This window comes from Dermacentor variabilis, chromosome 8 (assembly GCF_050947875.1).
Source record: "Dermacentor variabilis isolate Ectoservices chromosome 8, ASM5094787v1, whole genome shotgun sequence".
Classification (NCBI taxonomy): Eukaryota; Metazoa; Arthropoda; class Arachnida; order Ixodida; family Ixodidae; genus Dermacentor; species Dermacentor variabilis.
The window spans coordinates 88,532,894-88,677,072 of NC_134575.1; the positions used below are offsets into that span (position 1 = coordinate 88,532,894).

The 144,179-nt window shown below is 47.0% G+C and overlaps 1 long non-coding RNA gene across 1 annotated transcript; it reads left to right on the plus strand.

Annotated features, from left to right (window-relative positions):
- The first annotated feature begins 16,542 nt into the window (after nt 1–16,542).
- Nucleotides 16,543–105,689, plus strand: LOC142591166 (uncharacterized). Its single transcript, XR_012830371.1, has 4 exons — nt 16,543–16,765; nt 86,701–86,900; nt 91,717–91,822; nt 105,607–105,689. It is a non-coding gene; the product is annotated as an uncharacterized LOC142591166 (long non-coding RNA).
- The last annotated feature ends 38,490 nt before the right edge of the window (nt 105,690–144,179 follow it).

Genomic DNA, 144,179 nt, shown 5'->3' on the forward strand with positions numbered 1-144,179 from the left:
GGGCACGAAATGGTCCGCGACCTTACCGAGGCGTGACATCCGAGTGACCGTACTGAGATTTGCAAGCACAAGAGGTTCGCCCGGCGTGAGAATGACTACCCTACGTGCGTTTTTCCATTCTTTCGGAACGAGGCCCTCAATCCAGATTCTATTGATTTACCTGTTTAGGTAACTGACAGAATTATCTTCGAGGTTGCGCAGACCTCTGTTGGAGATCCCATCTGGGCCAGCGGCAGATCTACCATTAAGTTCCTGAATCGCAACGCGAATTTCTCCTTTCGAGAAATCTTTAGCAGGGGTGTGATTGGGACACCCTGAGTACCCAACTGAAATGGGTTTGAACGATTGCGCCCTCTTGAGCGAGAACTGGCTAGCTAGGTCATCCAACAGCTTGTCATCCGCCAATTATTTTTTCGCCTTGTGGATAATTTTGCATAGTAATGACCTTTAGGCAGGTTTGGACTTCGAATAAACAAAGAGATATTTCAGAAGACCCAACCCGCCGCTTTTGCGCAATCTGCCATCCAGGGAGAGACATACCTTGTCCTACTGCTGCCAGGATACAGCTATACTGTGTTCCTCGATTTGCTTATTCAATATTGCTAGTCTCTTCCTAATTCTCCCGTTCATTCGTGGATCTTTTCACCGTGCTAATATAGATTGCTTGGGCTCGAGGAGGCGAGCTAGCCTTGAGTCCATCTTATCCGTTTGGACGTCCGTGACAATAACCCTCTCCGACGCCCTCATTTCAGATCCGAGTTCCTCTACGCAGCTTTCGAGCAGCCGATCTGCCGTAGCTCGGGGTGCGCTTTGGGGAGTTCTCAATTTATGGAATCAACCAGCTTCTATTCCCTTCGCTTTATAGCAACGATCTAGAGTTTGATTGCTAATATGTAACGATCACTGCCCAGATAAAGTTTGGTATAGTCTGAAAGGGACTCCGATGTCCCCCTGACGGAAATTAAGTCTGGAGCAGAGTCCCTGCACGAGGAGGTACCGCATCTAGTTGGTTGTTCGGGGTGTGTAATAAGAGTTAGACTAAAGTCCGAAGTGTGCGTCCACAACCTCTCCCCCTTGCCAGTAGAGAAAGGGTGTCTCCACGCTTTATGAGGTGCGTTGAAGTCTCCCCGCCTCCCCCCCCCCGAAAAGAAAGCAGAGGAGCCTCCCTAGTTAATTTAGAGACCTTGGTTAAGATGGATTTGAAGCACTGTCTGAAATATTTAGGACAACTGTGCAAATTAAGGAGAAATATGCTGCTGCTATTGCCTGCGTAATTGTTGGGAGCAATCTCAACCACAATAAATACAACAGTGCTTTGGAGCGTACATAACGACTCTTCCTGTTTATCACAATGGCGAAACCCCTGCCTCTATCTGCTCGAAAATACTCCACCTCGAAGCCCGCGAAGATCGATCGTCAGTGTTTCTTAGAGTATAATTGCGTGTGGTTTCGCACCTTGCGATTTACTTAATGCAGGAGGGCAGCTTTTTCTGTACTGATTCCCCTGCACTTCTATTGCCCAAATCTGAAATTCCTATTAGCCGGTGCTATCCTGATTATATTGAGATACCTTATCAGATTGAGAGTTACTGAGAGACCTGCCCAACTTTGGTAGCGTTCTGTGACAGCGCTTCTCCATGACGTGAACTACCGCCTCATTTAGATACGTCTGCATCTTCTGCAGCCTGATTCCCGATTGCTCTTTGCTACGCCCAATAAGAGTAAATTTGTCGTTGATTTGTCCGATGCTGTACTTAATGGCAGAGAGAGCCTCCAGAATCTCAGACTTCGCCTTGGTTTGCGACTGGTTCGACTGTTCAAGGGCCCTGTTTTCTGAGAGCCGGACACCCGTGGGCCCCAGCTTCTCGCGTCACCGCTTCCATAGACTTCAGAACGTCATGAACCGATGGACGCTCAGACAAAGCGGACTTGTTACGAGTGATTTCTCTGCGGAACTAAACTAGTTCTAGTGTAAGCCTATCGACCACCACCCTGAGGCATCTAATTTCTTTTTCTGACGATACAGTTCTATCTCGCTCAGGACTGCGAATCTCACTTTCCGACAGCTGGGCCGCGCCCTTCTCATTGCCTTTGACCTTGTCAGCCCAGGAGTCAGTGCCTCCACGAGACAAGAAGCACATCTGCAGCCCCCTGGAGAGGGAGCGACTCCTGCTTCTGCTCAATCCTGGTTGTCTTCATGACGCACTTTGCCGGAGGCGGGAGCGGCTGCGCGAGTGAGCGAGCGAGAGTGCATGCGAGAGCACTCCCTTGAAGTGAGGCGACTGCTCGCCACCTGCGGTTCCTTTTCTCGCACCTATGTCTTCGCGCGCTCTTCTATCGCACGCTCGCGACGTCTCATACGTACCACGTATTGAATTAGGTACCGCTTTTTTCACTTTGTCAGCCGTTTTACGCAAGCCACCGCTAAACTTGCATTTCGGCTTACGCAGGGCGATTCACTTGGGTTACGCCAACGGCAGCCCCTACAATCCGTAGTTACATGCGCCAGGCAGACGTCTGCTCGATGACCATTCCTGCCACCAAGTGTAGATACATCAACTTCTTTCTGTGCGGTATAGAAAACAGTGCATCATGATTGGCCCGTATCTCACAAAGTTCGGCACTCGAAATTTGTCGAACACAATAAAACTGATCCAGAATCTTTGAATCCTTGTTGCCTAGAGCTAGCGGCTTGGCGTCGTTCAAACGGTTTCTTTCAAGGGCTGCCGACCCATCGGCAATATCCACATTTCTAATAAACCCCTTGCACGTATCGCTAGGAGCAGTTTCATAGCCGTCGACCTCATAGGCTTTACCAGCCACGGTAATAGATTTGACCCGCGCACATTTTTCTGCGTTTTCGTTCAGGGAGGAACTGGCCTAAAAATTGTTTTAATAACGTTTGGATAAATTTCATCTTCCATCGTTCGCTCTAAACATCTCAGGTAGCACAAGAGACACGTAGCGTTTTCGTAGCGTTTATCCAAGACGATGAAAACGGGTTAAAGAAGACATGAATGAGAGAACTTCGTTTTGGAAACGTCGTATACGTCTGCTAATGTCCGGCTTAATTACTTTCTTGAGACGATCGAGAACAGTTTTACAAGACGTATTCGAAAAACTGGTCTAGACATGGGATTGGGAAAGACACAAATAATCCCTTTGCCAAAACTATTCGTAACCAATTTCTAAACGTTTTTAGGACGTTATCAAAAAGCTGCTCTAGAAGTGGTCTTGAAATGTTTGCGATTATCTGAATTGAATTTTCGCGGGTGCCAGGTGCGCGATCCGACATCGTTGTTCAAAGCGTGCGTTCAGTTTCGCCTCACGCGACTGGCCTATGCCGCGCCGACGTCGTCAGCCGCACCCATCGGCAGGGCCTAGGCCAATCGCGTGAGGTAAAACTGAGCGGGCGTTTCCACCAACGATGTCCGAGCGCGCCCAGAAGAGTAGAAGCGTCGGTGTAGACTATGAGAGCCATGGCGCAGTGCCAAGCTCTGTTGACCGCATGGCCGGCGCATCCTCTACCAAGTCACATGAAAATGAGCCTGTTAGAAATAATGAATCCATAATACCGCCTTCAGTATGCTACGATTCTTACAAACAAAATAGGAATGACATCCTGCAAAGAACAAATGGTCACGTCTTTGCAGGCGGCCCGACCGTGGTCTTCATGCAAAGAGTGCATGAAATGAGAATATTGTGACCAGGCAAAAACACTTTATTAAAATGTAATGCTTATGCAAGGTTCGAGCAAAATGTGTGATAAATGCATATAGAAGTAAAAGTACATCAACAATAACAAAAGTCGCAAGAAGGATTCGTAATGAACTCGAAAGTGCACGTTCGCTAGTGCATAAGCAAAATTCCAAGTACACATACAAAAATGAACAGGAAAACATGGAGCGTACTAATGTTTCTCATTTTTCATAGTAAATAGCACGTGCTTTTAGATGGACTGCAGTTATCTAGAAGTGACATCGCAACGAATGGAAGAAATAGACTGAAAAATGCAAGAGTTTGAACCGGGTGTAACTGCCTCCACGCAATGTTACCAATCAGCTAAAAGCTTGAAAAGAGCCCAGAAAGAAATTTCCCCGCATACCACCATGAAAGAATCCTGGGGCAGAAATCAAACAATAGGAACAATGGAAAATTGGAAATATTGCCTTTAGGAGATATTAAAGAATGTAATGGTGAGAAAAATAACCATACTACATAAAGCAATAAAGTGAAATTAGTATAGAATACTTAGACGGGGGAGTCATTGTAGCAAGTGAGCACTACTGTAGTACAGTGAACGATGAGACTGCGTAATGCTGCATCTTGCTACTCCATAACATGAGAAATAAACTTGCAAGCCTCATATTAGAAACTTACACAAACATGGAAATAAACTCGAATGCGCTGCAAGCTGCACTGCAAAAACGCTGTAAATTGCCAGCAGCAAAGTATCCAAAAGTCAGTCCTTGAGAAATAAGAAAAACCATAGTGCGAAGAAAACACAACACCTCACTTTGGAATTCGCATGTGATACCAGCATAAAATTTTCTTTCGCTATTGGCTATATCTACAGCTCGCGCCATAGCAATAATGAATTATTCATGTATACAAGAAAAATCCTGTGAGAACCAATCCAACCTTGAAATCATTGTAAACGACCACTTGGACTTCATGACTAGAGCCACCGTGCTGACTTCTGTAACAAAATTGTCTCTCAGTCATGAGGTTGATTCCTGCAGAGCGAGTGAAAGTTTTAATGATAACTTCAGCGACTCGAATCACAAGACACGACGTGGTGACCTAATGCAAACGCTCCATTGCGCCGCAGTACTATGAGCAACGTACAGCAAAATTGGACGGCAAACTCCTGCTTCAACTTCGCGCGCCATCGTCAATCAGAAGCGGCCCGCCCTCACTTTCAAGATCTTCTTTGCGGCTTTCGGGGTTCGTATGCTGTTGATACCTGACCACCACTGTCTGACTGCTTTAAACAAAGTAGGGCCATTCCTAGCAATTTATTACACGTCAGGTAGCATCAAATGCGCCAAAATGAAGCTTGGTAAAGAAAGGACGCACCAAGACACCCTCAAATATTGTACAATAAATAATACTGTGTAATTAGTGATAAATTAAGAAATGAAACGTCATATACGTTTGCTCAAACTATGGGCTTTTGTCCCACAAAAGAATTTGGGCTCATCCTGGAGATAGTACACTGTGAAAATATGGGCTAAAGTGGTGTAGTCTGAACAACATACAACATGCTACGGCAATGCTAACCAGAAGCCTTTGCCTTTCTACGATATCAACAGCTGTTGACTCGCCTTTTCCAGCTCAATTCCTAATCGCCCGCTGCTGCGGCGAGCATAGGGGTTGTCCCTCGGCGTGAGCCAGCGAACCAGCAAAGCGAAGAATGGTAGAGCGAATGGGCAGCACCGCAGGCGGTGAAAGACTTCCGCGATTCAGCGGTGCAAAAAAAGAACAAAGCTCGCCTTCTTCCTCGGCGGTGGCTCCTCTGACCGAGCAGGGCTAAGGCAAAATGTGGCCAATCCAAAGAGGTATAGAACTGCGCGCGAATTTCGCATTCTGGAGTGCCGCAGTCGTCGGCGAATTTCTTTCATGCTCGTTCATTTCCATGTATTTATAATTTCCTTATTTCAGTGAAGAACTGCAGATTTATCGCATGCTGTACTTGCTGCGATTGTTTGTTTATGGATGTCTTCTGACGTGACCACATACGTGTAGATATATATATATATATATATATATATATATATATATATATATATATATATATATATATATATATATATATATATATATATATATATATATATATATATATATATATACACATACAGATGTGGTCATGTCAGAAGAAATCCATAAACAAACAATCGCAGCAAATACAGCATACGAAAAATGTGCAGTTCTATATATATATATGTGTGTGTGTGTGTGTGTGTGTGTGTGTGTGTGTGTGTGTGTGTGTGTGTGTGTGTGTGTGTGTGTGTGTGTGTGTTGCCTTTCGTTTTTCATACACAACTATCACAGCTACGCCTGTGCTTCGTTATAAATGGCACAGTATACTTTTTAATGAACAACAATTATTATCGTTTTAGTTATGCCGAAACATTCATTGCCTGTTCTCCTGACTTTGTATGCGCTGGATACTGCTGTCTGGCATAGTATACAGCTCGAGTCACCCGGTATGTACAACTGAACGCGTGGCTCTGGGTATGTGAACATTCTTGGTGAATTGCCCAAATATGCATGTCGTACTCGTTAGGAGCCAAATATACAGCAGATCAAGATCCAAGAATTTAGTTATCGGTGACAGAATATTGAAGCACTCGGTTACAGAGTAGTGCAGTAGTTAAAGATATAAATGCGCGACTTGGGAGCGAAAAGTCGTGGAAAAGAAAATGCTGCACCCTTCGACTAAATTTCACAAGTCAAATTTCCAGCAAAACCAATCTCACTGTAACGTCGGACTGATTCGAAAAATCCGTCCTACGCACACAGAAAGGAGGTGCAATTTTACATTTCTACGAAATGATCTGACTTGGCACGTGTACTAACGAGACCTCTTAAAGGTTTCTCACGAAAGCATGGGCGTAGAAGGTACGGATACAGTGTGAACGACAAGGGCAGCACAAATGTCACCAACTAAAAGGTTGCACGGCGGCGGAAAAAAGGGAACACAGAAAAGCTATCGGCGCGCATTCTTCAGAAGGCAACGCCAACCTACCGCTACAAATGCGTATAAAGGCTCCATTTCATTCGTATATTCATATATATTCATATATTTATTCATTCATTCATATATTCATATATATATATATATATATATATATATATATATATATATATATATATATATATATATATATATATATATATATATATATATTCACGATATATCCTTGGTAGAGATATGAGAGACTAACCGCGCCACATCTTGTGCTTGTCGTCTTTTCCCTTCAAAATTTTTGAGATTGGTGTAGTGCCTGCTCGAATTTGCAGCGACATTAAGAGAAAGTGGTTAAATGATCATACAATTTATTGAGCAAGGAGGTCGTTTTGTTCAGTTCACTGTGAAATGCAGGTAGCAGCACACATCATACTGAGATGTGCGATAAAAACATGAAAAAAAGGCTGACCATATAAAAGTACCAACTACACAGCGAACTAACCAACTAAGCGAACTACACACCGACATGACTGCAGCTACGTCGAGCGTACTCGCGAACATAACATTTAGTCGCCTTATATGCACACCGAAAAAATGTTTACACACATAATGGTGTTTTCTTTTCGCACTGGCAGTACCGATACCGTTAGGGCCTGAAATAATTGTAGAAGCCGACAAAATTGCCTTAATTAGACCTATAATTACAAAGGACAAAGGTAAAAACTATGTAATCATTCTGACAGCCTTGGGCACACAGAAATATCCGGCAAAATTGTTTCATAGAAAGAGATATGTGACGATCCGTGTAGCGCGTTGTGCCCAGAAACTGCTACAATATTGGGGGTGCGGATGCAATGGAATTATACAAGGTACCGGAAGGGCATGCACAACAGATAGAATGAACGATGACATTTCGCGTAACTTATAAATCATGCAGGCGCCTCTTGCGCTGAACGATAAACTTAAGTTGGTAACGGGTGAAATGAAGTCTACGAGAAAAGAATACATACGCACACGTGTCCATACTGCCTATGTAACGCGTACGTATATTATGTTTTGTTATATACACATTCAACCTGGCGTTCCATGTAATTTGGACAAAGATTTAAACAGAATCCTAGAGCTCTAGACAAATCGTACCGACTGCGTAGTAGCGGCAGCAGTATGTACTTACAGTGAATACTTTTTTCATGACGGAGTAAATAATAATTAACTTTAAGTAGTGAACATTTAATTATTGTTTGAATCGCCAACGTGTAAGTTGCAAAGTTGTAAGGCACCATAACAACATCCGAATCATGCATCTATTTCGTTCTGAAGTGTGCCTGGTGGTTTTTCCAAGAAAAAACAAAAGCCCGTAATTATATGCGAAGAATGAAATATATGATAAGATATATAGCTGCATTCGTTTATCGCCGCATCGCACAAGCCTTCGTTATGGAAGATGTCTCGAGAAGTTTCGCGAGGTAATTAGAGTGGTGCGCTAAGCGACAGCATCTGCGAAAGCAAGAATGCTGTGCTCGATCATGAGGCACTCCGCATAGCTTTAACATTTACGTATGATGAAAGGAAGCTACGAAAGAAATTCAACCAGCGTTAAGAAAACAGAGTGCAAAAGGGCACCAAGAAAGCAAAAAAGGCAACACTCGGAGGAACAGAAAAGAGCTACTCAGTAGTTTATTTCAATAAAAAATAAACCAAAAGCACGAAAGGCGCCTCAGCCGCGTCCAAAGCAACATCCAAATGTACGAGGGATTTAGCCATTTATCCTTTCTGTATCTTCAACTCCGCAAAAGAGGGAAAGCAAAGCTTTCTTTTACCTATTCCTATTTTTGTCGCAAGCTTTCTTTATGTTAGCTTAAGGTGACATTATTAAGGTGCGTTACATAGTCACGACGTTTTACAAAAGTTTTGAACGGTAATTTTCTACTGACACTTATAGAACTTGCTCAAAGAGGTCACCCTCTGAAGCAATACAATACTTCCTTCTTTCGAACGCGAACATTCACTACTTGTGCTCTTGCAGCTTTGACCAAGGACGTTCGAATATCGTGGCAAAGTCTGCTTATTCTTGCATTTTGGGCGTCCGGTTCGGGAATTTCACTGTTGTACGGGCGATTTTTCGCGTAACATCACAATATGAAGTCCAGCGTTGTCAAATCCGGCGACCTTGCAGGCCTGGCTACCAGCCCATGCTGGCGAATGCACTGTCTAGGAAAAAGCTTGTTGAGCCCTACTCGAGGCTGACTACCACTATGCGCAGGAGCACCATCGTGTTGAAACCAGGTATTCGGAAGGTGCGCAAGAGACACATTTGATGAGCCGCCGTTCACGGGGCTCTCGAAGTTGTCGTTGACAAAGCGTTGCGTCGTTAGTGCGTTGTAGAAAAACGTGCTTGCGTTGATGTTTCCATAAAAATACCGCGCCACACAATAAAAGACCACTGGAATTGGTGGCATGTTTGTGCCAGGCTGTGGGGATTTATGTCACTCCAGTAGTTGGCGTTCTCAAGATTACTTTGTGCGTTTGTGGATAAATTAGCATCATCCGCCCAAAGCACGCGAGTGACGAAGTCCGATTGTACTTCACAGTTCGTGAGAATTTATTTGGCAATGTCGCCTGTTTTTAAAATCTCGGTCTTCAAATCTTTGATGGAGGTTTACATTTTGCGGGTGAATACGACGTTTCTTTTTTTTTAATTGTCCACGCTTTTGACCTTGAGTTTGGGGCCTTCGCACTGACGTCGCGCACACTACAGGGAGGATTAGCGGCAAGCAATGCCAAAACATTCGTTTGCGCTTCTTGAACTACCGTCCCAGTCCCGTGTCACTTTATTCTGAAGCTACCCGTCTCCCAAAGGTCTTCGTACCTTCTTGGTATTGTTAACGGACTAGTGCGTCCTCCCCAATGGCACATCCACAATAGCTGGGCTTCCTTCCTCTTGTCGCTGTGCGTCACCCCCAAAGCCAGGATCAGTTTAGGTTTCTTATCATTCGGGAAGGGCATGACTCTGTTCATAGAGGGAAGTTCACTGGTGTGGTACCGGTGAGATCTCCCGTTAATAGAGAGCTTTAGAATCGCGTGAGTCGTCTTACGTATACGGTAAATGTAAGCAACGTTGTTGGACGTTCCGGTGAGTGTCCTTTCAGGTTTTTTAGCTTACCTTACGGAAACATAGCGGCAAAGAAAACGTTATAAAACAGGACGCCATATGGTGCCTCGTGCTAAATGTATCCAAGCCAAGCCGCTCTATTAGTAGCCATCCTGCTGCTGCTACTTGGACGCACCTCGTTAGGCGTACGGGTGCTAGAAACGCCGAACGATATGAGAACATGCACGCGCTATGCCCTCATAACGAACATTTCAGGTGAGTTTAGAGAAAACGAAAGCTCGCAACAATAGCTACAGGCGATCAACGCGAGTGAGAGCGTAGCCACCACGAAAATTCGCGCTGAAGCGAGAGCCATGGTTGCAGCCATGTTCGACAACGTCATTTCTTAGCGTCCTTGAAAATTACGGACAATAAACTCGCCAAATAATGTGCGGTGTCATAGCGCACGTAAATCGCAGAAAATCACTAACGTTCCGAGCATGCGCAGTGAGGACGACACTATTTCTTTATGTACGTAATGCTTTTACTTTAGGTTCCAATTGCTAAACTAATACTGTCTTTTTTCTACGCACTGACACGCAAGAAAAATGGTTTACGTAATCGACAACAGCCCAAACACCCCAAAACACTTGAGATGGAAATATCCTGCGGAAGGCTTGTTCCTACTGCGAAAGTGAAAAAAGGCGCATACGTTCCGAGCGCGCCTATCTACAGAACAAGATGAGCGCACAAAGTTACAGTCCGAAGCGCACCATCACGGTTTCCCGGCTTCGAAACCCGCCTCTCCCCGCTTCGGCTCCGCTACGCTTATTAATGCGTCCCGGCATGTTCTCATGATGCCGCGACCATCACATAGCGTGAATCCCTGTATCGAACTGCAGCCGCTAGTAAAGCCGTCCATCCATAGCTATTCGCTTGGGAGCGCTTGTGTAGCGGCATGCGATAGCGTATCTATATTGTATTTTGGACGTTTCCCGCACTTTTCTTTGCTGAGCACGAAAGCTGAGCACGAAACGAATGCTTCATTCGGAAGTTATTTCAAGTGCCCGGCTATCTTGTACTTGATATGTTTGCGATTGCAGGAATAATTGAAAGTTGACTAAAAAACTAAATAATTATTACTTCGTGATGAAAAGAATACTGTCTGTAAGTACACACGGCTACGGCTGCGACGCAGTCGGTACGGTTTCCGTAGAGCTTGCTTTATCAGTTCTAAAGATGCAATATTATTTTAGGATGCGCTATAAAGGATTCCTAAGAAACGCTTCATTTTGCATCAACATACCATCGATACTTGATTGCACGTCACGGAAAAGACGTGTCATTTAATATGTTTTTCCAAATAGGACTACATAGCTTATGTAGTCCTACATATTAGTCACATAGATAAATATAAGTTAGCCTATAAATGTAGTCATACAATTATTTTCTAGGTTGGAGAATATAGTTGTACCCCAAACAAGTTGGCAGTAGTCAACATGTGACTACATGAGAACTATAAATCAGTGTTTCATGCTTTCAAGAGGGAGTGTACCTGAGACGGACCTATTATTCCAGTTATTCACGCTAGATTTGACACTAGCAAGTTCACATCAGTTTCCAAGGACATGTGCGTAGTTACCGTCACATCAAGGCACTTGAAATGGTCAATAATATCAGGACGACAGTTGCAAAAATATCAGCGTGTGCAGGCGCTGGCTTATTTTTAAACGAAAGATAACTCCTTTTAATTATTTTCGCTAATCTTCATATAGTAAAATGAGAACCACTGTCGCAGCTGATCTCTAGGGACATTACAATCAGAGTTGAGCTTATCGAGGTTCCTACAAGAAAAAGATATCCTCGTGACATCTGCGTATACAATAAATTTGGCGTTCTGATCATTACAATCAGTGTGATATACACAAAGCTTAAGAAGCAATCATTGCACCAACCATGCAACATTGCATCATTGGTCTATTTGGGAGAAGCGTGCGTTGTCAGAGCAACTATTCCAGGGCTACGGAATGCATGCGCTTATCTTGCTGTGAAACTGCCAGCCAACGCTAAGGAAGCACACGCGAAAATTATCACAGCAGTGGTCGTCGTGGTGAAACTTTATCTCCGAAAAGGGTCCTCAAGGAAACGTGACTGTTGGTCAAAGTGTCAAAGCGTTCGTCAAGACGAGGAGCCCTAGGTTTTCCCCCGCTTCGCGGGCCTTCTGGACAACCAAGAGCAGGTCTTGTAGCTCGCTGCTCCTAAAAGCGTCATCCCACTTCTTCTTGTCCTCATGATACGAGGCCTGAGTCGCGCGTCCCTACAACATGTGTCCCAAGTTCACATGTCCACAACATTGGCACGCTTCAATGATGCGTGCTCGTCTGCGTAGACTCGACTCATGCGCCAACGATTGGAGTACGAGTTCGTCTGCAGAAAGCTGAAAGTTACTGACTACGCCCTATTAGGTCCCTTGTTTCGAAGAGAGAATTATCTGCGTCCTAAATAGAAGTGCTTGGTGAGCTCCCTATAAGTCTGAAGTTGATCTTTAAAGGCCTTACGAAGAGACGCGGAGGTCTGCAAGGGAGTGCCGCTGGCCAGTCCTCGCGCGGCCCTATTAGCGGATTCGTTCAGTCCCGCAGTCCTCCCACGAAATCAACCATATGGCCCGGGGACGAAACTATGGAGTGGATGCTAATGGATAGAGGCTAATGGATTCGAGTAACTTTTTAACATTCGCATCTACCACTCGCCTAGTAAACGCGCGACTAGGTGCAGTAGAACCACAATAGATAACAGAGTGCTGTGGATCTAGCAGAGCGAGTGCAATGGCTACTTGTTCGGTCACCACCACGGCCCTCTCTGCAACCCGCAGAGACTGCGCTAAACGCTCGTTCGTGGGCGCCTATTAGGGCAACCGGAAAACCTGCGTGACTGACCACCTGGGTGGTGCCTACGAAGACAGCATTCGTTGCAGTATTCTCCTTTGGTTAAAGACAGGGGGACGTTCCTTGGAAAGGGACGAACCACATTCACGTCCCTGAATTCTTTACTGAGATGTCTGACTTTATCTCTTTCGCGTTAAGTTAAAATTTACAGTGTGATCAGATGTCCCTGGGAGCTTTGGTGCCAGACAACTGCAGGACATTCACTTTGCGCTCACCTTCAGCGATTTCAGCAGTATTTTGCACTCCTAGTTTCGAACAGCCCTCGGTGGATGCGTTGAATGGTAGCCGCAGAGCTACCTTAAGACACGACGAATGGTGCTATGGAGGCGTTTCTCTTCTGTTTTCTTCCAATCGAGCATAGCCGCAGCATATGCAATATGAGAAAGGACGAATGCCCGAACGAGCCTAATGGCACATTCCTCGCTTATGCCGTTTTTCAAATGACAATGCGTCAATAAATTCTTAGGCCATTCTACAGTTTGCCAGTTATCTATTGAATCATCAAGCCATTAGATCCATTATCTTGAATAATTAGTCCTAGGATTCTGGCCGATCTGACTTTAGATGTGGTTACCATTCATGTCAAAGAGCGCAATATGACGCCTGCTATCTTGCTCCCAAGCCTTGTGTTTTCGTCCTGGCCAGAAAGGATGCTAAAAGAGCAAATCCAATTTCCTCTACAAGCACTTGAGGCCCGATGGAGAGATGCATAGTTCCGTGACCCTAATAGTCTCCTGCATTCAAGCCTCCAACTCCCTCTCGCTGCACCCAGCGCTCCATAGAATAATGTCATCGGCATAAACGGTGTGTTCAACCCCCTCAATGTCCCACAATATTTTGGCCAGCTTGGCCATGATGACCATATTAAACATGAATGGAGACAATACCGAGCCCTATGGAATGCCCCTGTCACCTAGCTCATAATGTTCCGATTTTAAGTCGCCAATTTGCAAGGAAGCCGTTCTGCTTCTCAGAAAAGATTGGATATTGCGGAAAAATCATTTACCAAGATTAAGGTCCTAAATGGCCTGATGAACTGCCGCGCAGCATATGTGCTGAAAGCCTTCTGTACATCAAGACCGACTATGGCCCTTGTAACGCGAGTGACCCTTTCTATGACCCTCTACTTAATTCTAAGCATACCATCCTGAGTAGAAAGTGCTGGCCTGCATCCGATCATGGTGTACGGGAAAAAATGTTCGCTCGCAACCCGCCGTGCTTTCTCAGTGGCTGTGTTGTTGGGCTGCTGAGCACGAGGTCGTGGGATGGAATCCCGGCCACGGCGGCCGCATTTCGATGGGGTCGAAATGCGAAACGACCGGTGTGCTCCATGCGGTCGAAACCCCAGGTGGTCGAAATTTCCGGAGTCCCCCACTACGGTGTGTCTCATAATCAGAAAGCTGTCTTGGCACGTAAAGCCCCATTTTTTAATTTTTAAACAGTTCGTTATCCTCCCCATGGTTCGCGAGCCTGTTATGCACGAAATGGTCCGCGACCTTACCCAGGCATGACATCCGAGTGACCGTACTGAGATTTGCAAGCTCAAGAGGTTCGCCCGGCGTGAGAATGACTACCCTACGTGCGTTTTTCCATTCTTTCGGAACGAGGCCCTCAATCCAGATTCTATTGATTTACCTGTTTAGGTAACTGACAGAATTATCTTCGAGGTTGCGCAGACCTCTGTGGGAGATCCCATCTGGGCCAGCGGCAGATCTACCATTAATTTCCTGAATGTCAACGCGAATTTCTCCTTACGAGAAATCTTTAGCAGGGGCGTGATTGGGACACGCTGAGTACCCAACTGAAATGGGTTTGAACGATTGCGCCCTCTTGAGCGAGAAGTACTGGCTAGCTAGGTCATCCAACGGCTTGTCATCCGCCATTTATTTTTTCGCCTTGTGGATAATTTTGCATTCGAAGTCCAAACCTTTAAGCAGGTTTGGACTTCGAATCAACAAAGAGATATTTCAGAAGACCCAACCCACCACCTTTGCGCAATCTGCCATCCAGGGAGAGACATACCTTGTCCTACTGCTGCCAGGATACAGCTATTCTGTGTTCCTCGATTTGCTTATTGAATATTGCTAGTCTCTTCCTGATTCTCCCGTTCGTTCGTGGATCTTTTCACCGTGCTAATATAGATTGCTTGGGCTCGAGGAGGCGAGCTAGCCTTGAGTCCATCTTATCCGTTTGGACGTCCGTGACAATAACCCTCTCCGACGCCCTCATTTCAGATCAGAGTTCCTCTACGCAGCTTTCGAGCAGCCGATCTGCCGTAGCTCGGGGTGCGCTTTGGGGAGTTCTCAATTTACGGAATCAAACAGCTTCTATTCCCTTCGTTTTATAGCAACTATCTAGAGTTTGATTACAAATATGTAACGATCACTGCCCAGATAAAGTTTGGTATAGTCTGAAAGGGACTCCGATGTCCCCCTGACGAAAATTAAGTCTGGAGCAGAGTCCCTGCACGAGGAGGTACCGCATCTAGTTGGTTCTTCCGGGTGTGTAATAAGAGTTAGACTAAAGTCCGAAGTGTGCGTCCACAGCCTCTCCCCCTTGCCAGTAGAGAAAGGGTGTCTCCACGCTTTATGAGGTGCGTTGAAGTCTCCCCGCCCCCTCCCCCCCCCCCCCGAAAGAAAGCAGAGGAGCCTCCCTAGTTAATTTAGAGACCTTGGTTAGGATGGATTTGAAGCACTGTCTGAAATATTTAGGACAACTGTGCAAATTAAGGAGAAATATGCTGCTGCTATTGCCTGCGTAATTGTTGGGAGCAATCTCAACCACAATAAATACAACACTGCTTTGGAGCGTACGTAACGAATCTTCCTGTTTATCACAATGGCGAAACCCCTGCCTCTATCTGCTCGAAAATACTCCACCTCGTAGCCCACGAAGATCGATCGTCAGTGTTTCTTAGAGTATAATTGCGTGTGGTTTCGCACCTTCCGATTTAGTTAATGCAGGAGGGCAGCTTTTTCTGTACTGATTCCCCTGCACTTCTATTGCCCAAATCTGATATTCCTATTAGCCGGTGCCATCCTGATTATATTGAGATACCTTATCAGATTGAGAGTTACTGAGAGACCTGCCCAACTTTGGTAGCGTTCTGTGACAGCGCTTCTCCATGACGTGAACTACCGCCTCATTTAGATACGTCTGCATCTTCTGCAGCCTGATTCCCGATTGCTCTGTGCTACGCCCAATAAGAGTAACTTTGTCGTTGATTTGTCCGATGCTGTACTTAATAGCAGAGAGAGCCTCCTGAATCTCAGACTTCGCCTTGGTTTGCGACTGGTTCGACTTTTCAAGGGCCCTCTTTTCTGAGAGCCGGACACCCGTGGGCCCCAGCTTCTCGCGTCACCGCATCCATAGACTTCAGAACGTCATTAACCGATGGACACTCAGACAAAGCGGACTTGTTACGAGTGATTTCTCTGCGGAACTAAACTAGCTCTAGTGTAAGCCTATCGACCACCACCCTGAAGCATCTAATTTCTTTTTCTGACGATACAATTCTATCTCTCTCAGGACTGCGATCCTCACTTTCCGACAGCTGGGCCGCGCCCTTCTCATTGCCTTTGACCTTATCAGCCCAGGAGTCAGTGCCTCCACGAGACGAGAAGCACAAATGCCGCCCCGTGGAGAGGGAGCGACTCCTGCTTCTGCTCAATCCTGGTTGTCTTCAAGACGCACGTTGCCGGAGGCGGGAGCGGCTGCGCGAGTGAGCGAGCGAGAGTGCATGCGAGAGCGCTCCCTTGAAGTGAGGCGACTGCTCGCCACCTGCGGTTCCTTTTCACACACCTATGTCTGCGTGCGCTCTTCTCTCGCACGCTCGCGACGTGTCATACGTACCACGTATTGAATTAGGTACCGCTTTTTCCACTTTGTCAGCCGTTTTACGCAAGCCACCGCTAAACCTGCATTTCGGCTTACACAGAGGCGATTCACTTGGGTTACGCCAACGGCAGCCCCTACAATCCGTAGTTACATGCGCCAGGCAGACGTCTGCTCGATGACCATTCCTGCCACCAAGTGTAGATACATCAACTTCTTTCTGTGCGGTATAGAAAACAGTGCATCATGATTGGCCCGTATCTCACAAAGTTCGGCACTCGAAGTTTGTCGAACACGATAAAACTGATCCAGAATCTTTGAATCCTTGATGCCTAGAGCTAGCGGCTTGGCGTCGTTCAAACGGTTTCTTTCAAGGGCTGCCGACCCATCGGCAATATCCACATTTCTAATAAACCCCTTGCACGTATCGCTAGGAGCAGTTTCATAGCCGTCGACCTCATAGGCTTTACCAGCCACGGTAATAGATTTGATCCGCGCACATTTTTCTGCGTTTTCGTTCAGGGAGGAGCTGGCCAAAAAAATTGTTTTTAATAACGTTTGGATAAATTTCATCATCCATCGTTCGCTCTAAACATCCCAGGTAGCACAAGAGACACGTAGCGTTTTCGTAGCGTTTAACCAAGACGATAAAAACGGGTTAAAGAAGACATGAATGAGAGAACTTCGTTTTGAAAACGTCGTATACGTCTGCTAATGTTCGGCTTCATTACTTTCTTGAGATGATCGAGAACAGTTTTACAAGACATTCGAAAAACTGCTCTAGACATGGGATTGGGAAAGACACAAATAATCCCTTTGCCAAAACTATTCGTAACCAATTTCTAAACGTTTTTAGGACGTTATCAAAAAGCTGCTCTAGAAGTGGTCTTGAAAGGTTTGCGATTATCTGAATTGAATTTTCGCGGGTGCCAGGTGCGCGATCCGACATCGTTGTTCAAAGCGCGCGTTCAGTTTCGCCTCACGCGACTGGCCTATGCCGCGCCGACGTCGTCAGCCGCACCCATCGGCAGGGCCTAGGCCAATCGCGTGAGGTAAAACTGAACGGGCGTTTCCACCAACGATGTCCGAGCGCGCCCAGAAGAGTGGAAGCGTCGGTGTAGACTATGAGAGCCATGGCGCAGTGCCAAGCTCTGTTGCCCGCATGGCCGGCGCATCCTCTACCAAGTCACATGAAAATGAGCCTGTTAGAAATAATGAATCCATAATACCGCCTTCAGTATGCTACGATTCTTACAAACAAAGTAGGAATGACATCCTGCAAAGAACAAATGGTCACGTCTGTGCAGGCGGCCCGACCGTGGTCTTCATGCAAAGAGTGCATGAAATGAGAATATTGTGACCAGGCAAAAACACTTTATTAAAATGTAATGCTTATGCAAGGTTCGAGCAAAACGTCTGATAAATGCATATAGAAGTAAAAGTACATCAACAATAACAAAAGTCGCAAGAAGGATTCGTAATGAACTCGAAAGTGCACGTTCGCCAGCGCATAAGCAAAATTCCAAGTACACATACAAAAATGAACAGGAAAACATGAAGCGTACTAAAGTTTCTCATTTTTCATAGCAAAGAGCACGTGCTTTTAGATGGACTGCAGTTATCCAGAAGTGACATCGCAACGAATGGAAGAAATAGACTGAAAAATGCAAGAGTTTGAACCGGATGTAACTGCCTCCAAGCAATGTTACCAATCAGCTAAAAGCTTGAAAAGAGCCCAGAAAGAAATATCCCCGCATACCACCATGAAAGAATCCTGTGGCAGAAATCAAACAATAGGAACAATTGAAAATTGGAAATATTGCCTTTAGGAGATATTAAAAAATGTAATGGTGAGAAAAATAACCATACTACATAAAGCAATAAAGTGAAATTAGTATAGAATACTCAGACGGGGGAGTCATTGTAGCAAGTGAGCACTACTGTAGTACAGTGAACGATGAGACTGCGTAATGCTGCATCTTGCTACTCCATAACATGAGAAATAAACTTGCAAGCCTCATATTAGAAACTTACACTAACATGGAAATAAAGTCGAATGCACTGGAAGCTGCATGTGTGTAACAGAACAAGCAGTGGTCATAATAAATAGTAATTTGTTGATCTAAAAATCCCTGTACAAGAGGCCAATATGTACCATTCTGGCAAAAACAAAGTTGCAACGAATAGTTTGCAAACCAGCAAATACATTAGTGCAAGGACATGTCACACTTTGCGCACAGCTCCAGTCTCCTGAAGTAAAGAAAGCACTCTCAATGACAAAAGGGTTTAACTCCTCACCACCAGAAAGAATTGCCCACAAACCACCGCTTGCTTATATATGCACTTGCGCTTCACTAAGTAGCACTGAACTAGAAGTGTTCCCTATGTGGAAGCCATACGTAATACCGATGTCACACGACCGCTCTTGATCGCGATCAAGCCCAATCCGAATCGAAATTCTCGATGCGATTGCCTCACTCGCGCAGCTTGCGCAAAGAAGCCAATCACGACCGAGAAATTCGATTTGTAACGGACTGGATCGCGATCAAATAGGCCCTGTGTGAAACCGGCATCAAATTATGCACAGACGTAAGCTAGCAAAATGTGTTGCACAAGGACGAAGAACTATGGCGTGCCCTGATGTACGAAGCGCGCGAACAGAACATAAATCGAAAAAACCGCATGAGCGCTTCGCAAACTCCATGCGCACACATGGCACTAGCACGAAGTCGGCAGCCGGCCGACTAAGTACAGCCCCAAGGGCGCACAGCGTACAGTCCGACACATGTCCCAAACTGCAAACAACCGTAGTACCTGGAGCATACAAGTTAGATTATACCAAGGGCATACCCGATTCATGTACGCACTATCCACAGGAGTCATGCAGCGCACAGGCTGTATCAATTCGACAAGTACAACAATTGATAACAAGCACAAAGCTACAAGGGGCTCAAAATATTGCTACCATTTGAGGCCTCGAAGATTTCGGATATTTAGGATATTACGGATATTTCGTAGTTGTTCAGTCATCGGTGGTCCGTCGTCGGACTGTTGATCTGTAAGGAAAACGCTCGCGCGATCGTTCGTTCGCTTCACGCTAACTATATTTCGCTCTCTCTCGGGCTCGCTTTCTCTTGCGTTCTTTTGTTCGCTCCCTCGTTCGAACTCTTCCCTTGCATTAACAATCATCGACGATGGTTTCTGCGAATTGCTTTGTGCACTTAAAACATTTTGTGCGCAAAGAAACAGGGAGGAAGAATAAGGGCAACACAAGGCGCTCGTCCTTGTGTTGCCCCTATTCTTCGTCCCTGTTTGTTTGCGCACAGAAAGTTTTCAGATGAATCTGTTACAACTAGGCCGACTCGCAGTAATGCTTTATGTGCATTGTGCTCAGAGTATAGATTTCGTTGCCACACTTCCTACGAGCACCTCCGGTGGTACCAAAAGTGATGTTCTCTTATTAACTCGATTATTATTTTATGCTGCATGTGACTTGCAGGATTTAGCGCTCTAGAGCCAAGTTGCAAGTTGTTCATGTGTGTCAGGGGGAAGAGCGTTTCCCGATGATTAGTGTACGCTTATTGTACTGCATATGCATAAGGTATCACCTAGAATTTCATATGGAGTTAAGCTTGTGCACACGCACCCATACTCACAATATATATATATATATATATATATATATATATATATATATATATATATATATATATATATATATTAAGGCATAACTTCATAGGTAATTATGCAAAGCATTGTGAACTTGTACATGCTAGAACAGTGATAACGTATACTACGTTCTCTTCTTTATATTACACAAGCAGGACAGAAAATGAACCTACTCTTTATAATAAAACTGCAGTTTTCATTATTCAGGCGATTGGACACAATATGTTAGCTTTGTACGCACGAAAACTGTACTGCACTCGTGCCGCACCAGCAAAATAATAATTGAGTCGTTCAACGGTGAGGTGTCCACATCACTTACACTGCGAATAAGAGGAAACACGGCAAAGCTGCCTTGTCCAGTGGGGCATTTGCATGCGACGCTGCTCATTTTCCAGGAGCTCGTTGTGACATTTAGTGATGACACCTTTGATATGCCAAGCACGCTAGAGGGAACAGGGCAGTCATACAGATCTTTCTTTCTGCTGAAGCCTCGGCCGATTACCATTGGCGTACGGGCATGCAAACCAAAAACAAAACTATCGGCTATTATGACCGCTCCATCCAAAAGAACACAATTGTCAGCTTCACTTGTCTTCAAAACACCGCTTTGAATGTGTGCTACCGATTACTGCGGACCAGCACAGTCCTGCGGCAGCCACACGCATTCGTGCGACTGTTTCAACTGCATTTCTGGCGTGACATAGGATAGAAGTGCAGCGCAGTTGGCATGATGCTTCTCGTGCACGCGCTTGTAGAGCTGCTGCAGCTGATGTTTCCCAGGTCGAATGAGTCGTCTTATTTGACTCATGTAGTTTTCTGCCATAATTGCGCTGAAACCGTCCAGCGTGTCAAACTGCCGTGCATCCTGAGTGAGGTGCCCGAGGCCACGGACATTGTACGTTACATGTTGCTGGCCGTACAGTCCGCTAAACGTACGAACAAAGAATACTAGCAGCTTGTGGGCCTACTGGTTCATGCTGTGGCACCACTACTGGCGAGCCGGAATTGTAATGGCAGTATGCAGCACCAAGAAGTTCTCATATCTTTGTACATCTAAGTAGATTTGCATTAATATCGGACCTGTGTACAAAAGGGATTGCCGGTACTCGGCAGCTTCCACACACTGAGGTTATGTAGAGGTAGCGGTTTGCGGGCGAATTCTTGGCAGACGTAGATGATGTCAACATTTACCAACTTTCTTGACAAACTGGAAATTTCTTCGGGCCGTAGTTTGAAAGAGGGCCTGCTTTCTCCTTTCCACAAGCGTAATAGTTTTTTTCTACACTCCCAAGCACACCATATGCATGTACTCTTATGCGACCTGGCTTTCTAACCCTTTCAGAAGTTTCCAGAGTGGCATGTGGCTCACGTGATACTGAGGGCAAGCTGTTGTCTCAAAGTCCTCATCTGTCCGCTGTCGTGCTTCGGTATCAGGGAACACCCCTTTGCCCATGCAATACAGCCCCTTCTGCTGGCACTTGCTCCAGCCAGGGTGTCCGCCATGATATTTATTACCAAGCACAACTGCTCTTGCTGGTGCGTCGCAAATAAATGCTTTCACGTGCACATCAAACTGATGCCCGTTTGATGTGACGCCAATGTTAATGACTCTGGCCAGGTCCAGCAGAAACTCCTAAAGGAAGGCTTGTAAAGAATGAGGTTTTTCCCTTTCCTTGGTAGCAGCCAATCATAAACAAAGAACGTGGGTCCAGCTGATCACAGCTTCCAAGGAGGGGCCAAAATTGTTCAGTGGTGCTTTTCCCAACACGCATGCCGTCGATATAAAAAGGCAGCTCAAGCCTTGTCCCACCAGTAATGTTCTTTTGCAGCTGTCAAGCATTGAAGTGTTCTTGCAAGGGAAAAGTGAGTATATATGCCAGGCGGCACGCTACGTGTCGGAGTGCGCCTCGGCGTACTGAGCAGTGTTCTTGCGTCTGACGGAACATCCCCGTTGTAGACAATCCGCAACTGCACAAGAAGTTCTGTTACCGCACTGATGGGGATGGCATGCGGAGTAGTCCAAGATGTTAACCACGCTTGGAACTCTATAGGCGGCCTTGAAAACGTGCAGCCAACCTCGATGCCGGCTTCTAGATGGGACCCTGGACAGCCGTCATCGTCGCTTGCTCCTGGCAGTCCAAGATTGTTTCCGTCACTCCTGCACATTGACAGCTTCCCGGTTACTGATGTAACGGATGAGCTGTCAGAATCAGCGTTAACACGAGCAAAATGTGCTGATTTGCAGCGCTCCTCCAAGGTCGATGCGGAGCCGTTTTCTGTGTACAAAGAGCGGCTTCGACGCTTCTCTACTCGCGCTCCTATTCCTCCTGGTGCAAAACGCTTCCCGTTGGGAGGCCAACTTCATTTGCAATCCTTCGTCTCTTCTGACGTGATGTTAACATCCTAAAACGCTTTCTTTTTCTTGCCGCACTCATGCTGATGTAGGTATAATAGAGGAGCAATTGATACGACGAGTGCTGCTTGACAAGCGAGGAATTCTTCCACCAAAAACCGTCCTGTCAAAAACGTACCCGGTACGCTAGATAACTAAACAAATAGAACAAGTCATGTTAAGTCGTTTTCAAAACGTATTCACCTGTCGTTTTTAAGCTATCTACTTTAGAACATCTTTGAAGCGTCAATTTTGATCAAAAATCTGTTTCAGACGTTAAATCCTCTAATACGAAGTTTTCAAGACTTTGCGTGCTACCTGAGGCGTTGCACCCAGAAGACGGGAGAGAGCTTGAAAACGGGCGAGCGAAATCGTCTTCCTCTGTCTGTCGTTATGGTATGTGGTACGCCGTAATTCGATATCCAGGTATTTAAGATGGCCTGAGCGCCAAACTCTGCAGTAATGTGAGAGAGTCGCATTGCTTCAGGCCAGCATGAGAAGCCGTCGATACAAGTTAGTATGTATCGTTGGTTCGAGGATGGTGGTAGCGGACCAACGATATTGATGTGAACATGGCCGAAACGGATGGCTGGTGGTGAAAAATGACAAGGCGCGCTCATAGTGTGTCGACTGACTTTGGCACGCTGGCACTTTATGCATGCCCAAGCCCAGCTGCATCTCTCAGCGTTCATAGGCGGCCACAAATAGCGGGAAGTTTCGAGACGTGTGTCGCGTACTCCAGGGTGCGATAAGGAGTGTAGTGCGTCAAAAACTTGTTACCTAAATTGTTGTTGAGCGCGCGGTCGAGGACGACCCACAGATATGTCTCATATCACTGTGACGTTGCAGCCAGCCAGTAAGATATCTTCGAAGCGCATGCAATCGTTGGCACTCCGAAGTGTTTGAAGTTCATGGTCTCTGCATTGAGCGGTAGTGAGGCGGACGAAGTGAATGCCGGAACAATTTACTTGGTTTGCATTTATGTGGATCCGTGAAAGCGTCAGCAACGTGATGATCAGTACCTCGGATATGTCGAATAGCAGCAGTGAATTCGGAGATCTGTGCAAGCTAGCGAATTCCGCGGGGGGTGTGTGAGGAACTCTGGGAGGTAATACCAAAAATGAGTGGTTTGTGGTCAGTGAGAAAAAGAACTGATGCCCTTCGAGGTTATGAACGAAGTGGTGCACTGCGAGGTAGAGTCCTAGCCATTGGCGACCGAAAGTGCTGCAACGGGTTTCTTGCGGCGTCAGTTTCCTTGAAAGGAAATATATAGGCTGCCATATCTTGCCAAGCAGCTGTTGAAACACGGCGCCAACTGCAATGTCAGAAGTGTCTATCATAAAGAACATTGGAGCGTCTGGTTGCGGGTGTGCCAGTAGTGTAGTGGTAGCAAGGGCGTTCTCGGCAGAGATAAAAGCAGATTCAGCAGCACCAGTCCATGATATAGGCGTGCTAGCTCGTGTTGTGCCACAGAGTAGAATGAAACGAGCACAACGAGGAATGAAACAGCGAACGCAAGTTAGGAGGACTAGAAATGCCCGTAATTGTTTGATGGAAGACGGACGTCCAAAATCTTAAATGGCTTGGACACGGGATGGGACGGGTTGGGACGGGTTGGGACGAAAGGGACGGCTCGTCTATTCGATCGCCCAGGAATTCGAGAGGAGCAACGCCAAGCTCACTCTTAGAGATGTTTACAACCAGACCATGTTGACGGAGGCATTTGAAATGCCTTACGTAGGTCAGATTCGTGTTCCACTGCAGAGCGACTGAATGAAAGAATGTCGTCTAAATAGACCAATCAACAAGGATGGCCACGGAGTACTTGACCGATGAACCGCTGAAATGTTTGAGTGGCATTACTGAGGCTAAATGTCATACGCACGTTTTCAAACATGCAAAAGAAGTATTGATTGAGGTTCTAGGAATGTCCTAAGGCTCGACAGGAATCTGGTGGTAGGCTTTTACTAGATCCACCTTTATGAATATGCAGCCATCTTGAAACGATGCGATGAAATCGTGGATGTGAGGTATAGGGTACCTATCTGGAATCGTCACTTTGTATGACGCCCAGTAATCGCCACACGGCCGCCAGTCACCCTTATTCTTGGGCAGCATGTGTAACGCAGATGACCAAGGGCTAGTGAAAGGACAAACGAAGCCCAAATCTAGCATGCGTTCCAATCCTTGCTTCGCAATTTTCAGAGGGCCTGGTGCGAAGCGACAATGTCCAGCGTATACTGGTAGTCCTTTAGTAACAACGTGGTGCGTGATGTTGCCCACTATTGGACGATCTGGCGACGGTGGTTCGAACAGCTCTGGAAATCCCAGCAGGAAGGTGAGCCACGGTGCCGATTTCTTGGCGTGTGCTTGTAAGAGACGCAAAGATGGTGCAGACGTGGTGATATTTTGTACGGACAGGTTTGTTCAGCAGTCAAGAAGGCGGCACAGAAACTTCTACACAAAGTCAGTGCCGATGATCGGCCCACGGACATCGGCGATGGTGAGTGGCCATAGAAAACGGCATCGCAGACCAAGGTCAAGAGTGAGATTTCTGGGCACACGTTTTAACGTTGGGAACGCTGACGGCACTGAGAAAAACGTGTCATTGCGATGCCTTCTGCGGTCTTGAAAAGTAGGGGGAATGACACAAATTTCCGCACCAGTGTCTACAAGATAGCGAATTTTCGCGACACGGTTGGTGACGTAGAAGAGAGGGCCTGATGTAGGGCTAGGTGCACTAGCCGTCATTAGTGAGTGGTCCAACCGTTTCCCAGAAATTCGCTACGCAGACGGCACTGATGCGTGCGAGTGTCATATCTGGCATGATACCAACAAATAAAGGGAGACGGAGGGCGTGACACGTTTTGGTCATTCGAGCGATGTCGCTTATGATAGTTACTCGCATGAAAGCGTAAGGCAGCGAATTGGTTCGCCAGTTCCTCTACTTGCGCAGCAACGTGCATGCTTGGACTGTCGGGTGCGTCAAAGTGCTGCCGTAACTGGGGTCGTGTCGCCACGGGTGCATTACAACGATCAACAGCGGATATCACACGATGGAATTAATCCATAATCAGACGTGCCATCGTCGCTGAAGCCTTGACAGATGTTGTAGTAAGTGAGGCAAATAAATGCATGCGTACTTGATTCATTTGACGCTGCCGGAAGACGTGTGCCCGAAGGATTTTCGAGTCTGCTCATGATGGATTGGTTCCCAGGAATCGTCATCCGGCGAAGCAGCTCAGTTTGTTTTCGGTCACCAAGTTCCTTCGATGAGAGGATCCGTTGAATTCCTCGCAAGTAAGAGTCAGTGGCGCGCCATAGTAACTGTCGCTTCAGGGTGTCGTACTGATCATCGGGCGGAGGACCCAGCAAAATCTCGCGGACCACAGCTGCAATGGTCGAGATACGCACACTCACGACGTTGTGGCACTTGGCCACCTGAGATAAGACACGGTGACGGCGAAACTTCGTCTCGATGTGGACGAACCAGAGTTCACAGTATGAGAGCCAGAAACAGGGAAGTTTGAGTGTGGTGACGGAAGACGTTCCGCTTTCTTCGAGACGTCGTTGTTCGGTGGCCAGTTGTATGGCGTCGAGAAGAAATTTGGTAGGCGTATGTAGTTGTGATGCGGAATCGCGTCCGGGTCGCGAACTCGTAGGAACAAAAGCCCACAAAAATGTTATTTATTTATCAGGTGACTGCGTTGATGGCCCAGCTATCATCGTCTAGGTTATATGCCTGATGGCACTAGCCTGGTCTTTTGTTCAGGAGATCTGTCAGTACTGTCCACTACACTACCAACAACCACAGAAGCACGAGAAGACTACTCCTGTTCTCCACCCTAGTCTAGTTCCCCACCTCGGGGCTATTCTCCTTTCCCACTTACTACACCTGTGGGAGACCAAACAGCGCCTCACCGGACGCTGGAAAAACAGAAGTGCAACAGGAAACTGAAGACGCGCATAGCGCAAATAACAGCCGAAGCAGAAGAATATGCCATTCAAGTCGCCTCCGCCAACGGGCACAGATTCTGCGACTCCTTCGGTGGCACCCTGGATACGCCCAAGACGTGGCACATCCTCAAAGCCATCCTGGACCCCACCAAAACCAAAAGAGAAGGACACAGGGCTTTGGAGCGGTTACTACACACCTACCCAGGTAGCCAACAAGACGTCATCCATGCCGTCAAGACCAAGTGCTTTGGAGATCCCACTCCCACACAACCATGTAGAACACCCTACACTGGCCAACCCAACCCAATAATAGATGAACCAATCACAGAAAACGAAATGAGAGCGGTTATCGCAGCTACCACTCGTAACACAGCGTCGGGCACGGACCAGATCACGAAGTCCATGGTCAGAAACCTGAGCGACCAGTCTGTGTCCGCGTTCACGGCCTTTCTCAACTAACACGGGGAACAAGGTACGGTGCCGGCGATGCGGAAACACGCACGAATGATCATGATCCCCAAACCGGGCAAGAAACTGGCAATTGAAAACCTCAGACCCATCTCGCTCACGTCCTGCCTCGGCAAGGTGTACGAGAAAATTATAAACACGAGACTACAGAGACACCTAGAAGATAACAAGCCCCTGCCGGACACCACGTTTGGTTTCCGCGCAGGCCTGTCCACACACGTTGAGCTACTCCAAGTCAAGGCAGAAGTCCTCAGCAACGTTTCCCGCAGCGGCGAACACATCCTCTTAACAATCGACATCTAAGAGGCTTTCGACAATGTCAGCCACCAAGGAATCCTAGAAGGGCTGGCCAACACCAACTTCGACGAGCGAACGAACAAGTATGTTGAGAGCTTCCTGAGCCACCGCACGGCGGAGCTGAAGATAGGAGAAATCCAGGCTCCAGTGTACCACCCTCCCAACAAAGGCCCGCCACAAGGTGTTGTCATCTCACCCACGCTGTTCAACGTCACCATGATCGGCCTCGCAAGCAAACTGCAGGACGTAGCCGGTCTTCGGCACGCAATCTATGCAGACGATATACCACTCTGGACTTCAGCAGGATCCCTTGTTGAAAAAGAACGGCTGCAAACTGCAGAAAATCTCATCCAAGAATACGTCAGCCAACGTAGGTTGATGTGCAGGTGCACATCAACCTGCACACCTGCACGTCAAGCAACGTAGTCTATTGTCTAGAATGTGCCACTTGTAGCAAGCAATACATAGGTGAGACAGGACAAAAAATTCATACAAGACTCAACGGTCACCGCGCGGACACAAAACACAATATACCTAAAGCAGTAGCCAGCCACATAAATGAACACAGTCATATATTTGAGAAAGCAAGGCTCCATATACTACAAACAAATTCCCGTTCACCTTGCGAAAGGAAATATACGGAATCATACCTCATACACAATTTTAACTGCCAACACCCGACGGGAATTAATTCGGCACGTGGCAACTTAAAATCTTTAAAAGCGGTAACTTAAATCTGAAATTCTCATATCATCAGCCAAGACACAAAACACATTATGCCACCAGTTAACCTTAATTCTTAACCTTACCTATTCCTCCATTTCGAAAATTGTTTCCTACCTACTACTCAATTTAATATAATCTTTCATGTTTTTGCATTTATGTGAACTGTACGACCGCCTTTTCCCATTTACACCAGCCCCCGACCGCTTCTGCGCACGTTATCGTCCTATTTGTTATTCCGGTTTCGATTCCCCACTCCTATTTTTTGTCTGTTTTCTATTATATGTTTTCTGAAACACCCTCACCAACACATTCAGAAGTCCCAGACGTCATTATACCTTTTTCCGCGCCTGAGCCACACAGGGTATCGCCATTTCTGTACACTGCCGTAACGACACCTACGTTGAGCTACTGGGGCTAAAGGCCCTTGAAAGACCATGCCGCTGCCTTCCAGATACGCCATACATTGCATTCCAGACTCCTTGTCGCCATCTTAACTACTTCAATATTACTCGACGCATTGCTGCTATGCTACTGAAGTCACGGTTTCAACTCAGTTTTCTTTTTTTTTTGCCTCTTGTTTTACTCGCGCACTGACCGCCTAACCGGCTCTTCTAATGCCACAGAAACATGCCGCCCAACGACACCTCTGGATGCTCCCTAACCTCTCGCTTCCCCAACGCCCTCCCGTGCCCCCTTCTTTTTTTGTTCTTTCTCCCCCCCCTTTTCCCTCTTGGGAAAAGGGGGGGTCCCCCCACTCCTTTTTTCTCCTTTCCTTTCTTTTCTTCTCTCCCCGCATTCTCACTCCCCCGCTCTTGTCCCCTCGTCTTGGGAACGGCACTCACAGATGTCGGACGACAGCGCTAATTACCTCTGAAGTCTCTTCCTTTATAACCAGCCGACACCGACGAAGAATGCGCGTGACGTCACTGCACTGACCCTTCAAAACTTGCATGCCGAGGGTGACGAGGCCGCCTTTAACGAAGATGGGTCCTCCTATCGAAACGTTGGCCAGCCTATTTGAGGCACCTTATCCCTGTTTACAAACTTTATACCATTGTTGTCAATAAGCGACTTTCTCGTTAAAGTTAATTACCAGTAGGGCGCAGCCTCCTGGTATACATTTAGAGAAGAGCGCTTCTGTAGTTCATCAAAGCGAACTTCTACAATCTGTTTGAGCATTCGGTGCTTAGATAAACAGCACAAAAGTATACATGTCAATGCCCCACTGGTATTGTAAACAGCCTTTTCGATTTACTTTCGGAATGAAAAACAGCACAGCCACCAAAAATGTATCATCCACTCTCTATTTGAGTGTTTTAAAAATAAGAGCAAAATATGCAATTTACCCATACGTAAACGCGCAGCTCAACGCGTTTGAAGATTTCATGAAATAGAGTTGCACTTAATGTCAAAGAACAATTGTTATTGTTTCTGCTTCTTTTCTTTTTCAATTTCAAACCACGTGCTATAAAGAAGCAATTCTTATTGGCCGGGATGAGCAAATGTTTTTGTATATATAAAGAGATGTTTCAATATGTAGCCGAACGCTAACCGGAAAAGGTATCTCCATTTTGAGCTAAGGTACGTACAACTTTATTTATTATTAAAAAGAAATTCGCATATTTCTGGATATTTCCTGATATAACTTGGCTATGAAGCGTGTTTCCAGGATAACCTTTTCTTTAATCATATCCATTGTTGGGGGGGGGGGGGGTCGTTAACCAGACATCCAAGTTGGTAATTTTCGAAGTAAATTTTGTTGAATAGTATATTAAGCGCTGCGTTCGATAAGTAATGACTGGTTATTTGACAAAAATTCGGGTCGGCTGTATCAGGAACGCAGCTGCGCATGTGAATGGTCATGTGCTTGCTGCAGAGGGTGTATAGGCACTAGGATACGAAAATCATACAAGCAAACACACACGTTAAATTTATTCACGCACAAGACAGCTTACATACCTAAGTTACAGCTGAGGGACGGGGAAGAGCGTCTGTGGCATAATTTTGCCTTCGTGCTCGCTCCCAATTCATGGTTGGCCCGCTTCTTTCACAGAGGGTCATTAGGCACTAGGATAAAGAAATGACCACGCGTGTTGGCGGCACCTGTGACTGCCACTGTACTATACAATGAAATATTTTCGCACTGCCACAAAACTATCATTAGTACGCATTTGCTAGGATTGAAATTCAGGAGCCATTCTTTGCACCTTGGGTCTCATAGCACCCCAAGCACAGAAGATTCTCTCAGGCACTCCTCCCTCAGGGCAACACCGCGTGCAGATCATCTGGGCCCCTGGTCACTCGGGTCTGGCTGGAAACGAAACCGCCAACGATGCCGCCCGAGCTCTCGCACACCGGGCGCATCATCCTTCTCCTGCGTCTTCCGGTCCCGACCAGCCATCTGTTCTGCATCGCGGTCACGCCCGGGACCGAATGGTCACGTTGAGAGAAATTCTCCTGCACTACCGCAGGGAGCGGTTACGCTACCCCCCAGCACACAAACCACTGAATAAGTCTCAATCTACCACTTGGTTCAGACACGAACCTTTCCCAACCCCGTGCTTTACAACCGCATGTACCCCGATGCATACTCTCCACTCTGCAAAGCGTGCGAGGCCCGCGCTGACCTCGATCATATTATCTGGCAATGCCCCAAAGCCTCACCCACCAACACCTCCCACACTCACACACGCATAACTACGGCCGAGCAGTGGGAGACATTGCTGCTCAGCTTGGACCCAGAGGAGCAGCTCTGGGCCGTCCGGATGGCCGAAGACGCCGCCAGAAAGCAAGGACTGGCCGCCGTCTGAGGAAGGGGGGATTTGGGGTTAGTCTCCCGACCCCTGCCACCCCTGAACCCCATCAAGGACATAACAAAGTTTTATCTCTCTCTCTCCAGTCAGTCTGCAACGTAGGTTTGTAAGAAAACTTTGAGTAGAGATGGTTAGAGAAGAAGAGACATAATATTTACTATGCTCGGCGCATTTAAAGATTGCATTATCAGAGAACTTATTTACAGAGAAAAAGTGGTCATGTTTTTTTTTTCAATGTCAAAGCGCGTGCTGTTTAGCAATTTTCATTGGCCGGTGGGAGCACAACTTTTTAGAAATATAGTAATATGCAGACGCAGTTATTCGCATTTCAAGGAAAGGTACATACAACTTTGATTTTCGTAAAAATATATACCCATATTTCTGGGTATTTCGTGATATAAGTGGTCTCATCTACGTATCTGATGTGAAGCAATTTGTTGAAATCTACCCGGCTCATGTATCGTTGTTTACCAACTGTTCTCTAAAAGCTTCAATCCCGTGGCCTAAACGAGAAGAAAGGGTGTTAACCGAAGGGCCCGATTTTTATTAGTCATATCATAAGAAGCCAACAAACACTGACACCAAGGACAACATAGGGGAAATTACTTGTGCTTAATAAATGAAATAAAGCAACGATAAAATAATGAAAATTAAAGTGGATGAGAAAACAACTTGCCGCAGGCGGGAACCAAACCCACAACCTTCGTATTTCGCATCCACTTTAATTGCCATTAATTTATCGTTTCTTTGTTTCATTTATTAGGCACACATAATTTACCCTCTGTTGCCCTTGGTGTCAGTGTTTGTTGGCTTCTTATAATCCCGTGGTCTGGTATTTAGATACTTCGTTATTTTCATGTGTAGCATGTGATACTCGTTCTCATTAAGTGTGTTTCTTGCTGCATTGAATTATCAGCAGGAAATAATCTTCTGTCGTACATTTAGAGAAGAGCGCTTCTGTAGTTCATCAAAGGTGAACATATGAATCTTTCTGAGCATTCAGTGCTTACATAAACAGTTCAACGTCGTATATACCTATGCATAACTGGCATTATGAATGCCCTTTCGAATTTATTCATGCAGAGAAAAGCAGCACTGACCCCATACAGTCAATCACCACACTGGTTTTAGATGGTTTAGGTATAGGAGCAAAATAAACAATTTCCACCATAGACAACATTCAGACATATTTTTCCGCTCAGCTCGGCGCGCTTAAAGATCGCTACAAATAGAGCACTTCTTGGCAAAGATCTAGTGGTGCTTTTTTTTTAATGTCAAAGTGCGTGTAAATGAGCAATGGTCATTGGCTGGAATGAGCAGACGATTTTTTATAAATAAAGTTTTTTGTAGATATATGCGGCAAACGCGAACGACACGAACAGTTATCGGCATTTAAAGGAAATGTAGGTACAACTTTAGTTATCATAAGAAGATACGCGCGTATTCCAGAATATTTGGTGATATAATTGAGCTTTGAAGCATGTTCATGGAATAACATTTTTTTAAATTTATATCCATTGTTGCGGTATCCAGATGTCAAAGTTTGTAATTTTCGGTGCGAACTTTGTTGAATAGGACACTCAGCGCTACGTTCGCCAAGTAATGACCTGTTTTTTTATTTTTGGACAAAATTCGGGTCGGCTGTATAAGGGAAGAAGACGCACTATGGTACGTGAAATGTCATGTGCTTGCTGCAGAGGGTGTACAGGCGCTAGGGTACGGAAGTCATGCAAGCAAATGCACACGTTAAGTTGCGGCATGCTCGCTGTAGCGAGCATGCCGATCAGTGTATGTCATGGCGACCCCAACGCCATTGTGACCGTGGTTACTACGTGACAAAAAGGGATGCAATAAAGCATTTACTGCAAGTTTTCCTATCCTGATGTTGACAGCTCAGCTGGTCATGCACCTTAGTTTTTTTTTAAGGACACGCTGCGCCAGCTATTCACGCCGCCTGGCAGTTCGCGTCTGGGCTCCCAGACCAGGTGCGTGGCGAGCTGGTGCATGCGAATGCTGAGAGCTGTTCCCTCTCTCATCGCACACCCAGTGGCACATGCTCCGTTACTCAAGTGGGCGAGTGGTTCATTGAAGAGCACCATATACCCCGTACACTGATGGCGCAGCTCACTAAAGTGGACGCGTGAAAGACGCTTCATGAAAAGTGACACAAACCCAGCGTATTCGTGACGAAGTCTGCAGATGCGCCGGATCACTGACCGATGAGGAACTCTCAGGACGTCAGTTCAATTTCCGTCACCATCGGAGAAATCTAAACGGTATGTTCGTGAATGTGCAATGGCACACTCCGTAGCACATACCCAGTTACCGAAGTTGGCATTAAAGGCGAAGGCACCCGGAGCTCAGAGCCACGACGCGAAGCTGGGATTCATTAATTTGTGGACGAAGGAAAACCAGACAGACGCTAGTGCGTGCTGTCCACAAATTATATTTTTAGCTGAGCCCGCTCCATTAGGTGTAAACCTGATTACGCCGATTTCACTGCTGGCGTACCGTCACCGTGCTGGTCGAGTGCTCCTCATGTTTGCTGACTGGACCGCTGTGGCACGTAGTAGTGCACTGCAAGCATTTCCGTTTTGTCTCTTGAAAGCTCTACCTTCATTTATTATGACCGTCCTCAAGCTGTTAACCTTCCTTTCCAAAAACAAAAGTTCCTTGTACTCTCAACACGGGAGTTTCGCCAACTTTGTATCTTCGCAATATGCATCAGTTACGTCGGGAGTTCCCTAAAGCTTAGTCTTGCGGTCACTATTGTTTTTGCTGTATATTAATGATATTTCAGCTGGTATACGGTCTTCATTCAGGATGTTTGCCGATGATTGTGTTGTTTATAGAGTCATAGATGCCATTTCCGATTCACAAATCCTGCAACTTGACCTAAACACTATAGCAGACTGGTGTTTGCGTTGGGATAGTTCATTAATTATAAGAAAAGACTGTTCACGTCACCTTCACGAGAAAATGAGCTAATCATCCGTATAGGTATAGAATTAATGATTCAACTCTAAAAATAAGCAAGGGATTTAAATATCTAGGTGTGTTTTTACTTCTGGTTTACGATGAAACAAGCATGTTAACTATATTGGAAATAAGGCAGCATCAGTTTTGGGATTCTTGGGGCGCAATTTTAGTCATTTCCCGAGCAACCTAAAGACGTAGTTGTATTTCAATCATGTACGCCCAATACTTGAATATGGATGTGTTTGTTGGGACCCACACACATCTGGGCGTATAAATAAATTAGAAAAAACCCAGAATAAGGCAGTTAGATTTGTTCTTGGTAACTATAGCCGGCAGCTTAGCATGACTGAAAGCAAACTTAAACTTAAATGGCAAGAGCTGAAGGATCGTAGAAGGCATATCAGATTAAACTTCTTCCCCGATATTTATTATTCTAAAACAGGTATAAACCGCGAACAATATATCCAGGCACCACACTACATATCTAAGCGACTTGACCACTGTTTGAAGGCCAGGGAATTTTCTTGTAGGGGTGACGTCTTGCGTTATTCCTTTTTTGTTAGAACTGTTCGAGAGTGGAACAGCTTGCCATCGAGCATTGTATACATCACAGAAAATGATGTTTTTTTTTCCACGCGTTGAAATAATTCATTCATATATTCATTCAAGTTTGTAACCTCCCTGCTGTAATGCCCTACGGGGCGATGCAGGTAACCAATAAATAAATTTATTTCGAATTTTCTACGGACATCCGCCATACTTTTGGTACCAAAAATCAGGCAACTGACGCACTGTCGTTCATCGGTGGTGTGCCTGCCGGTCCAGTGGATTTGCAAGCTCTAGCCTCCGCCCAGCAAAACCACCCCGAGCTGCGCCAATTGAGGGAAAAAGGCTCGTCGCTCCAGCGTGTGGAAGTGCCGCTTCCCTACACAAGATTGGTCACGTGCGACAAATCCGAGGCAGCTCCCCGTCCCCTCGTTCCCCCCCCCCCTCATCAGTTGCGGCGTCCAATATTCGACCTACTGCACGGGATCAGTCATCCCGGCATCAGAGCGACACAGAGGCTTATCACACACCGCGTCATCTGGCCAGGGATCAACAAAGACGTTCGAAACTGGGCAAGATGTTGCCACGCCTGTCAACCCACGAAAGTGACCCGGCACACACGTTCAGCGGTGCAACCGTTTCGACCACCAGAGAGCCGTTTCGATTACGGGCATTTAGACTCGATACGGCCTCTTCCACCCTCCCAAGGTTTCAGGTGCCTCCTCACGCGTGTCGACCGGTACTCGAGGCTGCCTGAGACGACGGCTCTGCAAGACATCAAGGCCGAAACAGTGGCGGAAGCATTGGTTGCTACGGGGGTGTCGCGGTACGGTTGCCTTTGGCGCATAACTACTGACCGAAGCCTACAATCCCAAAGCTCCCTTCTTTCTGCCTTGTGGAGACTGTTGGGCACGCGCCTTCATAATACCACGGCTTACCACCCACAGAGCAACGGCATGGCCGAGCGTCTCCACCGTCAACTAAAGGCGTCATTGACCGCCTCGCTCGACAGACAGCACTAGTTGGAAAGGCTACCCCTAGTACTGCTGGGGCTCCGAATAGCGATCAAGGATGACCTCGGAGTCAGGGCAGCCGAGATGCTCTATGGGTCAGCACTCCGAGATCCAGGCCAGTTTTTTGGCACCTAGCAAGGCACTCTGCCAGTGACCGCGCAGCAGTTAGGCTACATTCCTGGCTCGACCAGCTTCGACCTACACGCCCACGTATCGCCCGCAGGCAGCCTGTGTTTAGTTTCACGACAATGGACACAACCACGCACGTCTTTCTGCGGGGCCACTCGATCATACCCGCTATAACTCCTTACTATAAAGGCCCCTTTCGAGTAGTTTCACATTCAGAGAAAATCTCGAAGATTGAGTTTCGCGGGAAAAATTCACAGTGTGGTGCGGCCGCGTTAACCCAGCCTATTTTGAACATTAACTCTTCATTCCTTCCGCCATTCACACCTAAGCCTCGGGAATTGTAGGGGGGGGGGGAGCTCTTGTCGCGACCGTCTGTCGCTTCGTTGTCACCGCCATAAGGGTCATTGCCCTTTGTTCTTTCTTAGAACCGAAGAACTGCTGCCTGACTGGGGCACCGCCACTGCCACTCGGCAAACCTGCTTTTACTTTTGAATAAAGCCAGTCGACTCTCCGTTTCCAAGCTGTAAAAATGTGTATTCCTTGGATCCGCCACAACGACCTCTCAGCCAGTGCTCACAAGTTTATACGAACGATAAAACTACTATGATAATTTATTTTAGCTCTCTACTAATTTGCTATCACAATCTAAGCTTACCTTTCGGGCGAAACAGCGACTTTCTTCTACTGCTTTCAACAAAGCTACCTTACTTATTGGTCCTAGTTCATCAGTGAATACTCATGGGAACCGCATTTAACCGCGCGGCTGTGTGCTTAGTCATTTTTTCTTCGGATTTCTTCGAGTTGAAATTTCTTAGGACCACTCCTTTTCCATCTCATTGTCGTTCATGATGAAGCTTTTTTTGTAGAAATCACCTCCTTATTGCCTTGAAATGATTCAGTCGTTATTTTTCGGGTGTTATTTTTCTTTCCGGTTTCCTTCCGTCTGCGTCTAGCATATGTTTTTGTATTCCAGACTTCCTGCCTCATAACATAATGCCCTTGCAAAATATTCTAGGTTCAACCTTCTTTTTGTATTCCTGGAAACCAACGTTCACTTTCACTATTCGTCTTTGGTTCACCTATTACTAGAACCCAATCTTTTTCTCGGGTAGTTTTCCCATTTTCTGCCTATTTCATCCTACTGGGACGGCGCTATATTACCGGTCTATGCTCTCGCATGTCTTCTGTCGTTCATCGATCTCTTTGTGCCACCTGTTCTTCGCTTCCTTTTTCCTTTCCAATGAAACGTATTCTTCTCCCTCCTCATTCGTCTCCTTATTGCCCTTTGGTGATAATCATATTCTCACCCTTTTCTTGGCTATTTGCCAAATTCTTGACTGATCTGACTATATTTGTTATTTGCTGTTCATTGCAATTTGGACAGGCTATTCTTCCCCCTTTGCTCTCTTTCCCAATTACACATCCCATTTTCAAAATGATGCGTTTATAGTCACTTCCCATGCCGCTTTACCCTTCCTCGTCAATGACTGTTTCTCTCAACTTATCATAAATTCCTTCCATCATCAGGGTTATCAATGGTCGATTGCCTATTTCCCACATCCGTGCTATCTGGCCACCAAATTTAGGCCCCGCATTCAGTATAACGAGGTCACGTTGCTCAGAGATATCTAGCATTAACTTCCCGTTGTTGTCGGTATAACCGTCCAGATCCTGTATGTGGGTATTCATGTCGCTTAACAGGATAATATTGGCATCATTCCCGAAATCCGTAATATCAGTACTTAAGCATTCCACTAGGTCTTGATTGTATTTCTTTGCAATATTCCCTCTGCACAAATACGTTACACCCAGCGAAGTTTTGTGGGACGCTGAAGCCAGCGCCATCTTCCAAACTCCGTGCAATGTGGCATAAACACAACTTCTTTTATTCCTCCAATCGACTGCATGCGCTTACACGTAATTCTCCAGGTCACACTAATACGAGGCCAAGTACTACCCCCCCCTGCCTTCCTCACTGGGCCTACTAGGCAAGACAGCGACAAAAATTACTAATACGGGCGGTAGGAGTCTCTCAGCTCATCATTACCCCCGCCTTTGATTGCACAGTCTCCGCGATTGGGCGCCGTTACAAACCGCAAAAAAATACTTTGCAAGGGCCGATGTCGCGCCCTGGTCAGCCCCACCCCCCTCCATCACGAGTCATCACCTTCGATGACATCGTCCCGTTCATAGTTGCACAGAGCTTTTGTAAGCGGCAAGAAGACAAAAATGGAAAATGGAAGTGGCACCACCTATCGTGTATTATGTTACTTCTCCTGAGACATCAGAACTGTCTGAATCACTGATATCATCAAACAGAAAGGTCACGTTGAAATTACGTCAACAGGTTCGCTTGGCGTGGCCCGTTAAAATTCAGAAACACCAGCTGCCCCTCCAGCGGCAATTTTCAACGCTATAAAATGTCATACTGGCACACACTGGAACAATGATTGACCTCGAGACGAATAATCTTTCCATATAACAGGAGATATTTTCTTCTAGTGTTCCTTTAGGAGCTCTGTGAGGTATCGCTTCACTCTGGACGTTCTAAGTTTTCGCTACTACTTAGTTATGCTTGCTTGAAATCTTGCTTTGTGCAAAAGAACAGAAATAAATAAATGAATTCGTGCTTATTCAGAAAACAACAATTACTAGGTGAACCCGCTCATTATTTTTGTGTCTCGCGCGTCATAAATAAAGCACGAGAGTCACAGACTGACCCACAGCGACATTCTTCATTACAGTTTTTCTCAAGTAAGCAGAACAGAGCCATGAAATTATTCTTTGGAACCATCATTGTCGCGACATATATCAGCATGCATTGGTGTGCTTCAAATGAGAAATCTCTCAAGATAAAAGATGGCAAGTATGCTAAGTCTCGCCTATAAGACTGATTTCTAAATATTGATCCTTCTATAGCATCCTGGATACGCAGCTGTGTAATATTAACGTATGATATTGAAAACTGCGCGTTTGTTCAATCAATTACTCCCGTTTACGGTACAAATAGTAAAAAATTTCTAAACATAAACAAAAAGGTAATAGAAACAAAATACCTAAGCACGAGAAGCGTACCACTTTCTTGAGAAAACATTTACTTATCACATAAAAATTAGAATGGCTGTAGAACTACGATAGCTGCTGTGGTAGTTTAGTGGCTATCGCTAAGCTGCAGCATATCTTGAGCTCCGGGTCTACGAGTCGTTCCCGGCAGCCGTGGCCGAATTTCGACGGGTGTGAAAGACAAATGTGTTCGTGTACTTAGATTTTTGTACAATTGAAGTGGACGCGTTAAATTACACGTGCTTTTAAGAATCATTACCGAATCGTCCACAATGACGCGTCTCATAATCAGATTCTGGTGGCATGGCTTGAAAAAATTCGTATTTAAATTATTTGCTCACCTGATTCAACAAACAAACCGGCAGGATTGATATTTTTAAGTGATATAACGTACAATAACAGCTACTGTTTGTAGCCATTCTATTTTCTTCTCGTGTTGAAAAGCTTGACAAAAAAGTGCACGTAAACATATTAGGTGAAGCATGACGAGTATATCCTTAGAGTTGCATGTTGAAAGTTGAATTTATTGGAAGATAAAGTCATATAGGGCGTTTTTATAGGGCACAGTATATTTAACATTTTGTTGCAGATGGCAGAATTTGATCTTTGAGCTGGATCATTCGAATAGGTGGACTTTACGTGATCGAATAATCAGCAAAATTTTACCACATCAGTTCTCACCTAATTACTTTACGACACATACTGACGTATACATATTACAGCCAGTTTGTTTCCATAGCCTCTGCACTTGGCATAAATTTTGAAGATGGAACCAGTTTCAATAGGGTTGTTTTTATGGGGAGGTTTGCAGTGAATTCAACTTAATGGCACTCGCAGTCTTCGGTTGCTGTTGTATGCTCCCAAATAAGTACAAAACATCAACACGTTTGGTTAGGTACAAAAAAGCGTATTCTAATAAACCATGTCAATAACGTCGTTGCGCAAAGGATCTCGCATTAAATTCAAATTTTATACAGATATGCTGGAAGGTAAGCAAGGATGGCCATCGCACTTGGATAATTACTGCAGGATAGCATACATGCGAGAGGAACTAGTCGAAAATGGCATTGTGACTTCTCCGACTGCGTCAGTTTTCTTTCAATTGAGTCGCAGCATAGCAAAGGGCCGACATACGTTCTCAATGAAGCTTCAAAATGCACTGTTACATATATTTTTCTTAATCGCCAGGTATTGTATTGAGTAGCAGAGTGTAATTCCTCGAAACCTCGAATAACCTCGAACAATAACCTTCACCTCGAATAACCACTAATTCTAAATACGAATATTTTTGTGATACTTTAGGAACATATCAGATTGCCATCTGTGCACCATAAGACGTGAAATTGTAGGAAATATGTAACCGGTCGAATCCGAGCGGCCACCGTAGCCATAAAACGCGATAAGTTACGCAGAAGACAACGCTACATCACTCATGAAGTCAAACTTTTCCAGATAGACCGCCGTCATGCGCACTCAACACTGAGTGCAGAGTAAGCGAACCAACTACTTAATTGCTCCGGATGTTCCACTTTCGCTTTTATTCGACAACTAATAACGTCTAATGTAATTTCAGAATCTTTCTAACATTGTGAGCACGGCGCAGGATGAGAAAATCGCCTTACACATTGGTGACAACGACGGCTATCGAAAAGTGTTCGATAGATCATCAAATTCGCTTATGGCACGGTTTGAATCCTATGCCGTTCGGTCCCGAAAATTACTATTCGCGCACCTCTGGTATTCAGGCCGAAAAATATTGTAGCATCAATGTATTTTGTGCGACATTTCGCAAATAAATATATTGAAAGGGGTCTCATCGGTACAACTTCTCACAAGTATGTACGCCTAGCAACTTCATCATGTACAATTGCTGATTGTAATGTCTGCAGCAAGGCAATCAGTTAAAAACATTAATAATTAGTGTTTCGCTTACTATTATTTAACGTTTCTTTATTTCTCCTTTCAGTAATGTCCACATTCGCGAATACTCGAGTCTAAGGACTTGAATTGTGCTAAGTGCCAACGCCCGTTTTAAAGCATATCACAAGGCTGCCGTTGTTTACTGCATGACCAGTGTCTCTTATTACACTTAATAACTAACTTTACACCAATATTAGAGGATATATGTTGACTCTGTGGTATCAGTAATCGTAATAGCCCACCATCACAGAATGGCTGGATGTGTTTTACCTATACCAATATGTTGATTAGTGTTTGTTAGTTGCAAGTATACCAATTAGGCATGCGACATTTTATGGATGTCGTTACGCTGCACAATGAAGCCCGAAGGGGAGGTGACCTATACTTTGGCTACAACGCTAAAGTCATATGCATATAAAACGGGACGAAGAAGCCACCAATTTGCATGGGGTTTTTCCATTGCTTCGAAGAAATTACACCGAAAAGTAAAACGAAGACGGGACAAGAGCTACACTAGATATTGCTGATAGCTTGTCCTTGTCCCGCGTGAACAGCGCGAACAACGAGATGAATAGAACATGATTAGAACGTTGCTAGCCGTACATAAATGTGAAGAGTTGAGAGGGATATTCGAGCACTCCACATAAGTACACATGTCTGAAGTGCTGTTTTGTAGCAACACTTCAGTTATTGCCAATGAGTAAAATTCGATATAAGAAGTCCACACAACTCATCTTTTTCTTTCCGCCGAAGGTCAGTGCCATTATCAAGGGCAAGTTCTTCAGAACGGTCAACAACATGAAAATCAATGCCCATGTGAGAAATGGACATGTAACGCACATAAATCTACAGTAGAAGTCACTGGGTAAGGCAAACATATCATGTACAGACATTGCTCTTATATTTGATGTGGATAAAATGAAAATTAGGGCACGAGCAAATACGAAAACTATTACGATAAGCTAATGCGCAGCTACATAAATGTTTCTTTAAATATGTAGGAACATTGCATGCACAGCAAACACTGGTGCGGACAGTACTGCTGAGCGTAGCATCTGTGATAAAGTAACTGCAAACTTCTACAAACAGAACTGAATGTTTGTAGATATTGTTGGTAAATGTAAGTATTTTATTCGTTTGAATAACAGTGTATTTTCCGTTCGGCGTTACTAATATACGCCAGAAGAAAGGCTGCGAGTTGCTCAAGATAAAGTGTTGCAACTATTAGTGCCAGCGTTTGTGCAGAAATCGTGCGTTTGTGCGTTTGTGCGGATGGATTATACGAGAAAATCTGAGGTTGGACTTGCGGGCTGTGTGCATATCTTCAAGTCTGCCATGTCCACGTAATATAGGCGTTGCTGCAGGACGCTGGGATCTCGTTCGCATGGTTTCAGCCCTTTCAACAATACAGTTCCCACCAAATTTCAGTGCTCAAAGGTGAAAAACGTAATGATTACGCGTAATTCTTAACTGTAGAAATATTTAGATTACAGTGTGTGTTAACCAGTAAGCAACGTAATCGTTAAATAAGAATATTAGCAAAACTGTAAGTGATCATAACGATGCAATCACAAAATTAATCACGTGCAAGTCTGGTCTGAACGCTACCCTTTTCATCTCATACGGACTACAATCCCATGTTCCAGTTTTTAACGGGGCCCTGCACTGGTCAATGAGAAAAGTCAATGTCTACTATGGAAGACTGTGTCCTGCGCCAGCTCACCATGTTCTTGTGATTTCAGTGAAACTGACATGGGAGGGGAGGGGGCGATTGCGCGAAACAAGTTAGCACACCTGAAGCAATGATTAGTCGGTACACTGTCGGGCTGAACTTCAAATCTTTATACCCACATTTTTTATTGTGCTCAACTTATTCTTTATGTCAGCCTTTATACACTTCCGCATAAGATGGTTCTGAAAAAAAACCGGTATGTTTGCCAAACCCATAATTTCCGCCTCATTTCCGCCCCCGAAATAGTAGAAACATTTTGAAACCCTGCTGTGAGCTATGACGTACGTTCCCTTGACCATTCCCTGGATATACAAAGCCCCTTTGAAAAGCGCTTACCCGCAGCCTATCTTAGTCATATACACACTTGGAGAGCAAGAACATTGTCCTAAGATACATAACTTGCCAATTTTGCAAACATTGCAATCAAAAATCATAGTTGAGCTACACAAAATGCTACATTTGTCAATGTGTACTCGTTAACAGTTTATTTATTGGGCATTCTCAGGGGCTATTGCTGCGGTCAGAAACGGCACACCAAAATCAAGCGATAGGTTCAGTGTGTTGGCTTGCGCTCGTGAAGCTCTTTTGCAAGCACTTGTTGTCATTACTGAAAATATTGTCGGTGCAAAGAGATACGTTCTAGTGACCCTAGAAACTTGCAACGACGATGGACTCATAGTAGGTTATGAGTGGTTGCACATGAACAATGTCTCGACCCCTACGGCGTAGATATGAAATCTTCGCAATGGGCTCGATGGCGTAGCTCCCCAGAGACGTGTGCTGGACGTCTGTAAGGGCCTTTATACTCGGCAAATGCTCTTCAAGAGAAGCGACGTGCGTTCTACAGGACCGACAGCGACACAAGAGTGCCAGGAAGGAATAAGGACACTCAGGCCACTTAAGCATGGATGCGTTTCTGGTACTTTTGGGGCATTGAAGTGAAAACGTATGTTAGCTGGCGGCGCGCCTTTGCATTCCTCACAGAGGCACAGAGATGCACAAGGCGCATACTGAAAACCATCCGTACAGTAAAGAATGAAGGTGTCGGTGGTGTATCATGAGTGGCTGCCGTACCACAGAATACCGGGCGACAAACCAACGGTGGTCTGTGTAGCAGCGTTATGTACCCAGGTGAGAGAAGCGTGGAAAGAGATGCCAATCTTTAAGATCAAAAGCCACATACATTGTAAGCACGTCACTAACAGTACTGTTCAAACGTACGTTTCGTAAGTCACTTTGAGGCATGTACGTAGTGGTTCGGCGACGAAAAATGTGGTGCTCCTCAACTATGGGTTCAATGACTTCAAACAAAGATGAGCCCCTGATTGCTGCGCAATTCTTGAGGAGGACCGTAGCGCATAATAATGCTGAAAGGGGGAAAGAGGCAGGATAGTTCCCTAGAGCTATTAGAAGTGCGGTTGTTTCAGCGTATTGCAAGAGGTGGTCTACTGCTACGTTGACCCCGTGGTCGCCGGTAGACGTCAACGCAAGGGGCCCTTAAAGATCCAGTCAAGCACGCTCAAATGGTCGAGCAAGGCAAGGCACAGGCTACAAACCACCCGGCGATTATTGTGACGATATCTGGCTTTAGTAATTGGTACAGTGCTGCACAAACTTGTAAATATCGGTTTAGGCTGGCTGGTAGCACATCGAATACGCTGCCAGGCCATCGGTATCAGAATGCTAACATCACTGCGATAACTCACACGGGTGTCATTCTGAATGCCAGGAGGAGGAGAAGGAAATAAAGAGAGAAGGCGACGTGTCCATTGGACAATGCGGCCTCGGGGATTTGCAACCGTATTTGCACACCCCTCGCTAGAAGGATCGCTCTCTATGGCGTTGGTAGGTTTCGGAGACGCCAGGTTGTGCGCGCTAATGTTCAAAGTAAAGGACTCGCAGATTTCGGAAAGCAAAGTGACAGATATTACAAATAACTAGTGGTTGTGCGGTAAAGAATAATTGCACTGCTGCACAAGCTTACGACTAATAGCGAAGTTAGACATTGGGCAACGTCTTACGCAAGTAGTCGGCTGTGTCCACGAATCATACAAACAGTATCGCATAGGGCGATTCAGCGGCCGTTGCGCGGCGATTCAGCGGCCGTTGCCGAAATGATGGTGTTGATGGAAGCAATAGTAGACTGAGAAATGGAGGAGCTGTCACTGTCTCCCGATAGTTGAGAGGGCGAGAGGACATCGGCATCCGTATACTAGTATCCGCTGCGATAATTCAAGTCGATATCATAACCCTGAAGGCGATGTGCTTCTGGACAAAGTAGCCTAGGGAATTTTTCCAATATTCGAGCGAACAATGTGAGTAGTCGCGTGTCACGACATCAGCAAGACGGCCGTACGCACGAAATTTAACTAGGGCCCAACCGATGGCCAGGACATCCTTTTACCGGTAAAGTGTGATTGGTCATGGCCTTCTTAAATGTGCGACTTGCATATATAATGACATATCCAGCAAATCAGGACTTCCGTTGTGCAAGTACAGCAGTGAGGCCGACACCGCTCACATTAGTGCGCAATATTGTTAGGGTGAATTTGGACAGTACAGTGCACGCAAGACAGAGGCGAAATGGAAGTGGTACACTGTCTACTGGAGCTGTGGCCTTTGTTTTGTTCCAGCCTGAGTGTTTGCCACGAACTTTTCCCCAAGTAAACAGTTGTATATGCATTTGTGCGTCCGGCTTCTGCTTCGTAATATTTGGTGGATATGCTGGGTAACGACTCAGAACGCAGCTTCGCAGTGGCAGCCGCTAAGGTTCTTCTCCGTTGTCGGAGGAGACAATACCTGGTTCGCCAACGCCCTTGTCGACACCGTCGCCTCTCATACTCACGCATTGGCGTGGCCCGGGAGCCTCCTGTGGCGCCGATTGCGCCGTCGTCGACGACTGGCTGGAGACGTATTAACGGGTCAGCAGTCACAAAAAATGGTCACAGTGATGCAGGCGAACACAAGCTTTTACTTGGCGGGAAAAGTGCGATTGTGGTTTCAGAATCCCGAAACAGAACTCCGCTGGAATGCCCGAGTGTGGAATGTTCGGGCATGCTTTAAAAGGCATCGCCGATGACGCCTTCAATCTACTTATTTGTAAAAACTATACTTCAATTATTAAAGCTATCATGGACTGGAAACGTTTCGAGCAGGTGAAAAGCTGTTGTATTTACCAGTCATTTGCACGACTTCCCAATACGGCTGCAATATCGTTTTGTGAAGGCCGACACGACTCTCATTGCGCGGCAGCAGCAGCAGCCTTCAGAGCAGCTGACGAAGGTTGCACACCGTGGGCTGGAAGCCATGTGCCCTGCGGCTCTGTACCCACCTGTCAACGATGCATACCCTCCTATGGTCGCCCTTGTTCAGGCTATTGTGCGCCAAAAACTCGGCAATGTCGACTTACAATCAGTTTCCACCGTGGCCAGTTCCCGGCCAACCGAGCGTCCTTCGCTCGTGCATACCCGAAATCAGTGGATTCCTCGAGGTTCTCTAGACATGGCAGAGTGGCGAACATCGGATGACCGATCTATTTGTTTCAGTTGTCACCACGTTGGCCATGTCGCCCGATACTGTCGCAACCGTTAGTCCTCGATGCCGTTTTCGAACAGCCCCCGCCCAGAGGGAAGTCCTCCCCCTTTCTAGCCGCAAGCCTAGCCGAACCTGCATGACATGGACGGTACGACCATATGGCACCATCGTTCACCGTCGCCGAGCCTTTCACCAGTCCTGTTCGCCACAAAGCCATCGCCCATCTTCCCAGTCCCGTCGCCTGTCGCCTTCCATCCGTGAAGGCAGTCGACGCTTTCGACTGCCTTCACCGATAAAATTACTTCTCTTCAATCGACCTCCGATCCGGTTATCGGCAGATTGCGGTTGATGACCTCGACCGTGAGAAGGCCGATTCCGCTTAAGTGGACGGCCCTTACCATTTTAAAGTTAGGCTTTTCGAACTTCGAAATACCCAAGCAACTTTCGAAAGAATGATGGACTCCGTCCTTTGAGGCTATAAGTGGTCCACCTGCTCATGTTACCTATACAATGTCATCGTATCTTTCCCTACGTTTGTCAGCCATCTCAGTCGCTTGGCCGCTATTTTTGAAAACTTTAGGGAGGCTGGCCTTCAACTTAACTCTTCTAAGGGCCATTTTGGGCACCACGAAGTAAAAATTCTTCGTCACTCTGTCAGTGCTACCGTTATACACCCTGAGCCTAATAAAATTGACACAGCAAACAACTTTCCTTTACCCTGCTCAGCAATAGATGTCCGCAGCTTCGTGGGCTCCTATTTTCGTCGCTTTGTCAAAAATTTTGCGGATATGGTCTGGCCACTGACTAAGCTTCTCAAGAAGGACACGGCGTTCTTTTAGGTCTGTGGACAAGCCGACACCTTCGACACCCTGACCTGCTTGTTACCAACGCCTCCGATACTACGCCTCTTTGATCCATCTGCACCAACTCAAGTTTCCATAGACGCCAGTGACCATGAAATAAGTGCTGTCCTCGCCCAAGAGCAATACACAGTCGAGCGCGTCATTAGACAGTTTTAGTATAGCGTACGCTAAAAAATAGCGGGTCGTCCTTGCGCATGCGCTAAACGCTAAGCGAAATAGCCGGTATAGCGGGCGTACGCAACGCAAAGGAGTTAGCGTTAGCGTTTTTGCGTGGTTTGCGGAGTTCGCGCGAAACATGGCGGCGGTCCCAGCTGCCCACTTCGCATTGAATTTGGTGTTGCTTTTGTAAAATCGACTTCGTTCGTAGCTAGTGATTGTGTAAACGGCTTTCGCTTAGTCTCAGGCCGCTTCGACAACAGAATATTATGGATAACTTTGTGGTGTTTTTGAGATCACTTCTCATTTCGATCGAGTCAAAGGCTAATAAAAGAACAATTAAAATGGCAGCGCCAGCTATCGCTACAGTCGGGAAATAGCCGCAACGATGGAATATGGCCTCTGAGATCAGAAAATTGCGCCGGCCAACTAAAAGTGTAAAAAACGTGCGCTGCTTAGCGTACGCTACACTACAGCGTATAGTGTAAGCTAAACTAAAGCTGTCTATTGCCTACACCAGTCGCCTATTGTCCCCTTCACAGCGCAATTTTTCAACGATCAAGCGCAAGTGCCTCACTTAGGTGTAGGCAGTGGCTAAATATCGCCCTTACTTATTTGGCCCCCCATTTTATGTCATCATGGAACGCCATGCCCTGTGCTGGCTATTGTCACTGAAAAAGCTGAATGGCGGACTTGGTCCCTGGGCACTCAGACTTCAGGAGTATTGTTTCGTTGTGATGTGCAAGTCCGGCCGCTTTCATCTGAACGCCGAATGTTTATCTCGTCATCCCGTCGATCACCCTGACAACGACGAACAGGATGCCGACACTTGCCTTCTGGCCATTTCTGACTTTCGCGACATGAGCAATTTCATTTTAATGAGCAATGTTAATCAGCAATGTTAATCAGCAGCGAATGGACGACTCCCTCCGGTCGATCATTGAGCGCTTTACTTCAGGACAATCACATCGCTCGACCAGACTGTTTGTGTTCCATGATGAAATTCCTTGTTGATGCAACATCAGCTCTGATGCACCAGATTTACTGCTAGTTGTTCCTAGGAACTAGGAATTGGCAAGAATCAGATGTATGCGCTAAGAGACAAAGCCGGCAATATCATTACTAATATGGATGAGATAGTTCAAGTGGCTGAGGAGTTCTATAGAGATTTATACAGTACCAGTGGTACCCACAACGATAATGGAAGAGAAAATAGTCTAGAGGAATTCGAAATCCCACAGGTAACGCCGGAAGAAGTAAAGAAAGCTTTGGGCGATATGCAAAGGGGGAAGGCAGCTGGGGAGGATCAGGTAACAGCAGATTTGCTGAAGGATGGTGGGCAGATTGTTCTAGAGAAACTGGCCACCCTGTATACGCAATGCCTCATGACGTCGAGCGTACCGGAATCTTGGAAAAACGCTAACATAATCCTAATCCATAAGAAAGGGGATGCCAAAGACTTGAAAAATTATAGACCGATCAGCTTACTGTCCGTTGCCTACAAACTATTTACTAAGGTAATCGCAAATAGAATCAGGAACACCTTAGACTTCTGCCAAGCAAAGGACCAGGCAGGATTCCGTAAAGGCTACTCAACAATAGATCATATTCACACTATCAATCAGGTGATAGAGAAATGTGCGGAATATAACCAACCCTTATATATAGCTTTCATTGATTACGAGAAAGCATTTGATTCTGTCGAAACCTCAGCAGTCATGGAGGCATTACGGAATCAGGGTGTAGACGAGCCCTATGTAAAAATACTGAAAGATATCTATAGCGGCTCCACAGCCACCATAGTCCTCCATAAAGAAAGCAACAAAATCCCAATAAAGAAAGGCGTCAGGCAGGGAGATACGATCTCTCCAATGCTATTCACAGCGTGTTTACAGGAGGTATTCAGAGACCTGGATTGGGAAGAAATGGGGATAAAAGTTAATGGAGAATACCTTAGTAACTTGCGATTCGCTGATGATATTGCCTTGCTTAGTAACTCAGGGGACCAACTGTAATGCATGCTCACTGACCTGGAGAGGCAAAGCAGAAGAGTGGGTCTAAAAATTAATCTGCAGAAAACTAAAGTAATGTTTAACAGTCTCGGAAGAGAACAGCAATTTACAATAGGCAGTGAGGCACTGGAAGTCGTAAGGAAATACATCTACTTAGGGCAGGTAGTGACTGCGGATCCGGATCATGAGACGGAAATAATCAGAAGAATAAGAATGGGCTGGGCTGCGTTTGGCAAGCATTCTCAGATCATGAACAGCAGGTTGCCATTATCCCTCAAGAGAAAAGTATATAACAGCTGTGTCTTACCGGTACTCACCTACGGGGCAGAAACCTGGAGGCTTACGAAAAGGGTTCTACTCAAATTGAGGACGACGCAACGAGCTATGGAAAGAAGAATGATCGGTGTAACGTTAAGGGATAAGAAAAGAGCAGATTGGGTGAGGGAACAAACGCGAGTTAATGACATCTTAGTTGAAATCAAGAAAAAGAAATGGGCATGGGCAGGACATGTAATGAGGAGGGAAGATAACCGTTGGTCATTAAGGGTTACGGACTGGATTCCAAGGGAAGGGAAGCGTAGCAGGGGGCGGCAGAAAGTTAGGTGGGCGGATGAGATTAAGAAGTTTGCAGGGACGGCATGGCCACAATTAGTACATGACCGGGGCTGTTGGAGAAGTATGGGAGAGGCCTTTGCCCTGCAGTGGGCGTAACCAGGCTGATGATGATGATGATGTTCCTCGTCATCTCCATTGTACTGTTCTTGCTGAGCTGCACGACGCACCCACTGCCGTACACCTTGGCACCTCCAGCACTTACGACAGAGTTCGACGTCGCTTCTTCTGGTCAGGCCTTCACCGCTCTGTGCGACGTTACGTTGCCGCTTGGGACCCCTGCCAACTTCGAAAGAGGCCATATGCGCAACCTGTTGGCTACCTTTATTCAATCAATTTTTCAACAGAGCCTTTCTTCCGTGTCGGCATGGACCTTCTTGACCCCTTCCCCAAATCTAATAAATGGAACAAATGTATAGCCATTGTAACAGACTGTGCGACCCGCCATATGCTATTACACGTGCCCTGTACACCAGCTGTTGCTACAAATGTAGCAGACTTTTCCCTTCAGGGTGTAATTCTTCACCATGCACCAGTTCCTGACAGATCATGGCCGCTACTTCCTCTCCCAAGTTGTCGGAGACATGCTTCATTCCTCCTCCACCAAAAAGAAGCCCACAGCCGCATATCACCCACAAATGAACGGACTGACTGAACGACCAAATCGCACCCTTACAAAGATGTCTATGTACGTTTCAGCAGACCATCGTGATTGGGACATCACTTTGCCCTACGCGACATTTGCATACGATTCATTATGTCAGAATACCACTGGTGTCTCGCCTTTCTACCTTTTGTTTGGTCGCCATCCGACTCTACCTTTTGACACTCTGCTACCTTTGGTGTCGCGACACACCACGGAATACGCTCATGACGCAGTTGGTCGCACTCGCATGGCTCACCAGATTGCCAATGATCGACTTACAGCGGCTCAGGCGTCGCAAAAGACTCGCTACGACAGTCGCCACCGGATTCTTGGCTTGTCTCCCGGAAATCTCGTTCCTCTGTAGACTCCAATTTGCCACGCCGGCCTGTCCAAAAATTGCTGTCACGTTATACCGGGTTGTATCGGGTGTTAAGACGAATAAGTGACAAACTACGAAATCGGCCGTCTTGAAGACACGCCATCCTCACCTCAGCTACGAACTTACGTCGTCCACGTGTCCCGCTTAAAGCCACACTGTTCATCTAGCCCGCTATCATTATAGCAAGCACCGGCAGTTAGGTTACAGTGCATTTAGACAGGACCGTGCCCGCAAGAGGGAGTTCAAGAGGAAATGGCAGAATCTACTGGAGGTGTGACCTCTCTACCAGCGCGCGCGTTTACCACTAACTTCTTCCTGTGTAAATGATTATACATACCTTTGTGCTTCGGGCTTCCCCTTCGTAACAATATTTAAGAGTTGGTGAGCTCATATGCCACAGAACTGCAGAAGTCATAAGAAGGCAGTGGAGAGAGAGAGAAAGTAAAATATCTTTATTATTAATATTTGAAGGGAGACAGCAGTGTGGGAGGAACCCTAAGTCTTGGGTCCCTAAGATGATTCCGGCAATGTTTCGAGCCCATTGTATCACAGCTCAGAGGTCTGTCACGGAGGGCAGCGTCCCACAGCTCTTTGCTGCGTAGGGGGTAAAGGAGGCTTGGCAAGGGAGGAAAGAGGTTCGCAGTGCACTCAATCGTGACGTGGAAATTGTGGGCGAGCTGCCACAGCCAGGGCAACGATCTGCAAAACAGCGTACGTAGAATTCATTGAGAGAGACAAGATTCGGAAAAATTGTGGTTTGTAATTGGCGTAATGCCACAGCTTCCTCTCGCGAGAAGGACGGCGGTGGTGCGGCCTGGGTGCGACGAATGCGTGTATAATGACGGAGAATCCCGCAGTCTTCATCGCGTTGTAATGGTTGCGAGAAGAGAGTTACGTTGCTTCCGAGGAACATTGTCAAGTGTCTTATTATGGCGGCGAAACTCCAAATGAAGTGTCTGAAGTTTGAGCACTTGCCAACTAAAATGTGGAATTCTCTGATTGATGTTGATTTAGAAAATTCAGCGATGCCCCAAAATTTGCAAAGGTCGCAAGCGTACCATTCCAGAACATGATGAGGCCGAGTACAGGAAGATACCGTGTTGTGAAGCGCTACTTGTTTCGGTTCAGTTGTAGCAAGAGTTTCCCAAACATGTCGAAACAGGCTTGAGGCGTTGACGTGCATGGTGAAATTTGAACCGAAGGCGACAACGTCGTCAACACAGCCGTGGTACGTGCGCCTCTTGGAGACGCTTAGCACTGTGTGCGGCAGGTGTTCAAAGGTAGCTAAATTATGTGTGTTGTTTTATACCGCAAGGGCCAGATATGTCAAAAGAGTGGCATGCAAGTGGTGATTGCTTTTGAATGAATGGCTTATGAAATCTACAAATTAATGGCGAATGGTGGACTTGGTATAGCTGTAAGACGGCCTAAAATCAGTTGCTGTAACTTGCGTAAAATAAATCACTAATAAATTAGGTCAATTCCTAGAGATATGCGCTATAATCATATATCTTTTGTTATGAAGGCATGATGTAGCGGAAGGTGCATGTGAAAGTTGCACTTGTGCCAGTGGCTCATGAATGCAAGGGCTGGGTGCTCTGCAAGAATGCTATCACGGCAGTAGCCTCTAGAGAGGGATAGAATGCGCTACGAATATAGGCGCCTAATAACTGGCAATGTACTAATACCTTCAGGAAACCCTTACACTAACTTGTGCGGAAAAAACTGTTCTTTGCCAAGAAATACTGCCGGCTGCAGGAGAACGTGTTGTAAATATGCTAAAGAAACCCTTTTTTTGGGGTGGGGGTCTAATTCCTGGCACTCTATTAATACATGACGTACAGTGAGATTCTCGCTATATTTGCTTCAGACAGAATATTCATTACCAGTTAACAGGTCAGAGTGTTTGGCATATGTGGCCAATTCTAAGAACGGAGAAAGCGACCTGAGTTCTTTGTATTTTCGTAACGGGTCATCAATTCCCCAACTCTGACCTAATAACGTGGAGTTTAATCAATGTTTCATTGTGCCATAAGTGCAGGCACTAAGTCCTAAGGCTTTTCACTACGAAAGGCTTAGAACACAGCAAAATTATTCCTGGAACAGCGTGTGGGCGTTTCGCAACAGGCAACATGCCTTCGTCTGCTCCCTTCCAACGTGGTCGCTTTGATGGTCTTGCACAGGTCGAGAATGTCTTTAATGCAGCTCCTTAGCTGTCATTACAGTTGCTAGGTCCGTTCGCCCAGATACTACTAATAGCGCAGCATGCGCATAGCAAGGCGACCAAACACGTCGAGAAAAAAAGTCCTAAACGTTGACCGGGGTCGCACAATTCGGCTCGAGATTCTTACAGCAGAAGTCGGTCGCACCCGCAAGATTGAAAATCACGTTGTTCACCTGGGCAGCACCTGTAGTGCCGGCTTGCGTCTCGCACGATGAGAGCCAATCCTCGCAAGGATTTTCATTTGCACAAGTGAACACACCAATTTCCCATACAGGAAGCACACTGGAGCAGATGACTGATGGCGAAGAAGACGCATGCTTGAATGCGTCGTTCAGCATGCTTTACGGAGACGCATTGAAATTTTATGGTGGATACCTTGAAAATACCTTGCACATGCGTCGAGCCTTAAATCGCGTTTTTTTTTGGCCCTTCGCAGCGGTGAGCAGCCAGAAACACAGCAGTTCGCAGTCAGGCGCACAATAACAAGGGCCAGCTCGAGCGGTACGTAATACCGTAGCTAGCGTTGGCCACAGCCTACGGTTAGCGCTCGTCGCCGTCCCTACAATAGTTTGTAGCATGAAATTCGCGAAACTGAGACGCCTTAGGGTCAATCTATTTCAAACTCTTTCCACTCCATTTCCTTCACTGGCTCCCTGCGATCGGGGAAGGGTTGTTTGGAAGCACGCCCACTTCTCCCGTCTGTCACGAGATGTCATGAAAACCGCGAGAACTCCCCATCCCAAGAGGACGTCTACACACCAATTGTGCATGATTACGGCGGACAAGCAAACAACAGTTCTTTTTATTCGTTTCTACGCCTTTGTGACAATTAGCCTTCCGCAGTTGGTGAAAACGGCTTCGGCAGTGCCTAGTTTGCGTGTTTGTCGCACGACATCACAAAACAGGGGAGTCTCGCCAAGTGCAGTAAACACGTGCGCACTTAGATGTATATTGTTAGGTCGAGAAAAACTGAACCTTTCTTTGCCATAGCGGGAAGTTGCCCCATACTGAAGGAATTGATGGCTCTCCCCTGATCATTCCGGCGCTCTTTACTCAGAGACGCTGGTGAGAGCTGATTTCGGTGCATATAACAATCTTGCATGGCAGCACAAAGTCTCTGAGGCCTTTTGTCACCTGTAGGAGATCGCTCTGGCAAATCTTTTGTTTTTTTTTTACGAAAGAACCATTCTGGCGGCATTTTTAACATCCCTTTGCATGCCGTTGCAATCGTCGACAGCCCACCGTAAGGTAAGCAAGGAGAAGCGGACCAATAGGAGACGCCGGTACGACTGTTCCGGACCCAATTATGTAATTTCTGTGCACTGGTCCAACCTCAGCAAAATGTTCTCCTCTTCTGCGCCCTCCGTCCTCCTGTCAGACATTTCCGCGGAAAGCCTGTCGCACTAGGCAATGACCCTTGCTGTCAAGGCAAACAAAAGTCACCTCCTATGAATAAGGAGAACGTTTGAAGCACTGTTGAAACAATGTGGGTCACTGCTTGTCCTTTTGCTGGCGGTTACGCAAATTTGTGGTCGGGAGATTGGAAAAATATCTTCATTGAATTGCTTTACGCTATATCGTCCAGGTTTCGCTCTCATATATACTCCACTTACAATACAAAAAATATAGTAGCGTAAGAAGGAATGAAACGCATTTAATAAAGCACACATAATCAGTGGCAGTGTAAACATGTTATGGGGCACCAAAAATTCATGAAACCTGGCAAGCAATTCTTTTAGGGCGATGTGTGTTTAGAAAACTTTAGACCTTCATATGCTCATTTTGATGTACGGATAGTAAACAAACCTTTCTTTCTTGCACCAGATGTACACCATACGACGCCACCTTCCCCGGTTACGATTTGCCCTATCCAAACTGCTGCGGAAAAGTTTACCGTTAAAATCGTTTGACGAGCAATCATTGCTGGGAAGTTTATAATTAAATAAAGAGCTCCTACACTTGACAGATTTCGACTTGAATGTTTTCATTCAATGTAATATCTGTTTCAGCTATTGACGATTAATCAATAATCATTGATGGTCGCAGTAGAGATGATGTCGCAGCAAGCATTTCCACGTGATGAAACTGTAGTGATCCAGTAACTGCTCGAGGACACAAAATCTAAGAAGTGTTCTTTTTTAAAACGTGAGAATCAGAGCGGAAATCTGCAGCATCCAGTAAAGTATATTTTCATGTACAAGGTAACCTGCCCGATCTTTCTGAGAGCAGCACTACACTATCCGGACCAGAATACACCAAACACACGTAAGCAATAGCATGCTGTACTCTATTTCATGTACGCTTTGTTACACTTTGTTGCGTCGCACTTTCATCGAATTACAAGTCTTCTTGCGTTATAGTTTTCCCTCTAGACTGAATATAAATACCAAGATCTTGCGAGTATTCCCTCGTTGTCGTTAGTAAAATCATATTAACCTGCCCCACGACTTTATCGGTAGAGTAAGAAAATAATGTAATAAATCCAAAAATTTATGAGCCTAACACCCGCTTCTGCTGAACATGCGACATCGTTTCTACACATTCCGGTCGCCCCACATATAACAAACCAGGTTCTAAAATAGGAGCAATGTCTTCAGCGTGCGTAAAAGGAAACACAGCTTCTTGCATCAAACTCCGAAATTGTATTTTTATGGGCCACCCTGATCAGTGAGGATAGATAATAAAAACTTATTTCAAATATCATAAATATTGGAATTATGTAAACATCATACTATACAACATGTTCAAAGACTACATTATTTAATATTTTTACAATGCCGTTTCCCATGTGGGTATATTACCGCCGTTAAGATGGAGCATCACAATCACCACTAATCTGTGTCTTGTGCGCGCGTAAGACCTTCGCTGCCTGTGTATTTCCTACCGCGACATTTTGGCTTCGACGAACGGCGCATCGGTCAGACCTCCGCTTTGAAGCATACCGCCTAAAAATTGACGCTACACGTCCCCTTCATTGCAGTCTTTACTGTGTCTCGGCTGTTCAACAGCTCACCTTGCAACAAAAAAGTCGACAAAATTCTGGCGAAAGACATTACTGAGCCCTCTTCGAGACTGTGAGCATCGCCACTTACATGACTGCCAAAAAAGAAAGCACGGCTCATGGCGCTTTCTTATGGACTACCAAGACCTGGACTGCGTAATAAATAGTACATATTTGCCTTTCCGCGCATGGACGACGTATTCAACTGCTTTAGATTGTCACGTATTTTTCGTCTGTTAACCTACACCCAGGGTGCTGGCAGGGAGCTGTTGACGACACTCACTACAATAAAGCCACATTTGAGACGACAGATGGTCTACCTTACTTTAAAACCCCTGCAACATTTGTGCGCATTATGGACTTGGTCGGAGCTCGGTTTGGCGGATGCGAGGAATACGTTTTGACAGCTTGAGAACTGAGAGTCGACTGGCTTTATTCAAAAGTAAATGCAGGTTTGCCGAATGGTTGTGGTACCGCCCCAGTCAGGCAGCCAGTCAGGCAAGAAAGAGTAGGGGCAATGACCCCCACGGCAAGGCTAGATGAGGCAAACTGGAGTTCCGCGAAGGGGGGAAAACGTAGTGATGGATGGTCGCTACACTTTGGGGAGTCATTTTCAGCACCTGCCAGTAAATCTAGCTATTTTCCCAAAGCTTGCCTTCAGCTTCATTGAAAAAAATTCCGTGTGACACGCCTCGAAATCACAGTGCTTCACCACCCTGTGATTGTTTAGAATATTCAAGCTCATTCAACTAAACATTTTGCCCTGTACAGGTTTCTTGCCATGCTCAGCCAATGACGCCTCATGTTTTGTTGGACTAAGATAATATGCTACATGCTTCGTCTGCAGCTTTGCAGAGATCGGTCATCCCTTCACCGAATCTCTCAAGGATGCTCCCTTTTTTCGAAAGCTCGTGGAAGCTTTTCGAAAAAAGGAGCATCCTTCTTGAGAGATTCGGTGAAGGGATGACCGATCTCTGCAATGTTGCGGACGAAGCGTGTAGGTTGTGATCTTAGTCTCATGAAAGGTGGCTCGGGAAGACAAAGTGATTCTCGTAGAAGCACTGTACCTTCGCGCTACAGTATTTTCACTTTTTTCCCGTGTTTTACGGGGAGACGCCACTCCCATTGCCAAGGCAATGGAAGTGGAGTCGGCAGAATGCGAACGCGACGTGACTGCTTCGGCAGGAACCGGCCCGAGGAAGAGAAATTGCCCTCCTAATCAAGCTGACAGCGAGGACACTGTGGTGTACTCCTGCTCAAGAGACGACGCCTCAGATGAAGAAGGCTTCGAAAGAGTGCTACACCGGAAGGCCAAGAGAAGGAATATCAGCGGACGGTCTTCATCAAGTAAGTCTACAGTCGTGCCACAGCGACGGCCATCAGCGCACACAATTTTTTTCGTGCCGTACACACCTGCCGACAACCACAACCGCCTTAATCGACAAGCGATTTCCGTTTCTCTAGGGGCTCTTGTCCTAGGAGAAATCAGATATCAGAATTAATACTCGAAAGAACGTCCTGGCTATTGATGTCCACAACCGAAGCGCAATCAATGCTTTGATGGAAGTAAAGCTCCTGGGCAACATCAATGTCCACTACCTCACTCCGCAGGACAACGAAACCACGACTGGTGTTGTGTATGATATTGACACATCGATTAGCGACAGCGTTTGTAGTTGCCTTGCTACAAACTCGGCGCCTTGGCAAGTCGACCTGTCTAAGGCTCGTATTTAAATGTGACTGCCTACCATCACATGTAGAGGTCGGCCACTTTCGGCATGTGGTACGACCTTTCACACCCAAACCACTTCAATGTAGAAGGTGTCAAAGAATTGGACATGTGAGTGCTGTCTGCCCAAAATACAACCATATGCCCACGATGTTGCCAACAAGACGACACTGACACTTGCCGTGCAACAGAGCTCAAGTGCCCAAATTGTCAGGGCTCACACGCTACATCCTCAAAAGACTGTCCACGCCTAACGAAAGACCAGAAAATTTTCAGAAAAATGGCGAGAGACGAATCGTCACACAGAGATGCTTCTGAAGCGATAAAGCGGTATCGCTCCCGGAGACGAAAGTCTACGAAATCCTCTTCCCGTTCAAAGGAAGTGTCTCATCCGGCAACGCCGCTTCCAGTTCCATCTGTCTCCACGAAGAGCACGAATTTTAACGAAAGAAGAGGCCATGCTGTTCATGCTTCATCACGTGAGGTGCGGCCAGCACTGCCGAAGACTTGCCACGCGCCAGAGCCACAGCAAATGACTCGCCACATAAATTCAGTTGTCCCTACAGTTGACCAAATGGGGGACAAGGACTCACAAGTGATTGCTATGCTCAAATCGCTCACGAATGTGATGCTTCTACTACTGACAAATATGGACACTCCGGCTGCTCGTAGCGCACTGCAAGTATTGGACGCGCAGACTCCAGTACTTGAAAGCATCGCATAGCACCGTGGCCCTCCCCTTGCTGCCCTTCCACAAGGAAGTCAAGAAAGCATCTCTACTACAGTGGAATGCCCGTGGTTTCAAATCGAGAATTCCAGATTTTAGACGTTTTGGCTCCGAAAACCGCTTTCCCATCCTCGTAATTTGCGTACCGAACGTGCAGAATGTTATACGCATTTCTGGCTATGAGGCATTCATGTTCTCTACCTGTGGTGATGTGAGCGAGGTACTTGTGTATATTAGATATGCTCTGACTTACGTGTTGCACCCAGTCCCGCCTCACGACGACAACCAGTACGTTTGCTTAATTGTGAAAACGAATAAGCTTACGTTCATATTCGTCGTTGTTTACATTGCTCCTTCAAGTAGCTTCGACTCTAAACGATTACACGACGTGCTGTCAGCGACACCCAGCCCTACAATTCTCACAGGAGAATTTAATGCACACCACCCACTTTAGGGGAGTTTAAAGATGGACTCCAGGGGAAGGAGACTAGCATCCTTTGCCTCACAGCACGACCTTTACTGCCTCAACGCATACGCATACATATACACATACAGCAGCTGCCTAGACTTGACCTTAGTTTCTCGGCGTCTCGATAGAAACATGCAATGGTTTCCAGACATCGAATCACATGGAAGCGACCATATTCCCACGTACCTGAAGATCAAGGGACTATCTAAATACTCCTCCATGACCCTCCGGCGAATTGCCTGGTCGGCGTTTTGGTCGCAGACGGAGGGAGTATGCCAGCAAGGGAACCATTCAAATCTGGAACATGAAATTCAAGAAGCCAGTTTTCAGTTTTAAGCGTTTCCCGAAATATGAAGAATTTGAAGTAGAACTGTAGCGACTACGAGCAATTCGCCGGCGGGCTGAAAGAAGATACAGGAGAACTAAATCCATCTATGATCTCCGGGACGCAAGGCGAATGCAAAAGAAGATTCAACGTCGCATTGATGCACCACAATCTCAAAGATGGAAACGTTTCTGTGAGTCGTTGGATCTACGTCAGCAATTATCTCAGATATGGAGAACTGTGCGTGGACTTCGCGTATCACCGCAACAGCGTGTTCCTTTCAAATCCCTCGCTTTGCACCAAGGTCGCAGCGAAATTGACATTGCTGAAGAATTTTGCTCAGGACATGCCAGCTTCCAGCTCCAACGCGCACTTCCACCATGTGCCACTCCTGTGCCACGTGATTCCCGCATGGATGTAACGTTTTCGGTGGAGGAGCTTGAAGCGGCACTGGCGACTTGCGGGCGCTCTTCGTCAACTGGGCCGGATGGCGTTACCTATGCAGCGCTCGCCAATCTTGGGCAGAAAGCACGACTCATGCTCCTAAACCATTACAACTAATCTTTGCGCAATGTTTTGGTTCCACGTGAATGGAAATGGAGCCGCTAGGTTCCACTTCTCAAACCTGCTAAATCACCGTTAAACTTATCGTACCGCCCCATTGCTCTGGCAAGTTGCATAGGGAAAATAATGGGAAGAATGATTTTGACGCGCCTGGAATGGTACCTGAAAAATTACGACGTGTACCCAGATGCTATGGCTGGCTTCCGGCGTGGGCGCTCATCCATAGATAATGTTATCGATTTGGTTACGTTTGTTCAGCACCAAAAGCGTCTGAAACGACTCACTGCGGCATTATTCCTAGACATAAAAGGCGCCTATGATAATATAGCACATTTTGCCATTGAAGATGCTCTGATTGAAGCCGGAATCGGTGGTCGCACTTTTCAGTGGCTGTGCAGTTATTTGACCGACAGGCATTTCTTCGTGATGACCGAGGATGGCGCCACGATTCAACACCAAACTTTCCGTGGAGTACCGCAAGGCGCAGTGTTGGAGCCCGGCGCTATTCAGCCTCGTGCTCAATGGCCTAGCCAGATGCTTGCCCAACACAGTTCAAGTATCACTATATGCCGACGACATCTGCATTTGGGCGTCTGCTGTATAAGACTGCAGGTACGAGCACGGCTACAAAAGGCAGCTACGTTGACATCACTGTACTTGCGAGAACATAACTAAGAGCTGTCTTGAGAGAAATGCTGCCTTGTGACATTCGCTCGGAAGGCAATGAAGCGTTACACTGTAACTGTCAATGGGCAGGCAGTTGCAAAAGCAGGGAAACACCGCTTTTTAGGGGTAATTATTGACCGCGACCTATCATGGAGCCCGCATGTTTCATACCTAAAGAAGAGGTTAATTACAAGAATACATCTCAAATTTCTCGGCGGAAAGTCATGGGGCACATCGGTGCGCTCAGTGCTGCAGCTTTATAACGCCTTGTTCCTAGGTTACGCAAGATACAGCCTTCCTGTGCTTGGTAACACCTGCAAAACAAACCTGCGTGTACTCCAGGGAATACAAGCTAAAGCCCTAAGGACGTGTCTCGGTCTTCCAAGGTGCGCGTCTACAGCGGCAACCATTGTGATAGCTCTAGGTCACCCAATATCAACGTACTTGGCAACCGACGCTCTCAGGGCTCATATTCGGCTCATTGCCCCACTACCTTCCCACCGTCTTGCCACTCTACCCGCAGAAAGGCCGCACACAACTTTCAGTCTTATAATTGATACCAATCGTACCTCGTTGCCATCGAACTACATGCCTGCAGCAAAACGATCCTCACCTTTATGGTGCCTGCACATACCTGAAATACGCCTCACCATCCCAGAAATCATGAAGAAAGCCAACTTGCCGTTGTTTGCTCTTAAGCAGGCCACATTAGAACTTCTACATGAGGTGGACAGTGGCCGCGTACACGTGTACATGGATGGCTCAGTCACATCAGTAAGTGCAGGTGCCGCTGTGGTGATACCAAGACGATCCGTCAAAACACAGCTAAAAACGACACATTCATCATCAACGACAGCTGCTGAACGGCTAGCCCTGCGTGCGGCTCTTCATTTCATTCAGCAGGAACCACCCCACGCATGGTCAGTCTTCTGTGATTCCAAGGCATACCTAGAGAGTGTACTCTCAGCAGTGCGCCATGGATCACATGCGCGGCTCGTTGCAGAAATCAGAGAATTCCACCATCGACTAGTTGATGAAGGACGCGATATAATATATTAGTGGTTGCCGAGTCACTGTGGCACACATGGCAATAATCGAGCAGACGCTGCTGCCCGATCTGCTCATGACGGCGTCAACTGCGTTGCGACTCCTCTTTCCAGAGCCGATGCAGCGAAAAAACTATCCGCACTTGCGCCTGACCTGACATTAGCCCAATGGAATTCATCCGATTTCACAAGTGCACGCCTCCATACCCTGGACCCTAATTTACAGCTCCGTATTCCGCCCGAGCTTCCATGACGTGACTGCACTCTTGTAGTGCGTCTATGGCTTGCAGTAGCATTTTCAAATGCCTACTCTTTCCTTATCGGAATGGCCAAGAGCCCACTTTGTGACTTCTGCGGGTGCAATGAAACAATGGAGCATCTTCTTTGTCAGTGCTCTCGATATAACCCACAAAGAACGGTCCTCTCAGCCACCCTAGACAAACTGGACAAGCGCCCAATGTCAGAAAACAAGATCCATGAAAACTGGCGTACGCGAACACCAGCGCGATCTGCTATGAAGGCGCTGCTGCGATACTTGAAAGACACGAGACTTTCTGACAAATTGTGACTGTACACAGTGTGACGTAGGACTGTACGGTGACAGTGCGTAAGACTAGGAACGCCTTTGCGGACTGCGTGACAGTGCCCACAGAAACAGTTCGTGTGTACGTGCGTGTGTGTGTTTAGCTTTTTCTTTTTTTATCCTTCTCTCTCTCACATATTGCATCCCCTTGCCCCTCCCCCAGTACAGGGTAGCCAACCGGCGATAATCGCAGGTTAACCTCCCTGTCTTTCCTTTGCTCCTCTCTCTCTCTCTCTCGCTCTCTCTTATGGAAGGTGGACACATTTTCACACCGTTGAAGCTACTGACGTCGTCACTAATATAGGGCCCTTTAGATTTATTGGTTCCCAGCAAAGCCAGAATTAACGCAAGTGGCAACGCAAATGGCTCTTTTCTTGCGCAGTGTCAGCACGGCCTAGACTGCGTGACAGCCTGGTTTGGGGAAAGATACATGGTAATTGTATCATGATAACATACAAGATACTAGGGCAACAATTATTCGAGATACAGATACAAGATACCATCGCAATTACTTTATACGATACGATACTTTCCATTTGTATCTGAAGACACTTCGGTACATTCCCAAATTTTTTATTATAGATCTGTATAATGTAGCAGCAAAAGCGCATGCACAACAATGCTTGCCTGGAATTTTCTTAACTCCGACCAACCTTGTTTCCCTATACTGAAATGTCTGTTACCATCTCAAAACTTTTGTTTTTCGAGCTCAGAAAAGCCGCCTTATGCACATGTGTCCCGGAAAAAGTGACAACCACGCCTTGGTTCACAATGATGAAACTTACATCCTCGAGATCCCTCAAATCCCTGATGCGTCAAAGTCACTTGTCATTCACTTGTCAGTCACTTGTCAGTCACTTGTCAAGTCATTCTTCAGACTTCGCAACAAAACACCTAGCAAGAGAAACATCGACAACGACACAATAGTGCCATCAGAATTTTCGCGAAAAACTCCGCATGCATTGGCGTACGCAGCACAGCACTGTGGCTACGAGCAAGTGTCAAGGCACCCACGCAGCTAAAAACAAAAAGAAAACAAGAAGACAGATGTTTGGCTTCACGCACACGTTCGCGCGCGTGTTATTGTCGAGACGCCGCGAGCGCCATTCCTTGGCTTTGCTCTACTAATAGGTACGTGCAGACTTCATCGCCTCCCTTCGCTGTAGGGCTCTGGTGGATAGATAACGGAATGTCGGTGCCTTTAGTTTTATTCATAGTGACACGTGTACTTATCTTTATCGGGCGACCACGTTTCGCCGCCTAACAAATGTCATCGCACACCGCGGGACACGCCTGCATGTATCCGAAGCTTCTGGAAAGTTATCGATGATTCTATCCGCTGTCTGTTGTCGCCGAACCTTGTGTTATCTGATTTCATCGCCTGACGCGAATGGTGTAGAACTTTGTGGAAGGCACGCGGGTCCCAACGATTAGTCAGGAACATTCGACGACTGCTGTATAAAAGCCGACGCGCTTGACCCGATGATGAGATTTTCGACGATCGCCGACCATGTTCGCCGCTATCGTGGCGCTATGAGTGTAGCCTGTTTTTGTGGGCACAGGTTCGCCCAATAAAAGTTAGTTTTGTCTTTCACAGTATTGCAACTGTGTTATTCAACGTCACCACCGCGTGACATCTGATGGAGGTGCTTGTGCGTTCATGTACCGAACGCCCTGCAAAGCCGCGATCCAAGCCCGAAGCCCGAGCACAAAACCAACATTGCCCAAGACCAGCGTGCTAGCCGCCGACTGCAAGGACTGCCCCCAGAGCACGGACTTCTACATGAGACGAGCAGGAAGATTGCCACCAAGTCCACCCCAATGGCAGCCCCAGCGTCCCCAGTCATGCTGCAGCAGCCCAGGGAGCCCCCGACATTCCGCGGTTCAACATTCGAGGACCCGGAAACCTGGCTCGAGACGTATGAGAGGGTCGCTGCATTTAACAGCTGGAACAGCGACGACAAACTGCGACATGTCTTCTTCGCATTGGAAGACGCTGCCAGGACGTGGTTCGAGAACAGAGAAGCCACCTCAATGACCTCGGACCTTTTCCGAAGCGGCTTCCTGCAGACATTCACAAGCGTCGTACGCCGAGAACGAGCCCAACGCTACTAGACACCCGAGTGCAGCTGCCTAATGAGACCACCGCGATTTTTACAGAATGAGCCGCCTATTCCGCCACGCCGACCCGGAAATGTCCGAGGAAAAGAAAGTCCGGCTACTGATGCGTGGTGTAAAGGAAGAACTTTTCGCCGGTATGGTACGAAGCCCACCGAAGGCTGTCGACGAGTTTCTTCGCGAGTCCACTAGCATCGAGAAGACACTGGAAATGTGGAACCGGCAATTCAACCACCGCACGAATTCGACAAGCTACGCCGGAGTTCAGTTACTGGCCACCGACGACCTGCGCGAGACTATCCGAGCGGTCGTGCGGCAGGAGCTACAGAAGCTGTTCCCGTCATCACAGCCTCAAGTGGCTTTTATTGCCGACGTCGTACGTGAAGAGCTCCTACAACAACTCGGAGTAGCCCCTGAATCGCCACAGCCTCAGCCGCAAGCGATGACATACGCCGCTGTAGCCCGCTGTCACGTTCCCCCTTCGCGCCCACGGCTGGGCCCAGTGATGACACAGTTCCGTCGTCCACCACCACCACCCCCGCCGCCAGCATGCCAACCCGTCACCCCGCGCGGCATTCCAAGAAAGACCGACGTTTGGCGCGCCCCCGACCACCGTCCGCTTTGCTATCACGGCGGAGAATAATAATAATAATATTATTTGGGGTTTTACGTGCCAAAACCACTTTCTGATTATGAGGCACGCCGAAGTGGAGGACTCCGGAAATTTCGACCACCGGGGGTTCTTTAACGTGCACCTAAATCTAAGCACACGGGTGTTTTCGCATTTCGCCCCCATCGAAATGAGGCCGCCGTGGCCGGGATTCGATCCCGTGACCTCATGCTCAGCAGCCCAACACCGTAGCCACTGAATGGCGGAGAAGCCGGGCACATCTACCGCCGATGCCCATACAGGGAGATGGGGCTCCGAGGGTTCGCCGTTAAGGCGCCGCAACCACAGACTGGCGAACGACCTCGCGATATCGCCGACTACCTCGCCGCCACTAAGTGAAGCCCTCGACGACCGTCTCGTTCGCCGTCACCCGGGCGCTACTTGTCGCCGCAGCGCCGTCCATACACTGGCCCAGCACGGGGCCGCTCTGCGAGCCCATATCCGGAAAACTAAAAGCAGCAACCGATGGAGGTGCGGTTGCTGTTCGTCGAACTGACGAAGATCCTCCGCCGCCGACGAAGACACCGAAGAAACTATATCGACGACACAACGACACGCCACGGTCCCGACGAAGTCTGGAAGCAAAGAATACGACGATGAAAGACGACCTGACGACGTCAGATACCAGCCACAGGTCAACGCGACGCAGCCGTGATCCCACGCCAAGACCGAACTGTAATGCAAGACAAAGAACTACCGACGTCGACGTGCTTCTCTACGGCCACGCAGTCACCGCGTTAGTCGACACTGGGGCTGATTACTCCGTAATGAGTAGACACATCGCCGCCCAGTTGAAGAAAGTTAAGACCGCATGAAAAGGCCTTCAAATTCGGGCCAATGGAGGACACCTCATCACGCCGACTGGAATCTGCGCGGCAAGAATAACCATTCATGACCGGACTTACCCTGCCACATTCGTCACCCTCCAACAGTGTTCACGAGACGTCGTTCTCGGTATGGACTTCCTGGACCAACAAGGCGCAATCACCGACCTGAAGTCGAAGTCAATCATGCTGTGGGAAGATGAAGCGATGCCGCCGGAGAGCCCTCGTAGTCACCACGCCTTGAGTGTGCTCGAACATCAAGTGAGCATCCCGCCTCGCTCCAGCATTGTTATTTCGGTCGGCACCGAAACACTCGCTGACGTAGAAGGCGTCATCGAAGGCAACCGACGTCTACTGCTAGACCGTGAAATTTGCGTCGCAAGAGGGATCGCTCGACTGCATGGAGGGAAAACTGAAGTGTTGCTGACAAACTTCAGCAAGGAGCACATCAACAAGGGCACGACGATTGCGTACATCGAGGAAATTCTGGAAAACAGTAATGTGTTTGTCCTCTCGGATTCTACCGCATCTAGCCCGACGACCATGTTTCCCGAACCAGACTACGACATTAATCCAAGTCTCCTCGTAATTAAGCAACAGCAGCTCAGAAATCTGCTCCGACGATACAAATGCTGCTTTTCGACGTCATCGAGGATTCGACAAACACCAATCGCCAAGGATCGCATAATCACCGAGGAGTGCGCTCGACCACTCCGCCAGAGCCCTTATCGAGTTGCGCCGCGAGAACGTGACGCTATAAGAGAACAAGTCGACAAAATGCTGCGCGACGACATCATCTAGCCGTCGAAAAGCCCGTGGGCATCCCCTGTTGCCCTGGTGAAGAAAAAGGACGGAACCGTACGTTTCTGCGCCGATTATCGTCGTCTGAACAAGATCACGAAGAAGGACGTATACCCCCTCCCACGGATAGACGACGCATTGGATCGGCTCTGCAACGCTAAATACTTCTCGTCGATGGACCTCAAGTCTGGCTATTGGCAAAACGAAGTCGAGGAAAGAGATCGCGAAGAGACCGCCTTCATCACCCCAGACGGCCTATACAAGTTCAAGGTTATGCCATTTGGACTGTGCTCGGCGCCTGCAACGTTCCAACGCGTGATGGACACGGTGTTAGGATTGAAGTGGCAAACCTGTCTCGTTTACTTGGATGACGTTGTTGTCTTCGCCGGAAATTTCGACGATCACCTTAGGCGGCTTGCAACAGTACTAGAGGCCATCAAGTCATCAGGGCTCCCTCTGAAGCCAGAAAGTGCCGCTTCGCTTACGATGAACTTCTGTTCCTAGGCCACGTCATCAGCAAGTCTGGAGTTCGCCCCGACCCGCAGCAGACAGCTGCCATCGCAAAGTTCCCGCAGCCGATCGACAAGAAGGCAGTGCGTAGATTTCTTGGCATGTGTGCCTACTATAGGCGATTTGTCAAGGACTTTTCACGCATCGCTGAGGCGCTGACACAGCTAACTAAATGTGACGTCGAGTTCAAGTGGGAAACGCCGCAGGCCGACGCATTTCAAGAACTGAAACGACGCATGCAGTCGCCGCCCGTATTTGCGCACTTCGACGAGCACGCCGATACCGAAATACACAATGACGCCAGTAGCCTAGGCCTCGGTGCCGTCCTAGTCCAGAGAAAAGATGGACATGAACACGTGATAGCTTACGCTAGCCGGTCGTCATCAAAAGCGGAAGGCAATTATTCTACAACCGAAAAGGAATGCCTCGCCATCGTTTGGGCTACAGAGAAATTTCGCCCTTACAGGCCATTCAAAGTGGTCAGCGACCATCACGCGTTGTGTTGGCTAGCTAACTTAAAGGACCCTTCAGGACGGCTGGCACGGTGGAGCCTCAGGCTACAAGAATACGACATCACTGTAACATACAAGTCCGTACGAAAACACTCATATGCCGATTGCCTATCACGCGCCCCCATTGACCCGCCGCCGCAAGATGACGAGGATGACGACGCCTTCCTTGGAATAATTAGCGCGGAAGACTTCACTAAACAGCAACGAGCAGACCCGGAGCTAAAAGTCCTCGTCGACTATTTGGAAGGGAACACAGACGTTGTCCCTAGGGTGTTTAAGCGCGGGCTGTCTTCGTTCACGCTACAAAACAACCTGCTCGTGAAGAACTTCTCACCAGTCCGCGCCAGCTACCTTCTTGTGTACCGTCAGCGCTGCGTCCAGAAATACTGCACGCCCTACATGGAGATCCGACCACTGGGCGCCTCGGATTCTCCCGGACAGGAAAGGTATTACTGGCCCCACCTAACCGCCGATGTCGCCCGTTACGTCAAGACATGCCGAGACTGTCAGCGACGCAAGACACCACCGACAAGGCCAGCGGGATTACTACAGTCGATCAAGCCTCCCTATCGACCTTTTCAGCAGATCGGGATGGACTTGTTGGGACCGTTTCCGACATCAACTTCCGGAAGTAAGTGGATCGTCGTGGTGACGGACTATCTCACCCGCTTCGCTGAAACTAAAGCTCTACCAAAAGGCAGCGCAGCCGAAGTGGCGAAATTTTTCGTGGAGAACATCCTGCTGCGACATGGTGCCCCAGAAGTCCTCATCACCGACAGAGGAACGGCTTTTACAGCAGAGCTCACCCAAGCCATTCTGCAGTACAGCCAGACAAGTCACAGGAGGACAACTGCCTACCGTCCGCAGACGAATGGTCTCACGGAGCACCTGAACAAGACCCTCGCCGACATGATAGCAATGCACGTCGACGTACAGCACAAGACGTGCGATCCGGTCCTGCCGTACGTAACATTCGCTTACAACACGGCGCTGCAAGAAACAACACAGATCACGCCATTTAAGCTGGTTTACGGCAGGAACCCGACGACGACGCTCGACGCCATGCTGCCGCACGTCACTGACGAGGAAAATATTGACGTCGCTACCTATCTCCTGCACACCAAAGAAGCCCGACAGCTCGCCCGCCTGCGGATCAAGAACCAGCAGAGGACCGACAGCCGACACTACAACCTCCGACGACGCTTCGTCGAGTTCCAGCCCGGCGACCGTCTTTGGGTATGGACTCCGATACGCCGACGAGGACTCATTGAGAAACTACTGCGGTGCTATTTCGGACCCCATAAGGTCATCCGACGTATTGGTGCACTGAACTATGAGGTCGTGCCAGACGGCATTTCGCATTCACAGCGGCGGCGCGCACGATCTGAAGGGGTCCACGTGGTGCGCCTTAAACCCTTTTACGGACGCTGACGAACTTCCTTATTTTGTTGTTTTCTTTGCTACGAGTGCTTTTCTTTATTACTTTCGTTTGTTTGCAACTTCGGGTCGATGCTGTTTAAGAGGGGGTATTGACACGTGTACTTATCTTTATCGGGCGACCACGTTTCGCCGCCTAACAAATATTATCGCACACCGCGGGACGCGCCTGCATGTATCCGAAGCTTCTGGAAAGTTATCGATGCTTCTATCCGCTGTCTGTTGTCGCCGAACCTTGTGTTATCTGATTTCATCGCCTGACGCAAATGGTGTAGAATTTTATGGAAGGCACGCGGGTCCGAACGATTAGTCTGGAACACTCGACGACTGCTGTATAAAAGCCGACGCGCTTGACCCGCTGATGAGATTTTCGACGATCGCCGACCGTGTTCGCCGCTATCGTTGCGCTATAAATGTAGCCTGTTTTTGTGGGCACAAGTTCGTCCAATAAAAGTTAGCTTTGTCTTTCACAGTATTGCAAATGTGTTGTTCAACGTCACCACCACGTGACAATAGTTTAGTACAAAAATTTATTGACTTTGCCAAATTCGACAATTGAGTTGGCCCGCTTTCAATATCCACTTTCCCCACTCCCAAAATTGACTTGGCCCACTCGCAAAATTGACTTGGCCCACCACCAAAATTGACTTGGCCCACGACCAAAATCTAGGTGACCCACACGCCAAATCTTTGCCAAATTCTTAACTTGAGTTCACCCACGTTAAAAACCTACCTGGTCCATTGCCAGAATCAGAATCAGTTTTATTCATGACAAAAACGGGGATAATTACATGATAAGATATACAAAAATTGACTATGCCCACCCCTAAAATTTGAATGGTCCACCCTCAAAATTGACTTTGCCCAATTCAAGCTCATGACCAAGTGAAAAGTATGGCGTTTAAGAGTCCTACTGTTTTCGCATTCAGTGCACGCAGGCGACTTAAGTGCCTTGTAGCTTTTCTTTTTCGGCGAAGGCGAGAACTCAGCACGGTTTGTTTCATTGCACTAGAAATGTAGGTCAGCGTGCTGCCGCCCAGCCAGGCTAACACCTGATGCACTCGGTCTAGGCACTTCGGCGTGAGATAGGACATAACCTATTTCGGAGCCGAACATTGCCGGTTCACGATTTCACGAGTTCACGGTTTCACCATTTCACGAGTTCACGGTTCAGCGTCACTGCGCCAGGCGCTAGTCTGGATGAGCGTACGCTTTTTGCCGACGTAGCGGAACTAAGACGTGCTTAGTACGCGTCTGCGCTACGCTAGAATATAACTTGCCCATCACACTCACTGAGCTAGGGCTTCGTCAGGGCGTCAGGGCCTTGCTAAGGCTTCGTCAAAGGTGACCACTGCATTGCGATCAGTGAGGCCAGCACACTCATTGCGCTTCCCCGCCTGCTAAAATATGCCAGAGCGCATGTGCACTGAAACGCGCTTCTCTGAGTCCTCGGAAGTATTCTGTAGGAGTCCACTTGGTGGACTGTCGAATTCGGCCACTGCTAATTGGCTGGGGCCGCTCGCAGCCTCCTCTTTCGTACAGCTGCATTCAATCGGCAGCGGTCGAAATTGACAGCCCACTAGGTGAAGTTTTACAGAATACTCCCCCCCCCCCCTTGAAGTATTGGGTGCCTCCCACTGGGCGCGGTGGCACGCGGGCCGCGGATCACCTTATGGAAGATGATGATATTTATTGTCATCCCGTTTGAAATTGGGGCGGGGACAAATAGTCACATAACCTGCTTGCTTTGTTCAAGATTTACTTGATCTGTCGCTATGAAGCCTTTTGCCTATCTCATCTCGTCCTTAACTTTCGTATTTAAAATCTCTAGCACTATGCTGTACCATTTCATACCCTTGCAAGATTCCGATTCAATCAATCTCTTCCCTGTTTTCTTTTTTTCTGTCAATACTATAATTGTCTCTTACTTATCACGACTGCTGAAGCAAACTCGGACACTTTCACACCATCCGATGGAGGTCGCGTCCGTTAAGGTGGTTATTGACGGCGGCACTGTGCAAGACGACAGAGACACAGACTGACATCCCACCCACTTTACAGCTACTTATACTCGTTTTATTTTATTATATGCTTAGTTGCTAACCATTGCTACACATTTTGGGCATGACGAGGTATCATTTTATATTATTTTCATTATTAAAGGAAAATCAGATATCCACTCGTTCGTAGCAATTGCTACAAAGGAAACCCATACGGGCTCCTCGAAAGAAAAGCTTCGCAATCGAATAAAAATTCGTCCTGCTCCGGGACTCCAACCCGGAAACACCGCCTTTCTGGGGCAGCCCCTCCATCGTCTGAGCTAACCAGGCGGCTAGCAGACGGCAGGGCGAAGTCGACTTTGTCAACAAATCCAAGCAAAGGCAAGACCTAGACGGAGTAGTTCTGCGGAAACCCGCAAGGTGGAGAGATGTAATTAAAACAGGGAAAATCAGATATACTTTGCTTTCGTACGATAATCGATGTGATCATGCGAATATATATATATATATATATGCGTGTGTGTGTGTGTGTGTGTGTGTGTGTGTGTGTGTGTGTGTGTGTGTGTGAGCGAGAGAGAGAGAGAAAGAGTACGGGCTTGGCAAACAAATCTTTGCCGTTTACGGCTTCCTCTGCGCTTTGCAGTCTCTTGTTGTCGCGCGTTGGCACGGTTCGAATGTTACATACGACTGCATCAGAATAGACGACTATGAGGTAGTGCCTTCCTATTAGTCTCCTTTCTTTTAAGTGGTTTCTCTTTCTCTAAGTTTCGTGCTAAAAGAAATTAGATCTTACAATGTTCAGCTTATTACAGAGAGCGAGAGAGAGAAACAACTTTATTTTCCACTGCAAAGTTGGAAGTTAGGGCACGTAGGCCTAGTGCAGCTCTCAGGTGGGGGCGACGGCTTGGGCCCACGAGACGAGTGCCAGTCGTGTTTTCTTGTCTGCTCTTGTAAGCAGCTCGTTCCAACCCTACTCGAAGGGAGCTGGTAGCAATGATTGCGGGGGAGGCTTCTTCGAATCACTACAATCAATTAGTGAATCATCATTGTTTCCCCTTTTTACGTGTCATAAGAAGTTCGTAGTTGGCTTATTTGGTGCCTTCAGTAATTTTTACGACAAACATTCTTTGTATTTGGTGAAAATAACTTGCTTGTCGTCGGTAATGTCGAAGCAAAGTACACACGTTGAATTAACATGCGCAAGATAGCCTTGGTGGGACACATGACACAGCTATGAGGAGTTCTATCTTAAAGCATCAGCACTTTAGGGTACCTCACGCACTTTCCAGGGGCTAACAATCTATGAGTCAATGTATGTACGTTGAACTAACCGGTTTCTCTTCTACCTGGGCCACTGTGTAGTCTATAGTTGAATGGGAAGTGCACTGGACTGCTGAGTTCGAAACCAGCTGTCGGCCGACTTGGGTCACTGTGTACGTTGAAATGTGCAGAAACACGTGCTACTCATCAACGAATCTCTTTCACGGCGGCATGGGCCCCTCCGTTCATCAAGCTTTTTGACTCAGAATTGGAGCCCTCGCTATGGGCCACTCAATCTGTGCTGGTTTTCCATAAATCTCTTTAATGCCAGCTTGTGTCACTGGCTGTGCGCCAGTAGGTGTTGCCGCTCTTCAGTGAACATCTTTGGCGTCAGCTCTGGTGACCTAAGTATGTGCCAGTCGAAACGTGTTGCTCTACATTGAAATAAAACATAAATTTCTCGAACGTTTGGTTGAACGAACCCACGTCACAACGGTTTCTCGGCGACAGGAATCCGGTGCTCGGCAGGCTGCACCACAAAAGCACTGTGCATATGCGGCGTTTCAATGAACGTATTTCAGGTGAACGCTTAAGCGAGATGCGCCACAAGAGGGAGAGAGAGAGAGAAGGGAAAAAGAAAAGGCAGGAAGATTAACCAGACAGAGTCTAGTTTGCTACCCTACACGCGGAGAGGGGAATGGGGACTGAAAGAGAGAGAAAACATGACTATATACCACACTTTCACGTGCACTAAATTAGGTGTAGGATGTCTATAGTCGGGCACTCAAGTCTGTTTCCTTCCGGTAGTGAAGAAGAGCTCGAACTGCGTTCTGGCCTAATGAACTGTGGGGCCAGGTTCTCAAGACCTTTGCTTCTATAAATGGCCTGTCATCGAGTCTATTCAAGGCGTACAAGCGAGAACAGTGGCACAGAAGATGACCGATGCTTTCTTCCCACTTTCACTTAGCGCACATTGGTGAGTCCGCCATTTCGATATGATAGCTGTAGGAGTTGATGAGTGCTACTCCTACCCACAGCCGATACAGCAGTGTTGCTTCACGTTGTGAAAGGTTCGCTGGTAATTTAAGTTTCAGTGATGGGTCGAGGCTGTATGAACGAGACTTGGAGTTCTGTGGTGTATGCCAGTAACCTAATGCGATGGTACGAGCGAGGTCGCGAAGCTCTCTTGCAGCGTCTGCTCTCGATAAAGGTATAAGGAGTGTCGGTGCTCCATCCTGGGCACGTCAGGCGGCGTCATCGGCGGGGTGCTTACCAACGATGCCACAATGTCCCGGCAGCCACTGAAAGACGATATTATGTCCTCGTTCCGAAGCGCAATGGCAAGTTTTGTTGATTTTGGGCACCAGCTGTTCATATTTGCCGCGTCGTAAACCGCGCAAACTCTTGAGGGCTGCTTTGGAAACGCAAAATATTCCTCATTTGTAAGGCCGGTATTTTTCAATATATTGTACAGCAGCGCGAAGAGCGGCAAGTTCGTAACCTGTAAATGTCGTTACGTGTGAAGTCTTAAATTTGATAACGACCGATTGAGACGGTATAACAATGGCGCCCGTGAATTTTCCTAACATGGTCCGAACATGGTGAACATGGTTTCGGTTAGCGTATGAACAATGCAAAAGTTCCAGTGTGATCTGCTTGAGAGCCGCGGTAGTCAGGGTAGCTTTCTTCACTATCCCTAGAACAGCAAGGTAGACAGGAGGCTTTTTCAAGCACCACAGAGAGGATGGCGTTCTTGTGGCGGGTGAGTGCCCCAATGACAAAGAGTGCCGGTTAGTCGCAACTGATCTGGAGAACGCTGCCTTGGGTCTTTTCTTAGACAAGCGAGCGAGATGGTGGTCAGGGACTATGGATATATGGCGATTCGCCTGGAGTGCGTCGATAGCTATATAGATCATTATTGTGTGGGTCTCACGGTGGCCGCAAATGCACTGGGCAAGTGCCGAAGTTCAATGAATCTTTCGCTAGCTTGGGTTGCTGTGTATGTTACATTGGATGTGCGGCAAGCCAGAGAACAATTCTCCACGTTCGCACGCACTGGCCCGGCACGCTTATCGTCTAGGAGGTGACGCGCGAACTTCTTAGCAGCGCCACTAGATGGTGCAGGGGTGTCCAGAAAGAAGCCCAGATAGGAGCCCGGCTGCCGCATGACGCGTTTCTGAGCGTTTGCACGAACTGGCACGCCATACATTTCAATGGCCGCGCGTAGTCTTGACGAGGGCGCCACTAGATAGCACTGAATGTTTTTAAGCAAGCACGAAAGAGAAGTCCCACTCCTGTACACGCTTCGTACATAACTATTCGATAGTGGCTGTACGCGGTGCCGTTATATTCCTTCACTTCTATACACATGACCGTCGACTTTCATCCTGAGAAGGGTTCCGCCAATTTCTTGCTACACAGTTCCGCCACTTATCGCCGCAGCATAAGGCCATACACAGTTACCTTCTGCAGTGCCGTGGTTTAGTGAGACCACTTGACAGCTTTGGTACCAGGGTGTGTGTCACAGTGTATGTTCAGGTTCTTCAGTGAGCCTCTTCTGTGCCTACTGGGCTAGCTGAGTATGTTAGCTCTTCAATCAACCCCTTTCACGCCAAGCTGGTTTACAAAGTATGTGCCGCTTGTCAATCAGCCACTTTGATGCCCAGTTGGATCACTGGCTATGTGACACCGGGTATGTGCTGCTCTTGGATGAGCTTCTTTGACCCCATATGGTTTATTGGGTGTGTGCCACTCTTCACTGAACCTCTTTCATGCCAACTTGGCTTACTGTGCATGTGCCGCTTTACAATCAAGTTCTTTGACGCCAACTTGGCATCCTCTATGTGTGCCACTCTTTATTGAGCCTCCTTCACGCCTACTTGGGTAAACGAGTGTGAGCCACTGTATATGTACCGGTATTCATCAAATCGTTTTCTAACTTGCCCCATTGTGTGTATGCCGTCTTTAAGTGAACCCTTTTACACCAACTAAGGTTATTATGTGTACCACTGAGTATGTGACATTCTTTACCAACACAAAATAGTTTCAATTTTCTAAATTGGTCGGGAGAGTCGAAACCGCCACACAAGAATTGTGGCGGCGCTTAGAGATAGCGCTAGGCTTCTATGAAGAAGTGTGGGATAACTGCCGGGCTGCAGCGCACACCTCATACATGAGAAATGCTGGCAATAGCAAGTAGGTGTCTCGCTGCATTCCGTCAGTGCTCTTCGTATTAAGAACGACAGTCATCAAGGGAATGTTATGTTGGCATTGGGTTTTTTTTCCATGCAAATGCATTTGTGAAGGAGCAAGACAAAATTTGTTGACGGTCATGTTGAAAATTTATCTGTGCTTTAAAATAAAACATTTTCAAAGCAAGTTTCCCAATACTTGAAGCACCGTCACTAGTTCTTTGGCAGCCTCTTAAAAACACCTTAGCTATATGGTTGTTCACTAACTCAAGATCAGTGCTAAAGTTCTGCAACAAAATTGATGAGTGCATCCTTATTTATTGGCCCTCAACTGTTCTTTATATAAATGGAGAAAATTATTTGAACTTAGAATAGGCTAGTTTGCCAGAAAAGATACTTCAATGTGTTCAGCAGAAGCGGAGTTATTGGCAATCAAACACGCCTTTCGAGGTGCTTCCCCCCTTCCTCAGTTCCTTACACTGCGAAGGCTACGGCGAAGTGAGGCGTGCCCAGGATACTGCGCCTACTCAATGTAACCATGGCACACAGTCCAAATTTTGTTTTGGTTGTTAACGTAGACGCCATTACTTCCGAATTTTGACGCCTACCACGCGAAAAACTTAAGCCCAGCGCGGTTGTTCTAAGCGAGCCGTAGTGCGCTTAGCCAGTCGACTCAGCGCGGCGCACCACAGCAGCCACGGTATCTAGGCTACGTAGCAGACCGCAGCTACATGCTGCTGCGGGGCATATGCGCAGCGTTTGCCATGTGCACGACAGGGTTGGGGTGCGCACTCGCACTCATCTCGCCGTGCTACGTCAGCTATACATGCTGCGGACGAGCTTTGTCCTGCGCCAGCCCGACCACCAGCTAGTATTTTTAAACGCTATCAACGACTCGACAAGGCTTCTAACCAGAAGCGGCCAGGAGTCAGCAGGCTCTGGCAAGCGTGCGTGTGGTCTGACCTTCCGTTTCACGCAGTTCGAGTCTAGTTGAGTGTTCAAAACTAGTCGAAATTAGGGAGACCCTACGGCTACGACACCGATAAGGAAGTTGGCCAACGTTTTCTGCCTAGCTTTCTTTCGTTCCTTGGTTCATTCTTTCTCTTTCTGTGTTTTTCCATTATTTATGTCTTACGAACTATGCTTTTTCAGTACTGAAGGGTAAAATTTTGGGGAAAAAATTCAAAATAAGTTCTACGCGAGTGGCCACGGCCCAGCGTGAGCAGACGATAGTCGGCTTCTTCTGGAAGTACCTAATTATTATGGAAATTCGAAAGCAGATTTTTTCTCACTTAAGCCTGTTTATTAAAAAGCGCCAATCAATATATTCAGTAATATCAGGCCGAAGCGCACTGACTCAAGCACCCTTCTGGACTGACGTCAGCTTTTGCCCAATAGCATCGGCATGTGGGAACCAGGTTAAACACGAAATGGAGCGTCCCGAAAATTGTGAGAAACAGGCTTCTGTTGAAAAGACAGCGCTTGAGAGAAGGGCAACTTCGTGCTCGGCTTGCGAGCTCCACGCGCCGCGCACGGCTGCAAAACTTCTCTCAGATGTTCGCAGCTGCGCATGCCGTCCGCGGACTTTTTTTCCACCGAGCCCGATGGATGGTTCATGACCCCACAAAGGTATTGTTTAACCTATAGCAAAAGCAGCGGAATGATTCTGTGCGGACCTGTACAGTGGACAGAGGAGCCACGATATCTCCATTCGAAGCAGTAATGAGAAGCTTGCAAAGACTGCTATAACTAGTGATGAGATCAGAAGGACCTTGCAAGACATGAAGCGGGGAAAAGCGGCAGGAGAAGATGAAATAACGGTCGATTTATTCAAAGATGGAGCAACCATAATAATTTAATCACGGGTGGCTCTCAACGAAGTGTCTATTATTGAGTTCGAGGGTCCCAGAAAACTGGAAGTATGCAACCGTTATACTAATCCACAAAAAGGGAGATGTTAAAGAATTGAAAAATTATATGCCCATTACCTTGCTTCCAGTGTAATTCAAGATATTCACCAAGAAAGTCATCAATAAAATAAGGATAACAATAGACTTTAGTCAACCAAGGGAACAAGCAAATTCAAGGAAGGAATACTCTACGACGAACCACATCCATGTCATCAATTAAGTAATCGAGATATCCGCAGAGTACAATCAGCCACTCTATATGGCTTTCATAGATTACGAAAAGGCACTTGATTCGGTAAAGATACCTACAGTCATAGAAGCATCAAGTAATCAAGGAGTACAGGCCGCTTAAGTAATTACCTTGAAAAATATCTACAGGGGTTCCACAGCTACCTTTATTCTACACAAGAAAAGTAGGAAGATACCTATAAAGAAAGGGGTCATTACAGGAGACGCAATCTCGCCAATGCGTTTCAATGCGTGCTTGGAAGTATTCAAGCTATTAAACTGGGAAGGCTTAGGAGTAAGGATCGACGGCGAATACATCAGCAACCTTCGGTGTACAGATGACAGCGTTCTGTTCAGCAACACTGGAGACGAGTTACAACAAATGATTGAGGACCTTAACAGAGAGAGTCTAAAAGTAGGGTTGAATATTAATAATCAGAAGACAAAGGTAGTTATGAATATTCGGGCAAGCAAACAAGAGTTCAGAATCGCCGGTGAGCCTCTAGGGTCTGTGAAGGAGTACGTTTACCTCGGTCAATTTTTCACAGGGAACTCTGATCATGAGAGGAAAATTAACAGAAGAGTAAAAGTGTGTTAGAGCGCATACGGCCGACATTGGTCCGCTCCTGACTGGAAGCATACCGTTATTATTGAAAAGGAAGGTGTACAATCAGCCCATTTTACCGGAACTAACCTATGGGGCCGAAACTTGTAGACTGACAAAGAAGCTTGAGAACTCGTTAAGGACGGCGCAAAGAGCGATGGAACGAAGAATGCTAGGAATGACGTTAAGAGACAAAAAGATAGCAGTTTGGATCATACAGCAAAGGGGTATAGCCAATATTCTAAATGACACCACGGGAAAGCAAATCGAGCTGAGCAGGTCATGTAATGCACAGGTTAGATAACTGGTGGACCATTAGGGTCACAGAATGGGTACCAAAAGAAGGGGAGCGCAATCAGGGACGGTAGAAGAATAGGGGAGGCGATGAAATTAGAAATTTGTGGGCGCTAGTTGGAACCGGTTTGCGCAGGACAGGGGTAATTGGAGATCACGGGGTTGCCTTCGTCCTGCAGTGTACGTAAAATATTGTGCACATAAGACAGCAGCAGTGTACAGATGCAATAAGGTACAATCTCCACCATCGACAAGTTACCTATGAGCCTGGTGACCAAGTTTGGGTTTGGCCCCTCATTAGACGGCGAGGCCTCAGCGAGAAACTCCTGAGCAAGCACTTCGGACCATACACAGTACTAAGGCGTCTAAGTGACGTGAACTATGAAATGATTCCAGACGGAGACCTGCCATCGCACAAGCGCCGATTACCATGCGCAGAGATTGTACATGCCATCCGCCTCAAGCCGTATTTTACAATATCATGATGACGATGATGATGATGATGAAGGAAGAAAGCTTACAAGTTTTGTCGCGAGTCAGAAAAGTAGGTGTGCATTCAGAAGTAGTACAATTGTTCTCTTTATAAAAAATACAGCCTCTATGAAAACACCCTGATTTTATAAAAAAAAGTTCTTGTATCTGAAACACTACCTAATTCCCATATCACTGAATATTAGCTATTACTTGCCTGCTTTTTATACATATGTGTGCCTTTGCGAATTCTTGAACGCACAATTACGACTTCTTGAACGTACAAAAGGTTAGCCGGATTCTCTTTAAATAAATGTTTGCGTGCGCAAATTTTGATAAAAATTCACAGTTTGTGATAGCAAGGACACTCTTGTATTAGGAATTCAAAGAGTACAAAACGTAAGGAAAAATTGAAAGGTGCAATACGAAGCTAACTTTCTTAGCTTTTACTATAAACCTCGTTGTTCGTCTTCATTCTTCTGGTGCACGCGTCAAATATGACATCCGCGACAGAAAAAGAAATGTAACTACTAATCTCTTTCATTATAAGTGTCTCGCCCTAACAAAATTTCTGTTGTACAAAGGCATTGTACAAAAGTGCCACAAAGGAGGGGAGGAGAAAAAGCATTTAACAAAAAAAAATTTTTTTGGACGATGATGATTCTCAGCGGTAACGTGTTAACATTGAATCAATATACCGACACAACGTGTTGCGACAGCTTAAACAAATCCTGTATGAGGCATGTATGGCAGCAGGATTCCTCTTTCGCGCACATTTAAGGACACTCGGCCCCATCTAGTGCCGCCGCCGCCAAGACTGCGCGTGACTGTCGAAATTCATGGCTCGCCGGTGCGGCCGAACGCTGAGAAACGCGTCATGCGCTAACCGCACTCTTCCCTCACGCTTCTTTCTGGACATGCTGCGCCATCTAGTGGCACTATCGAGAAGCTCACGCGTGCCCTTCGAGACCGAGAAGCGTGGCGCCGGTTTCTGCGAATGCCGAGAATCGTTCCCTCGCTTCCGCACTCTCAGTGGCACATACTCAGTGTCCCACGTTAACGAGAGCCTCATTGAAAAGCGACAGATACCCAGTACATTTGTGGCGCAGCCTATTAACGCGTCGGGTCGCTTTCCTTGAGGAACCGCTTTCATATGGGTTTGGTTCCGCTCAGCATCAGAGAAATTCAAGGGATATTTTTCGTCATCGTAAAACCGTAAATTTCTAATTGCACACACGTAGTGAGGAGGGCGCTGCGGTCGCCGAGGTGAGCGGCGCGTTCACATGGGCTCTGTCTTCTACAACTGATTTCGCAGCGATTTCAACGGTATTTCACCGCCAATCTTTCACCAACGGATCCGTGAAGTCGAGAGGCATCGACGGATACCCAATTTTGAGGTGTGATACAATTCTTCGCAAAGACATTGAACTTTGTGTGCTCCGACCACGCCGTAGCCTCACTAGGTCTAGGCGTGTACGCCAGACGCTAGGCGTAGCCGGCGCTACAGCTGCTCGCCGCCGACGGATGCGGTGCCACGTATACGGACTCTTTCCAACGAAGCCGCACAAGCTAACGAACGTGACTAAAGAATGTACGTGCACGTGATCGCGGAAGACATTTCCACCGGTGAAATTACAGAAGAAGCCGGAGGGAAGACCGCTGGAGCGTGGCGTTCGAGACCCCGAGACCGCGGTGCGAACTCGACGCACGCCATTGATGCAAGAACAAACGCGCCCTGCAACGGCCAGCAAGGTACGAAACCCAAGCATTTCAAAGGAAAGGTTATCAAAGCGGGACGCATGCCCAGACTTCCGAAGGAGGAAATCAAAATCGTGGTTCGACCACAAGGCGGCCTCGGCATCATTAAAGTCGGCGCTCCGACGGTCACCGCCGCAATCTTCGCGGCCGCCGGCATAACGGGAGACGAAAGTGCGGAAGACACGGCTTGTCCGAGCTCACACCAGAACATCATCGTCGTCAGCACTCCGAAACGAACGGACGCGGACCGGTATGCCTAAATGCGGCAAATTCACAACCAACACTCTTAAAACGGTTGCACCCTTTGGTGTGTATATTTGTCCCACAACAATAATCGTCATCTGCCTTGCTTGCGTTTCCTTTCTTGAAAACTCGGCGCTCGCTACTTTCCTGTCGAGAATGCTGCGTCACACTGATAACGCGCGTGCCGTTCGTGACTGGGAAGTACCGGGCTCGCAGCGTTAAAGAAAGGAAACGCGGGCATGACAGATGACGATTATTTTTGAGGGACAAGATAAGCCCCAAAGGGTGTAAATGTTTCTAAGAGTGAAGGGAAACCGCATGAAGTCAACGCGCATGAAACGGCACCTGATAATACAACCAAGGGAGTGATTCGTGGCATCCCCATTGAGGACGAACCCCGAGCACTGGACGAGAACATCGTAAACCCGAGAAAACCACTGGCACTGGTGGCCAAACGCATAGCCACTACGACCACGGTTATCATTGCCTTCGACGGAATCAAAGTGCCCAACCTCGTCAGGTACGAGAAAATCACTGGCACTGGTGGCCAAACGCATAGGCACTACGACCACGGTTATCATTGCCTTCGACGGACTCAAAGTGCCCAACCTCGTCAGGTACGGCGCAACACTAGTCCCTTGTACGTTGTATCGCAAGAAAATTGACATCTGTTACCAGTGCCGACGCATCGGCCACCGCATGGACGTTTGCCCAAATCTCGCCAACCGCATTTGTAGGGGCTGCGGAGGCCGCAACCCCGACCAGGGACACCAATGCTCGCCCAAGTATAACCTGTGCGGCGGCACTCACATGACGGCCGACAAGGCCTGCAAAGCAAGGTGCAAGACTCCGTACGAGATTCACAGACGACGATGGGCGCGCCAAAGCGCACACGACCAACTGACACAGCAAGACTTCCCGCCCATCCAGCCATCCAGACCCAGATCCATGTAGCGCGATCGCGTGGCCGGTCTCAGTCCCGCAGCCGGCAAAGGCACAGCCGCGCTCCGACAAGATCGAGATCCAGCACCCCAACTCCCGGAGACCACGTGAGCTGGGCGGACACTGTCCGGGGCATCGCGCGGGAGGGTGTCGTAAAAGCACCTGCAGTCCCACAGCAAAATCAAAAGGCCGATAATGGCATTTTGGAGGCGCTAAGAAAAGAGAACGCTATAATGCGCGAACTAGTCCAAAGGCTAATGTAAGAGATGCAGGAACTCAGACGCGAACGCGCCGTGGCGGAACAAAACAAACAGAACGCACAACAGTCGGTGCCGGCGAGCGTTCAAGACGCGGACGCGCCCGCCCCGAACAAACGGGCGATACAACAACAACAGCACGAGGGCAATTTGGAGAGCCAGGTGGTAGCGGAAGTTACACACATCAAGAAAATGCTATGCACCATGCAAAGTACCATTGAGACTCTACACGCAACAGCCCTCGGGCTCGCAAACAGGACCGATAACTTCGAAGAAAACATGCAGATAATAATGAATCACTCCGTATTCACGCAACACGGACACGTACCGGCGAGCAGTGATGCGGCACCGAGCTACCATCAAGGGCAGCCGGGTAACTCGCATCCGCATCAACATGACCAACGATAATCTAGGGATAGTAATATGGCAGTGGAACTGGCGCGGCTTCGCCGGCAAAAAGGCGGTTCTGCAGCAACACGTCAGGCACGCAACACGTAAACCGGACGTAATATTACTCTAAGAAACACTCACCAACGCGGCTATCTTAACAGGCTACAAAATACACGGCAGCAAAATCGAGGGGAGGGGTGTATGCACGCTCGTTAGGAAGCGTCTCACATTCGTTGTCCACGAACTAAGCGGCGTCCAGATGGAACTCGCTCTCATGGAACTGACACCCACCAAGCAGAGGAAACAAAGCATATTCATACTGAACGTATACAGCAGTCCGTCGAAACACCGCCAACGCTTCCGGGCGCTGTTTCAGAACACACTTAAGATTTCCGGGTCTCGGACGCTGATTGCAGGGGGCGATTTCAACGCGACAGATACGGCATGGGGCTACGGATACAGCACGACCAAGGGAAGACTACTCGGGCAAGATGCACAGGAACTCGACTTCACGCTACTTACAGATCCGGCGCACCCGACGAGAATCGGCAACTCCACTACCACGGACATGACCACGGACCTGACGTTCGTCCGAAATGCCGGGAGACGGCCACCACGTGGAAAACCACATCGACCGAACTGGGAAGCGACCACATAATCGTCGAAATACACGTCCAGACACCGGACAAGGCGCAGGGCAGTAAGCGAAAATTTAAATGGACCGATTGGGAAGATTTCGGAAACAAATGAGACCGACAACAGTCTTCAGGAGATACGATCACGTACATCGAAGCCTGGACCCGCTCGCTGGTCGCAGACGCCAAAGCATCAACCAAAGCCGTCGAAACGGAGGTCGAAACTGACAAGATGGACAGCTGCCTGGCGCATCTCATCGAGGCGAAGAGCTCAGTCCTGGCCAGGTGGAAGGGACAGAGACTCAATCTGAGACTCTGAAAAAAAAATAGCAGAGATCAACCGCAACATCGAGCAGCACTGCCGAACGCTCAACCGCCAGCAATGGGACGAATGAGGCAATGCAGTCGACGGGCCAACTACACAACGGGAAATCGTGGAAACTGCTCAGGTATCTGTTGGATGAAACGAAGACCAAGTCCCACCAGAGGAACTGCCTCGCCCGTCTGTTACACAGGGAGGTCGAGAAGCACGGCGAAAATGCAGTGTCCCTCCGGTTACGAGCAAAGTGCTTGCCGCACACTTCGACCGCACAACACGGCCCATATGAGGGGGATCCGAATGCAGGATTGGATAAGGACTTAGCGCAGAAGAGATCAGGACGGCGCTGCACAAGCTCCACAGCAGATCGGCTCCGGGTCCCGGCGAGGGGTCGAATCGTGCCCTGAAGAATCTCCACGACCGATCCGTAGAACCGTTAACGGCATTCATCAACGACTGCTGGCAGCGCGGCAGCCTCCCTCAACAGTGGAAAACTACGAGAATGATACTAATCCCTAAACCCGGAAAAGCGCCGAGCCTCGACAACCTTCGCCCCATATCGCTAACGTCGTCCGTCGGCAAAGCCATGGAGCACGCACTGCCTAACCGCAGGCAAGCCCACTTAGAGCAGAAAGGGGCGTACCCACCATCCATCATAGGATTCCACCCACACTTGTCCACGCAAGACGCAATGATACAACTGAAACACCAGGTGCTCGATGGCAAGACGAGAGGCACCAGAGCGATTCTCGGCCTCGACCTCGAAAGCGCGTTCAATAGAATCGCGCACTCGGCGATCTTACACCAGATATTGTGGAAAAACCTATGTGTACGCACGTGCAACTACGCAAAAGATTTCCTGACAGGCAGGTGAGCTGTTTTAATGGCAGGGGACCTCCAGCTGGAAGAGCGAACGCTGGGAAGCACCGGCACCCCACAGGACTCCGTCATTTCACCCATGCTCTTCAACATTGGTCATGATCAGGCTAGCAGAAAAGCTACAAGAACTCAAAGACGTCCGGCACACCTCATACGCCGAAGACGTAACCCTCTAGGTGCACGAAAGAAGTGACGGTCACATCGTAACGGCACTGCAGTTAGCAATCGAGACAATAGAGGAGTACCTTGTGGGTACGGGGTTACGATGTTCGCCGAAAAAGTCCGAACTCCTACTCTACCGCCCCACGCAGAGGGGCAGACAACCCGGGTGTGGTTGGAATGCGGTGACGACCATGCGAGAATGTGAAGAGGTCAGACTACGCACGAGAAACGGAGCAACCATCCCGATAGTGCAGAGAATTAGGGTCCCTGGCATGATAATCGAGGCCAACGGCGTCAACGGCGAAACGATAGCTAAATTAAAACACAAGACGGCTAACGCCATGAGAATCCTCAAAAGGGCCACTAGCAGAAGAAATGGAATGCGGGAGGCGAGTCGCACACGACTCATACACTCTTTCGTCATGTGCCATATTGCGTACGTCGCGGCATTCGACAACTGGTACAAGGGAGAAAAAGCCAAGAATAGCGTCCTCATCCGCAGGGTGTACAAGATAGCACTGGGTCTACCGAGTCCACCAGCACGCACCACTTGCTCCAGCTCGGGCTTCACAACAAGCTTAGCGAAATCACCGAGGCGCAGCGCACTTCACAACTAGAAAGATTACCGGGCACGAGAGCAGGACGCCGGATCATGGGAAGTCTCGGCATCCGCTACCACGTACAACAAGGCCAGAAAGTCGCCGTTCCCGACGTGATCAAACGCTAAGAGTCGACCCGATTCCACGGAACGACCACCCAGAACACAACCGGGGAAGAAGAATGGCCAGGGCCAGAGTCCTCCTACACATCCAAGGAGACGAAACGGGGACACGGTTCGTTGACGCCGCGGAACACGCAGAATGCTCGCGATTCGCGGTTGCGGTCGTCGATTCAAGTGACAAAACGCTTATAACGGCTAGTGTAGCGTGCGAGCGCGCAGAAGCGGAGGAAGCGGCGGTGGCACTCGCCCTCACGGATCCGACGTGCACCACGGTTCTCTGCGACTCGCGACAAGCGGTCAGAAACTTCGCCAGAGGATGGATCTCACGGAGAGCGGCCTGAGTCCTGAGCAATCGACAAGTCCACGGGAGGTAAATTTTCAAACCAGAATCTAGTGTTTCCCGGCGCACATGGGAGAAGTGCCGAAGACATATCGCAACCGAAACGAGACGGCACACGCCAAAGCGCGCGAGCTCATGAACCGCGCTGGCGACTGTCGTCCGTGGAACAGCACCAAAGACTGCTTGACCAGCTACAACGAAATTACCAAGGCCATCTGCCTGGCTCGCCGAACCTTCCCTCCGCCCAGCGACAAGCTGGACATGGCACAGGTGATGGCCCTCAAACAACTGCAGACACTCACGTATCCTAACCTGGCACAATACCACAGGCCATAGAGTTTCTCACTACATTACCTAGAGGGAAATCTGGCGCTGCTGCGCTGTGGTATGCATGGGAATGCCGTTATATTGTGGATTCGGATTGGCATCGTTCTCGTAGAGACAGGACACCTTGAAGACGCGCTTGGCAAGTACCGTTCCGTCTGTCACAATGATTCATTTTCTACTAGAACAGCACGTGAAAAGCTGTTTTAGCTTTATTATTACGTGAAAACATGTTTTGTTTAACTATGAGAACTTATTATTGTGTGTACGACTACATGTTACGTAAAAAGTATCAGCGGGCCGCTAAAGTTGGAGGACAGACGACAAGGTTCGCGCTTGCTTTGAAACAGTTGGTCGTCTGTTCTTGATTTTCTTCGCTTGGTCATGTATCGTGGGTGAGTAAAGAAGTAATATGCGGGAATGGAAACGTGTTATGAAGATTTTACTTTAAGGACGCGTTATTTGCCTAGCCATATCCACGTTTTAGACGAAGCCTCTTACAACACCAGCCAACGCAAGCCTCGCAGACACACATACCGTCATTCCCATGACGGCACGGTGCCCCCTTAAGAAACTCCCATAGACGGTGGCGCCAGATTACCCTCTAGGTGTTATAGTGAGAAACTCTATGCCACACGCTGTACCCCGGCACATACCCAACAAATATATGCAAGGTCTGCCACACTGATATAGCCACTTTAACTTACATGCTCTGGGACTGTAACAAAAACCCGCACCGTGCAAGCTCCGGAACCCTTCCGCCGCGGTGGGCAGCTGCCTTGCGCAGCCCCAGCCTCGGTGACCAACTCTGGGCCGTCCAGCAGGCCCGCGAGGTGGCGACGAGGCAACACCTCGCCGTCCCCACGTGGGAGACCTAAGGCCCCGTCGGCGTAAGCTCTGCAGGACTCTCAATAAAGTTGTTACCAACCAAACACACCTAGTTACTCAAGTTAGCATCAGAGAAGTTCGTTGGAGAGTGGCACACATCTACTTGCACATACAGCAGTGAAACAGACAGCCACTTCCAAAGCAACATATATTCGTGATATCACCAAGCGCAAATTGCGGTAGTATTTTTCCTTCTTTGTTTCAGGGTTGGATGAAACGGTAATTTCTGTTTCGTTGTCGTCTCTACAAGTGAAATTGCGAACCAGTTTTATAGAAGTCTACAAGCAGACACAGGAATGATGAAGATACTGTTGCTAGTCGTGCTTCCATTGTCTACTTCCATTTTGCATCTTGCTTCGGCCATGGACTGCAACTACCATACCAGCTTACACGCCTTTTGGAACGGTGAGTTCACTTATTCTGACCTATCCACAAGACCAAATCAAACCCTCTACTGTGAAGAAAAGAGCGAGGAAAAGAGCGTTGAATAAAAGAAAAGCGAAAAGGCTTAATGCGAGAGCGCCTGTCTGGCCTGCTAAAAAATTTGCATAGAAAATTGGCATAAATAAAATAGAGTGAACAGTGATGATAGGAATGTTACCATGACAAATCACCTGCTTCTCGAGCCGACATGATTAGCGTCCCTTATTACTGTAAATCAAGATACAGACCTTATATACATGCAGGTTTTATATAATCAGCACGCGATATTCAGACAGAAAATTCATGAATACTTGTGTGCTGGAGATATTTTACATACATCACAGTGCTCAGCAAGTAATGGCAGTCATCACGACTTTTAATTCGCTGTCGCATGTCCGGACAGGCTTCCCTTAAAAAATTTAACACAGCTCAGTTTAACAGAAAGCTAAAGTCAGTTCTTGCAGCTCGTCGACCATTGCGTGCAGCTGCGAAGGCTCCCCAAAGATTTTACAGCGAAGCTGTTTTAGCTCTGCCTCTCAATAGGTATTTCCGGTAAGTAGGCAAGGACTCAGCCAATCAGCAGGAGGCGCGGATTGCGTGCTCCGCTGCGGCCCTTGCCGCACCACCAGATGGCACCCGCCTCCGCTCTTGGATTTAAAGTAGCCGTAATTATCAACCGATCAGCAGTGGGTATAAGCAAGAGACATTTATAGTATGGGTGCCGGGAAAGCAGGGAGGAGACTAATGCGACCGAATACACTGCAGGCATAGGCAGCGGTACAAGATAGATAGAGAAAATAAGTATATGCAAAAATGCTAGAATAAAAGTATTGATGGGATACCTGAGTAAATCAAGGAGGCTAGGTGTCGAATCGTCCCTGCCCCGTTTCAAAGGAGAGGCTAATAAGTAATGATCATCATCGTCATCACCGAGTTCGGTGCATAGAGATTTCAATAGTTCAGAATAGGCCTTCATGAATAGTATATCTAGATATTAAAGGAGCCGACGACAGCGTAGAATGGGAGTTGTTATGGGATATTCCCAAGCACGAAGCACATATGACGATTTCGTTGAGCTGCCGAAGGAGCTATATAGAGACAACGGAGTGAACATTGTACGGGAAGGTCGAAATCTTAATGAAATGATGGAAATTCACCAAACACTGAAGCAACGACGCCCTCTGTCACAATTCCTGTTCAGGCCTTATGTTAAGCGCATAGCACGACAGCTGCACAGCAGTCAATTAAGATTTGATTTATCATAAGCGTGTTACGGACAAATGGGGCAACAGAAGATCCCCGCGGTGAAGTATGCGGGCGACACAGCGCTACTAGCAAACAATGCAAGTGATTTACAGACACTGGCAATATGTGTGGCAACGCATCTACATACGTAGACCTTAAATTTAGCATAGAGAAATCGGGAATAATGGTCTTTAATGAAGAGACGAACTACGTGATGTCGATTCAACAGCGTCATACCCATAGTAAAAAAATACAAATACATCGGCGTACGACAAAGGAAAGGCTTACTTAAGCACTGACCCAGATAATCACAAGTTAAATGGGAAGGGGAATGCAGGAATAATGAAACATTGGGCATTTTGATGCCACAATAAATATGCGGGGGCAAATGGAATCTCGAAAACACTGATGGAGCCAACGCTGACGGCAGAGAAGCGCAGAGCAAAATTAGTTTTGTGAAACGACTCAGGGACACGGATCAGAATAGATGGATGGCTAAAGTGCACAAGTACCTCTGCCTGAAAAGAATATATACAGGATGCAGTGAGAGGTCAACAAAGTTCCCAATCAAGTATAGGGTAATTGAAAGTGTAAATAGACAACCAACAGGAATCAGAAAGAAATTGAGAGAAACCGAGAAGGCGAATTTGCATACAAATAAGTGAAACAAAAAAGACGATGAAGATTTCCAAGAACAACAAGAAATTCGAAGGGAAAACCTGCATGATAACACAACGGGTATTGTCTTGTTATTTGAGGCTCGAGCTGGCTGCCTAAGGACAAAGACATACTGCAGCACGTATTCGCTATTAGATGAGGAATGCGTATGCTGCAGCAAAAATTCGGAGACCATTCAGCACATCCTACAGGGCCGGATTAAGAAAAATGGGGGCCCTGGGCTAATGTGCATGCAGGCCCCCTTTCTTATACTGACCCCTCACCCCTGTCGCCTGCTACGCTACTGAAGATATGCCATGTTTCATTTTAATTCCACCAAATTAAAGAAGAACCAAGTGCCATCAACAGGATTATTATTATTGTTATCATTATAAGGAAAACAACAAAACTTGATTGAAACGCGCGCTGTTGTGAACATCAACACATATGTTCACTTTGTGATTAATCTGCATTCTGTTTCCAGAAAAAACTAGGCTTTAAGGAAGATTTAGTGCACTCAAGACGAACAAGAACGTGGAAAGGACAACACAGCTCAGATGTCGATCCTTCGGAAGCTAGGCTTTGTTTGCATAACTAAGTTTATTCCCGTTAGGAGACGCATGAGTGTATCCAAAACATTCTTTATTAAAATTCAGGCATCAAAATGCAGTAATCGTTATACACGTTACTCTATAATTATGCAATAGATATTACAATACATAACGCAATACAAACAACATAGAAATGCACTAGAATACAGATGAAATTATCAACTGTAATTCCAAAACATTATTTGAAAATATTTTCGTTAAAGGTAAGAAAATCAAGGACGACATCAAATAAACGTGGCACTATCAAAAACAGCAGAAATACAGTTCTTTATAAGCATGCTAAATATCACAAGAAGAACAAACAAGAGACGAACAACGAAGATTTGCATATCTTGAATTACACTGCTCAGCGTTTCATTGGCAACGTGGAGGCTGGGAGGCGACGCAACGAACTTATTGGAACTATTCATGTATAGCGCAAACAGTCCTCCTTTAAAATTGCATCTTTCTCGCCTTCGCTTTGGCGAAATCCGATATAGTCTGTTCGAAGGATAGATCGCGGAGGAGATCACTTTCAATGGACATAATAGCAAGCGAGGCCACCTTGTCGTCAAGGAGGCTCGAACGAAGGCAATTTTTTATCAGCTACAACTTGGAAAACGATCTTTCGGTCTCACAGTTTGCCACGGGTATGCTTAAGTACATTCGCAACGCAATAGAAAGATTCGGTAATACATGTAGGCAGCTTTGCTTCATGCAGCAACTTCATTATTCCCAGGGGACTCGTGTCCTGTCACACAGAGTTGTGCACAAAGTTCGCAAACTGAACGATTTCAGCGGAAAATGCTGGTTCCAAATCATTTCCGTGGGTTTTCACCAACTTCTCAGCCTGCTGTGCCAGAGAGGCCTCACTCGCAACTTCTGTCAGCACTTTTAAGAATCCGACCCTTTCGCAGAGTTCAGTGTAGGCAGCCTTTCGCACTCTCAAAGCAGAGCCTAGACTGTTAAATACAACATTGTAGGTCTCTACAATAAACTTTTTTCTACCTTGTAGCGCACTATCGCTTCTTCCGTCCGGGTGCTTACTCAAAACGATGCGTTTGCCCTCATCCTGATAACATTGATCGGTACTTAGCGTGCGTGCTCTCTGTTCGAAGGTATCAGAGAGAGGTAAGAAATAATTAACAAAGCCTTCTACAGCAGTTGAAATGTCTAGGCCTGGTTTCTTAAGTGCTACGCTCGTTTAGTCAAAGCGCTCCAAGATTTCACTCCAGAGAATCACCATGAATGCAGTCTCTAGTCTTTTTTTTTATTTTCTTGAAGAGAGAGTGCACTTCGTTCCTAGTGTCACTGTTTTCTTCCTCGTTCTTCGATATAGCTCCCAGGCAACACAAGACTGCATTGAAATTTTTCAGAATGGCCTTACATGATTCAGCGCGTCTTGACCACCTGGTCTCAGAGAGACTTTTCAAAACAAGAAAACAAGCTGCTGGCGAGTTCCGCCCATGCTGTCCAAAAGATACCTCCATCGCTTAGGTGGGGCAGCAAAGAACACATACAGTCTCCGAATTACAGTCAAAAATTTGACTGCCTCAAGGCAACTGTCAGTGCTACACCTGCCAACTGTGCCATTGCGAACTAGTTGATGCAACGCCGGACGGACCCTCGGCGGAGTGAATCAGGTGTTGAGCACTCCCCATACGGTCGTCAATCCCCAAGATAGTGCAATGCCGGGCCAACCCGTGGCTGAGGTGCAGTTCGCCATTAAGGAGCCCACATGCGCAGCTTCGCTGGTCATCCTTCTTCACAAAGTGGAAGGGCACTGAGTTTTCTGTGTCTTTTCCGCTTGCCTCCCCTTCGCCGTTGACGCTCGCTCAGCCATGTCTTCAATGGGGTTGCAGAAAATATTATCGACTGTGTTGATTCTCTTTTTCGGTCACTCAGTCGATCAATTCATTTCTCGCACTAGAGCACACGCTGTCCCGTCAAGCCCAATTTTTTATTTGTTACACTAATAATCTTACTGAATTATGTAACGTGTTTGGTTCGTGCAATCAAAATCGAGTGCACCGAATGAAAAGGTACCTAATAAGAAATAGGAATTGTTATTCTGAATTATGTGACAAACTAAAACATTTTTTTAGCATTTCTCGCATTTTCTTGTGTAAGAATATCAGCGAACTTCTTTTGAAATGGACGCACCATCAGTTTTATACTACGCCTTTCGAAGACAGTGGTAAGTCTTTAAAACGTTCTGATCAGACACAACTAATCTGTAAGTTTTACATAAGACGACAAATCAAATACTGAGACCAATATCAATTTTCCTATTTTTTCGACTCTAGGTTCCTGCTTGTTCAAGGGCGTTCACTTACTGGATGGACAAAACTATTTCCCAACTAGCTTTTGTGAAAGGTGGTCATGCGACGACAGACGTGTATTCGTAACAGGGTAAGGAATTACATTAAAAGTATTCAGGTGTTTTTAGTACGTAAACCATTACTTCAGTGCAGCGAATCGGTTATTATATTTCAACTGCTGGACGTTGTCCGCTTTCTTGAGTATTTCTGCTTAATTCTCTCTAACTCAGCCCCTATAGTTTTTACCTAGCACCACTACTGCAAAAGCATTGACACGCCATGGTGGCTTAGTGACTTTCGCGTTGCAGTGCTCAGTTCTCAGGCGTGGGATTGAAACCCAGCTTCGGCGGCCGCATTTCTACGGCGGGAGAGATGCAAGGACGCCCGTGTACCGTGCATTGGGGGCGCGTTAAGGAACCCCAGGTGGTGGAAATTATTCCTTAGTGTCCTAACACGGCGTGCCTCCTAATGATATCGTGGTTTTTGTTCGCAAAACTCCAGAATTTATTTAATTATCCAGTGCGAATCATCCAATAAGCAGCGTCTGTTAGACAGTACGCGATGTCGTGAGCCGGCAACTTGCGTACCACAAGGTTCTCGTATAGTTAATTTTCGCGTTGTAGTTACCTAGGAGAATTGCCGAAACCAACTGACTCGCTTATGCGGTACCAATATCATATTACCAACAAGGGCTTAGTTCTAGTTGAACTCTTACAGAACTAATTCACCTTGGATGTATATTTTACATACACGTTACATTTTAACTAGACAAGCCAAAAACCGCTCACAAAGTGTAATGACATGCTGGCGCAAGTGAAAAAAATTATTTGACAGCAATAGAACGGAGGCTACCGATTGCAATTTTATAATAAATTATAATTTTAAATTTATACAGGTAGTCGCGAAACACGATATGTCCCGCGTACTTGCCGCGAAACCTTCGAAGTTCGCATGAATGCACTCAGATTACTGTATGTCTGTCGGTTATTTTAGGTGCTTCACAGTTATCGTTCAAAATCGCAGACTTTGTATCATACACGCAATTGCGTCTTCTGTGCATATTATGCCCTAATAAATTTCATGCTAACAAGCGCCGCTGCCTTAGCGGCCACGAATGGAACGGCAGATATTGGTGAGAAACGACAACAAAATGTGGCGAGCGTTGGCTACTTTCATTGCACTGCGGCACACTTGATTTTGTTTTTCCGTGCGTGAAATTGCAGTTGAGTTCCCAGAGTTCTCTGGCTTCACTGTGCAATAATTATTGCTCTGCTTTCTAAATCGAAAGTGTCAGTTTGTCTACAAAGGTACGGGTAACTGCGTGTCACGTGTAAAAAGTGTGTATCGTTTTAAAGACTGCTGAGCTTGACGTGGCTAAAGAGAACGCATTTACTCGTGTACGGTTAGAGCACTTAGAAAACCCCGGAAGCACGTGGCTAATGAAGAATAATTCAAATCTTCAGAAAATGTGAACGGCATGCAGGCCAGGGCAAAGATAGTTTGCAATGGTCTCACGATACCATACAAGATACTCGGGCTACAAATATTTGATGTACAGATACAAGATGCGATCGCCGTTATTATATCGGATGCGATAATTTCCCTTTGTAACATAAGATACTTCGATACATTCTCGAATTTCTTATTGTACACTCTTAAAAAAGTCTGCACCCTTTGAGGCTTATCTTTTCTCGCACTAATAATCGTCAGCTCTGTTTGGTTACATTTAGTAGGTCAGAAAAATAGGAATCGAAGGAGTCGTTGTCCCGGCAATTAAATCAAGTAATCATCAACAGAGCTGAAGACTTTTAGAAATTTACTACCTCCAAGATGCTGCGAAGCGTCTCTTTGAAGTGTAGCTGGAAATAAGCAACCAAGGTTGGAAACGATACAAGATTCGATGCGTAATACTCCCTCCCTCCTTCTAAATATCAGCGTTTTCGTCTAATTGGACGTACGTCGACTTCAGCTAAATAGTTAAAGGTGTTAAAGAACTTCCTGCAGGAACACCAGAGAAATCGTTGAAGTCAATATCTCTGGAAGTTTTGGTCCATTCTTGTACGCCAGTCAACAGTGAGTCATATGCAAGTGAATAATACAAGTCCCTTATGCTTGAGGGAAAGGCGGAAATATCTGTACCTTTGAAAGCTTCGATGAAGTTGACGATGCTTTGCGAATTCTTTACTAGGAAAGGATCAATATTTGTTAAAGAAATCTTGCCACTGCCTTTTACCGAGTCTCTGTCTCAGAGGGGAATTCGGGCTTGTGTGCATTCACATTAAAGAACGCATCGAGGCAGTCGTTCTTACTTTTGCCATTACCATCTAAGATGGAGTAGAGGTTAAGCCTTTCACAAAGATCCTTCGCTCTCTTTGTTGATCCGAAAGCATGAAATCGCCCATTGAACGAAAAAGTCGCCGTCTGTAGATGCGGAACAGTACATAAATTCCCATTGGCTACTTCGCCACGTCACGTTGGCGCCTCGGCGGAGCAGAACGGGCGAAAGGGAACACCTGCTGCCGCGTTGCGGAACAAGAGTTGCGAGAAGGGAGAGGGCACTGCCGTGACTCCACGTCAACCTCGCTCCCGGAAGCGTGTGTTATCTGCGCGTTTCTTCTCGGCACAAGCTCTCGTCTGCGTTATAACTTCGCCTCGCGGATCGCTATAGATAAATTACTGCATAACAACACAGTAAATTCGAAACAAAAAACGTTGGCGGTAGTGAGTTTCGAACCTACGACCTCACAGTCCCTTAACCACTGGGCTTAACCAGAGCCTCTTAGCTAGCAGGCCTGTGCAGTCTCCTTTAGGACATCGTGCTACTTGTCTGAAATTTCTATTTCCAAACTCAGCATGACAAAAGCAGAGACGTAAAAATTAGCGTGACTTAGTCGAGAGCGTCCCCTTTAGATTCTATGGCAGTCGGGCAAGGTAGCATGACGTCACGGATCGAAGTGCGCCACCCTTGTGCTACCTAGGAGGCGTTGGCCGAGCGTCTCAATGCACTCGCTTGCCCGCGATGAGTTCATAACTAGAAGGACCCCTCAGCGGCGTTCAATTAGACACTAATGCTTTCGCCCTCACAGTTCACAAAAAGGGCTTAGGAGCCCTCAGATTTTTTTTCTTCTGCTGACAGGGTTATGTCCTCCCGGCATAAAAGAACAAAGCTGACAACTTCATCGGCTTTTTGCTTGGAAAAGTTCTTTAGATAGAATAGCAAAGCCGCCTTCATTATCAGCTGGCAGCACAACCACTGAGTGTTCTCTGTGGTAGACAGCAACACGCTTGGCCAGGATTCGTGAAGGGCCTTGATTACAGTATTTGAACATGTCGACTCCAGTAGGGGTGCAATGGGCTTCTCTCGCGCATCACGGGATACATGCCGTACGAGCGAGAGCAGCTTAAGGGCTGATTGCTTCAGCTCGGTAACAAACTTGGGACCCAGCTGGAGCACTTCACTCACGTCATCAGGATGGTTCAGACCCTCTGGAGAATAGATCATGTTCACTGCCACATGTCTCTTTTTGGTGGCCCCCTAACGTAGTTAGGGGAACTTGAACGAGCAAATAGCCTCCGTCGTTTCGTGAGCGGCTCGTGGATGCTCGTAGATAAACCGATTATCCTGATATTGAAGCGATATCAGGGACACCTGATCCACAAGTACTTGCCCGTAGAGGTGAGCTCCGTCCGTGTCTGTTTTTCGTTCTTCACTTGCAGCATGTCGTACCGACGAGGCCGAATTTCTACCGCCTTCTCAAATTATATTTACCATTTGAGTGTCTAAAATGATAGCATCCAAATTCAAAAAAAAAATTGCACAGCTCAATGTCTCAATGATGCCCGTGCATTACAAAAACGTAATTTTTCAATTTTCATAGCTAAATCTAAAGAAAGCTTTTGTAGCCCCTCCTCGACTTAGTTAGCTGAGCAATTTACAATAAAGAAGCTCATGTGTGAGCTACAATGACAACTATTATGCATTCGATGGCTCGAAAACGGTGAAGTTGAGCAGCAAAACTAGCTTCTGTGACGTCGGTCTCACTGGCTGCATTTTGTCTCCTAAACGCTAACACGGCATTCTTAAAGCTCGCTTCATATTCGTTTGCCGTAGGACGAAGTTCCTACGGCAAACCACTTGCCGTAGGAACTTCTTCCCTCAGACGCAAGTGGTTGCTTCGTGTACTCCCAGCTCAATAAGTCGTAAACGTGTGCGACGTATTTTAGCAGCGACCAATGGTGCCACAAAAGCAAACGGCTGCCTTGTGTGGCGCTTTCGTCTTGTGCGTGTTTTCGAATCGGAGTGAAGGGCAGGAGGGTAACACGTCTTCTCGAAATATATAACATTCCGAATAACCCTTTGTTCGACCATTGACCTTATGTCAAAGGCCCACGATACGAAGTACTTTCAGGTCGGTATCAGCTTGCTGATGGGGAACTCAGATGAAACGTTGTCAAGGGGATAGGCTTTTAATTCGGCTAAGAATATTTTTATTCAAATTTCCTTCCTCGCTATGACGTGGAATCTGAGTTAACCGTTAACATTGGAACATTGGTTAGACGCTAAAAAAGAAGCCCACCTAAAGAAAGGAAAATAAATTCGTGTGCAGTTGCTTTAAATATTACTTTAAACATACTGTTCGTGGTAAAAAGGATCACCAAGACAGCACGGCGGCGCTAACATCCCAATTATTCAATGTTTATTATCAGAAATTCAAACACATTTTGAAATATTGATCTTAGATGGCAAGAAGAGTGTTGGGGCTCGTACTCGCTCTGTTTGACAGTTGACTGGTACCGTCAACACTTACGTTCCGTTTGTTTAGTTGCGGCTGCCAAGCCAGAAAGGTCTAGCCTTATGCGAATATCCAGATGCCCTCGCAGTAGCATCCCACCGTAGTCATATAATCGTCATTTTATCTTCGCCGGCTTTCGTGACTGCGGCTAAATTCAGAAAATATAATACTGCAAATATATTCGCGCAATCATCGTTGTCAACATATGACTTCCCACATCTCAATTTTCCTTGGAGCAATAATTGGTGCTCCACTAGAGAGAAAAAATTGTTTAGATATTACGAGACTACGGTGCCGAGTGCTCCCACTGAAATTTTACCTCCACAGATCTGATCTGGCTATAACACCGTTGTGTCCTTTATGCAATGAGAGTGAATCTCTGTGACCTTTCTTTTTGAAATGCCGCCATTTCATTATTCCACCGAAAATGTTTTTAAAACAACCCTTCTAAAACCTTGGCTTGAATTTGACTCTTCCTGTAATTATTTCCTTTGAGGCTACCGTACTTGGTTAAAGACACAGGAACGTTTGTGACGCCCTCTTAATCTTTCTGCTTTAGACAAAAAGAATGGCATGCTAGAATTCATCTTAATACTTCCTATGCTCGCATAATCCTTTCTTATATAAAACTGAGAAAACTGATTATTTATAACTTTAACATGGACACATTAAATCCCATATCTAAGGTACTTATTTCACTTCACCTTAAATTATTTAAAAAATATATGTTTTTTCACCACCCGATTCATGGCTGATACCCAACAGTGGGTTGTGCCATTTCATTATGGAATAGGAACAAGGACCGGACCCCTGTCGTGCCGCTTGATCATTGTGATAAATCATCCCTTGACCGGAACGTGTGCTTGAATTTGGTGGGCCCGCTAGTTTCACTCTTCATCCTAGAACTGCGTACCCGGATTCTACCTGCTGCCTCGGCTATGCCTGACGACGTGGCACTTCAAGATGCTACGTCATCTCCGGCAGTCGTCTGTACCGGCTTTAGAAGGGTGCGAGACGGTGGTATATTCATCGGCACCGAAGACCACAAGACGTGGAGGACTGGCTGTCCTACTACGAACGAGTGAGTGCACACAACAAATGGGATGACGCCGCCAAATCAGACTTCTTTTACTACGGCAATGTAACCCACCTATAGTTTCGTAAACAGGAAGCTGAGGTTGCCAAGTGATGGCGTTCCAAGATGATCTTCGCTGAAGTTATGTGGCAGAACCTTTGTGCGCAAGCTCCGCGCAGAACAACGCTTGCGTTATCGCGGATCTAGCGAAAACTTCACAGCTTACATTGAAGGTGTCGAAGACTTCTGCCGCCACATCAACTCCTCCATGTCTGAAGCTGAAAATTCAGGCATATATAATGAAAGGAATCAGACGACACCTTCTACATGCGCATTGTAAAAAACTCCTAAGCGGTCCCCGACGTGATTTAACTCTGCCAAGGTTACAACAAGCTGCAGAAACAGCGTATTTTCACACAGCACCCTAACTTTGCCACGGCAGGCATTTCGGCTCTCGCCATTGGTGACGTTGCTGGTGACCACACTTCTTTACTTCAGCAAACACAGCAGTTTCTTCCCGAGCAACTTGCACGACACTTGTCCCTTGAGCCTTGCATTCCAGAGCCTATACAATCCCTCGCCCCTGCGCGACCGGTCATCCAACAGCAATTATCCGAGGTGCTGCCTATCGCTCAATGCCTAATACCCAACAGCACCTGCCTGTCTCCTCACATGTGACCTACGCTGACACCGAAGCCACGCCTCGACCTTCGTTCATCATGGATCCCAGGAAACCACCAAGCACCTTTTGCAAGGCACGACCACCTGTACATCCGGCACATCTCCCTTTTCTGCGTCCCAACCCAATCCCTGCCAACCCCTGGTGCACTGCGGACAACACGCCAATCTGCAATTTATACTACGTTCCTGGCCATGTAGCACGCTTTTGCTTTCGCCGTGACTTCCGCATGGGCGTCAGTGACTGAAGTCGCGCCTACGCTCGTCCTTAGCCTCCACCACAGCCGGTTTCTTCTGGTCCAGCACCCTAATCCATCTCATCGCGCCAACGTGACTTCGGCACACGACGGTCGCTATCCCCATGTCGCCTTTCACCTTGCCCCTATACTCCATCGCCCCAGGCTGTCCAAAAGGAAAACTGACCGTCACTGTTGCGAAGGCAAGAACTGCGCTCGCGTTGAAAACTGCAAAGCCTCCATTTTTTTTCCTTCTAACGTGATCGAACGTGGATATTGAGGTTGTCAATGTGCAAGTGCTTGTTCATAGCGAAGCTGTTGTCTATGTGCTCACTGGAGAACTATATCGCCAGTTGAGAAACATTTCAACTCCGCTTTCTGACGCCACTCTGCGGACGGCAACTGCGCATCACGTCTGGCCTTGTTTCATGCAAGGCTCGGCTTGCTATTCGGGATATTTTGCGTGTCGTCGAATTTGTCGCTTTTTCACTACGCTCACAGGACGTCATTCTGAACTGGAATTTCCTTTCCGCGCATCATGCCGCTGTTGGCATTGCGCGGGTCGACTTTGCTTTATCACCGATGTCTGATGCCCTAACTGAGCCGTGTTTCTCTCATTATACCAGAGTGGTCGTCGCCGCTGGCATACCTACTTTCTCTTCTGCTGTCGTGCCTTCCTCTTGCGACTCTGCTTCTTACTCTACCGCTATGTTTTCACCGTCCAATGCCCTTCGTCTCTCTCAAAACTTCCTCCTTCTTTTTGATGTTACTGCAATTCAAATTTTTTTGGAGCCATTTGTGTTACGAATTGGTTCCAATCATCCACCGATTTATTTTGTGGTGAATGTCTGCGTCAGCTTCAGGACGTTGATTCCATTTATCCTCATAAGCTGTCCAATGATATGACCAACCTACCTGTCACCAGCATTACTTAGCTACTTACCGCAGCTGCTTCGTCATCTTCAGATGTCTTCAATCCATCAGTTGATTCCCAGCTTGTGTTCGTGTTTTTCAGACCCTGCAAAGCTTCGAGCAGTCGCCGACATTCCCAGGCCGACTACAGTGAAAGAACTTAGCAGTTTTTTCGACCTGTGTTCGTACAGCCTCGTTTCTAAAGTTCCTTTCTGAGCAGCCACTGCTACAACAAAACGCGCGCTTCGACGCACTGCTCGCCACTTTACCATTCGCGATGGGCGTCTGTACCATCGCAATTATATGATGACCATAAGTGCTTGCTGGTGACTCTTCGTCATCTACGTTCCGACATCTCTGCCTCCATTCATGCAATCCGGCAATGCGCCCGTGCCGGAGTATTAAAGTCCTACGCATGACTGCGGCTTCGCTACCACTAGCGTGGAATGGACCGCTTCGTCCTGCAGTGCACCCGCTCGTACTCCAAGTGCCAATGCCGCAAGAGCCCACCTTACTCGACGACTGGGCCACTTCAACACCTGCCCTGTCCCACCCAGCCTTTCGACCACATCGGAATCCATTTGTACGGATCCCTACCAAATACTTCAAATGGCAACTGCTGGATAATCGTCGCTGTGGGCCACCCCACGCGCTACGCCGCAACTACAGCACATCTGTTCTCCAGATCACGTGAAGTCGCCTTGTTCATACTCCATAACCTTGTTCTTCAGCACGGTGCATCAAGCCCTTCTGCGTGAATGCAGCGATGTCCATCGCACTATCAGCGTATATCATCCCCAATCGAACGGAATGACTGAGGGCTTCATTCGCACACTAAGCGAAATTCTCGCTATCAGGGGCGTAGCCAGGGGGTGGGGGGCTTATGGGGCTTCAGCGCCCCCCCCCCCGCCTAAATTTGTTCGCGGTGTCGATGCACCGCCGACCAAAAGAACCCCCGGTGCCGGAAATCATTCTGGATTTTGTCTAGAATGGTCATCTTCAGGTTCGAAAAGACAGCTCAGAGCGTACATTGCGAAATCGTGCGGGATTTCGCGGCAACAACCATGCACCGGGAATCCCATGACGCAAAGAGCCCCATCCGAGCACGAAGTTTCAAGGGCGTTTTCATAGCGAGTGGACTGGTCGCGGCATCTCGCGGAGGCCGCGGAATCTACAGAGGGAATGGATTTCAATTCCAAAACTTTATGGTTATAAATTTCTCATAAACTTCTGATGCGAAAAGTGCACTGACATTTCTAAAGTCGTGCTTTAGATTTTCCCTTCCAGAACCTTGTGGGCCTAATGTTGTTATAAACATTTGACGCCAAAGGTGCATTCACCTTTCTAAAGTCGTACATCGGACCATACAACGACACAAGCGAAATCAACACACTATCAGACATGCTTTCTGGATAGCAGACGAGTAAAATAAACAATGTTCGCTTGCCGCCATCACTGTGAGGACTCGACGTATTGCAACGCGTTCGCTTAAGCACTACCTCTCCGGAAAGTCTTATCTCGCTGGTGTAGGATACCGAGTACTATGCTTATGGTTCTCTGTGGACCAAGCGTCTCACGTTTTCTTCGATATTCCTTCGGTAGCCACAGTAGGTGCCCAAAGCAGGCATTCGATTGTGGCCAGGATGCTTTCGATGCCCCAGCCCCATGCACAAACGAGACAAAAGACATCGTTGTGGCGCAGTGAATTGTCGCGTGGTAAAAGTTGCTGGATGTTCTTATTACATTAGAGAGTTTTAGAATACGGGCCCCAGTATTTTGGGGCCCCAAAGAGCTTTGAGGGTGTTTGCGTTGGAGCACGCAGGAGTGAAGAGTTTTAGAATAGGGCTTTGCGTTTGCGGATAGCATCTAGCGCTGACAGTGCCATTACGGCGTCAAAGAAAAGCTATTTGAAATAATTAAACAAAATACACCACTTTATGATGGGAATAGTAATCTTGAATTTCGTTTTTTCGCGTTTAATTACAATTTAGAGGTTATTCTGTAAGCAGCAAAGAATTAGTTGCGCTTAGTTTTGAGCAAACCAACTTTACGTACCTTCACCAGCCAAGCTTAGCCGTGTTAGGCCTAGGGGCCATAAAATCCACAATCGAATTCGGAATCAGCGGCGCCTATTGAATCAATCTTCATAACACACGCTAGTCGAGAGAAAGCGATAACTGCAGTCACTTCTCCTACCTTGCGAACTTCATGTGTTACCACGAATCAAACCCAGTTTGGCGAATCAAACCCGCGACGGTTAGGTTAGAGCCGTCGCTTCGATGGGTGCCGCCATGTTTGTTGGCGCAAAGCTTTGGGGACCGCTATTTGGGCTCTCGCTAAATCGGTGAAATAGCATTCCCAACGCAAAACCCAAAGCAGCTTGCGTCTCGCGCATGCCCAATAGCTTCGACGCTGTTTCTTTGGGGCCCCCAAATGTTTGAAACGCCTATTCTTAAAACTCTATTATTGCGATGGCAATTACATGGACACTCCAGGCGCATTCCTGCCGTCGGCGTCGCCCTCATGTTCAGTATAAAGTCCAATTAAGGGCGATAACATCGGGTCCGCGCGCCGCATGCTGTATATGCGAGTGAAAGGATGTGGAGGGAGTGGCATGGGTGAGCCGGCGATGGTGGCTCAGTCTTGTGTGCGCAAGGGAGAAAAGAGGGGAGGAAGCGAGCCGCCTTCCGTCGCACGCGATCGCACGCGATAAATTGAGGGGAGTGGAGGGAGGAGGGGTGGGCATTAGGATTGTTATCTCTGAATCTGTGATTGTGCAACATGTTTGTTTGCCTTGTTTGATGCATTATATACCGTGAGTTTTGCTTAGATACGTAAATTTATACTCATACGTATATTTATATATCTTATTGCGAGGTTTTGTCTATACGTGCGGTGACCTTTGTTTCCTGTGACACTTTTTTGCCCTTTATCAAGCTGTATCTTCGCATTTCTAATGTACGAGGGCGAGTCACATGAAAGTGAGCCAACCAACCCCGCGCAATGATGGTTCTGTTCATTATCTGCGAAGCATGCGCGTAGCGCGCAGACATCTCTCATTTGCAAAAGTGACACGAAGGTGTGAGGATAAAGGCTCCTTAATGATTTCACACACTGGGTTGAACGCGGATGCATGACATAATGGACACTCCAAAAGTTGAATAGCGGGGTGTTGTGAGGTTTTTGACAGCTGAAGGTGTTTTCTAAAAAGAAATAAGTCGCCATATGGCCGCCGTGAACGTTGAACATTGCATTTCGTTGGCCGCTGTAAAGTGTTCGAGCAAATGGTTCAAAGAAAGACATGAAAGTTGCAAAGACCATCCAAGACCAGGCCAAAGTCACAGTGCAATCATCCGCAACACAATTGCAAAGGTTGATTAGCTGATTAGACAATAACAGAGGATAAGCATCGATGAACTCGCAGAGTGTGTGAATATAAGTCACGGTTCGTTTCACGCCATAATTCAGTAACATTTCGGTTACCAGTTCTTGTGTACACAATGGATGGCCAATATTTTGACTCGATCATCTAGTCCGGTATCACAATGAGGGTGACGACTTCTTGTCTGCAATTGTGACCGGGAACGAATCATGGCGCCACTACTACAGCCTGAAACACGAAGACAAAGCTTACAGTGGAAACATTCGAATTCACTATCTCCAAAGAAAGCAAATTTAACGCCGTCATTTCTGTCGAAAGGTGTTGTTGACTTTTTGTTCGATCGTCAGAGGCCATTACTGATAGAATTTGTTGAACTTGGAGAGACTATCAATTGTTTCCGTTATTTTGAAACGCCGGATCGGCTGCGCGTCGCAAAGAAATAACGACGTAGAAAAATGACGAATGGCGTCATCTTGCTCCACGATAATGCCCGTGCCAACGTCGCTTACGTGGTTAATACAAAACTGGCAAAGTCCAAGTAGGAAACGCTGCAACATCCGCCATACAGTCCAGATCTGTCGCCTTGTGACTTCCTCATTTTGATTCAATTGAAAAAACAGCTCAAGGGAACCAGATTCGTGCCGGAAGATAACGTGAAGTTACGGATCTTTTGAAGCAGCAACCCAAGGAGTTTTGTGAGACAGGAATCACGCGACTCGTTAGCCAGTGGGCAATCGTCTAAATGCTCATGGAGACTACTTTTATATAATGTACCCCGTTTGTCAAATATTCGCATCGGCTCACTTTCATTTGACTCGCCCTCAAATATTTTGCAGAACTCCTCCTTTTTATACGGGCTCTCTGTTGCGACTATAATTTCGGTGCATTTGCTCACAGTACACGACCGATGGTAGCTAATACATTGGAACAAATGACGGAGTCATTGAGATTTTTCCCTGGTGGCGGTCGTGGCGTCCCTCAAGGATCGGTCCTCGGTCTTCTGCTTTTCTTACTATATATTAATGATTTACGACGCGAGATATCATCTAAAATCGGAATGTATGCAGACGACGGCGTATTGTGTGACATCATTTCATCTCCCTTTGAGCATGTTCGCCTTACGGAATCATTTGACAGATTTTCCAAATGGTGTGAAACATGCCAAATGAATAATAACTTCCCTAAGACTGTCGTTATGTCCTTCTTTAATAAATCTAGCCCGTTCTTTTTCAGTTACGAATTTAATGATAATTTAATTCAATGCGTTTCTGAATATAAATATCTTCGTCTGACGTTCACCGCTAACCAGTCCTGAGCAAAGCACATTGATTGGATTACGACTAAAGCTCTACAAAAACTCGGTTATTTACGTCGTACTGTCTAATTCCCCGCGCGACACTAAATTACTGTTATATAAAACTACTGTTCGCCCTATACTAGAGTATCGTAGTATCGTTTGGAATCCCTACAAGCAGTACGAAGTAGACAGAGTTGAGGCCATCGAAAGGAAAGCCATTAGATTTGTCTACCGACGTTATGACCACCAGTTCTTACCATAGTCAGTCATGTCCTCACTGAACCTAACATCTCTCGCCGAAGAGCGACACGTCAATGCTTAAAAAAAAATTTCATGGCATTATTCGTTCATCTTGTCGCCTCTCCAGTAATGAATATATCACCTTTGCAGAAATTTCTTCTAGTAGGAGACATCACGCGCTTAACATTACACCATTTTTGCACGCACTAATACATTTAAGTATACATTTTCCCTTAAACAATTGAAACATGGAATGCGCTACCATTACCCACCGTTCTCTCCCATTAAGTGAATTCTTGTCTGTCCTCCCTCAACATTGCGCTTAACATTTCTTTCTTTGTTGCCTATTGTATTTCTTTCTTGTATTATAGTGTATTATCCACTCCTGCTATAACTCCACCAGAGGCTGCAGTATGTGTAAATAAATAAATAAATAAATATGTACAAAAATGTAAACAAGCTCAGACTGTTATGAAAGCTGACAGAGTTTCATTAAACTATTTGTCCTCAAATTGTTAATTTCATGGCCGTTACATTTTTCATGCCAGCGGCATTCACTGCTTTGCTGGTTTCGAGCTGATATAGTTCTAATGTTCATGTGATATTTTCTTTAGCTACTAAATAGACAAAAACATGAAAGAATTGATATCAGTTATTTCGGGCACAACTTTTGTGACATGCGAGTGTATTCTTTTATGAAAGAATACGTATTTTACTTGTCTTGACAGTGCATAGCGTTCAAGAATTCGTTTGCGGCATCTTTCGCAATAGCAATGCAGTTATTAGTCACGTATTTCATCACTCGACAAACTCTATAAGGAGGAGACCGAGCTGCAACGTGAGCCCCCCCCCCCCCCCCAGCGAACGAAATTTCTGGCTTCGGCACCGCTCGCTATGTACTACGTTTTCTCTGTCCAGACCGATTGGGACCAGATACTAGCCTTCGTTACCTACGCTTACAACAGCGCCACTTAGTCTACCACAGCATTCGCCCCGTTCGTACTTTACGGCCTTGAGTCGTCCTCCTTCATGGACACTATTCTCCCCCCATATCATCCCGATCCCTCCAAATCCACGACTCTACCTAAGGTCGCCATCTGTGCTGAAGAATGTCACCAGCTCCCGCACGCACTTACCTCGCAAGCCCAGACCCGTAATAAAGACTGTCGCGTTTGGCATCTGCAGGTACAAGGAATGAAAAAAAACGTTAATCTCGCGGTGACACTCAAACTAATAGCAGCGCTTTTTTGTCTTTATTATAGGTGCCCAAAACCATCAAGTTATGATGAATGGGGGCCACATCATGACGATCCGCAAAAGTGGAAGAAATGGCCATACTGTTGCTAACGCAATAAAATGTAATTTTAACTCTACAGCATGCTTCTGTCTCCACTAATTTATTTATTTTTATTTGTAAAATACCTTACAAGGCCCCTTCTTGGGGATTGAGTAAGGGGGGCATACAATCAAGTACATAGAATTAACAACAATAACAAATGAATCTACTTAAGGACGCGCAGGTGCCATTCAACAGCATTACAACATTTACATAAAATGCTTGATAAGTATATTGGCGTAGTTTGAGATTATTTCAAAAGGAAGAAAGGGTTTTTTTTGTCCTAAATAAAGATGTTATTTCAGTTCAATAGAAATTATTTGGATTCTCCAGGCGCATTTCCGCCGTTCTCGTCGCCGTCAGCGGTGGCATTGCCGCAATGATTCGAACAATATCCAAGTGTGACAGCACCGAGGCCGCGCGTCATATGCTGTAGGTGGAGAGAAGTAAAAGTGTGCGAGTGTACGGCTTGATCTCACGCGCTCAATAGAAGAAGGCTAAGAGGAAGGGCGCAGTCTTTCACCTCACACGAGACATCAAATGGAGGGGGGGGGGGACATTATACTACGGCGGCGGCTGCGTATGGCATGGCTGAGGGCGGCTGTGCGGGCCTGTATTTATCTTGAAAGTGATCGCCTATGAGTATAGGCTGTAGGTGCGCCTGGGACTGATAGCTTCGTGTGCTTTGTATTCTCTCCTTAAGTTCGCGTTGAAGCGAGAGGCAGTACGAAGTTCGATTCGCTCGCTGCTGCTGTAACTCTTCGTCGCACCAGCGTTTGACACCGACTGTCTGCGCTCGGCGAGTGAGATGTGTGTGTGTTGCTCACGCGAGAAACCACGCTTGTTAATTTACCTCGTAAGCGACTCTTTACATGTTTATAGTATCGATAAAACTAACGTGCTTAATTCGTATAGCTGTCTGCTAATCTGCTGTCGGAAATGATGTTTAACCTCTCGGGCAAAACTGCGACTTCTTTTTTTTTTGACACGGCCTAGCTTTCTTGGGGTCCCGCTCGCATATACGCACAAATATCAATACACATCTTCATCATCATCAGCCTGGTTATGCGCACTGCAGGGCAAAGGCCTCTCCCATAGTTCTCCAACAACCCCGGTCATGTACTAATTGTGGCCATGTCGTCCCTGCAAACTTCTTAATCTCATCCACCCACCTAACTTTCTGCCGCCCCCTGCTACGCTTCCCTTCCCATGGAATCCAGTCCGTAACCCTTAATGACCATCGGTTATCTTCCCTCCTCATTACATGTCCTGCCCATGCCCCCCCCCCATTTCTTTTTCTTGATTTCAACTAAGATGTCATTAACTCGCGTTTGTTCCCTCACCCAATCTGCTCTTATCCCTTAACATTACACCCATCATCCTTATTTCCATAGCTCGTTGCGTCGTCCTCACTTTAAGTAGAACCCTTTTCGTAAGCCTCCAGGTTTCTGCCCCGTAGGTGAGTACTGGTAAGACACAGCTATTATACACTTTTCTCTTGAGGGATAATGGCAACCTGCTGTTCATGATCTGAGAATGCCTGCCAAACGCACCCCAGCCCATTCTTATTCTGATTATTTCCGTCTCATGATCCGGATCCGCCGTCACTGCCTGTCCTAAGTAGATGTATTCCCTTACCACTTCCAGTGCCTCGCTACCTATTGTAAATTGCTGTTCTCTTCCGAGACTGTTAAACATTAGTTTAGTTTTCTGCAGATTAATTTTTAGACCCAGTCTTCTGCTTTACCTCTCCAGGTCAGTGAGCATGCATTGCAATTGGTCCCGTGAGTTACTAAGCAAGGCAATATCATCAGTGAATCGCAAGTTACTAAGGTATTCTCCATTAACTTTTATCCCCAATTCTTCCCAATCCAGGTCTCTGAATACCTCCTGAAAACACGCTGTGAATAGCATTCGAGAGATCGTGTCTCCCTGCCTGACGCCTTTCTTTATTAGGATTTTGTTGCTTCCTTTATGGAGGACTACGGTGGCTGTGGAGCCCCTATAGATATCTTTCAGTATTTTTACATACGGCTCGTCTGCACCCTGATTCCATAATGCCTCCATGCCTGCTGAGGTTTCGACAGAATCAAACGCTTTCTCGTAATCAATGAAAGCTATATATAACGGTTGGTTATATTCCGCACATTTCTCTGTCACCACATTCATAGTGTGAATATGGTCTATTGTTGAGTAGGCTTTACGGAATCCTGCCTATTCCTTTGCATGACAGAAGTCTAAGGTGTTCCTGATTCTATTTGCGATTACCTTAGTAAATAGTTTGTAGGCAACTGACAGTAAGCTGATCGGTCAATAATTTTTCAAGTCTTTGGCGTCCCCTTTCTTATGGATTAGTATTATGTTAGCGTTCTTCCAAGATTCCGGTACGTTCGAGGTCAGGAGGCATTGTGTATATAGGGCGGCCAATCTTTCTAGGACAGTGTTCCCACCATCCTTCAACAAATCTGCTGTTACCTGATCCTCCCCAGCTGCCTTCCCCCTTTGCATAGCTCCTAAGGCTTTCTTTACTTCTTCTCGCGTTACCTGTGGGATTTCGAATTCCTCTAGACTATTCTTTCTTCCATTACCGTCGTGGGTGCCACTGGTACTTTATAAATCTCTATAGAACTCCTCAGCCACTTTAACTATCTCATCCATATTAGTAATCATATTGCCGGCTTTGTCTCTTAACGCATATATCTGATTCTTGCCAATTCCTAGTTTCTTATTCACCGCTTTTAGGCTTCCTCGCTACACACCAATACACATCACATACCTCAAATAGCAGCTCAAGAAAAAAGTGCCAAGTGACTCATTCAATAAAGTTTGTTCATTTCTCTGTATTTTGACCTTCTACGCTCCCTGAGAAAGCAGTAGTAAATGATGAGTGGGTTTGAGGACAGCGGATGATTTATAGCAGCAATACCTCAAACCTAGAAAGGTTAAAAGCGCCAATTTTTCAGGAGGCTGGTCAGCTATGTGGCTTGGTGCTTTGGATACGTATTAGAATAGGTGGTTAGATGCTCGTTCGGGTGAACATTGATGCTTAATAATGACATATATTACCCAGTGAAATGATTCGATAAATTGCCTAGATATAAATATTAGAGCTTGCGAGAATGAAGCCTTGCTTTATTATAAGACGACAGGGTGATGATTTAGGCTCTTGGTATGCGAATATTGACGCTGCAGCTATAGGAATAATTCTGAAGACGTATTTCACAGCCTTATAGAGACTTCAAACACTGAAATCTGTAATTACTTGAGCGACCCAAACTGCGCATGTATAGACCAAGTTGGAAAAAAAATGTGGGTCCTAATATTAGCCCAGCAGTTTAGTCGAAATGGTGACTAAGCATAAGTTACATAATAGGCAACTAAGTACACAGTGGGCTTCGTTGGTAGTGTTCGTTCCGTGTGAAGACCAACACATAAAGACGCGAAAGCATTTTCATTAATCAAGAGAAATAAAGTCAACGCCAATTACTAAGGCGAAAGGCTTAGACGGCTCAGACCCCACCAGGAATAAGTGGAAGGTCACGCTGTCTAGCGATAACCTGCACAATGTTAGATACGGACCCTTTTCCTGGCATCACTCGAGTTCCCCGACCACATCCAATCGCCGTCGCATTCCAATTAAGGTGCGCAGAAGTGCGTCTAACACGCTCCCGGACCTGTCAGACAAGTAAAACTCTTGCTTGGGCTAGTTGGCTCATGGTTGAATTAGTAACGGCAAGGCGCAGAAGACCAGGACTCAAGATCGCCGGTCCTGTCATTTGTGTTCTTCTTGTTGAGTCCTAGTCTTCTGCGCCTTGCCTTTACTAATTCAAGCATGAACCAACTAGCGCAAGTAAGAGTTTTACTTGAGCATACGTCTTCTACGTTGGGCCCTTTCTTTCAACAGGCGCCGGTCCTGTCGTTTGAGTTCTTCTTCTTGAGTCCTTGTCTTCTGCGCCTTGCCTTTACTAATTCAAACTGTCGGACAAGTTGGCGACCACCACTTGAGGTGCCACCCCTCGAACTATTGTCTCCACCCCTGCTTGACTATTCCCGAAAGTGCAACGGGAGCCTGGCATGGTTCCGGGTAATTGATCTTGGTCCCGAGCAAAGCTGTTTTGCAGCTCTGAAGGGTCATTTGAAGAAGAGCCCGTCTCCTCCAGCTGAGCGCTTTGCAGACCGTGAGGCAACGCCGGTGCCCGACCGACAGTGGAGCCCATGGAGCGACCCCATCTGCCGAATGTCACGGCACTTGCACGGGCGTCCACCATTGAGGAAAATGACCACACCTGAGCGGGCTCGACGATTGCCCTAGAATGACGTGTCCCCGAGACACCAAAGGGGTTCAAAGCGAGAGACAGGGAGCAGAGACATGCTTTCCTTCATCCGTTCATTTTTTTCGTTCTTCAAGCCACGGGCCGCAGCGTCCGATTTGCTGCCGGCCGTCAATGACTTGATGATTGTTAATTACTTTGTGTTCTTAATGTAAATGATGTAAATAAACCTTCAGTTTCATCTCAATATCCTCCAACTCCTGCACTCAACGGCAAGATCCAATAATGACCAGGAACAGCTGGTGTGGCAGGCGCGACAAGCAGCCCAGGTAGCTGGGATCGTGGGACGAGGGCCCCACTAGCTGCACGTCGGCTGCACAACAACCCCATGACCACACATCAGTCAATACTAATTCAGGTTTTATTATCCCTCTATGTATTGTCCAATCTGCGTTATCTAATGCTTACGCAATGGTGCGCTCATGCACCTTTTGGCTGTACATTTTAAACCATGAAAAACAGTCATCACTTTTCCACTGGGCAGACAAGCTTCTAATAATTCAAGAACTTTTGATTTACTTCATTTATTCAAAGATTACGTAAGCCCACTGCGTTGTAAATTTGCATGAGTCCTAAATATGCAGCTGCATATTAAATCTGTATGCCGATGCACACGGCCGAAGAGGAGTGCGTCATCATATTGCTTTGCGTCTTTGTCGTTATTTCTAGAATTTGTGCACATCTAGAAAAATTCTCATGCACGCTCAACCGCCATCATTCGTTCTTCTACTTTTCTCGTTGTAAGCACTAGTGCTGCGTTTGTCTTGTTCAGAGTTCTTCGGGAAGTTCTGGGGAAGAAGCCCCAGAAGTAGTGTTGCTCAAAAGAACCAGAGGGCCGCATTGTCGCGGCGCTGTTGTTGGCAGTAATGCTTGCAACAGCGCTACAAATGCACTGCATGAAACATCTCAGGACCCGCAGCTTAGACAAGGTTCGTTGTAGTGGGTCGAGCTACCAGTGTCCCAGCCGCGCATTGTTGCCTAGGAAACAGCCCCGTTGCATAAATTTCGCGGAACCAGGGCATTGTAAGAATGTATTAGAGAAGCCTGTCATAAATGTACTAGCATTACTAAGAAAAGCGAACAAAGGCGAACGCTTCAGAAGGCGCCCGGACGTCGCCCGTACTGCAGCAGACCGCAGGTGTGTGTCGTTGCCCTGACGTCACATGAATAACACACGCAGCAGCCGTGAAGATTATTCTCGGTACTAAAGAATTCTAACACAGATTTTGCATAAAATTCCAGGTAAGTACTTTGCGTATTTATGTATACAGCTAGATATCCGCTATCATGCGATTTGTTCCACTCTACGCAGCTCATACGCCGGTGGTCACCAGATGTTCTGTAAATGCTTCAATCCTGTGGGCGGACATTTATGTGTTTTGTTATTTTGATGTGTAGCATGTGATGCTTGTTGTCAGTAAATGAGTTGTTCTTTTGTTACATTTAATTTCTAGCAGGGCGTAGCCTCCTGCTATACAGTTAGAGAAGAGCGTTTCTATAGTTCATCAAAGGCGAACATCTACAATCTGGTTGAGCATTCAGGGCTTAGATAAACAACGCAAAGAGATACATGCAAATGCCCAATAGGTATTGTAAATAACCTTTCCGATTTAATTTTCCAAAGAAAAACAGCGCAGACCCCATACACTGTATCATCCATTCTCTTTTTAGGTGTTTTGAATATGAAAGCAAAATATACAATTTGCACATACCTCAGCATTAACACGTTTCTTGCTCAGCTCTACACGTTTGAAGATTGCGTGAATAGAGCATCAGTTATAGTCAAAGAACAATTGTTGTTCTTTCTTATTTTCTTTTCTTTTTCAATGTCAAACCACGTGTTATAAAGAAGCAGTTCCTATGGGCATGGTTCAGCAAATTTTTTGTATATATAAAGGGATGTTTAAATATATGTAGTAGACGCTTAATGGAAAAGATATATACCTTTTAAGGAAAGGTAAGTACAACTGTAGTTATCAAAAAAAGGGAATGCGCCTGTTTTGGGGTATTTTCTGATGTAACTGCGCTATGGAAGCGTGTTCCAGGAATAACTTTTTTAACATTTATATCCATTGTTGGGCTATCTAGATGTCTTAGCTGGTAATTTTTGAAGTAAATTTTGTTGAATAGTATAATCAGCGCTACGTTCGCAAAGTAATGAACTATAATTTGACTAAAATTTGGGTCGGCTGTGTCAGGGACGTAGCCGCACTAGGGCACGGAAATTATGTAAGCAAATACACTCGTTAAATTTATTCACGCACAAGACAGCTTACATCCCTAAGTTACAGCTTGGGGGAGGGCGAGGGCATCTCAGGTATAATTTTGCAATCGTGCTCGCTCCCAATTCATGGTTGGCTCGCTTGTTTCACTGAGAGTTTTTAGGCACGAGAATACAGAAACGACTCCCCGCATTTGCGCCATCTGTGACTGCCACTGAACTATACAATGAAACATTTTCGGACTGCTGAGAAACAGCCATTAATCACACAGCAGCCCGATGCGCTGTCCATTCCCCTACTGACTGCCCTGTGACCTCGGTAGGGGGTAAAACGGTTAGTTACAAACGCACATAAATATATAGCCATGGGATTTGCGCGAAGTGCCCATTAAAAGTTCCTTCGAACTATGGCCCATTCTCTTCGCCGTGGATAGTCTATGTTACAACGGAAAGTTGCTCACATACCTGTAGCGACCATTTTCTTTTCGCCAGAACAGTCGAATTTTTCCTATATAAAAATGACGCTTAGGCTTGTAAACGCGTCAGTATTGTGATGAAGTGTATAATGCGTGCACGAAGTTATGTTGCTTACGAGAGTAATTGCACAGTGAGCAACATAAAATAGTCATCAGCAAACGATCGAATGAAGCAGTTTGGGCTGCGTAAACTTATCACCGGTTCACTCTATGAGCATCGTAATTTTGATACAGCCACGGCGTTCCAAAGAGGCTGCGTCACCCCGCCTTTTTCGGGTAAAACAAACTTTCTGTGGCTTCACACAGTAACATTTTTGTGCGTTCTTCTTCTGAATTCATAGTGTCGTATCGATGTCAGTAAAATTTGGCAGGCCATTGTGACTTGATGAAAGGAAAGAATCCAGCGCAAACGCCACGCATTTATAGCGGCGCTTTACTCTGCTGGTACCCGCCGTGGTTGCTTAGTAGCTATGGTGTTGGGCTGGTAAGCACGAGATCGCGGGATCGAACCCCGGCCATGGCGGCCGCATTTCGATGGGGGCAAAATGCGGAAACACCCGTCTACTTAGGTTTAGGTGCACGTTAAATAAACCCAGCTAATCGAAAATTCCGGAGTCCCCCACTACGGCGTGCTTCGTAATCAGAAAGTGGTTTTGGTATGTCAAATCTGATCATTTAATTAAATTTCTTTACTCTGCTGGTCACAATCTGCTTATCATTGTGCATTCATGAAATGAATGCACAATGCCGTGCATTCATTTGCTCCGTGCTCTACGGTTTCGTCCACTAGAGATCACCTTTGCACAGCGCGATGCTTGTGAATATTCTGTTGTTTGTTTCGAAAAGTGCGTGTAGATAAGGCGGCTATGGAATTTCGACAACCAGAAAATTGGTTCAGCATCACGTGGAGGGTAGCAGTGTTGCCCTCAAGCCCTTTATGTACGTTCACAGCTCTCAAACAATTAACAGCGAGTATGTTTCTTGGATAACATCCAACGCTTTCATGAACTGCGCCGCAAACGGTACCACTTTGAGATCGCGGTATAAAGCGTAAAAGTGTTGCAAAGTTTTTTGAAGTGAGAGCGTCACAGAATCATTCGCCATATATGTAGTCTATCTTTCAACATCTGATTTAGCTAAAAGTGGTTTTCTGCTCACTTCTGTACATTTTACCGGCACTCTTATGTGGCAGCGGCCAATTTGTTATTTACGAGTTCTATTTAAGAACGTTTTAGCTGATCTTAGGACTAATGCGATAGGATTGACTACGAATTGACCGGCGAACAGTGTGTAGAAAGTAGAACCTTGTAGGTAGTCAACGAAGGATGGACATGTCGCTACAAGCATCGAATGTCGTGAATAAAAGCTAATTTTTTCATACAGTGGTGGGGAGAACCATTGTGTGTCTACATTCAGTCTACCAAGTTTTTAAAATTACACATATAACAAACAACGAGGAATTTGAGCCCCGTAGGAACTGCTAAATGTGATTTGAACATTGCGAGCTGATACTGTTATACTTATATCGTACTGGATTTTCACGTTTGCATGACGCTTTCATGACCCTAACACGCCAGATCTGACCCTTTCAAGTCGATGTTTCCTCTTCACCAGGCCACCTATGCTGCTTGCTTTTGTGTGGATTTCGGTTACGGCATCTTCGTCGAAGTAGACGAACACTAGTGGTGACGGCAAGCGTTGTTTTAGTTCCTCAAATGCCTCAAATTGACAGTGGTTCCCAATTAAACGTGGCGTCGGATTTCGTGAGAAGAGTCAGAGGCGCGGCGAGCCAGTGCTTATGTCAAAGCGCCTATTGTAGACGCACAGACCGAGAAACCTGTGCACTGCCTTCTTGTACGCGTGCTGCCGAAAGTTTGCAATGACAGCTGTCATTTGTGGAGAAGGACTCCGTACTTGTTGATGACGTGGCCCACGAACAGAAGTTCTTCGTAAGCGAAGCGGCATTTCTCTGACCTCAGGGTCAACCCAGATGATTTAATGGGCTCTAGTACTATCGCAAGGCGCTTAACACAACCGTCAAAGTTTGGAGCAACGATGACGATATCAACAGGTCTCTCATTTAAGCCAGCAAATAGTTTGTACATTATACGCTGGAAAGCTGTGGGCGCCGGCAAGGACAAAATGGCATGACTATGAACCATAGAGGCTATATAGCGTGATAAACGTGGTCCTTCTCTCTATCCCTCTCGTCTCTTTCGATTTACCAGAAGCCCGTCGGGAGGACCATCGCCGAATACTACGTTACGTTGTAGAGCTGATCCAACGCATCGTCCACCCATGAGAGCAAGCATTCATGCTTCTTCTTAATCTTGTTCAGCAACGGTAATCCACGCAGAAACGCATGGTTCCATCATTTTTCTTTATAAAGACTACAGGCGACGCCCACAGGCTTTTTGATAGCTGTATGCTGCCGTCGCGCACCATTTCGACTTGTTGCCTTATAGATTCACCTTCTTTCAAAACTTGTCAAAACAGGTCGAGTACATCTTAATTTATTTTGCGATGATTAGCAACTGGTGCTTGCAGAATCAGCGATGTCAAGTAGATCTTTCTTGTCTCCTCTTTGCTTCTGTTTACTTCCAATTTCATGGGCAGCAATGTTTAACCTTGTGTGGGTAGCCAACCTTGGTTATAGCAGTGTCGTAGAGCCAGTGCGTGCGGGACCAATCTTTTCAAGATCCTGCAGCGTACGCTCGTTGGGCTCCACCGTGGGTGGCTGGCACGGCGGCCCAAATTTATCACGTCTCCCTCTGCCTTATCGCCCTAAAAAGCGAGGGCGCACCTAAATGTGTGAGTTTTTTGTCCCTCACAATGAGAATTTTTGGCGATTTCGTATAGTACCTTCAGAGAAGGCAGCGAGAATGATATCTCGTGTTCTAATTTCCAAATCATTAACTGAGGCTCTTGACCCAGGTTTCAATGTTTCCAAGTTACCAAGCGGAGTTCCTTCTGGAACTCCCCGATAATAAGGAATATGCAAGGCTGCCTAACCATGTGTCTTCAGGGACGTTCTTGTGAGTGTGACCGCGCATCGCATAATGGACATCACCCGTGGTGTTATATGCGATAGTTATCTGATTGACTTCACAAAGGCTCAAATACTAGGGGGCTGGAGTGAGCAGAACATGATCAATGTAGAGCGAACCAAGGTGAGGATAATGTTGAATGAATTCAAACAAGGTGCCATTCTGACATTCGGCTCATGTGTGCTACCCGAGACAAGGCAGGCAATGCGAAGATCAGGGTCAGGCCTTGTATTCCTAATCCCCTCTTATGCTTCAGATTACAAAGGTTCGGTCACAGTGCTCAGAACTGCCGAAGCTTACTAACGTGCGTCAAATGCAGCGACCATAAAGATCCTCCTTAGTCACGTGATAACGCTCCATAATGTGTGAATTGTGCTGGGGAGCACGCCGCGTAGTCACGGTTTTGCCCATCATGCAAAAAGGAAAGGGAAAATTAATGTCAAAGAAAATATTTCGTATAAGGAGACACAGAGGCGGCTATCATTCCTGCCAAACAATATCTTTGCCGAAGTGACGCGTCAGGTTGAAGCGCGACCACGGCCTCCGACGTCTGTCCAGCGCATACGCGGTAAGCTAGTGGTGACGCCATCTGCCCACTCAGCGGCAGCAGTTGGCGCTGATCCGCCATCTCAGAAGAAGGAGCCATCGATCTGCTGGCTGGTGGCCTCAAGGTTCTCGTCCCTTTAGAAGCGGCCCTCTCGTCAAACAAACCGCCGACAGGAGTCAGCGCCCAGCGCCCCTTAAGGAGCGATGGACACGATTGCCATTCATAAAGCACCGCCAGCGCCTAAGGAGCAGGCAGAATCTCCTGACCTTTCTAAGCAAGCGAAACCTCGCATCGCAGGGGCCGAAAAGGGCTGTGTAAGCTTACCTTCATCTTTAAAAACACGGCAAAACATTGCTGTTCTAAAATGGGCATTGAAATTATAAATTGGAGCGTCAGAGGTCTTCTTCATAATCTTGATGACGTCAAGGTACTCTCTCGCAAGTTTAGCCTCAGGGTGCTGGGTGCTTAAGAAACACACCTCAAACATAAAACACAGATTTTCCACCGCGATATGCTACCTTTCGTCAAGACCATCATGACAATGTTGAGGCATCCGATGATATTGCTGTCATAGTTACATGAGAGGTTGCCTGCCGGGAACTAAAGCTCTCTACGCCCCAAGAAGCAGCTGCTGTCTAAGGGTTGCTTGACAGGCTAGTAGCTATTATGTCTCTGTACATTCCTCCGGATCGTCAACTCCACAAAACTGAATTTCAAGACCACAGTGGCGAACTTCCGGAGCCATACATAGTTGTCGGTGATTTAAATGCGCAGAACACTTTGTGGGCAGCCATTGGGCTGGAATAGTGCTTTTTATATAAAATTTTCTCTTTTCCTATGATGCATGCGTACTCAATAGAAGGAAGCTGATGTACGATAGCGTTGCATACAAAACCTACTCCCCAATTGATTTGAGCATAGTATCTGGCCCACTAATCCCATACCTTGACTGGAATGGTATTAGGAACCTCTACACAAGTGACCATTTTCGGATAGCTCTAAATGCTACAAAACAGGCTTAATGCACCCCAATTTTCCCGCCATGGAAGATTGAATTAGCGATCTAGATAATTTTGCACGATATCACGTGTTTGCGTCGGGATGACATTGCCTGTCTTATTATAGAGAATGCTGTGGCTTACCTAACAGGCTTCATAATAAGCTGCCACAAGATGAATCCAACATGCTAACGGGCTAGCCAAGAAACGTCGCCTCCCGTGGTAAAATACCGAATGTAAAAAAGTCCGCAAAAAGCAAAACAAAGCCTGCAGACTCCTTCGAAAATCTCCAAATGCCAAAAATGTGATCACTTTTAAGCAAGCCATCACGGAGCAGGAAAACGCGTCGAAGTGCAAAGAGAGAGAGAGTGGCGAAGGTATATCTCCAGTATAAGTTCGTACGCTGATGAAACAGAAGCCTGGAATCGGGTAAATTAATTAAGAGGCCGGGAGTCACATCCCCTACCCTATGAAAGTAGGCAAGGGCGAACACTTTGAATATGCCTCCGTGTATCGCACTACATGGAAAGGCTCCTGATGTTCAAACAACGCGAAAAGCGGCAGCCTCTGCACAGGTTCATTCATTGAGCCTTACAATTGCTCATTTAGCTGAACTGAAGGCATCTCTCACTTGTTGCAACAAGTTTGCGCCAAGTTGCAATCGTATCATCTATGTAATGATTATGCGCCTACACTTAGAAGCACTAAAACCACTCCTGTCACTTTCCACGCCATATGGGCGGCTGTGTACATTTTGTCCTTGTTGAAAGACGTTATAGTCTTCGCGGTGCTTAAACAAGGCAAATACCCGTCCATAGCCAGTAGCTACCGGGCAATAGCGCTAACAACCTGTCTGTGCAAAGTGTTTGATAAATGATCTACCGGCGCTTAATCTGTTTCCTAAAAGAAAGAACGTACTACACCCACTTCAATGTGGTTTCACAGAGGGAAAGATAGACAACAGATCTCCTTGTTCTCATTGGGGCTAACATCAGAGATGCGTTCCTTCGTAAGCAGTTTTTACTTTCAGTATTTCTCGACCTATAGACAGCTTACGACACGACAAGGTGATTCGGAATTCTCCGAGATCTTTCCATGATCGGTATTCATGGGAAAATGTTAAACACAATTGAAAGCTATTGGTATAACCACACTGTTCGTAAAATTGGGCAATGCTTTAGACCATTCAGTCAAGAGACTGGTATTCCGCGGGGCGTACTTAGTTGCACACTATTTATTGTGAAATGAGCTCACTACATATAATCATTCCACACGCAATGATTTATTTCCATTCTGTCGATCGTGTGCGTGTAAGCTTCAAATCATGCAATATTGCCATCTGCGAAGGACATGTGCAGCCGGGAATAAGCAAATTGCCTAAGTGGGCGGATGAGAACGACTTCAAAATAAACACCCACAAGGAGTACTTGCGTACTTTTCTCAAACAAGAGATGGGTAACACCACTACCAAGTATTACGATCAAGAGAACCCAACTCTCTGTGACCAACGAACATAAATTTCTGGGAAACATTTTAGACTCTAAGCTCACTTTCATTCTCCATATTAAATATCTGAAATGAACCTCCTGAAGCGTCTGTCACGCACAAGATGGCATAGCAATCGAAAGCAGCGTCTCCTGAACTTATACAACATCCTTCTCCACTCGCACTTTCATGGCAGAGCTATAATTTATCATTCGCCAACGCCCAGCGCACTAAAAGTCCTAGACCCCGCTTATCATCTGGGCATCCGTCTGGCGACCGGTGCTTTCAGGACAAGTCTCATCTAGAGGCTCTACGTAGTCCAATGAGGGGTCACTTTATCTGCGGCGTTCAGATAGCAGTTTTACATATTTTTTTTAGTGTACACACTAGCACTGAACCTCCCTCTTACTCAACCATAAATGACGTGGCCACTGCCACACTCTTCCATAACTGAGCTGCAGCGAGAAATTCGTCGTCTTTGCGTATGACGAACCTTAGTGAGGAAATGGGTGTTGCAGCACTTGAACATTGTGCTATGGCTCCAACGAAACTGTTACTGCCATGGCAGTGGGAGCTCATAGAGTGCGACACACCGTTTGTAGAGTGCACTAAACGCGTGCCACAGGCACATATTAAAGTGTATTTCTAAGAACTCTAGTCCAAGTACTCGTGCACAGCTGCATCTAAGTCACATGCCGAGGTCTCTTATGCAGCTTCGGTCCATCCTTCTTGAATTTGTGCTTCACACGGAAACAAGTACCTTGATAGTTGTAGTGCATGCACTATTATCATTTATAAAACATGTAAGGAAATCAAAACTTTTAAAAACTATTATGGTCACAGACTCCCGAAGGGCCTCGAGTGCCTTGAAGTCACTCTGCAAACACAAAAATGATGTACTTATGGAGCTCTATCCCGTCACTTGAAGAGCGTATATATATCTAACCAGCATGTCGTTATATGGTGGGCAATAGAGGCATCCAGGACAAATCTCGTGGCAGAAGAAATGTCCACGTCAATTACATTGCACGCAATTAACCCTAAACTGCTTCTCCAAACTCCTAATATGATGCCTTTCGTGCGAAAGAACCACGGAGCCACTGGCAACGCTTGTGGGACGCTGAAACTTCTCTTGATTGGGCGACAGTTAGGATTCTACGAAAAGGCGACGAGCTGATGTCCTATTCTATCCTCTCAGAATAAGACAGACATATGGCCCCAACAGTTTTTTGTAGAGTGGAAATGAACCACCAACCTGTGGTAGACGTGGTGAGAGGCTGACCGTTCTCCGCATCTTCCTGGAATGTCGGGAAGCCGAAAGAAAGAGAAAGCAGCATTTTCTTCTCGCATTTCGCTATCATGGCCCTTTCCATTCCGTTAGGTTTATTAGTGAAGAACCGCTTTTTAACACTAAGGCAGTCCATGGTTTCTTTAATGATGGCATTAGCCCGATAAATTCGTAGTGCATCCTGTCCAGAGGTTGCCGCTGTTAATAACAATAATGATGATAATAATAATAATAATCACTTCTTTATTTCCATCAGTGATGCAGGAGACTGCGGGTAAAAGTCGCTTTCGAGGCAAGCGACTTGCCTAGAGCCCACAGCCTCCTTTATATATATATATATATATATATATATATATATATATATATATATATATATATATATATATATATATATATATATATATATATATATATATATACATATATATATATATATACATATATATATATATATATATATATATATATATATATATATATATATATATATAGCAATTAACTAGATGTGAAATATGCACAAAAAAATAAACGCAAGACCGCAAACTTCCTGACAAACGCTCCTCAATTATTTAAGATTGAGTCACAAAATGTTCACATAAAGCTCGTGCATAAGTTATATAAATATCAAGACTTGATTTCAGAAACAAATTTAAAAGTGTTGGTAGTGTGTATGATATCTTTTGTGTAGAATATTTGGCTCGGGGAGTGACTACCTTCAACTGTTCCGTACACCTTGTGATGTAAGAACGTGTGTTCCTGGTGAGCTTAGATAACTCATGAAGAAACTTTAAATTCTCTTTTACCTCCCATTTGAAAGCTTGACTTAACTTGCAATAATAAAGGTTAAACAAGGGTATTATATTTGCTTTCGGAAATAAGTCTGATGTGGTGGCATTGGAAGGCAAGTTAAATAGTACTGGCAGAAATTTTTTCTGAAATATATGTATCTTCTCTAGATTCGTACGTGATGTGGTACCCCACACAAGCAGACAGTAATAAAGTGTATAAAAAGATAGGGTGTTATAAAGAAGAACCTTGATTCTGTAAGGTAAAAAAGGTCTCAGCCGCATCATCATGCCAACTACATGAGATAATTTGCCCAATATCCATTCTATGTGCATGTCCCAAAGCACATTTTGTGTAAAAATAACTGTATTTAATAACCATATTTTATATTTAATAACTACTATTTTAAAACTATCTTCAATTTCTATGTTTACACCTTCATAAACAAGGTTGATGGAACTGATTATTTGCTTGCATTTGGGCCTAAAGATTTTTGCTTTTCTTCTGTGTATATTGATTTATAGACAGCTTTGTTTTGATCATACCTGAAGTATTTTCAGAGCAGTGTTAGCTTTATTCTGAAGGCTACTAGACACAGGTGACGAAAAAAATACAGTGGCATCGTCTGCGTACATTACGTATTTCGCATACTTATGGATATTTACTAAGTCATTTATATATACAATAAGTAGGAACGGGCCAAGAATACTACCCTGAAGAACACCTCTGGTGATATGTTTCAAATTTGAGCGGCTATTGTTTATTTCAACATATTGATAGCGATTATCAAGTTAAGATTTTATAAGGCTTCCACAGAACCCTCGAATACCGTAGGTTTCAAGCTTATCAAGTAGAACCGAGTGAAGGATGCAATCAAATGCTTTAGTAAAATCAATATAAATACCAAGGACAATGTCCTTAATTTCAAATAACGATAACATAAATTCTTTTTGATGGAGTAGGGCTAATTCTGTAGACCGTCGTTTTCTGAATCCAAACTGGGCTGGAGAAATTAGAATGTGCATGTCAAAAAACTTCGAAACCTGCATTAGTGTTAGTTTTTCTAGACGCTTCGAAAAAACAAGTAATATAGACATGGGTCTGTTTTTTAGTATTATTAACGTCACCTTTCTTGAACAACCGATACTCTGGCTATTTGCATCCGTTTAGGAAAGATAGCACTTGACAAAAACAAATTAAAAATATAGGTAATGTACGGGGAAATGATATCAAGCACATACTTGATAGGGTGAACCTGCATGCCTTATGCACCGCAAATTGAGCTATTTTTTTAGTGAAAGGAAAACTGATGTCACCTCGTGCTCAGTAAAGGGGGGAAGAAAGAGTAAAGATTAATTTCTGTTTGGCATAAGTTCACTAATATCAGACGACGCACTACCACCAGAAAAGATTTTTACCGAGCCTGAGCTTTCTTTTAGGAAAATGTTTCTTATATATTCGAGAGAATTCGTCAATAAGCTTGCCATACGCAATTTCAATGTTATCTATTTCTAAAATTTGTTTAAGGTCGCACCGTGTAAGTTCGTCTCTGAAGCTATCTAGACGTGTTTGAGTAATACCTTGACAAAGTATTACACGTCTTCAAGTCCTTCTGCTTCAAGAGCGCTGTTAAAGCAGTAGTGTGTGTTGAAAATTCTTGCCTCTGACACAATTTAGCATTATAGCATAGGTGTCGCCGATAGGACACGGCAGGAACTGAACGTACGCACAAGCCTGGGAACGATACAGGCAGAAACGAACGTTTATTAACAACACGAGAATCCTTATATAGTAAGCCAGGGAAGGGAGAAAGGTCAGAGCAGGTCAGAAAGAAAACGTCACGCTTCTGCAGTGTGTAGCCAGAACTGTGACACAGCGGTCCATACAACACTTCGTACTCCTAAAACCTACCGCATGGTTTCCTTGTCCTCGTCGAGCGCGTTGAAGTTGAACGGGTTCACTTGTTAATTCTGCTTCGGATGACGGAAGTGCCGGGAACGAGCCGTGGGCCTGATGATCCGCGACTGTAGGTGGCACAGCCGATTTTTCCAGAGTCGCATCTATCTTTTACGCGAATCCCTCTTGTCTGAATGTAGAGCGTTCGTGGCGCGCGTCTTCTACAGTACCGAGTGACTGTGTTTCCGTCAGCCGAAGACGTACCTAGTCCGCATGCCACCGGACAATTGCTCCAAGAGCTTCCACCACGAGCATTCGGGCCCCAGATGTAGATGACACATGTCCTAGTATCCATTTCTCTCCGGTCCCATAGTTGCGAACGTGCACCCGATTCTTCAGTGGGGGCACCCACTCCTAGCTATCAAACGGTGATTTTCCAGTAGCCATCGGGAAACACCTATCCAGGCGCGACCTAGTCTGGTATCATAGAAGCCTCTCCGGTGGCGACTTCTTGCTCTTCTGGCGCGTCCTTCTGTAATTGAGTCATAGCCGCACAATTCAGGCTCCAATTTGCCTTCCTGCATATTCCGAAGACCGTCTTTCACCGTTGGGACTGCTCTTTCGGCAGCCCCATTAGATTGCGGGTAGAACGGGGTGGACCTGACGCGCGACATGTTGTTCTCGACAAATCTTGCAACTTCACTTGTGAATGTTGTTCCGTCATCCGAAATTATCGTTCTGGGCATGCCAAATCATATGAATGTACCTCGCAAACAGTCGATTGTGGCTGTCGTGGTAGCTTGCTTCAGAAGAAGCGCTTTCAACTACATCTTGTGCGAATCGATCAGCACAAGCACCACCTTCCCTTCTATTGGTCCGGCAAAATCAGCAGGCATGCGCGACCACTTCCCATACGTTTGTGGTCAGCTTGCCTGTGGAGTGGCTGGCGGCATGGGCAAATGGTCGATGCAGTTCTTGCACAGCCGACATTTCCTCAATCCCTTGGTCTAGGTCTGGCCACAAAAACGACAGTCATGCAATTGACTTCATCGGTGACGACACTTGGTGGGCTTCATGCAGCTGTCCCAGAATGTCGGGTATAATAACCCGTGTGCCAAGGATAACTCAAGTCGACTGTCAAACAATACCGTCAGACGCGGCACCAGGACTTTCGAGCTTCAAGACCAACCATGCAGGAGGTAATGTTTGACGCGATGTGTTGATTCGAAGGCTATAAGGTCATTGAGCTCTCGTGTCGTTGTGGTGCCTTCCTCCAGGCTTTCCAAAGAAAAAACGTACTCTTGTGCCTCTTCTGGCTCTTCAATGGGACCAGGCAACTGCGGCAAAAGCCTGCTATGGGAGTCCGAGTTCAGCAGTTGCCTCACGAGAACGCACCGGCGCTTGTAACGATATCCTACGAGATAGAGGGCCCAGCGCTGAATGCGGACTGCAGCCATAGAGGGCGTTGGGTGGTCGGGGCTTAGCAGTCCTTGGAGTGGCTGGTGGTCTGTAACCAAGGTAAATTATCGGCCCAAAAGATTTACCCGGAATTTGTCGACACCGAACACTAGTGCCAGCTCGTCACGCTCCAGCAGTGAGTAATTCAGTTCGGCTTTCGTGAGAGTCCTTGAACGGAATCCGATCGGTCTGTCGACGCTGCCTACTGTGTGAAACAGTACTGCACCAATGCTATGTGGGGAAGCGTCGCATTCTAGTTTCAGGTCCTTTAACACGTCAAAATGGGCAAGCCTTTCGTCATCTTCAGACACTGTTGGGCCATGACGAACCCGGTTGCCTGGGGGTGGTTCCACTGCCACTGTGCATTATATTGCAGTAATTAATACCATGGGGACAACATGGTCGATATGTTTGACAAAAAACTTGAATAAAAGGTTAGCATTCCGACAAACCAACGCAGCTCGCTCACGTTGCGAGGGTTCAGTGCTTTTATAATAGTTTCTGTCGCAGATAAGCAGACGACGAAGAAAAAAAGACGCCGTGGCTTAGCTTGGTTAAGCCTGGTGATTGCGAAGCAATAGTGTGTTATTCTCGGATCAGCTGGTAGTATGGCTGGTGGTAGTCTTGGTTATGCTAGTGTTACGGCTTACAGTGAATCATCTAAGAGGAAGTCATCCGTCGAATCCGTGTATGCCGACAAACATTTCCCTCACCAGCATGCCCATTACAAAATCTTCCAGTATCGATTGGCCGACGGTGCGGTAACACTCCATTTCTCCGCGTCGTAAGATATGCCCACTCGGTGCTTGCAGTAGCGTTCGTTAAAGTACGGTAGCGTTACGCCGTAATAAATGTTGGGGTTATTGTCCCCGCCCAAAATGCGATACAGTTTGTTGTACGTCTCCTCGTCGTCTTCACGATGCATTAGCGGTAGCTTGTATGTTTCGGCCACGTTGTAGATGGCCAAGTTGTCTGCATAACACCCCCATCGTTCGTCGGTCATCTTAAGTTTGCCCCACGTGTGCATCTGCGTGTCCGGCGTGTCGCTGGTTGCCCCGGGGTCCGGTGGTAGACCCATCTTGCGTCTTACAATGTCGTTCTTGTAGCGCGGTACGCGCTCGTACGCGTCGCCTATAGAGATCTCGTCCAGGTAGCACAACGCGTTTTTATTGTTTTTGTTGAGCATGGTTCGAGTAGACCGCTTTATGGGGTTGGGCGGCGTCTTTGACGGACCGCCGAGACGACGGTATGGCTCGAACGGCGTGCACGACGTGGCTTCACACCCACTTTTCGTGAACACGAATCGACCGTTGCTACACATCAAACCGTCCGGGCACGGGTAATCCACTGGAAGGGGTTCCCACGTTACGGCGTCGTCGCCGAAAAACTTAAAGTCGCCGATTCCCTTGGCGCGCCGATGTTCGTCACTCTGACCGTAGCGCCCCTGGTGAGAGGAGCTGGAGTTAGGCCGCCGTTGGTGGCTACCGCCTCGCCTCGCGACGGCGTGAGATGGGGCCCCGTTTTTACACAGCTGGTGTGACGTCACACCGACCGTAGCGCCCCTGGTGAGAGGAGCGGGAGTTAGGCCGCCGTTGGTGGCTACCGCTTCGTCTCGCGACGGCGTGAGATGGGGCCCCGTTTTTACACAGCTGGTGTGACGTCACTCTAGGTCATGTGGTGTGACGTCACGCAGCGAGGTCACGCTAAAGGTCAATGGTGCATACCACCGCCTCGCCACGGAACGGAACGGGCTGAAGTGCGACCTAAAGTAGTATTGCTTCGCAATAAAACAATGGATCGTCGGCTGCTGCCTCCGCGTCTGGCGCCAAGAAGTGCGTGCACCTTTATCATCATCATGATAGCTTTTGTGTCTGTCTCACGCCATTAAAAGGCTTTGTTGGGGGTCTCGCGGCTTCGTTTTTTCTGGCGACAAGACCTGTAAGTGGCCGGCGTTCCGCAACAGCTTCCACGTTCTCTTCCGTCGGATGAACACCGAGACGATCGACACGATGTCCCACATAAGTACCGCCGATAACGCCGTAACAGACGCCTTTGGAGGACGCCGTAAGGGCGCGTTGCCGGGGTTCGTGTGTCCTTAAAGCGATCTGCGAAGTGGCCAAAGTGCGCGCTCGCGCGGGCCTCATCTTCAAAACGTTCTCCGATGTTTGCAGAGCGCGCATAGTTCAGGTAGCTTCGTGTGCGCTGTGCTTCGATGATTCGTTCGCTATAAAGCAAGAGATGCTAGCGGCTCAATTCGCTTGCGCGTTCCGCGATTCCTCACTCCATATGTTTCACAGCTCGTTTCTGCGCTCATCGAGTGAGATGTGTTCACGTTTACCTGTGCGCGCATGTCACCGTATTGGTTAATTTAGTTAAAACACGTTCGTGGGTTAGTTGGTCTGAATCTATGATAGAATTTGTAAGCGCAACTGAACAAGTACGTAGCAAGAAGCCGACGCGCAAAGACAGCGCTGTTGTCTGTTTCTTTCTACGTCCTCGTTCAGGTATGCTTACCCATTCTATCATTGTTAATTGAGTTAGTAAGCGAATGCTTACCAGTTTATACGGGCGATAAAGCTACTATCCTTACTTCGTACAGCTATCTACTAATTTGCTATCGTAATCGGCGTATCGCCTTTCGGGCGGAATTGCGAAAGTTTTTACAACATATCTTTCGTGTCCATACTGCATTTCATTAGCCATTGTCATAATTTTATTATATATAGGTGTTACGCATACTACTGCGATCATTTTCAGGTCCTTTACGGCCCTGTCACATGCTCTTCTTGTAATTCATGGCTCCGCTTTGAGCTCATTGACACTGGCCTTGCACTGTTTGGCCATACATTTCCCTTGCCCCACAATACTCTACATTCATCATCATCCCTACCAAAATGATAGCGCCAAGGAGCCTGTGTGGCAGAAAATCCGGCGTCAGACGTCGTTTCGGCAGAAAGATTTTCGAACCACACATACCCGGGCCGTTCATGTGACGCAAGGAATTCACTGAACTAATTGAATTTCTCTACGTAAAATACGTGAAAAAAATCTCTAAACTACGGTTTACACACAACCTACAGACATGATAGCTCTCAGATTGTAATTTCAATATATAAGAAAACATAATTCTGTTACGCGAGAACTCAAACCTCTTTTAGGGCGTTTCAACAAGGCATAGATCGGAGATGGCGTTCGCCATTTGCGCACGCCTGTGCGTCAATATCTCTGAGTGCACGGAGCGGTGCGCCCGCTCCCTTTAAACACTTCCAGATGGCGCTCGCGTTCGTCGCCTCGCGCCCCATGCAAGTGGCCGCGTGTCGACAAGAAAGCCAGCCTTCGTGCGTTGCACTCGCCGAGAGTGTTTCCTGGTAATCATTACGGTTACATACGCTGCAATTGTCGGCAAGCATGAGAAACAGTGAGGAATATTTGAGCGCTATCGTGTTCTACTCTTAAAGGCGAAGCTTATACGTCCTCCAAATTTTGGTCACCCTCGACTACGCCTTTTAGGTATCCTCGTGTTTCGGTGTCGACAGCAACGATGATACTGTAGTGAGGTGGGGCGCTGACTTGATCTTCGAGCACATCGTGACTCAGAGAACTCTCCGTTGGTATCACTTTCTTTCGGATAGCGTTACCAACTTGTACTTCAGGTCGATGATCGCGCCGTGTTGGTTCAGGAATTCCACACTGAGAATTACGGCTCGCGAGCACTGTTGGAGAATAACGAAGGTCGCAGAGTAGGTTCAGTCATGAAAAGTATTTTTCCAGTGCAGATTCCAGCCGGCGTTATTAGGTGTCCTCCACCCATCCGGGTTTGAGGGCCTTCCCGAGCAACCTTTTCTTTTCTCAACTTGGTGGCAACTTGTCCACCGATAACAGCGTAGAAGGCTCATGTGTCAGCTTTGGCGTAGGCGTTGGCGTTTTGGCCATGGGTATAAAAATCGTGGTCGGTGGTTTATTGACTTGTGTTGCGGTTAGGCCATGGCGTCGGATCACGCCTGTGTCACATTGTCCCGGAGCTGTAAGGTCGCGGCTCGGACTTTCTTAATGTGGCATCTGCCTGACTTCTAGGCGTCTTTTGGATGGCGGCGTTTTGTTGCGGCATCGTCGAGGTGGTTCTCGCAAAGTTTATTCGGTGACAGAGAGCGCTGCAAGTGCGCGGTGTGAGCGGTCGCCATCCGCATTGGCTATAGCATCTACCAGCGTTTTCATCAGAGCAACGGCCCCCATTTGTCCGCTTTCTGTGCGACTGGGTGTAGGAAGGTGCAAGCAACCGGTGGATATCACCATCTACAGAGAGCTAGTTCCGATTCTCCTGGAAGAGTTCTACCAACACGGAACCGCGCCCTCCTAGGCCTCACAGGCTTAGCGCGAGCACAGATCAGCTAGGCGTCCCGCCACTGCAGCTGTTGCTCCGACATACACTGGTCGCCCACAAGCATGGAGTGCGAAGTTAAACGATGCATCATTTGCGTTGAGCAGCGGGCGTTCGGTTTTGGGCAGTTATCTGGCGTTCAAGCCCAACAGCATCGCCGCAGAGCACGCAAGGCTCCTGCAACAAAGAACCCCGCCCGAGTACGACGGGAGCGGCTCCCCAAGCCGCGCCCGCCAACGCAACACTGGCGCGCGCCGCTGCCATGCCTGCCGCATAATAAAACTCCATATCGTCATCCACCACAAATCCCCGTCGACCTGCTGAGAGCAAACACGAATGCTCGCGTGCCACCGTGCTCGAGGTTGCCGAGCTTCTAAGCGAGCTCCCGCAGGGCGGCGACACCATCCGGCCGCACACGGTAAACAACGCCTTCTCCATCAGCACCGCGGATCTCCGGAGGATTCAGGCATTCTTCCGCATCAAACTCATCAGTACGGACAACGACACTTACAACCTACACGCACACGTACCACCACTGGACAACGCCATTACAGATATTGTCTTTCATGCCTGCGACGGCAGTTCCAACGCTGATATTCTGAGGGGCCTAGAGGCAACCCTGGAAAGGTATTCTGTAAGAGTCCATCTAGCAGACACGTCCGTTTTATCTGCTGCTAAAGTGCTATAGTGCTGATTGGCTGTGGCGCCTCGCTGCAGCGGATGCCTAGTCCCGCCCAGCCAATCCGAACTTACAAAGCAGACAAATTAAGATGTCCACTAGGTGAACTCTTACAGAATACCTCCCCTAGAGTGCCCATCGTGCATGGCAGGCGCATGGGTAAATTTGGCACTTGGTGGTCACCCTCAAAAGCACCACTTTACCCAATTGCATCACCTACCTGCGTGTCCTCTACCGGCTCTACCAATTTTACAACAGAGTGGAGTCCTCCTATCACTGCTACAAGACCATTCACCACACCGACGTATACCTTCAACCCTGCAGACAGCGCTGCCGCCAATGCGGGGGTGAGAATCCACCATCCAAAGCAGGGAAGCACCCCACCTGTACACCGCACTGTATCATCTGCGGCGGCCAGCGAAACACCGCCAGTACGAACTGCAAACACCAATATATTAAGAAGACACACCTATCAGCTGCCCTGACCAGGGCAGCGAACGAGCCCTCCCAGACTTCTAGCTGCAGGCCAGCCAGTGGCAATTTAGGCACTCGGTCCCCCTCCCTGGGGTCTGCTCGACGTCGTTCCCGCCACTTGACCAGACGGACCAGCAGCGTCAACCCAGCCGGCACAGGTCCTGAGGCCGCCGATCCAGCCGATTGCAGGCCTGCTAAATTCATCGGAACCCGTCCGCCCGCCGCCATCGGTCATCTAACCGGGGTCCCAGTTCGAGCAAGCCATTTCAGACGGTGGCCTGGCAGAAGACGCCCCGCGGATCGCTGACAAGGCGCCCGCAGGTGAGGGATATGGGAAAGAGAAGGAGGGAGAGAGAGAGAGAGGCAAAGGGAAGTTTAGTGATAACAAATGCAGAGAGGTCGGCCTGAGGTATATTCCTCTATCCAGCTACTCTGCGTTGGGGAAAGGGGAAGAGGGAAAGAAAGAGGCGCATGATGGGTGACGATGACGAGAGAAGGAGGATGTAAAACATATGGCAAGCAATTTAGCGTGCTCAAAGCCTACAATCCAGGCCCGCACTTTTTAAAAAGTTCAGTAACGCGTGGATGGCCTTGAATCTCGATTGAGCCTCTCGCCAAGGGCCTAAAATAACGTCCTCCGACAACGGTGGGCTGTCGAGACGCGTAAGGTCATTGTTCAACTTTGGCGCTCTTCCACGTACTTAGGGCAGTCACTAAGCGCAGCATTAAACCTCGCTTCTGGCTCTGGCTTCCTGAGGCACGAGCGGTTTCATTAAACTGGCTCCATGAGCATGTGCCTAAACGATCATTAAAGCGAATACCGACCTTAAGTCACAGCTAGCTAAACTAACTAGCTAGATTCAAACTCTCGAGTCTAAGCTCGATAGGGCTCTATAATCTGGATCCCTAACACACATACCTGCATCGGCGCCACCGGCCAAACAATACACACCCACCACAGTTACAATAATACCTGTAATTCACACACACATAAACGCAAGCCCGATATACCCACCGCCTCGCCACGTATAGGCACCACAATGGCAGTCGCCATAACCACTCTAGAAACAGGCTTTGAGGCCCGTTTCAGTGAGACAGAGAATAGCATCTCACAAGTTAGACAGCTCCTAGAAATACACAATCGGGATTACCACACGTTCTGTAAAGATGCCATTAGCACGTACAAGAAAGTCAAGCTCACCAGAGAGGAACGGTACCAACCATCGCACCAACATGCAACACAAGACCGAACTCACTTCAGAACACCTGCCACACCTTCCAAATTTCCGTGATCGAGGAAATTCGCGAACAATCCGCCATCCAAAAGCGCCTGCCCGGTATGCAGGCCCAATCTAATCGCACCAAATAAGGGCACGCGCACCACACTGAACTTATGGCAATAGAACTGTAGGGGCTACTGTTCCAAGTGAAGTCACCTACAGTTGCGCATCTAGCAGACACAGGACAAACCAGACGTTATCGCTATGCAAGAGACCAACACCCTTGTAAAGCTACCTGGTACACTCCACACAGCCAGCCAGGCAAAGCGTGCAGGCTACATCGCTGCACATCCATCCTAGTACCTAGAAACATCATTGCCACACAGCACAAAATTTTAAAACACCGATGTCATTACACTCTCCTTGAGGTGTCACCCAGAAAGCGCAGCGACAGTTCACTAATTATACTCAACATCTACAGTTCACCAAAAGACAAGAACACCTACATATTAGGCAATGGGGCTCGTTTTCCTTAATATTAACGCCAAACACCCTCCTGGAGGTACCTCAAACCCGATCGCAAAGGTACCCGCTTATGTGAAACTATCAGGAATTTGGTCTCAAATACTCCATGATCCACCACACCGCACGCGCGTCGGCAACAGCGTGCGTCAAGACACCAAGCCAGATCTGACATCAGGCAAATTCATAGCGGTAGTTCAAAGACTCAACGCTGGGCACACGGTGGGCAGCGACCATTATATCCTGTCGCTCACTTTCGAGACGGCTACCAGCAAGGTGCCGGCAACCAAGGCCCGCATAACCAAGTTGGACAAGTTTCGACAGCTCCTGGAGAACGCAGCGCCTTGCTCCATCTCTGTCTAAACGAATGGATACGGTTGCTGAGCTGCGATGCGGCCGACACGATCCACAAGACGGAAGCACCCGCAGAGCAACCCTCAAACGAGTGTAGTCTTTTGCACATGTCGGAGGCACATGAAAGCCTAACGCTCCGAGGGCACAATCACCGTCACAACCCCAAGTTTCGAAGACGTGTCGCTACACTCGAACTAGGAATAGAGATGATTACCTCTACACTCGAATGAAAGCAGTGGGGCCATATATGTGACAGCCTAAACGGCCAGCTAGGCAACGAGAAAACCTGGCACTTGCTGCGACACCTACTCGATCCCGTGAGCACAAAATCGACGGCGCGCAAGACAAAACTATTCATCCCTTTCCTGGCACAGAGGCTGCGCTAATCGCGGAGCTCACTAGCCAAAACATCAACACCACCACGCAAACCCACGTGCCCTTGCCGTCTTACGAGGGCACCCCCAACGAATAGCTAGACGCAGACATCACGGAAGCGGAAGTGTGGGTTGTACTACAGAAACTGCGCACGTCCGTGCCGTGCAGTGACGGAGTTGCCAAGTGACGGGGCCTTGTTACCAACAAGGCGCATCACAACCTCGATCCGAAATCGGTAGTCGTCATCACTGAATGCTTGAACCAATGCGGGCATTCCTGCCAGCTGCCCCTGAGTGGAAACACGCGAGGTTCGCATTCATCTCCAAACCTGGAAAGAAATTCCATCTCGAGTATCTTCGACCCCTATCTCTTACCTCGTACTTTGGCAAGCTGACATAACAGGTGCTCCGTAGCCGAATGCAAAACTTTCCAGAATAACACAAGCTCGTTCCACACACCATGCTGGGGTTTCGCACCCAACTCTCCACCCAGGACGTCCTAGTGCAAATACACAAAACCTCCGGCACCCGAACAGCGGCGTGAGCACACGGGGAGTGACGCCGAGATCGAGGAGCGTCTTCAAGCAGCAGCGGACGCGGTGGATCGGTACGCCAGGAAGAGAGGCCTCCAGTGTGCGCCGGAAAAGTCCGAGTTGCTCATCCTGAAGAACCCGAGGACACCCCTGGCGCATAACATCACGGTGTATATAGACAACCACTCAGTACCGAAACCCACGGAGATCAAGATCCTAGAGCTGTATATCCCACAGGGGCGACAGAACACACCGCTATGAAGAAGCTTACAACATCCACCGGGCAAATCCTCCGGATGATACATCGTATCACAAATAAGCACTATGGCATGAAGGAAAGGGACGCCATCCGCTTAGTGCAGGCATTCCTGGTCTCTCGGATAATGTACGGGACGGCATTCCTTAACTTCTCCAAGTCGGAAATTGAAAAGTTGGGGACACTGATCAGGAAGGCCTACTAAACTCCACACCAATGGCAGAGCTCATGGCTCTAGGAGTACGTAATACCCTCAAAGAGATGCGAGAAGCACAATGCCTCTCACAACTGAATAGGCCCACACTCACAAAACCAGGTAGAGATCTGCTCGAAAATATCCATATTAATCTTCCTTATGCAATAGACCAAAGGGAAGAGGTACCACGTGATGTGAGGAGACGCATCAATGTGTACCCCATTCCGCAGAACATGCATTCCGCATATAACATCGAAAGGAGAAAAGCAAGAGGGGAAGCCCTGCAGAAGAAATGGGACGAGCAACCTAACACCCTTTACGTGGACGCCGCAGGGCCAAAGAATGGAGTGATGACTATTGTGGTCTCAACGCCTTCAAAATCGATGGCGAGCTGCGCCTCGATGAAAACATCCAACCCCACTCACGCAGAGGAAGCAGCTATTGCATTAGCTATAGCATCTAACCCTAACGCCGATGTGCTCACTGACTGCCAGAACGCCTGTCGCGACTTCAATAATGGATTAATTTACAGGTCAGGGTTGTCGTTGCTCATTCAGCATCCACCCAGCCTAGCCTCAGTCATCTGGTTTCCCGGTCACCTGGAACTACCAGGAGGAAACCAAGCCGCTCCCAGGCACGCCCGAACTCTTCATTACCGGGCTCTCCCCCTGATGACCTTGAAGGGTGCTGTGACCTACCTGCTTTTGCAGTGTATGCTGACAATCTCGCACCACACAGAACAGCCAGGAAGGAGTACCCAACACCACATAAATCCCTCCATAAGTTGGAAGAGAACACTCTTAAGAGACTACAAACTGACACGTACTCAACGCCAGCTAAGTTTCGCCAGTGGTACCCTACACTATACTCCCCGCAATGCCCACACTGTGGAGAGGTAGCTAACCTCTACCACATGGTGTGGGCTTGCCAATTTAATCCCATAGTTGACCCCATTCCAAATCCCTCAGAAGAGCAGTGAGAGGCTATTCTGCTCAGCCATAATCCTCACCGTCAGCGCTAGCTGGTGGAGAGGGCCAGCGCAGCAGCAATAACCAGTGGACTACCGGACTAGGCGGCCCTCCCACGAGTTCTACGAATATTCTGCGAATAAAGATGTTTTCAATCAATCAATCAATCATGAAGGTTCTCAGTCTGCAAATCCACAAAGCATTTGACAACGTGCTTCCCGCAGCCATACTGACACCCTCGCCGACCAACAGCCCGGCGCACGCACAACTACATCAAATGCTTTCTCAGTTGCTGAACGGTCGAACTCACGGTCGCGGAACTATGATATCCACCGATCCCATTAGGGGACAAAGGCATGCCGCATCGCGCAGTCCTCTGTCCTTTCCTCTTCAACTTAGCCATCGCCTCTTACTGCGAAAGCTAGACACTATCCCGAGCCTATGCCACACGCTCTATGCGGACGACGTCACTCTCTGGACGAGCGAAGGGTCCGACGGAGCCGTGGAAGATACTCTCCATCGGGCTAGCGACATCTTCACGCAGCACGTCGCAGCAACGGGCTTGGAGTGCTCCCAATACAAATCGTAACTCCTCGTACTTCGGCCACCTCACGGAAGTAAGCCCAAACAAGCCCCGACAACAATCACGATACCTACAAGCATGATGATGATGATGATGATGATGATGAACCTACCCGTCGCTCAAGTAGACCACATATGAGTCCTCAGCCTAATAGTCCAGAGCATCTGCCGGAAAGGCCTCACAATAAAAAAGGTGCAATGACGGTCAACCAGATCACACTCCTACATCGGATGAGCGCACGGAAACAGGGCATGAAAGAACGAGACCTTCTCCGTCTCATTCAGGCCTTCGTGATGAGCCACATCGCTTACGCAGTCCCCTGCCTTGATCTACGAAAGACCGAACGCACTAAACTTCAGTGCCCTGTTAGGTAAGCCTATAAGGTGACCCTGGGTTTAACGCAGAACATATCCACAAAGAGCGTCCTGCAACTGGGGGTGCACAAGAGTATTGATGAGCTAATTGAAGCCACCGTAATGCCCAGCCGCGCCGTCTTCGAGGCAGTAAGACTGGCCGATGGATTGTCACCCGCAAGGGTCACCGAGTGAACCCGACCGGGTACATGCTCATCACAATCCCTCCCATCGTCGTACGCATCTTTACCATCGAGCCACTGCCCAAACCCAAAATATGTTCGCAGACCACCACGGCGGCCGACCACGGGGGATGACACAGGTCTACCCCAGCACATACGGAACCACCGCCGTCATATATGTGTACACGGCTTATTATCCCGACAGGGCTAATACCTACGCCATCTGCACAGTTCCGAGCCTACGGCGCGGCCTTCAGTCGCAGAATATGTGGAATTCACTAAGAGCCGCCAAGCCCACGTAAGTAGAGGAAGCTGCCATTGCACTGGACGTCTTCTCCTCTGGCACCCACGTACTCATGATTCCCTCCAAGGCTGCCATCACTAAATACACCAGAGAGCTTGTGGCCCCCGCCACCGACCGGATCCTACAAACACTGAACTCAGGAGAAGAAGCCCACTATGTCGTATTTTGATAGGCAAACGCACACGCAGGGAATTCAGGGAAACAGACGGTCCACCAACATGCTCAGCCGGGCGGTGGGTCCCGCAGGCTTGGTAAGGCACTGCACTCCTATCACATCACTCAACACAATCGACTTATACGACCCGCACGCCCTGGACTAGACAAGTCCCTCAACAAACACCAAGAATTTACCTGGCACAGACTTGAAGCGCACTCATGCTAAAACCCGTACACCTATTCTCACGTGTAATGCCGGGACAATCCCCACTGTCACATGTGCGGCGAGTTAGCCACCATTAGTCATATCCTTTGGGACTGTGAGGAGGACCCATCTTCTCCAATTCTCCTAACCGCTCCGACACCCGAATCTTGGAAGGAGGTGCTCCTCAGCTGCAGTCTGGACGTCCAACTCTGAGCCGTCGAGCAAGCCGAAGAGGTCCCCGTCAAACACCGCCTGACGGCCATTTGGCCCATCTAACGGTACTATGAACGAATTTCCCCCGCTTCACGAAATTATGTTTCTCTCTCTCTTTCTAGTTAGCAGCAGAGGACCTTCGGCACTTCAATGACCGACAACCGTACCTCTTTCGTTTGCTGCTTTCAGTCTTCCGGATATGGACTTATGGACCGGCCCCGGGCTGGTCCTTTGTATATTCGGCGCTGCGGCAGCATGTAACATCCTGGTTACGGTGAACGGCAAGGCCGTTGGGTCTCAACCTAGTTGGGGTGAGATAGTTGGTGATATGACGAGGTCGTTCACCTTCCTGTGAGCGGGGTGAGTTGACTACGGACACTCGTAGTCCTAAGTCCTATGTCGTGGTATAGGCATCGGTCCTTGACGTCGCCAGCATCTCCACAGTCGTAGCAGACGGGGGGATGGTCGAAGGCACGCCAAGCGCCCCAGTCTGCTGAGGCGTTGGGCAAGCTCATAGGCAGGCGTGCTAGCGGCAGCGAGTGGTGACGGAATCGCGGCGTTAGTGGCCTTGGGCGAGTGTATTGAGAGGGAGCAGGAGTTTTATGGCGGGCGACAGTGGCCGAAGGACAACGCTTCCGGCTGCGGTTGAGGTGATACGGTAACTTCTGGTACTATCAGCGACCGCTAAAGTTCTTTCTTGACTATGTCAGCAATTGAGGTCACCTGGAGTGGCGACCTTGAACAAAACTTCTGCAGCTCTTCCCGTTAGAGCACTCCGACTGTGTCGTGCTGGTAGTACGTGCCTAGCGTACCTTCGGCGTAATTTGCTGTCAGCGCACGGCGTTTGTATTGCCTGGTATTCATTTCAAGCGTCTTCTCAATTGATGTGGCCTCCGAAACAAAGTCTTAGAAAGTCTTGGGTGGGCTGCATATCAATCCGATGAATAGCTCGTCTTTCATACCCCACATCAGGAAACAAACTTCTCGTTTCTTAAAAGAAAGTATGGGGTTTTACGTGCCAAAACCACTTTCTGATTATGAGGCACGCCGTAGTGGAGGGCTCCGAAAATTTCGACCACCTGGGCATCTTTAACGTGCACATAAACCTAAGTACACGGGTGTTTTCGCATTTCGCCCCCATCGGAATGCGGCCGCCGTGGCCAGGATTCAATCCCGCGACCTCCTGCTCAGCAGCCTAACGCCATAGCCACTGAGCAACCACGGCGGGTTTTTTTGTTTCTTCAGACACGTCGGGGTCGGTATGGTGGAGCAGGCGAGCAGTTTCCTACATTAAGAGCGCGATGTCCTTGTTGCGTAGTTGTACTCGGCTTCGCAAAAGAACTTGGGCCCTTGCCTACGACCCTCGGAAAGGTGTTCAAGAAGGTGTTGCGATAGAGATTACAGATTGTTAGTGTGGACTTACGAATTTCAAACCACGTCCTGGTGGCTTCTTCCAGGAAGAATACATGTCGCGGCTTGTCGTCGGACTTCTTATTGAATGTAGCGACCTTTCGTATGTTTTCAGCCAGCTTCCCTGGTCTTCAAGCGGTGATCTGCGGAAGGCCACTGGCTTTCATGGATGCTCCAGCACGTTGGGGGACGCTGGGGCTGTCATTGTGGTTGTTGATTTGGCCTTGATTTCTATGGACTTCTCGGGAAAACGTCTGTACTACGGTAGCAATCCTTGCAGCCTGCTGCCAGCTCTGTGCTCCTTGGTGACGTTGGTACTGTATTCACGGTGCCGGCTTGAATCACGGCTTTGTGGGGCCATCCAGTACATGAATGCACAAGCGCAGTTTGCACGTTTTTTTTTGAAGGGCATAGCAAAACTGCGAATCACCAAACTAACTTTTTCTTGGGTGAACCTTAGCTAACAAAAGGAAGTGACTCTTGAAGCATAGGGATGGCGGCGAGTACTGTCGGCGATCGTCGAAATCTTACCTGCAGGTCAAGCACCTCGGCTTTTATAGCTAACTCATCGAATCTTGGAAGAACGCCAATATAATCTTAACCAATCAGCTTACTGTCCGTTGCCTAAAAATATTTACTTAGGTAATCGCAAATAGAATCAGGAACACATTAGACTTCTGACAACCAAGGACCGGGGAGGATTTCGAAAAGGATGCTCAACAATAAATCATATTAAAATTAAATTTTAAGGTTTTAGGTGCCAAACCCACTTTCTAATTATGAGGCACGCCGTAGTGGAGGACTCCGGAAATTTCGACTACCTGGGGTTCTTTAACGTGCACCTAAATCTAAGTACATGGGTGTGTTCGCATTTCGCCCCCATCGAAATGCGGCCGCCGTGGCCGGCATTCAATCCCGCGACCTTGTGCTCAGCAGCCTAACACCATAGTTACTTAGCAACCACGGCGGGTTTGCTGCAATTCAGCTCCAGTGTTGTCGAAGAGGACAATGTCATCCGCAAACTGAAGGTTGCTGACAAATTCGCCGTTGATCCTCACCCTTAAGCCCTGCTTTAATACTTCTTGTAATTAGGTTACTCATAGCAGGCTTTTTTTTTCATTGCCGCCACCCAGGAGATTGTCTCAGCCTATATGAGTCTCTGTGGGACGTTCTTCGTTGCCATGTTGATTAATATACCGGTCGCATACGTGCTCTTCATCCTCCTACTTTTTTTCGTACACTGTGAGTCTTTGTTTTCCTGTGCCCTCTCGCACACATTTACTTTCTTTCCTAACAATCAGTCGTTCTTCGAAATTCATTTTTCTCAGAGCTTCCCTCACTACAAACCTTGCCCAGCCATAAACACCCTGTACAGCTTCAGTTTCAGTTTATTATTCTTTCAAGATACATAGTTGGTTATTGATAGTATACAGGCGAGGGTCCCACAGTCAAACGACTGCAGGGGGACCCTCAGTTAATAAGGTTAGTGCAAAGTGAATAATCAAAACAAAACGAATAATTAAGTCAACAAATGTAAATTAATCTCAATTGTAATCTTTCTGTGAGCGCCTAATGCGAGGCCGCCTACTGATATTTGGTCGCCATCGAGTTCTAATTGTACCTCTTGCTTCAAAGAAAAAAACCGCGTTTTCAAATGTAAGTCCTGGAACCATTACTCTGGAGCACCTCGCAGTACTGGAGCACCTACTACAGTGCCCACCTGTATGTAACATTATGTATGTTTGTATGTAACATTAAACCCGATGTTGGTTCCACCTAGCGCCCTTTCCATCTTTACCATGCACACCATAAACAGCAGCGCGGATAGAGGAAACTCGGTGCCCTGGTGATGTCAACCTTCTCGCTACTCATTCTTTCCCATTCAACGTAAACAGTATTTTTTAGATAAATCTTTCTGAGAAGCTTTATACATTCATTGTCGAAGCATCCCACTTCGAGAATATCCCACAAGTTCTTGTAGTTCACGTTGTCATACGCTTCAGTAATGTCTAAAAAGGCCACATATAACGGTTTCCTTTCTACTCTAGATATTGCAATAGACTGAGTAAGGCCAAATAAGTTGTCATCCAGACGCCTACCCATTCGGAAGCCTTTCTGAAATTCTAGCAATATGTCACTATTCGATCGCCTACTTTGCTAACCAGCATATTACCGATGTAATTGTCAACAATCTATTTGAGTGAATTCTCTTCCCCCTTACCTTTAAGTATTAATTTTTTTTTCTTTTTTTATTGTTTCACGGATTCTCTCCGTGTAGGGGCAGAGGTAAAGGCAAAATGCCTGACAGAGCCTCTGCGCCCCTACAGTTCAAGGCAGCATGACATATCATTCCCATACATATTTGTCGAACCTATCTTTAACACACAGCACACAGCAACGAAAAATTCAATTATTCAGGACACATGTCTCCAAAGCATTACTTTTGCTTCAGCGGGATAGATTTAGAAAAAGCAGAAGATACATATGCAATAAGTATTATATAACCTGATCTGCTTTGCGGCAGAGTCTAGGTGATCTGCGTGATCTGCTTTGCGGCAGTGTCTAGGAGAGCCGACGATGGCTGTCGCCGGTGGTGCTCCCTACTCAGTTTGCGTTGAATTCATTCTACTTTCTTGCCAACTCTCTTGTATGTGTCGATCATGTAAGCTTTCTATTGCGATAGCAATTATATGAACCCTCCAGGTGCATTTTTGACCTCGTCGTCCCCATCACCATGAAGTCCATGGGCGATAACACTGTTGCCAGACGCCATGTGCTCTATGTGCTAGTGAAAGCGTGCGAAGATGAGCCGACTGTCGCGGCGCCGTCTTCCTTCGCGCGCAAGGAACCGGGGGAGGGAGAGGTAGGGGGCGTTCCACTTTGGCATCGGCAGCAGTTGCGTATGGCGCGGCCGCACGCTGTCATGCGGGCTTTATCCAAAAAGTGACCTGCTTTGCGGCAGAGTCTAGGTGAGCCAACGATGGCTGTCGCCGGTGGTGCTCCCTACTCAGTTTGTGTTGAAGCGATAGACTGCACGAACGTCACTTCGCTCGCTGCAGCTCCCGCTCTTCATCACGCCAGCGTTTAGAGAGTGAGTGCCCATGGTCTTTGAGTGTGATGTGTGCATGTGTGCCTGTGCGCGCTGACATCATGCTTCTTAATTTAGTTAGTAGAGGAGTATTTACAAACTTATACTGGCGATAAAACTACTATCCTTACTCATTCTACCTGTCTACTAATTTACTATCACAATCAGTGCTTGCCTTTTGGGCGAAACGGCGACTTTCTTCTACTGCTTATAACAAAGCGTGCTTATTTTTGTCCTAGCTCATTAGTCGGTCTAACGAGAACCGCATTTAATCCTGTGGCTGCCCGCTTAGTAGTTTTTTCTTCGGCGTTCTTTCAGCTGAAATTTCTCAGCAACGTCTCCTTTACCATCTGGTTCTCGTTCATGATGATGTTTTTTTTTTTTTGCAGGAAACATTTCCTTATTGCCTTGGAATAATTCGGCAGTATTTTTTCACATGTAATCAAATACCGCGTCACCTTCCGGTTTGCTTGCATCTTCATCGAGGATGTGTGTTTGTACTCCAGACCTTCTGTCTAATAACTTAATATGGTTCCAAAATATTCTAGATACGGCTTTTTTTATCACGTATTCATGAAAACCAACGTTCATTTTCACCTTTAGCCTTCAAACGTTATTTGAACAGAAGATTTCTTTTTCTCCCGATATGTTTCACATTATCTGCCTATTTGATCCTACTGCAACGACGCTTTTTTACCGGTCTATGCGCTCGTATGCTTTCTGTCGTTCATCGATCGCTTCCCATATCTCACTGTGCCACCACCTATTTCTTTCCTCTTTCCTTTCTAACAAACGTGTTGCTTCTCTTTCCTGATTTCTCTCCTCCTGACGCTTTGATGCTCATTATAGTCCCATTGTTTGCTTGGCCATTTTCCGAGTTCTTTCTCGGCTCGTACGGTTATTTTTGTTATTTGTTGATCGTTCCAATTTGGACAGTCTATTCTTCGCTTCTTGCTCTCTTTCCAAAATTGCACATCCCATTTTTAAAATTGTGCGTTTATGGTCATTCCCTATGCTGCTATAACCTTTCTCATCAATGACCATTTCTCTCAACTTGTCATAAGTTCCTTGTCATAAGGGTGTTGTCAATGGCCTATTTCTTATTTTCGATTGCCTATTTCTGACTTCCCGTGTTAACTGGCCACCAAATTTAGGCGCTGTGTTCAGTATAACGAGGTCACGTGGCTCAGAAATATCTAGCATTAACTTCTCTTTGTTGTCAGTATAACCGTCTAGGTCATGTATGTGCGTATTCATGTCACCTAACAGGATAACTTTGGCATCATTCCCGAAGCCCTCTATATCAGCCCTTACACATTTCACAAACTATTGACTCTTTGCAATTCTCCCCTCTACAACTACGTCATGCCCAGCCAAGTTTTCTGTGAAGCTGCAGCGCCATCTGCGAAACTTCGTGCTACGAGGCATGAACACATATTTTTTTTTATTTGTCCACTCCAGTGCATGCGCTGAGACACAAGTCTCCAGGGCACACCGATATAATGGCACAGCGGCCAAGCCAAACCCAGCAGCCCCCCCCCCTCCCCCCCCCGCTTTCTCACAAGGACTACTCTGCAAGACAGCGACACCAAGAACAAATAAAGATGCAAAGAAGCTATTGTCTCATATTACACCAGAGGAACTGTAATAGGAATGTGAAATCACTATTACAGGTGTTAGGACTCTGAAAGCTGACCTACTAATTTAATTGCACAGTCTCCGTGATCGGCTGACGTTACAAACCACAAGAAGTCATCGCGAGCGCCCATATCGCGCCCTGGTAAGCCCCTGCGCCCCCGCCCCCCGAGCCAGCACCTTCGACGACATCGTCCACTGCATAGTGGCACAGAAATATTGTAAGCGAAAACATGACGAAAATGGGAAATGGAAGTGGCACCACCTGTTGGCGACTATGGTTCTTCTCCGGAGACGTCAGCATTGTCTGATTCACTGAGCGCGCCATGAAGAACGGTCACGTGGTGATTACATCAACAGGTTCGTCTGGGCGCGAGCGATTCAATTCAGGAACAGCAGCCGCATCTTGAGCGGCAATTTTCAACGCAATGAAATGGCATGTCGGCACACACAAAAACAAAGATAGACTTCGAGGCGAATAAGCTTACCGTGTAGCTCAAGATATAATATTTTAGTGTCCTTTTAGAAACTCTGTGGGCCCTGCATCAGCTTTTGTATTAGCTTCCAAATGACAAGCCTACATACAAGCACAATTACTGTGCATCTTTCGGGATTTATGGGCCAAATATTGTTTCGCTCTTGGCATTCTAAAGTTTCGATACTAGTTAGTTATGCTTGCTTGGTGTTTTACTTTGAGCAAAAGGACACAAATAAATAAAGGAACTTGTGCTTGTTTAGAACACGCGAACCAGCTCATTATTTTATTATCTCGCACGTCATAAATAAAGCGCGAGCTTTACAAATTAACCCACAGCGACATTCTCCATTACAGTTTCTCTCAAGTAAGCAGAACAGAGCCATGAAATTATTCTTGGGAACCATGATTGTCGTGACATATATCAGCATACATTGGTGCGCTTCAAACCAGAAATCTCTCAAGATAGAAAAGGGCAAGTATGCTAATTAAGTGTCGCCTGCAAGATTGATTTCTAAATACTGATTCCTCTGTAGCACGCTGGGTACGTAGATGTGTAATTTTAACGTGAGATATTGCAAACTGCGCGTTGGCTCAAATACTTACTCTCGTTTACTGTAAAAGTAGGAATAATTTCTCACGACCAAGAAGATGTCAATAGAAATGAAGTCCCAGAACACTAAGTGCGCACCACTTCCTTGAAAAAACGTAGAATCACAACAGATCTATTATAAAACTTGTAGAACTAGGACATGCTTATGTGATAGCTGCCGCGGCAGCTCAGTCGCCATCACTGATCTACATCATGTGACTAAGCTGGTGAGCTCGAGTTCGACGGGTCAATCCCGGCAGCCATGGTCGAATTTTGACGGGTGCGTGTGAAAAAATGTTCGTGTACAAGTGAAACGGGCACTTTATATTGCGCGTGGTTTTCAGAATTATTCCAGAATAGCTCATTATTGCGTGCCTAATAATGAGGTTGTGATGTTTTGGCTTGTGAAAATTCATATTTAAGTTACTTGTTCGCCTGATGCAACAAAAGAACCGGCGTGATTGGTGTTTTCCACGCATTATAATGTAAAAGAACGATTACTGTTTGTAGCCATCCTGTTTCTTGTGGTCTTGAAATGTTTGACCAGAAAGTTTTTGCAATATTATTGAACTGAAGCATCAAGTGTTTATCGTTAGAGTAGCATATTGAAAGTTGAATTTATGGAAGATAATTTTTATTGCGTTTTTTTACAATGCACAGTATTGAATTTTTTGTTGAAGCTAGCAGAATTCTAGTCCTTGAGCTGGATTACTCGAAGAGGTGGTCTTTACTCCGCATGATTGAATAATTGCCAAAATTTTACCGCGTCAGCTTTCACCTAATTACTCTACGGCACACACAGTAATATAGTGATTG